Source organism: Falco punctatus, assembly GCF_963210335.1.
Source record: "Falco punctatus genome assembly, chromosome: 1".
Lineage (NCBI taxonomy): Eukaryota > Metazoa > Chordata > Aves > Falconiformes > Falconidae > Falco > Falco punctatus.
Window position 1 is genome coordinate 93,619,857 of NC_137580.1, and position 139,664 is coordinate 93,759,520.

A 139,664-nucleotide genomic window follows, 5' to 3' on the forward strand; every position below is an offset into this window, starting at 1 on the left:
CAGAGCCCAGGAACCGCAGGCAACGGCTGCTGGAATAGATGTGCACCCTCCCGTGAGATCCCACCCGGCCCAGTGCAGGAGCCCTGCTGTGGGGGAATCAGCCCCTCCGTGCACCCACAGCGGGCTCCCAAAGCTCTCTGCCATTTGGGCAGCTCCACAAGCTGTTCTGGAGGGTGTGCAAACAGCCGCAGTCGTAGCAGTGCACTCACTTCCCAGCCAGGACAGTGCTCTGACTGCTGAGGAACAGGCAAGTAAATGCTATTGCTGAACACACAATTCCCACCGCCTGTCACAGCCACGCTGCATCCTGTAAGGTCACCAGACCTTTGCTTAGTGGCTTTGAGGTTCTCTGTGCTCAGAAACCTTCATCCCTCTCTCTTATTCAGGGCAATGGTGCTCTTTATGTCCGTCCATCAGCTCTGGAAGTCTCTATCAGCATGAGAAGGTGCCTGTTCTTTCCTTTTCCTGAAGGCTGTGTGCACACACAGGGCCAGGCAGGGCTCTGGTCAAAGGGCAGGAGGCAGGTCTCAACCCCTTCCCAATGCAGCTTGTTTTCTGGGATGCAAGCCAAGCCTGGAGATGCCACACTCTGGCCAGCTGCTGCGTTTTGCTGCTGGAACACTGGGAGCTCCCCTGCCTGCAGAGGCTGTGGGAGGGGTGTCAGGCTGTTTGGCGACCACAGGGTAAGGGAGGTCACACAGCCACCTGAGGAGTATTTCTGAAGATGAAGCATCAGGGGGAAGGCAGGAGGGGGAGCCCGAAGGCACAGCGCTTCCTCCAGCTGATGCAAAACCAAAGTGCACCCCAGCACGCTGCAAAGCCAGCCTCTCCAGGAGATGACAGGCAGTGTGACAGCAGGATTTCCAAATACCTGCTGGGCCAGGAGGAAGATGAACCTCTTAATTTCCTTTTCTATTCCTTTATCTCTTCAAGTCCTGACCTAGAGGACCAACCAACCACCCTTTAACCCCCAAGTACCAGCATCTGGGTGTCTGTGGGGGGGTGCCGGGGGATCTAATTGATCAAGAACGGTGAAGGGCAAGACTGCTTAGAAATCAGTACAGCTGTGCTGTCTTGCATAGTATGTCTCTTCTACACCAGATATGCATTCACCTGCATGCATATTTGTAAAGCACTGGTGACTGTATCAGTCAAGGCTGACTGTCAAAGCTGGCATCCCACCTAGGACAGGCTGATGGCTGTGATAAATTAAGGGTGATTCACACTTTGCTATCAAAACCTTTTCTCAGTGAAAAAAACCCTAAGATTTTGGAAGAAAAATAACTGTAGGTAGGAAACATACACTTTTCCTGAAATGCTGTCACCGCAAAGGGAAAAAAAGTCAAGAAAACCACAAGCTGAGCAGAGAAACATAATTTCTTAAAGTTTTTCTGGTGACTTCTTTTGTCTCAACAATCAGAGAACCAGGGAATTCCTACCGTGTACAAAAGTCTTAATTTCAAAGATTTGTCTCATTCTCTCCGCTGATCACAGAGGAAGCAGCAGACACTTGCCCCACCGCCACTCTCCCATGGGGAGCTGCCAAGGGCAGCAATGGGTCTTTTAAAGAGTGGACATCACTCCCAATTTTCAAAGTTAGGAATGACCCCCTCTATGCTTCATCGTAGCAACCAGGGACATGATGTGAGCATGAGTGATTGGCAGTTTTGTTTGAGATCATCCCAGCAAGGTTCATCCTCATTGCTTCTCTCTTTGTTGAGCAGGATGAGTCCAGTCTCCAAAGAGTCTGGCTTGGGAACAGCCTGGTGTCCGCAGTTGCTGAGCCACAGTCCCATGCACTGGCCGGCTGCAAAGCTCTTTCTTGTCTCTTTTGCAGCAAGAACATCCTGTAGGCTCTCCCCTGGCTGAAGGTAGGACTAATGGCAAGAGAGGGCAAAAATCAGGACCATAAAAAAAAAATTCATAGGGCTGTGTCATTTCCCTGGGCTCTCCAGATTGTATTGTACCGGAAGCAGCACCTGAGGCAATACTTCTCCTGTTCACATCAACCCCAGGTTCCAGTCCCAAGCACGCGGACACGACCCAGGAGTTTGATTTCTGCACAGACATTAGATGCAAACTGATTTTAGGGTCTGGAGGCGCTGTGGAACAAAGTTGCTGTCCTTCTGTGACTTTGCCAAGGAACCTTCCAGAAGAGATGAGAAGGGGGTTGCCCAACCCTGCCTTAAGTGTGTGCACCTCTCCCCTCCCTGCACAACCCACAGGGACTCCAAGCACCACACCAGTTACCGGTGATGCTACCCTAGGACCAGGCAGCAGCTATAAATGAACCGTTTGCTGCAGTGAGGGCTGAGCACGGAGCTAAGCACCCGAGTGCACTCATTCAGCCCACACCACTGCCTGCACAGCCCCAGCTACCCCTTTCCAGGTGAGCAAGACAGAAGCTGGCCCTGGGCTGGGCTGCAGGCACCCGCTAAGCAGCGCTGGCACACCTCAAACCGGTGCTCTCAATCACATCACCCCCATCTGACAGGCACTCTCAGCACATCCCCCGTCCCTCTAAATGCCCCACTAGACTCCTCGCTTATCTGAGCTCCCAGTGTGTAGTTCCTGGCAGCCTCACAAAGGAGACAAGCCCTGGAGGGAGCAGAATGAATATTCATGGTCACTGTGTCTGGAAGGTGAGTGGAGGCTCTCAGGCATCCACAGCTGAGCAAGACATCCATCATAAAATTCACATTCAGGGTCTTACTCCTCTTGCAGCATTAAATATTTAACAACAGAAACTTTCAAGCATCTTCACAATGTAATTACAGTGCCAGGAGGATCATCTTCAATTGCTGAGCGCCAGCTCACCGCCAGGATCAGCGCTGCCAGCAGGAGTGCTTGGGTGGCCCCGAGTCTCAGCTGGGATCCCTAAGTACCTGCAAGGACAGGCTTGCTAAAGGTAAAAACCAAAAAAGCTGTGAAAGTTGTAATATGGAGAGAGACTACAGGAACAGCGCAGATGTCCAGGAAGATTAAAATGGGAAAAAAAAAAAATCTCTGTTGCAGTAATATAACAAAAAGCATGGTGATAGGAAGGTAGGGAATCTGGAAAGAGGATGTGTAGGGTTTCTAGAGGGCAGCGATTGTGGGAGGGGAAGCAGGCTGGTGAGCGGGGAAGGAGCTGGACCCAGAGAAGGGCAGGCAGTGCCATGGTCCCACACAGCCAGCTGGGCACACACCTGCACTTGGGAGCAAGATGAGGAGAGAGGCAGCTTCTCATGGCCCTGGCATGGACACTGGCCTTAGATACCATCAAAAGCTGAACACACACAGTGTGTTGCTAATTCCCTTTTATATCCCACAAGGGAAATGGAGATTCAGTAGTATATCCACAGTCCAAGCATCAAGAGAAAGGGTTGACCATCATCCAAGAGAGACAGATTCTCAGGAAACATTAGTTACACACTCCAGCAATGACATAAGAGCATTTACACCCTTGTATGCTGACAAAAAGAGGATCAAATTCAATATGTTACTGTGTGACTGAAGAAAAACACAGGATTGTTTCGTATAAATTAATGTTTCAAGGCTGAATTTGCAGGGTGATGTTCTCCAGAGATATCAGTCCTCGGCAGAGAAACAGCAAAGCTGATACAGGATTGAATTAATAAAGAATTAAAGTCTAGGAATAGTATCAAGTCCAGTCAGTGTGGTTTTATGGAAAGCAGACCTTGCCCAATAAATCTGTTCTCATTTGCAGAGAAGAACACACATGTAGCTGATAGGATAAAGTGCCCAGGCACAATCAGGCTTTACAGATTTGGATTAAAACCAGTTCTAGCCAATGCTGCTAAAGCCTATGTGTAAATATGCTGAGTGCTGGATGGAAATGGCAGATCTCCCAACAAGTAGGGAATTCTCGTCAAACGAGAGTGTGATGAAGGGATTTTTGCAAAGGCCAGCTCTGAACCCTGGCACCACAGGGAAGTGAGAGATGTGGTAGAGATGGAGATAGAGACGGAGATGAGGGACAGGGGGAGCAGTTTGCCTATGAGGTAAAATTTGCAAGGTGCCAAGTAGTGCTGAGGATGGAGCAGTAGGAGAAGAGGTCCAACCACTTGGTCAGCTGGGTCTATGTGAACAACGTGTACCTTGATGAAGCCAGGTGATAAGACCTGACATGAGGACAAAGAGCACCAGTTGCAGCAAGTCCCCAGTGCTGCAGGCTCCCAGCCCAGGTACAGCAAACCCTCCCCTGCTCCTAGACCTGCAGAAAACCCTGGGCAGGCAGGAGCTTTGCCTTCCCCAAGTCTATCTGGATTTCCCCAAGTTTGCTACCTCATCGTCTTTGTGTTTCTCTTACGTGGCTCAGCAGGTGAGGTGAAGCTGATAATTGTATAAACACATGGCCTGGTTTTGCCTCATCATTAACCATCCTACTCAAATCAATGAAATAAAGGCTGCTGAGAGAGAAAATCCTTCTCCCTTGCCTAGACTCGCCTCCTGGCAGCATCTGCCTTGCTTCGCTCTGCTCTCACCCTTTGACAGCCTGGGTTGCATATTATTACTTAATTATCATCTCCTTACACCAGCCCTGGAACATTTAATATGGCCTGTGCTCTGCCTCGCATATACTGTAAAAGCAGTTAACAAATGTATCTGCATGTCTTACTAATCATACTAAAATCATGATCACTATTCTGTTAAGAACCCTGCTAATGAATAGGCATGAACTGTAGTTCCTAGGGGTCCAATGTGTCTTCCTTACCTACCCCTCCTGGAGCTCAGACCACAGCTAAGCTGCCTCAGGAGGGCAAGGAAGCAGCCTCTAGGGCACTCAGCAGAATTCACCCTCTTGACAGACCATCCACTCCTAAGGTAACCTGTGCCATCCTTTGGGGAGCACCAAGGAGAGACACACAGAACATTTGGATGTCCATCTTCCACTGAGTCCATAGAACAAGCACCCAGCAGTATTCCAGGGCACCAAAGTCCAACCAACAAATTGTAAAAATAATGGTAGTGAAGAAGAAGAAGAAGAGGAAGAGGAAGAGGAAGAGGAAGAGGAAGAAGAAGAAGAAGGAGAAGAAGAAGAGGAAGAGGAAGAAGAAGAAGAGGAAGAAGATGAAGGAGAAGAAGGAGAAGAAGGAGAAGAAGGAGAAGGAGAAGGAGAAGGAGAAGCAGAAGAAGGAGAAGAAGAAGAAGAAGAAGAAGAAGAAGAAGAAGAAGAAGAGGGAGAACTTCTACCTGCACAAGGGAAGCTCACTGGCAAAGGAGACTTCTGCTACAGGTAAGGACATAATGACCAGCCAGACACTGCAGGGCACTGCCATGGCTCTGATCACTGCCTACAGCTAGAGGACAGTCCACCATATCTTGGACGCTCCTTGCTGCCTCCAGACCCTTGAATTAGGCAGCACATTTGAAAGGTCTGCACCAGTCCCTGGCTGTTTGCTGCCACAGAGGTATCAAGCCAGTGATGGACTTTGGTCTCATCATGGCAGAAGATGTAAGCCAAACCTTAGCTCAGGGATTGGCGTAATTAACATCCGTTACCTTCCTTCAGCAGCAGCAGCTCCTGCCTCACAGTGCAGCTGGATGTTGAAGTGCACTGCATGCGCGGGGTCGCTCCGTCAGCTAACCTGACCTTGGCAGTGCTCTGCTCTGGCAGTGAGGTTGTCACTCCCTGGGTGAGCAGGCTGCCTCCATCTGTGCGTGGAGGCTGCTAAGATCAGCAGCTCTCCTGCAGTCAGGGTGGACATTGCAGGTACGCACCTACACGGTGTACAGCTGGCAGTGGCAAGGATGTGGAAACACCAGTCATGTAGATATAAGCAACAAGAAAATTACAACAGGTGAGGAAAACGCAACAGATCAATTCCTTCTGGAGGAGGTGGTCCAAACCTGGCCCTGCAGACCTGCTTGACGTGGAAGTGGCAGGTGTCCTGCTGGGCAGCTGTCCCACGCAAATCCCCACAAGTGTTTTGCTGCCACGTTCCTCCCCGGATAGATCTGGGGTGAAACAGGCAGGGTGTGAATGGAAACCCAGCATCCAAGTCAGATCCACCTTCCTCTAGCCTTCCACACAGCTGCTGGGTGAGCTGGTCCTTACAGGAGGTGTGGGGAGGAATAAGACAAGGTCCTCCTGTAACAGAGCAAGGCTTAGAGCAGCTGTTTATCTTTATTCCTGCTCCACTCTGGTTTGCTCCTTCAAAGTCCTCATTTTCCATTTTTTATGCTTTCTCCTGCTCCACTGTTGCTCTCCTCTTCCTTGCCTAAGGAAGTTTGCACTACAGGAGTAGTTTTTCATCCATGTGCTTGCCAGTGCAGGATCATGTCAAGTTTATCCTCTCCACGATACTTTATGACTGCACCATACTGAAGTGGATAGGATATGTGAATAAAGCTCTAGAAATATTTTTACTGAGAAAGTGATCCACATAAAAATATATCAAACTATTGATAGTCCTCCCACAAGAAAAGCAAGGCTGCTATTGAAAAATGTGTGTAATGCAATTTCTAATACCCAAGCAAAGGAAAGCAGAAATTGAATTTTTGCATAAATATATATAAAACTTGTATACATTTACGTGATTGATATTAAACAATAGCAATGTATTTGACAGAAAGATGCCATGATAAAATACCACTGATGTGACAGCTCTCAGCAGAATTGTATGTTGCAGTTTAATTCTAAACCCTTATCTGTCTTTGCAGATAACACTTGCCACACTTCCTCGGGGTTTCTGAAGGTTGGCAGAGAGCATCCTGGTCATGGGATCTGTTTTCTCAGCCCTGGCATGCAACATGAAGCACAAGAAACGTGAGCCTGGGCATGTCCACAAAAAGCACCATGGTGTCTGTGACGGAACGCTGTGGGATCTGAGCTCCCCTGCCACATGTCCCCACTCAACACAGCGCTTCAGCCTGTGCTTGACGCCACAGAGGTGCTCAGGTCTCATTGATACCAAACATCAGGGCTGGCAGTGAGCTCTGGGGATGGGATGTTCCCGTGGGTTCCTCATGGAAGGGTTGCCCTGCTGACATGACTGCTCGTGATTGCTGCTGCTCCTCCGTTTTTTGCACAACCACAAGGAAAGCAGGGTTCTTTTCTAATTCAATTTTCACCTCACAGCTTATCACTCAATGTCAACTTCCATATTAATGTACCTAGTTTTCTGCACTTGGTGCTGGAGGTGCTAATTCTACAGGTGAGTTCGCCCATATGCTGTGAAATTGCAGTAAAATAAATGGTCCCGGGAACCAAATGACAAACAGCAAAGCCTGTGGGTGTAACACCAGGTCCACTGGGCAGTGACTGGAGTGCAGATTCCAGGTATTCAGATGAGCCGTGGAGCTAAGTCTTCACCTAGCTCTGCTAAAACCCTTTTCTCATCCACGCAGAACTGGGTAGGGGATGCTCTGGGCTGGCTTTTCCAGGCTCTTCACTCTCCATGTATTGAGGCACGTGGTGAGGAATGGGGAGCACCAGGCTGTGGCTATGGGGAAAGGGAGCCTGATAACAAGGATTTTTTGACAGTCTCCTCCAGCTTGACAGCATAGCCACTGGTTGCAGCACATCTGTATGGCTTGTATCCCACCCTGGGACCTGTTTCAAGACTGGTCAGGGGTGGGACGTGGGGAAAAGAGGGTAGAGGTATGGCTCTCATCACCGGGGACCTGGGGAGAGGATGGCTTGCTCACACAGGGAGTGCCTGGCCTGGCCAAGGAGCAGGTGTGCCTTCGCCGCATCATTGCAGGCATCTCAAATTTGCGCCATACAAAATTTAATCTCCGCAGTGCAGCCACATGCTGCACAGACCACCCCTCTGCCTAGCAGCTGGTTACTAAAACGTTACTTCAGCATCCCACACTCAGAGCATGCTGGAGGGGTACATCCCCCTCCCAGACAGCAGCTTCCTTCAAAGGCAGCTCTTTGGCTCACCCTGTGCTGACCACCAGGGCAAGGAGGGGAAGGCTCTCCGCTGCTTCGAGTAAGCTCCTGCTCAAGCCTAAGGGAGGAGATGCAGGCAGGCTCTGCACCCTGCTCTTGAGCACAGCATTTAGGGTTAGCAGTCACTCTTTTGGCTATTCTCTATTCACGGGAGCTCCTCCTGCAGAAGGAGCCCCAGCCCTGCCCTGGGGAGGACTGTGGGGTCCCACAGGGGTGACAGCGTGACACAGTCCGGCCCCACAGAGGTTCATTGCTCCAGACTTCAGCTGAGGACAGGTTGAAAACCATTGGTAAAGGGGAGATTTCAGCTGCACGTAAAGACAGAGTGAGGATCAACGCTAAACCAACATACCAGTGGTCCTGGAGGGACCTCAGAGACTATGGACAGCCTGCTAAACCTGGAGTAGTTTGGACACCTGATTTTTTGACGGCAGCGTATCTGAAGTTATTTTATGTATCCTATGTTTCCTGCACAACCTCAATTCTGGATTTTCCTAAACCTAAGTGCTTCACTTTACAGTTCCCAGGACCCTCTGCCGTGCATACTGCGGGAACATGGGCACATATTGGTCTACAGCCACACAATTCTGCTGCTTCTGAGCATCACCTGGGATTCGGCTGGGTCCAGCTATAACAAGAACAACGTGAGCAGCCCCGACCAAAACCCCGAGTTACTCTTCATCCATCAGTGTGATGGGATCTTGGTGTTAGGGATTTGCCAGGCAAACCTTTCAACCATTCTGCTGAAGAAACAGCCTCTGGAAGGGCTGCTATCATATCTGGTTAAGCAGAGCTGTCTAGCAGCTCCTTTATCCTTGTGGCCCCATTGTTAAGCTGCTAACCCATGAAAAGAACTGCAATGAGGATGAAAAAGAAGCGTGAACAGGGAAAAGTGTGCTGCAGAGCATGCTCAGTGCCCCATGCTTAAAGGTTCATAATTCTGTTATTTATGACGTGACTTCCTTCAAACTTGGCTTTTGGTTTTGCTTTGAAGGCTAAGTGCATGGTGGACTGAGAGTCCCAAAACAGAGAAGCTTTTGTCACAGCAGAAGGCTGCAATCTTCTGCGAAAAACAGAAACTGCCCATTTGTTCACTGTTACAAAGCCAAAAACCTGCTGGACACATTTTTTTTTTTTCCAGAACTTTTCAATATTTTCTGTTAGGGTAAAACTGAGGGCAAGAAATTTCAGCCCAACGGGACATCTAGAGATATAAGGATACAGAGAGAGGTAGGCAGGAACTGGAAGTAGAAGCCACCACAAAATTACTCCCGCAGCATCAGTTATGGGGTCACGTCCATCCCTCCCTAATTACTGTTGGTCTTGGCTGAGTGGTTGGCACATAGCAGCGGGAGCACAGCTCCACCGAGAAGCACTGCGGTAGTGGGGAGGAGGAACCACATCCCTCCAAGCTCCCAAAGGTCCCGGTGACCTTGTCCCCTCTGCCTGCCTGGAAAGTGTTTGAAAACAGTTCATCTCTGTCGCCCATAAGCTGGCAAGAAGGACGGTTCCCTGCCAGCCGGTTCCCTATTAGCATTCTGCCAAATGCCTTCAGGACAATTCAATTTACATGCCTATTATTTTCACGATATAGAAGATTCACGGGGAAGTGTCTAAGATTCAGATGTGTCTGGGTAGCAATGGGAGCTCTGGCATCCACACCCTGACTTCTCTGAAGACCTCAAAAGCTACAGGCATTCAAAATAGCAAGCTGGGGAGGAAAGCGGGCACGACCAGCTCACCCAGTGCAGCCTTCTCAGCTGGTTCACTGGTCTTCCTGCATTCTGGCGAGGGGTTTGCTGTCTGAAACGTTTTAACATGATTTTGATGTGCAATTTACATCCTGTGGGCTGGTGCAGACTGTTCTCGCTGCTCCCTTCTGTGCGCTTCATGCTGCCCGTATAGGGGTGGACAAGTCCAGCCACACATTTCTGCTCCCCGCGCACATCAGTTTCACCTCATGTGAGGGGACAGTTATGTAGAAAGACATGAGATTTATGGGACTTGAGAGCTTTTTTCTCAAATACCCCGCACCCTTTACCAACACCCTTCAATCTCACAGCCCTATGACTTCTAGCAAACCTGGAGCATCCTGTGTTACTTGCAGGTGAGAGTGTTACCATTGAGGCCGTGGCACCTCATTTCTTGCCATAGCAGAGTGGTGGCCATGTCCCAGCTGCTAGAAGTTAAGGAGAAAATTCTTATCCCAGGATGGCCAGGCAAGCCTGCAAGAGGAGAAAGAAGGTGCCAGCTGCTGCCACGGGAAGCATCACTACCTAAACATGAAGGGGACAAGCAGGTTGCACCCAGCATGTGAGGTCTCCCCCGGCACAAACACCCCAGGACACACCAGCAGGCTTTTCAGTGGTCTTCCTTACCCACGACATCAAGGAACCACATCAGGTCCCTCCTGTGGTTCCTGCTAGCAAATACATGTAAAAAAAAAAATTTATTTTTATTTTTTTCTCTTTTGCAGCTGGCGATGTGCAGGTGCAAGTGGTTAAAGAGGTGACTGGCAGGTTACCCAAGGGTAACAGGGCGGATCGTGAGCCATTCCTTCCAGCAGTTCCTTGGGAGCAGGAGGCAGGGCTGTGGAGGCACATCAAGCTCTCCATGATGTGACATGCAGCTGGCTTGCTCCTCCTCCTGCTGCTCTTCCCTGCCTTGCATGAAGCTGGCGTTGTCCTGCTCTGCAAGAAGTGAAATAAAGGAGGGAACAGGGTGTTTCATTCATCTGTAATGCTTGCAAGGGGAATTAGAGCATTGGCTCAAAGGTGGAAAGCTCTCAATACAGAGAGGAGCTGAGCTCTTGGCACTGCAGAGATTTTGGATCCAGTCATGTCTGGAGAAAGCTAGTAATAATAATGACAATAATCAAGGGAAGGAGGGTGCCACCTGGTAAAATGTGGTGGGTCAGGCTGAAGAACAGCCAGCTGGTCTTCCCTGGCCCTGCAGAGACTACGTGATCGATGGTATTTGGCGTGTCTTTCATCTGCAGTCACCTCGTGCTAATTCCACCCAGACTGAACAGACCTCCCCTCCGCCAGCCCAGAAGATACATCTGGTGAAAGAAGTGGCTCACTAGGGCCTGCTAAAGAAAATACATTCTGCTTTGAAGCCTGGAGAGCCCAAAAGGAGCCTGCCTTTGGCAGATGAGCTCAGGGAAGAATTAAAGCAGAGCACCACACTTTCAGCAGAAAGAAGAAGTTGTCCTCCTTCCTTTCTTTTTTTTTTTTTTTTCCCCTTCACTCTTAAAAAATCACTTCATTTTCACTTCAGTGAAACTGGAGAGGCAGGAAATAATACAAAGGCTCTTTACAAAGTCTGACTTCTTTCTTCTGTGGCATCTGTGCTGAAGTATCTGTGATGGTAACACCCTCTGCTCTGTCTTCACAGGACTCAGCTTCATCAAATATTCCCTCTCTTGAGGCCGAGCCGTGCGATGGTGGGATTCCCTCTCCCAGCTCCATTGCATTTCCAGTCACACTCAGATCTGCTTACAGAGCTCAGGGAGAGAAAAAGGAAAAGCAATTCTGCTTTTCTTCTCCCAGCAAGAAAAGGAAGGGGCTATGGCTGTGGGTTTGCTCCCCCCTCAGCCTCCCCACCCCCCCGAGGAGGCTGTAATTGAGCAGACCACGGCCATGGGGCCACCCAGACTGGAGGGGACCCTGGTGACAGCACTGCCTCCCCCCAGGTACGCTCATCAAGTCACCATTTTCCAGGCATATTTTAAACCCCTTTGGATTTTTCTAATCTAAATAATTAATCAGCGCACAGTCCTTCTCTCTTAATTTGCCAGGAGCGGTGCGCACACACGGTGCGAGCTGGCTTTGCTCCCTGTGCAGCACCTTTCTGCTGGCAGTGGTACCTGCAGCCCCGCTAGCCCTGCCGCAGGCAGAGCATCCCCCGGCATAGCCCCAGCTCCCCTCCTTCCCCGCAAGGGCACCTGCCTGCTGGTCCCAGGGCACGGGCAGCTTGCCATGCCTTGCTTTGCACGTCCATCCCGGGCAGTGGGGACTGGCAGAGGTGAGGGTCCCTTTCCACCATCCCCCAGGACTCCCCACTCTACACTTGCTCAGTGGCTCTGCGCCAGCGTGCACAGTGACATCCACTTCTACAGCAGGTGATGATGATGTGCTGATTGCATCAGGCTGGTCAGCTCAGAGATGAACCACCCTACTGTCCCCTCTGCCAGCAGCTCTGCAGGCAGCCACAAACGCTGATGGCATTGCAATTCCCTAGCACAATTCATACCACTGCCCTTATTCCCATCCACAGTGAGAGCGTGAGGACAGCCTGCCATACAGACACGCGCACAGAGCCATTCTGCTCCTTTTCTGTGGCCCCTTCCCCTTCAAAGAGCTCATCAGGCCCCACCAGCATGCCTTGGACACCTCTTACCAGTGCTGAGCCCAAATAAAATCATGGGAATAACTCATGCAAGAGAGGTGGAACTGGCTGTCCAAAAGTGACCTTCTTTCTATGGGAGGGGATGTAGCAGAAGAGTGGTGAGGGCACCATGCCCTGAGCAAAGGGGGTGCAATGGGACCTGGGAGCACCCCGACACCCTTGCTCAGAGAGCACAGTGTGGACAACCAGACCCTGGGTACCCCCCCAAAGGTCCTGGAGGCAGCAAGAAGCCACAACAGCAAACTGCAAGAGGACGAGATGACCCCATGACAACATCTTCTGGGAACTTCGGCAGAGCAGGCAGTACCATTAAGTCCTCTAGCTGCTGTGCCCATGTGCATGCATACAGAGGTACAATGCTGTGAGCAATGGGCCCTGTTCATGGGTGCAGGATCTCCCTGACCACTGCTCCAGGAGCTGTGGAGTCCCATCCCCCTCGATGTCTTGGTGATTGGGAGGGAAAGGTTGTGGCAAATGTTGTAGAGCACAAGAGGTTGAATGTGGGTTCCAGGCAAACCCTGTACAGCTCCTGCCCCAGGGTGATGCCCTCAACCAGGCATGGCAGAGCTGGAAGCAAGCACCAGGGATGGCTCAGCCCCAGAGGAGCTCAATGTACATGGCGCAATGCTGGTGATGCTGAGCAGACTGCTGCTGTGGCTCTCATCATGACTCCCTCACCACTCCAGCCCATCACCACTCTGGGAACTCTTCCCTCACCACTTCCATGCTCACCCCAAAATTTCTGGGAAATTGCATTCACGTGATTTGCTTCCACAAATATCATTTTCCTAATAAAAGTGCTACTGTTTTTACCTCTCCCTGGTGCTGACATACTCTGCTCGCCTTCACATCTTAATTCCCAAGTTCCTCCAATATTTCCACTGTAAAAATTGACTCAGAAGAGCACATTTCACCTCCTCCCACAGGATTGCACAAGGGCAGCTTCCCTCTCCGGGTGGTGGAGAAGGATATCCCATGAGCCACTGGCCAGGCTTCCCTGCCCTCCACCAGACCTGTTCTGGCAATGCTTACATTCCCCAGGCAGGACCTGGACAAGCCTGGAACATCCTTCCCCCGGGCACCCTGCATGTGTGCCCCAGAGACCACCTGCTTGGGCCAGGGAGAGCTCGTGATGGACCACAGAGATGAAGTGGTGGACCCACGAGCTGTTTGCAGAAAAGAGAATCCTCACCCAGGTGACCACAGAAGGGACCCAGCTGGGCATCAGTGTGTCCAGCCCTGTCCCTGTAGCTCCTCCTGCACCTCAGCAGCTGCAGGTGCTGCATTATCCCCATGGAAGCATCAGCAGGAGGCACACAGAGCAGAGCCAACATCCAGGCTCGCTGGCCCAACACCTAGTCCTGTATGAAGGGCCAGGCTGGCCCTGGCAGAGCCAGGCACAACGTGGTGAGGGAGGGTTTCAGGGTCAAACCCAGCTGGAAAAAAAAACGGTGGGAATAGGAGCTTTAGAAACTGCTCGGCTGCTTCCTCATTCACCAGTTCTGCCTTATTTTGAACTGGGTAAAGAGTCATAAATAATTGAAGGAAGCAAATAAAGCAAAAAGCAAAACCAAATTAATAATTGGGGGGGGGGGGGCAATTATCTTTTTAGCTGATGCAAAAAATATTTGCGTTTCTACTCACAGCTTTCCTTCAGGCTCAGTGGGTCTCCTCTGAGCCAGGACCAGCCTGCTTTAAGGAAGACCCCAGGCTGCTTTAAGGAAGGAGCAAGAAGAGTTTCTTCAGAAGATTTCATCCCACAAAAACAGGAGGACTGGAGCCCGTGACCCAACAGGACTGGACCCAGCAACCCTCCAGACCTCCAGCTCAGCACCCAGCATCACCGCCCTGATGGATTCCCGGGGTGCCCAGCACGCATGGGTGCTGCAGCACCGTGCGACAAGCACAGTCGCACACAGCGGGGCCTCGCTCTGCCTGGCAGGAACAAACAATTACGAAGCAATCAGCCACACAATCACAGAGACTTGCACAACCAGCCCCTGGTCTGCTCATTTGCAGTAATTAAAAGCCGCCAAGCCTTCGCCTCCTCTCCCAGGGCGCAGGGTGAGTGCATGCAGGTGCAGGGGGCTGTGCAGAGTCTCGCACCACCGGCACAGAGTCGCTGGGGGTGTCCCCATCCCACAGCCTTCACGAGGTCCTGCTCCAAGCAGCACGGCTCTGCCATCAAGTTGGCACGGCAAGAGCACAGGCACGCACCAGCTCGGGTGGGAAAAATGGGAGCAAAAGGTGCAGTGCAGGAGAAGGTGTCTCAGGTGTCCTCCAAGGGTGGGACCCTGGACACCAGGGAGCAAATGCAAGAACCAGCCAGCCACAGCTACACGCCTAAAAGAAACAGGTTCTCAGCATACATCCGCTCCTGGCTCATCTGTATCACAAGCCGTGTCCTCCTGCAATTACCCAATGCAACAACATCACAAGTTATTTACATATTTATGGAGTATTTACCCCAAACCTCATAATACTAAAAAAAAACTCTGATCGTACAGCTAGTAATTTAAATGAAAAATTGTTATTCATCCTTTTGCATTGTAATGTCACATGCCACAAAATATTACGGGTGCATGAGGCAGCCAGTGCTCTGCTAATAATTAGAATACATTACCACTTTGATGAGGCATTTACACAAAACTGCAGAACTGTCTCAGAACTGCCGTGATGCTCCCAGCACCCCAATTAGAATATGTCAGAGGCTTTTATTTATGCTATAGATCGTGCAGCATAAATCGCACGTTTTGCCTAATTCCAGATACTTTACACACCACAGAATATACGTGCCCTCACCTCCTGGTCCCCTTCGAATGCCTGTTTTGAGCTCAGTGCAGCCAGTGCCTTTATGAGCAGGCGTTAATGAGGTGTTAACAAGTATTGCTGCTTGGAGGGCCCTTAGAAACAAGAGCCATGGCAGTACCTGTGATGGACCTTTCCCCATCCGAGGTGCAGAGGGTCTGGGTGTAACTGTGCACCCTGGGTAGAAGCTCTGCAGATGGTCCCTGGGGATGGGTGGGGAGGGCGCAGGGTTTGTGAAGAGCAGTGATCACAGGGGGGAGACAGGTTCATACACTGCTCTCACCCCTGGTGCCTCCATCCTTTCTGCACAGCCCTACTGCCCCCTCCACCTCCTTTCCCAGCTTCCCAGCCGCTACAGCCTTTGGTGCCAGTAGTAGTCACCTCCCTCCTGTCTTCTTACCTCCTACAGCTCAGTCCATCCTGCTGGTCCCTTCATGTAGACCTTCCATCAGCCATCCCACTTTCTCCTATCCCCCAATCAGCCTTCTAGCCCCTGCAGCCCCATCCCAGCTGTATGTCCCCCAACACTTGATCACTCCTCATCAGGCTCTGTGGTCCCCCTAGCAGAGAATCACAGCTGCTCCACTCCACAGTCGGACCTCATCCCTCCTGGGATGGCTGGACACCAGCAAGTCAATTGGGATACCCCTTCATCCGGCTCCCAGGTGCTGCAGTGGCCTCTGGGCTTCTCTCAAGTGCCTGAGTGGAAAGTGGGAATTCAGGATGTAGGGTCCAGTCCTGCCTGAGTCCCTCAGTGATGGGGGTGATACTGCAGGGCTTCCCACTGAGAGCTGGTGGGGTTAGGACACCCCACAACACACCAGCTCTCTGCTGACTGAGCAGGTACTGCTACACCCACCACAAGCAAAATCTTACAGCTCTCATTTCCAGGCAAACTGGCCTGGCACATCTGTTAAGCTGGGGCTTTTGGTAGAAGAGGGAATATGTCTCCTGTTTACCTGGCTGCTTATCCCAGGACTGGGGAATAGCTCTCTGTCTCTGCACAGGCTGCTCGCTGAACCCAGCTTTTGGGTCAGCCCAAAGTTACCCACCTGCACCAAAGGGTGTCCCACCCAGCATCTCAGAGCCCCCATCCCAAATCATTCCAGCAAGGCACCTGGCTACCCAGCAATGGCACAGGCAATGGCAGGGAAGTGAGGCACTTGGTGGAGAAACAGATTTAAGTGTTGTCACGCCTTGAAGGAGCAATTACCAGTGACAGGCGCTGCAGCAACGAGCTGTGAAGTTATGACAAATGCCCCAGCAACACCCTTCTAACAAGCAACCCTAAGGTGAGAAGGCAGCAGGGAAACACCAGCTGAATAGGGAAAACGTGCCTGTGTCTCTGGAAAATATACTTCAAAACATTGGGTTCATTATGATGTTGGCTTTTCTTAATGCTGTTGTAAGTCAAGAGCATCAGCCCTCGGGAGCTGTACACCTCTGCTAACCCGTCGGCAGCACACGCCTTGCCCGGCTCGCTCCTGCATGCCATGCTTGCACCCACACCAACACCAGGGTGCCCAGGTGTAAGGGAGCTGACAGCGCACGGGGGAAGGGACCAGCTGGGTGATGCAGGGAATAAAAACCAGGAATGAATAAATGGCCAGGGCTGGACGGAGCTCAGGGATATCCGAGGCTGAAAAGCAGAGAGGTCTAACAGCTGATTTCAGCTCAGCCAGTAGCTTCACTGCTGTAAATGAAGCCTGCAGATGTGTTGGCTGCTGGTGGTGGGAATGGTCTGCTGGGAACAGTGGGAGGGAGCGAGGGGGTCCTCACACTGTGCTGGCTATGCAGCGAAGGGCTGAGAACCCAAACCCGCTGTCCCACAGCAGGGGTGAGCAGCACATCCCCTGTGCAACTGCATCCGAAGGGAAGGGGGGCTGCTGGAGGGGATGGGGGTGCGAGACAAGGGCATAAGAAAGCACAGCCTTGGGGGACCCCAGCTGTAGGAGTGGGGTGCTCCACACCCACCACTGCCAGCACACAAAGTGATCCGTGTGTGCCTGGCACTTCACAGCTGTCCTTGGCTCAGCTCTCCAGCCTGGCAGGTCTTGGGGAACACACCAAGGACCCACCACCCCTCTGCTTCTGCGGCACAAGGGGCTCCGTGACGCAGCAGGTCCCCAAGGGCTGCCTGACCCTGTGGCCTCATGAGGGCACCAGGAGTGGGAGCCACAGTGGCTGTGACTCCAGCATCGGCACCGGTGGGCAGGGCAGGAGCTATGCAAAGGCTCAGACAGGCTGGACCCTCTGCCTGCTGGAACGATGGAGGGGTCAGGACTCAAATAAACCTTACAGGGGACATCTGAAGGGAAATACAAACTTAACACTGAGTCACGCAGTGTAACTTTGCCATTGCTAGGGCAGGAACAAGTCTCTTCAAGGGGTGGGGGCTGTGCAAGCGGGTCCGGCACAGCACAGCCAGCGCACCTCCAGGCTCTGCAGCATCCCATTTCCCTCGTGCATCCACACAGCGTTTGCAGTCCTGCTTTCCTTCCCCCCACCTCACAGAAGCTGTATATCCTACTGTCTTTGTGCCGTGGTTTGAAAGCAAACTATGTAGCACTGTCATTAGGAGTTGTGCCTCATGCAGAATCTTTTACCGGGGGCTTTAACTGCACATTTTAAATGTACTGTATGGGACTAATGATACCACAAGAAATTTCAGGTCAGAAGGAAACAATTGCATGATTGCCCTCTTAAAAGCAAGAGGCCTCTCAGACACAGGAGTAGCAACTATACCAAGAGGAAAAAAAATTCCCAGACAGTTAAGGTTTAGAAGAGCCCATCTTTAGGAAGAGAGAAGTGCTTTATTTGGGATCAGAAAGAATGACCCCAGGGATCCTTAGCAGAAGCTGTAAACTACATCAGAAAATGAAATAACTTTTACCCAAGCTTGGAGGAAAAAAAAACCAACAAAAAACCAAAACCTTCCTTTCAAGAATATTCTTTACAGCTTAGAAACTAGTCTTAGTAAAATGAATCAATTTCATAAGCATTCTAACATCTTTATTCCTCAAATGTTAAGTAGAACATTTAGAACTGGAGAAGATATTGCAGAAGACCTTTCTTACGTGTAAATTCATGTTCCTGCTTAAAGGTCAAAACCTTTCTGGGTGTTTTTCCCTTGATAAGCTCCTTCAGAGGTGTTTATTTACAAATTACCTGTTTCCGTATGTAAGCCTCATATAATAACTCCCATTGCTTTTGTTCTCAGCACAGGAGATGGATGCGTACAAGTGTAGCAAGGCCATTTGCTGTTACAATAGGATCTCAAAGCAAGCACTGCTGGAATAGGGAACGCAGCAGAAGTGGGCCCAGCCCTGATCTACACGGTGCTGCGCATGCCTCGCCTGGCACACAGAAGTGTGGTGCCTGGCCTGTCTCATTTTGGTGGCCAAAAGCCCCTCAGCCATCGGGGGACCTTCCTCTACCGGTCACAGATGCTCTGATGGGGCAGAGTGCTACTGTCTCAGTATAAACACAGCAGGACAAGAGTCACCTCCAAAGATTTAAACAGAAAAAACAACGATGCCTTTAACAAGCAAAGATCATTCTATTTCAAAACTCTCCAAGAATTAATTTTCTCAAGAAGAGTAGCTACACTGAAGAATCATAGAACAGATTTTTCCCCAAGCAAAGCAAAATGTCAACCCTTTTAAATTCCTGATGAACTCCAGGGATACTTCAGGAAGTGAACTAAATCAGAGGAGGAGTGAACAGTGAAGATGCTCTGGGACTCTCCCACCACAGTACCAGAAGCGATCAGGATGACATTGCACACACACACGGTGCTCCATATCCATGAGCTGTGCAGGGCAAAGCATCCAGCCAGTGCAAGGGTGACAGAAACCACGTTTTCCTTTTAGCTTATGCAGTTACATCTTTTCAGGTAAGCAGTGACCGAATAGCTAAAGCAGAGAGCAGTGAACAAAGAGGAGTCATGACACACCAGGTTTTAATACGACGCACCACATTATTTCTTCAGCACCGGGAGCAATAGGAAGTTGTCAATGTTCTGGCAAGGAATCAGAGTTAATGTATTCTCATAATGAATTTAATGGGATAATGAAATGCTGTTGTAATTGAAGGTATTAACAGCTTCTCCTGTTAAATACCAACTTACTTAGACCATGTGTTCCTTGAGAAAAGACATGAGCTAATCTTGGTAAACAGAGAGAAATAGTGGGATTTAATTCAGATTTAGGACTCTCAGTATCCAGACATTGGGTGGCGTTCAAGACTACTCCTTTGAGTGACTTCTTTTAAGTAACTGATTTAAATGCTTTCTTTGGTTGCATTGGATTTAGCTGAGATTATTCAACTTTGCATATGCAGATAGTATTTAGATTAGGTGAGATATGCAAAGAGGATTCTCCAGCCCTTGAATTCAGCTATTGTGCCCATTGTAAGCTCCTTTAATTGTCTAAAAAATGAAAGGGAGAACTCACCAGCAACTCAGAGAAAGGCTGTGCTTTGTCCTCAGCTGGCAGGAGGAGAGGGACCCTCTGGGCACACGTGCTCTTGTCTCACACATCTCAATTATCTCAGCAGAGGCAACGGCTGCAGCCACTGTTTGCCATTCGTGTTCTGTCTCGTATTCTCTCCTTCCCTTAATAATTAAATAGTCATGCTTACTAACTGTGATTATCGTACCTGCCTTCAGCCGTGATGGATAATGGACCAACTTGCTGGTTTTGTATTAGCAGAGATGCTGAGGAACATTTAGTCTTTGGACGTTCAGGTTTCCCTTGGCTAAATTGCAGCCAGTTTTTAAAGGCTATTGTTAACTGCTCCAGCTAGTAAATCAGCTTCACCAGGCACCCAATTTAAATGCCCCTATGCAAATGCATGTAGAGGGGGAAGTAAGTGTTAGAGAGGTACGCATGCCTGGAAGGCTATGGTGATCTTAGGGGCATCGCCCAGATGTGGTGGGGTGGCTCCTGTGACTGGAGCGTTGGAATAGAAGGATACAGCCTCTTTAGGAAGGACAGGCGAGGAGGGGTTCTCACCCAGTATGGGTCAGGGTCAAAGGGAGGGCAGGGACAGATGACATGGTAGTGGGGGTTTGCTACAGGCTACCTGACCAGGAAGACCAAGCGGATGAGGACCTCAGTAGGCAGGTAGGAACAGCTTCACATTCATAAGCCTTGGTCCTCATGGGGGACTTCAACACCCCGATACCTGTTGGAGGAACAACACAGCAGGGCATAAGCAATCCAGGAAGTTTCTGGAGTGCATTGATGATAACCTTCCTCTCCAAGTGACAGAGGAGCAAGGAAAGATGCTACACTGGGCCTTGTTCTCACCAGCAAAGAAGGGCTGGGGGGGAATTGTTGTAGTCAGAGTCCAACTCAGCCTCACACGGGACACCAACTGTTGCAGCACAAGCAAGCTAGCAGGCTGCAACAAGGCTTTTACCACCTGTCAGATTCTACTGTCCATGCTGTTTCTCCTTCCTCCAGAGGCCAGACCACACTCCCCCTCCATCCTCTCTCCCACCCTCCTCAGGGCTATTTAACCACTTAGCAGGAACAAGCTACAGCTGCACATCATCAATGTCAATCAACCCACTGCCTTTGAGGCAAGGCCACAGCTGCATGTTATCAATGCTAATCAACCCACTGCCTTCTTTCCTCTACAGGGGATGTGAAGCTCAAGAGCAGCCTTGGCTGCAGTGACCATGAAATTTTGGAGTTCAACATCACTAGGGCAGTGAGCAGGGCACACAGCAAGCTCACTACCCTGCGCTTCAGGACAGGAGACTTTGGCCCCTTCAGGGATCTGTTTGGTGGAGTACCATTGAATAAAGCCCTAGAGGAAAGAGGGGTCCATTAAAGCTGGTTGATATTCAAGGATCACCTCCTCCAAGCTCAGGAGCAATGTGTCCCGACAAAGAGGAGGTCGGGCTAAAACCCCAGGAGGCTGCACAGATGAATGAACAAGGAGCTCCTGGACAAACTCAAACACAAAAAGGAAGCCTACAGAGGATGGAAGCAAGGACAGGTAGCCTGGGAGGAATACAAAGATATTGCCAAGGATCAGATTAGGAAAGCTAAAGCCCTGATAGAATTAAATCTAGCCAGGAACATCAAGGGCAGCAAGAAAAGCTTCTATAGGTACGTCAGTGATAAAAGGAAGACCAGGGAAAACGTGGGCCTCCTCTGGAAGGAAATGCGAGACCTGGATACTGAGGAGATGGAGAAGGCTGAGATACTCAACTACTTTTTTGTATTTGTCTTCATGGGCAAGTGCTCCAACCACACCACCCAAGTTGCAGAAGGCAAAGGCAGGGACTGGGAGAGCGCAGAACCACCCACTGTAGGAGAAAATGAAGTTCAAAGCCATCTAAGGAACGTGAAGGTGCCCAAGTCCATGGGACTCCCTGAGATGCATCCACAGGTCCTGAGGGAACTGATGGACAAAGCAGCTAAGCCACTGTCCATCATATTTGAGAAGTCATGGCAGTCCTTTGAAGTACCCATTGAGTGGGAAAAGGGAAATGTAACCCCCATTTTTAAAAAGGGAAATAAGGAAGACCCAGGGAAGTACAGGCTGGTCAGTCTCACCTCTGTGCTTGTTAAGTGGAGCATCATCAAGCGGCTGGAGCAGCCATACTTCCAGGTCTTCCACTTGCCTGCAATGAGTAAGACAAGGTGACATTGGATTTCCATGGGGACAGATAGGAGTATTTAACATTATTTTGTTGGGAGTGTGAGTAGGAGCAGTTGGGTTTGTGTCTACAATGTCAGTTCCTATAGGGGATGATGTGGAGGCATGAAGAAGGCTGAGCCAGGGCAAGAGTTTCAGGCATGTTGAGCAGCCAGTTGGAGACCTTTTCAGAGGATTAAATTTCTCTATTTCACTGTTGAAAGATGACTTATTTCCTGAGATTATTTCCAGTTCAGTTGTGATAGTGTAGCCCAGGCTAAGAGGAGGCACCTGGCAAGTGAAAATAAAAAAAAGCAGGTTTTGTAAAAGAATATAGAAGCAAATACCAAGCACTGGGACTCTGTGAGTCCAGGTCTTACAAGGACATGCTGGTTCCTTACGGGGAGTTGCCAGCAGAGACATCACAGCAGGCTCCCATGACAGCATCTTCTCCATACCCCAACAGCCAGAGCCTGGGAGAGAGAGGACGACTCCACCTGTGGAGCATGGATATTGCTCTGATGGGCTCCCTGGGTCTCTTCCAGCTTAACCAGTCTCCTGGCAACCAGGACCTGCTAAAGGATCTCAAGGATAAACGAGCTGCCTGCACCTCATTTACAGCTCTGTAATTATTTGTTTGGGTGGCAGGTGCATGGGCTATTCACCAGAGCCTGAGATTGGTCTATTACTCTCTTCAGTTTAACACCATGTTCTCCTAAATTATGGTATTTGTATAGGTCTTTACTTAAAATAAATAAATAAATTTAAAAAAAGAAGGAAAAAAAAAAAAGAGTTTGAAGACCGGAGAGGTGCAGAAAAAAACCACGAAGTTGATTTAAGGGCCAGGAAGAACACCTTCCATGCAGAGATTTAAAGGCTTCAAGCTGGTTAGCTTTTAAAAAAGAAGACTGAGAGGTGACTTCGTCATTGCATCTAAATACCTTCAGTGGGAGAAAATATCGTGCAATAAAGACTCTGTGACTCTGCTGCGAAAGGCAGAACAAGAGCTGGAAGCTGAAGCCAGCAACATTCGAATTATAAATTAGACGCTCCTTGAGAAGGAAAGCATTTAACCACCACTGAAAGTGGCCTGAAGAGATCTTTCTGAAAGATGTGCTTCAGTCAAATCCAAGTCACTAAACGCACTGCATGATGAGCACGGTGAGATGTAATGGCCTGTGATTTACAGGAAATCAAGTGCCGTGATCTAATGCATCTCTCCGGCTTTACGCCCTATGAGTCTATTAAATAAAACCATCACACCAGCCGCACGTCAGCAACAAATTCCTTCTTCTTGACACACACCTAAAAGCAGGGAAGGTGGCTGGAGCTCTGCTGGAAGCATACGCTGCTCCTGGGAGAGACAGACGGGAACATTGAAACGTCCAGAAGGAGACACGGGGAGAAAAATGTCTTTTCTATGTCGTTTCAGCTTACTGCAGTTTGAGGCTGCTGAAAGCATGGCTGAGATCAAAGATCCTCGGGCAGGTCTGGGGGGGTTTCACAGCACCTGGTGCCATGGACCCTGGCCCAGGGCAGGGCATGGAGGAGCTGCGGGTGGGCAGCGACACAGCAATGCCACAGCCCCGCTCAGGAACTGCCCTGCAGGCAGAGATGAGGTGGAAGGACACCAGTAAGGCATCCAGTGATGCTCTGGGGGCTAACCCCAGTTTAGCGGTGCTGTCTCAGGGTACAGCCAAGCTCGCAGGCTGATGTGCACCCCACAGCTCCCAGGTGCCAGGATCGCTGCGTTTTAAAAAACACAGCCTGCAGCAGTGGCACAGTGTCTCCTGCTAACTCAGGAGCAGGTCCAGAGCTTGGCAATCACTGACCCCCACCTCCCCTCTCTTTTCCTGCACCCCAGGCTGAAGATGAGGAGCTAACCAAGCCAGCCACTTCCCCAGGCAGGTGGCAGAGGACGTCCCTGTTAACCCATCCTCTGAAACTCACTGGTACGCTTAGTATTCACAGCACAGCCCAATTATTTATAACAGATATTTTTCATTTTGAGTTTCAAGGTATAACAAGGTGGTTATAAAACTGATTTAGGGATAGAAAAGTTTGATTATAAAGGGAAATTATTCGAAGGTTTCAATGGAAGGAATAAGTTGCTATGAAATAATGGTCCTGTTACAGGGAAGATATGCACTAAATAAAAAGCCATTTAACTGTTCCCTTGCCCCGCACACGGCCGTCCTGCCAGCCCTCGCGCTGCTGCAGGAGGCCTGAGGTTTCCCAGAGGAAAGCTCCATGGTCCTGCTGTCCCCGAGCCCATTGCAGGGCAGGGAGGGCAGGAAGAGCCTTGGCTCGGCTCCCAGCAAAGGCAAACCTGCACAGCAGGATCTGGAGTGAGGGTTAGCCTGAAGGAGAGAATAATTGTATGAACTTTATGATACAACGCTTCGCCTCGGAAATGGGTATAAAAGTGATGGAGTGGCTCCTGGAAGCAGGCAGCAGAGCAGATAGAGAGCTCAGCCTCCCTACAGACAGGATGGGAAGGAAGGAGCTGGATTGCAAAGCCAGGAAAACCCTGATTTTTCACCGTGGCAGGACCTGTTTTTCCTCACACCCCAGTGCACAGCACCAGGTGCTCCTCCTGAAGGGTAGAGGAGGCAAAAAAGCCATCCCCATCGCTCCTCACACCAAGCGTCCCTCTGCTCATACACAGCTTGGAGCACTGGGATGGGTGGCTTGGTGCTGGGGCTGGCATGGTCTGTGTGCATGCTGTCCCCAGTCCACAATGAGATCCCCTCTGTCCCACGCCTGCTTCCCAGCCTGCATCCCCCATGCCTCATTCCAGCCACACCAGTGCTGCAGGATACTTTTTGCAAGTGACAGATCAGGCTTGGTTTACTCCATAAATCAAATTTTAAAGATTTGTCATTAAGGAAGTTTCCTTTTAACAAAAAATACTGTTTGTTTGTGCTGTGCAAGAAATCAACATACCATTTTGCAGTGGTTTTCATTACCACCTTCCCAACATGGTCAAAGTCCTGAGTAGAGGAGACCTCTGCCCTGCTGCCGGGAGAAGCCCTGCACTGCACAGAGCTCTCACCCATAGCTCGTCCACTCTGCAGGGAAATGTGTAGGTTGTATCCCTGTCTCTTCCCAGCCTGTGGCCACTCAAACCCAGTGTGAATGCATCCAAAAGCCCAAAGAGGCTCGCCAGGGAGGATGGGAGTGCAGCATGACTCAGGATCACGCATCCCCAGGGACACGCAGCCTTTCCTTAGCTGCGGGCATCTACCAGGGAGAAAAGCAGCTTGGTTCAGCTCAGCTCCTGCAAACTCTGAATTCATTCAGCAGCTGCTCCTCCAGCCCCTTTCTCTGTGCAGAGCTTCAGATCTGTCCCTTGGACAGGGCATTATTTCAGCAGTCTGCTCTCTCCAGCCACCGTCACCACCCTCATACAGGCTGGGATGGGACCGAGCAGCAAAACGAGACAGGATGGGCGTCCACAGTGGTGCAGGAGGAGCAGGTGAGCAGGGCTGGGGGGGTTTAGGCCACCTATGGGCACCTGCTCCATCAAAACACCCTGGGAGTGGGCTCCAGAGCAGGAGTGGTTGCAGGGTGGGAAACACCACCAGCAGGAGCAGCTCTGCAGCTCTTTGGGATGCAGATAACCACAGCCAGTGACTCCCTGCTGGGAAAGGAGACAGAGGCTTCATCAAAGAATACAAGTCAGCAGTACTGTTATTAGACAGAGATGATAAAATTGCTAATAATGAGGCAGCGAAGACAGGAGCAGAAATATTTATGTGCTGTGTGGGAAGGAGCCTAAGGATGTGCTGGCGTACCACAAGAGCAGTGGAGTGTTTCCCCTCGCTGCTGCGGAGGGTTAAACACAGTCTCTCACTGAGAAGCACTCCTAAACTAATCACAGCAGACAAGGTACCCACCAGCGTCTCGTGAGCTAACAAGGAGATATCTGGCCTTTATTAATTTTGACTACATCAGAGACAACAGGGATCTGAAGGAGATGGCAAGAACACTGACGTTTTACTTTGCTGAGCCCCATGAAGGAAAGCAGGTCTGTAATCCAAAATCAGTTGCAGAAAATAATAGGAAATCCAACACAAGGTTTCATCTGATAAAGAATTAAATTCTAGAATTGACACCGATCAATGCAATTGCACACAGGTAACTTGTTCATGGCGGGCTGCGTGGAAGAAGACCTGAGCCATACCACCACTTTGCAGATAAAATAAATGAAAAGAACCAGAAACCAGGTCTCTTTGCTTTTAGGCAAACGGCGAGGGGAGCCTTGGCTCAGACACCCGCTGGCAAACAGCGTGGGTGCATGGCTGCAGCCAGAGCAGCTCCTCAACCAGCCCGTGCCGGATTCATCCAAGGGAGAGCACTGGCTGGGATCTAGACAAACAAACATTAAAGCTGGCTCTTCATACGGGACAAAAATTAAGGATATGATAAATTCATTTTCAAAAACAATCAGATCTCCAATTCCCACAATTAGACATGATTGAAGAGACGATGAGGACTCAGGTTAACGTGACAGATCAGCCATTTTGTGGAAATGAACACATTTATTTTAGCTGTGCTGTACAGGCAAAATTCACCTTAAATTACATAACACGGCAATTTGTCTTCATCACCCATTACCTGGGAGTTCACAAGTGAAAATCTGTCGTCGGGGATGCAGCCTACACTTGTCTAAAAGTTCAGGACACCCAACTGGTTTTGTGCTGCAGGCATAAATGTGCTCTGCAGGGACGTTCAGGAAAGTGGCACACATGCTGCTCTGTGCAAAGCACCCAGTGAGGGTAGGCAGGCTGCCCTGCTCGCCTCCTGCCCCCCATTACCCTGCTGTACCATCTCCCATGCCCACTTGATCCACATCCACATGGGCCCCTCCGGGCAGACATCCTTGCCATGGTGTAAGCATCAGCCTTGCAAACACCTACAGCTCTGACGGAGTCAGTCAGACCCCCGTCCCTGTGGGTGACAAGCTCAGATAAGGAGCCATCCTTGGCGCGTACCAGATGGTCGTGACATCCAGCACTTTTCCAAGTAGTCGTATTCAGAAAATTGGGAAGGTTTCCTTCCACAGCATGAGTCCCATCTGGCGGCATTTGGACTCCCCTTTTTTCCTCCCAGTGACCAAATTCTCCAATTATGGAGATCTTTTTGCTCAGCAAATTGTGACTGTTTTGTCGAGAGTTACAGCTGGGCCTTCCCATACATCATTTCTGACTCCCTTTCTCCCTGTGTTTCCTCCTCCTCAGACCTCAGTCGCAGCCTCGTCTTTCATCAGAGGCTCAATAAGCCCCCAAAATTGCCAGATTGCCTCTTCTCTCTGGATCAATCACAAGTAATCCTATGATTTTTGTCTTCTTTGTGTGCCCTCTGCTTAAAAGCACATTGCTCATGGGTTTTATTTTCTACATGGACTGCAGCACTCCCCAATTTTCTGTACTACAGCTGGGCGCACTTAGACTCTTCTGCTTGACTTGCCCGAAAAATGTGAAACTCTTCAGGAGCTTCAGAGTAAGCAATTGTCAAGAAAAGCTGCCTTCAAACTTTCCTTTTTTTTCCCTTGTAGCTGTTTTGTGAAGCAAAAATGAGCAGTGAAACAGTGCCTAAGCATCCTCCATTTGTTTTGAATTTGTTTATACAGCTTCAGCTCTTGTGTGGCTCTTAATTGCAGGTAATTTTGGGGTTTGCTCCTGATACAACAGGAGATGGAAGACGGTGAATGCAAGAGAATTGTAAGTTCAAAAAAGGTCTGAGCCTGAAGTCCAGCACAGTTTAAACACTAACTGGTGTTTGGATAAACCTTCTTATAAACTGAGGAGCAGAGAGGTGGTCAAAGAAATCCTCCTAATCAGAGATTTGTTCATAGTCTGTTAGGTGAGCATCCTTCAAGCTGATACCCTTTGGAGGGGAGATGGATAGACGGGCCTATTTCATCTTCATCCTGGGTTTCTGTGTTCTGTTTCAGCTGCTAACAGAGGTTTATAAGTCTCCTTCAGATACATGCACTCCCAGGCAGGGTCCTTCAGCTTTACATCTATTTTTACTGAACAAGTTGGAGCACGAACAGTACTGAAGCAAGTCCAAGGTGCTCCATGACTTCCACATCATGGACTATGGTTATTTTGTTTGAGTCAAAGGGATGGAGGATGGTACCCTCACTCTCTACGTGCTAGAATTGGCCCCAGGGCTGAGTTCGTTGTAGGGATCAGGAAGGAGGTTGGTGGTTTCTCCCTGCTGTGAGAGCTGCCTGACCATCCTGCTGCAGCAACTATTCACAGGCTGTATCCCTGTCCCAGGCAGCATCTCCCCTTGTGCATGCAATTTGCACACACAATCTTGCTCCCACATTTTATTTCAGATGTGAGATAATTAGTGAAGTCATCCTCAGAGTGTTCCACGGTCTAAACTTTCATTGCAAATACAAGTTTACAGCATTGATGCTTGCTGGAGGAACTTGCAAATGTGAAGCAAATGCAGCAACCTCTTTCCTGCACCTGAAGCAGCCTGAAGTAATTGCTTCAAAAGACTGTCTATTAATTGGAAGGGGTATTAATTTTGAAAGCAAATAACATTAATCATTTCCCAGCTGATTTATCGATCACAAACATTCAGAGAGCGTGCTTATCTCAGAACCTACAGTAATAAACACAGATTGCAAAAACCTGAAGTACTTCCTTGTTGCCTTGTGCTCCCAAAAGAAAATTCTCTAATGCATCCTGAAAAGTATAAAAAAAATATATCTTTTTTGTAGGTTGCTTTCCTGTTTCTTTTAATATATTGCAGTAAATATTTCCCAAGTCTCTGCCTTCCACAGCCCTTATTCCCAGAGTCTATTAATGATGTTTTCCTTGCTCTTTTGGAGACTTCTGAGAGTTTTCCTGCTTGCATAACTTTTAATTGCATTATCTTCATTTGCTCACATCATACAGGTGTTTTCACCATTCATTGCTAAGAGAGATTATTCTGATTGGATAAGCTGACATTTTACCTCAGCTTTTAAAACTCAGCTTCACTACGGCCCTACTAGAGAACTAATAAAATTTATTCCAAAGTTCACAATGCCCAACTTCCCATGGCCAGGGAATTAGGGACATCCTGATGTGTTTGAAACGAAATACAGACACCTATTGGAGCAGAATGCTTTCAGGTGCCTGCAATAAATACTCTTTTATCATGCTGGTTGCAAAACCATACCTGTTAGAAAAGCAAAATCAAAGAGTAAAAAGAAAGAAAGTGGCTCATTGCCTGCATCAGATTAACCAGTGACCTACTTGAGGAAAGTCAGGCCAAATGGGATGCACTGATTTGCTAAAATGCATTGATGGAACTTTTACAAAATCAGCCTGGTTCCCTCTGGTTTACATTACAAGATCTGAGCTTGGCTCCTTTCCTCTCCAGGCTGCATTTGTTTACTGAGTATTTGGGGGGTACCAGCCCTTCTGCTTTATCTTCAAATAGAAAAGCCCAATCTTTGATTTCTAACAACTGAGGCTCATTACTACATGCCTGGTGCCCAGTGACCAAGCACCGTCACAAAGCCTTGAGCCACTTAAGATGGGTTGTTTTGAAGTACCTTTTCCTACCATACCTCTGAAGTCCAAACACCGCTTTGCCTTGGCACCCTGCTTCTTCCAGCTCTCCCACCAGCCTGGACTGAGCCAAAACTGCATCACATTATTTGGGCTCCTAGGGACGCTCAGCCCTACCTAAATTCCTACCCTAGATTCCCAATGGTGAGATAACCCAGCACCCCCAGGTGCATGCTGCGCTGGGGCTTTGCCAGGAACCACAGCCCTTGGACTGGTCCACACTGGTTGTGTCCTCCCCAGCCTTGGACCAAAGAATCACTCTTCTCCAGCCATTCTTGACTATTACCCACCGATAACTGTTTTCCACCTCCTCCCATAGCAGCCCTACCACATTTACGCTCTCTGAGAGATATTTCAGTCCCCTGCTGAGTCCTTTCAGCTGATGTGTTTGTCACACACCAAGTCCTTCCCTGTTACGTGCCTTGTGCTTCCGAGGTGTTTCTCCCCTATTTCTCAAGGGAAAGAGAAGGAGGGTGTTTGGGACCATCTAGGTGCAATCTGTCTGGTTGCCCTCCTTAAGGACAAGCTCACAGGGTCATGCTGGGCAAAAAAAAATTGGGGGAGAGGATTGTCCTTCCAGAGGTATCTCAGTCTCTCAGCACTTCCAGCTTTGTTTGGGGCAGCCGCAGAAATCTACATTTTAGCTCGGGATCTCCTTGGCCTTCATGGACCAGCCTGAGTGTGGCTACATGTCCATGGCCACCATGTCCCTTTGTCTCAGGGTCTCCTGGTCCCCCTCCTCTGGCACACGCACAAGGACTGAGGGCTGCTGTAGCACCCAAATTCAGCAGCTGCTCAGCTGAGGTTTTGTGCGTCGGCCACATCCACGGGTCCATCTCCCAAACGCTGAGATTGGGGCTCCTTGGCTGCCTCTTAATAACCTGTCTGAGACGATTCCTGCTGCCTGGCAGGCATTTCCACGGCACCCAGCCCCCTGCCAGTGAAACTCTGGAATAATCACAGTACTGAGGCTGCTGCTCATCCTGCCTGCCCAGTGAAACCCAGACTGCACCCATTCCCATGCAGAGTCCAGCTGGCTGGTCCTTGCCTCTGGAAAAGGCTCCCTCTTTATGGCCTGCTGCTCTTTATCTCGCTGACTGCACAGCTCTCAAAGCCAAGGACATCTCACGCTTTGCTGGGAAGGTTTTGTGAGCTTTTCTATCACATGTTTTATCCGAGCTAAGACGTGGTATGTTTGCTGCAGTCCCTCTGCCTCCTGACTCTGTAATGGTGTCAGGGAAGGAGCCGAGACACGGGCTGATTCAGCCAGAGAGTGGAGGGCTACACTTGGATGCGAGAAGGAGAACGGTCCCCAGAAGAGGCAGGAGAGGTGCCACTGGCTGGCAGGATCAGGGCAAGAAGAAACAAGGGGATTCTCCAGGGAAAACACATTGTTTGTGAACAACGGGCCAAGGGAATAGAGACTTTTTTAGAAATACAATGTATGAATCACTGTCAGATCTGCTGCAGTGATTATCCAGCACAGTCATCGAGTCATACGTTGCCCTTTATTGTCTTCATACGGGTGGGGGGATCTGCTAGCAAATAATTGGATTTACACATATGTGTGCAGGTTCACAAGCATGTGTCGACATGAAGGGGCAGGGGCAACTCTGGAAGAGCAGAAATGCTTTGCCTGTGCTCTCTGTGCACTCTGTGATCCTGTCAGAACCGGTAATAAAGGAACTGGCTGCATCTGGCAGGCTTTGTTCCATGTGCAGCCGTCTGCTTCCTGCCTTGGGTTTCATTATGATAATGGGATATTGATATGATAATAATGCCTAGCTCCGTTATGGAGCCATATGTCTGCCTGGTGTTTTGCAGACACCAAAGGGGACAGTCCCTGTGCTGGGCAGTGCAGCATCGAAAAAAGACAAGAGACATAAGTCTGCGGTCCCTCTGGATGCAGCAGGGTAGCCAGCGCCTGAAAGCCACGCAGGGGCAGGCACAGAGTCCGTCCCTTTGAGAAAGGCACATGTAGCCCACAGGTGGGGCCAGAAGGACCTGGATGGAGCCATCCAAGGACACCCCGATTATGCCATGGTGTACAGGTGCTGCGCAGCAAGCACCTCCATTGCAGGAACAAGCGTGACAGGCACTGGGAAGCACAGAAAGAGCAAAGAGCCCTGGCCAAAATGACAAGGGAATGGGGCCATGTGCAGTCACGGAAGGGCTGCTTCCCACGTCGCCAGGCACTTTGGGAAGCAGCAAAACCACACAGTAACTTAAGCTGCTGTAAAGGTCTGTGGGATCACCCCAACAATTTATCACACAGCTTAGATGCATGAAGCAAAGCCAAGGTTCTCATCAGGGAAGGCTAAAAAGAGACAGTATCCACTGCAATCACCCATCAGAAAGAAAACACAGGCTCAGCTCCTTCCTGCTACTCTAATCCCTCAGGAGGCAGCAATAAATCCCAGGATTTGGCTTGTCATGTAAGTTTGCAGCAAAAAAAGTTTTGGGTTTGTTTTTTTTTTTCTTTAGTAAACAGAGATGCCAGAGGTTTTGGATAAACAGCCTTGCCAGGCTCGCAGATGAAGGATGCCCATTGTGTCCCATTTGGAGAGTAACCTGGACCATTAAAAACTCATACATGAGAAGGCAGGGGCTTGTTGGAGGCACTGCAGGTGCTGGGTGAGCTGCACATCTGTCCCCTGCAACTGGGCACTGCAGAGGTGGGACATATTCATGCTGCCCCCCGCCCTCATCTCTATCTGCTGGTGTAGCTGGGGTCCAGAGGGACACTAGGTTTGGGTCCCAGTGGCTCTGGCGAGGTCAGATGAAGTCTCCCAAGCTAGCTGACTCCATCAAAGCAAGCAGGCTGGCTGCAGTGTGCAGCGAGGAGCTCCTGGGCAGAGCCTGGCAGCTGGCCCGTGGGATGGTAGATCTGCCTGGGGACACCCTGCACCAGAGGCTAGGGAATCCACAAGGCAGATGCTTTTCCTGAGTCACCTGAAAATCCACATAGCAGCTGTTGCTGAAAAGCAGGAGGAATCAGACAGGGGCACACGGAGACAACTGACCCGCAAAATTTCCCCCCAGTAGAAGTGACTTTGTCCCCATGGTTTTTTTGCAATGTGTCAGGAAGGATTTTCTTGCCCTGTGTTTCAAGGTCATTCCAACATCACTGAGGAAAAACCAACACAAACTCACAAAATGCAGCACCCCTGAGCCAACACACTGCCTTGCTGCACGTGAGCTGCAAAAGGAGGTACAGGCACCGAGGGTGACCCAGCACCATGCACGCTGCAACCATGGAAGGGCTTGAGCAAAAGTCTTTAAAGCAGCAGAGAAAACAGATACTCTGTCCTGCCAACCCCAAAACATCAGCATCGTTGCAGACTTCACTGAAGGCGAGAGCACAGCCACCTCCGTAGGTCTGCTGTTAGTTACTTCTAAACTGAACCTGTCCCACCGGCCCCTCGTTTCAGCCCATGCTCTCTGCCTAGGGGTATATGTATTTTTTAAATCAACACAATCGTGTTTTAAACAGCCGAGGAGACAAAATTAGGAATAATTTATCTGCTGTCTTTCCATCTCTTTGAACAACAGTAATGTCAGATGCCCCCAGTATGAACCTGAAATCTAACACAGCGGTAGATCATATAAGGAAAACACTATTTAGTGTCTCAGCCAACATCTAAAGGAATTTCCCATAAATCATAAAATCTGGGAAAAAAATATGAAGCCACAAAAAAAAAAAAAAAAGAGCGAGGTGTCAAAACCAGACATGGCTGTGGCTAAAGGGTGTTTCATAAGGCAGAAACACCAGGAAAAGGAAGATCTTACTCCCCGTGCAGTCCTAATTCCAGCATCCTCCAACTCTGGAGTGCTGGAGTCCTCAGCTGAGGCAACCAGTGCTTTGTATGGAGTGCACCTCCACAGAGTAACAAATCTCCACGTGCTGAAGCAGGTGGGGTTAGCAATTGGCTTTGCACCGCTCTCCTCTGGAAGCCGAGTGGTCTGACTTACAAGACCCAAGAGAGGTACGTGATTTATGTCAAACCCATTTATAGCTCACATAAAGCTTTAAGATGGAATTGGGTTTAGTATTTTGTTTTTATTTCATTTTATCATGTCTGTGCACTGTAAATGTAAATGTGTGTCCTGAGCTCAGTGGGTGTAAATCAGGATAGCCCCTTGGAAGCTAGTGATGCCACACTGACTTACACCCATTAATGATTTAGCCAGTTCTCTCTTAATATATGTCCTGTTACTCATGTTTTTATTTGTGGTTATATTAACCGGGTTTGCAAGGTTGCAAACAAAGAAATGCTATCCGAGGGACAGCAAAATGCTGTTCTTGGCAAGATTATTTCCAGCCCTCAGAACCACCTTGCTGGATGTGAGCAAGCACTGCGTGGGAAGAAGGAAGATTGGAGTTGGCAGAGAGGAGGGAAATAAGAGGGGACATAACACCGGGGAAATAGAGGATGGGGGGATGGTTGGGCATGGATGGAGGGAGGTAGCAGAGCCCAAGGCAAGGGGATGAAGGAGAAGCTAGGCAGAGCTCAGGTCCACCATGCTTTGCCTCCTCTCCTCGGAGCTGTCGCATTGCACAGAGGGTCCAAAAGGCACTGGGCAATGGGGTCAGGCTGAAGGTGACACAGGCACCAACCGAGCAAGGAGTGAGGGGGGTGCAGGAAGGGATTTGAGTGCATCAGCCTGAAAAACAAATCAGAAACATCAATAGGTGCTTTAAAAATGTTGTTCTAGCCCTCAGAACAATCATGCCTTGTATTCCCTGGACCACAGGCACCCCATTTCCAGTCCTCTTCGCTGAGGTGGAGCATTCAGCCAGGAGAGGTCCCTGCCAGGCTCCAGGCTCTCTGGGGGCAGCAAGGGCAGCTTTTTCCTGAGGAAGCTCTTCCAAAAATCAGCCACTGAATTAAAAGCTCCTTTGTTTTGCTCAGTTCTCTGGTGCGGCGATACCAAGACTTGTGCAGCACCTGTGTCGCCCCGGGAAGGGGTTACCCACTGCGCTGCATAACCAGCCCCTGGATGCACAGAGGCATCCCAAGGGCCCTGAAGGGCTGTGACCATAGACGTGACCTGAGGTGTTACCTACCCAGCAGGGTCCCAGAGCAAAGAGGAAAGGGAGACCTGGAGGGGTAGGACAGTGGGGCAACACTAACAGCAGTGACAGCCCGTGTGTCTTGGGCAAGGTCCCTGGGGTGACTGCTGAGGCCCTGCAAAGAGACCCAGAGGCTGAAAAGTCTCCTAGTGAGATGCATTCACCTTCCAGAGGTGGGACAGGGTGCAGGTGCCTCAGACCCACATTTGCCTACAGGACAGTCTTTTTTGACCAAGCTCCCAAATGGATGCAGACATTTCTGCTGTGCTAAACCCTCCGGCCAGCTGGCTTCTGGGAGCCGTAGGACCATACAGCCCATCTCATCCTCTGGGAAAATCTTGCCAGTAAATATCTCCCCTTCCCTTGCTCAGGGCAAAGTGTGGACCTTGAATAGGCTGCCATCTCAGGGAGGGGGGTGGTGGTGGAAGAGTCAAAGGGAAGCAAAAGGTCTCAGATGAGCAGCAGACCCACCAGAATCCCCACAGATGGGTTTTTTCGGAGAAGCCTGCACTGCTGATAAATTCTGCAGCCAGCAGCAGAACACTACTGTAATATCAAAACTGGCAAGGTGAGCTGGTTGCGCAGCACCGCAGGCACCAGAACGGCGGTTTCTCTCCTTGACTTTGGCACTGCAGCATGTTAAGCTGCCTGGTTGAATAGGAGTTGCTATCTTTCAAGTCAGAGCTACAACAGAGGCCCTGATCCCTTGTGGACATTAAAATAATCAGGATAGGTCGGTTTTTTTGCAAGAGCAAAACTGCTGTTTCTGGTTACTGGCCATATTCTATGCCCATTATTAAATGCTGTCTGTCTAAATTCCCTCTGCCTTTTCAGCTGGATGTAGTGTTCTCCATCTCCCCTTCCAGATGAGCAGGTGCAGAACAGCTCTGTGTCTTGCCTGGGAACACTTAGACACCTGACGAATGGTAAGGTGATGTGCATTGCTGTTGTACAAAACCGTATATGCATTTGGCAAATGTGAAAATAAATATTGCTCGTAGGATGCTGTAAAATCAATGGCACAATTTCTACTACAAGGATCTCAGTAGGGAAAGCCTGTCTGAGATCACTTGTGCATTCGTTTCTGTAAGCGGCTACACAGCACGTGCACATTCCCACAATCCATCAATATCCCATTGCAGAAAAGGAGCGGGATCTGGCAAGAAACAAGAGCCAAGCTGGGTAAAGTAGAAATGGATCTGGAATCCACCATATGAGTTCAAACAAAACTCCTGTCTTGCACAGGAGAGCACCTGAAGCCATACAGCCCGTGGTGATGTACCTTCCGTCTCAGCCAGCTCTAGCCATAATCTTCCCTGGCTGGGGACCGTGGAGCCTTTTGCTGAGCTGGGCTTTGCAGAGAAGAACCATGCACACAAACCTTACCTCAACACTGTGCAAATAAAGCCCAAACACGGGTTGCACTCCTGCCTGTCACTTCCTATATGTATTTTCTAGGATTCTTCTCATTTGATAACCATCCCCAAACATTTTTTCCTTTTTCCACACAACATTTATATTCTAATTTCTAAATACTGTTCTTCCTAAATGACAAGAGTTCTTCTGAGATTTCGTTTCTTTGGGGGTAACCCTCTGGACACCAAAACTCTTCTGACATCGGCTAAAACTTCCATTCACATGTTTACATCTGTTTTTCCTTCTACTCAGTTTTGCTTATACTTTTTCTTGTCTGCAGAGACTTTCTGTTGCTTACTTAGCCCCGTGTGCTAATAAGTATTTCAGCCTGAGCCATCCCCTTCTGGCTCATGCTGAACAGAATGAGTTGATGGCCACCAGGGAACAGTGAGAATCTGAACTGGTGATGAAAACACAACGTCCTTATTCTCAAAAGCTCATCCGCAATAGAGTCGCATCAAGCAAGCTGAGGTCTGTCTCATCTCTCTGGACTCTGGCTGACCACACCAAGGGAAGGATTGCTGCAGCCCTTGCCTGGCTGGGCACCCCGCTCCTTTCCATCCACTCCATTGCCTCCTCTCCAGTCATTATTCCCCTGAGGGAACCAGCAGGAGCTCTGCTTTCACTGCCCCTGTTCACAGCCCTGGTGTCTGACATGCACCCTCCTTCATCAGCAACTCGCAGCCCTGCCAGGACCATGGGACACCATCTCCAGGCACTCGGGAAGTGATGGTTCACCCCTGGATACGCAGGAGCTCTTCAAAGCTACAATCCCTATGGAAACACAAGGTTTCTCTCCCTACCTCTTAAGGATGGCTGATGGGTTTCTGGTTTCCTTCCATGATCTGTGACAAGGCAAAATTAGCCATGTGGATGTGGCATGGGTCTCTGTATCCATCAGCATAGGAAAAGAAACGCAGGCAATAACTGCTCAGCCTATGGAAAGCACAAGCAGAGTGACTGCGTGTTGCTGCCATAGCACAGCGCAACAACAGAGCAGCAGAAATGCCAGTGCTGGAGACCTGAAAGGCAGGACTCAGCATCAAACCTCCCGTCAGGTTTCTCCCACTGGGAAGGTTTGCGGGTGTCCACAGGGAATCCTCACACACAAGCAATTTTTTCATATTACTAAAAAAAAAACACCAATCATGACAAAGCGTCAGAAGCAGTAATGTGTAAATTCCAGGTAGATATAAAACCTCCTGTAAAAGGTGGAGAATTACTGCCTGCATTGCTGCATTTTTCCTGGGATGACATAGTAAGTAACTGAAGATGGCATGCACATCCCTCACTTCATAACCAGGTGGTGTTCACTGCTGCCGAGCGTGGCACGCTGCCTGGGGCACCGGGCAAGTACTCGGGGCATGGTGTTGGCAAAACACCGTCTTCAGTTTGGGTCCCTCAGTAGAAGGAATGGAGAGTTCTTCCTTGCCTCAACGTTTCCTCGCCCCGCTTGCTTCTCCCTCCTAGACCAATATGTTAGCCCAAGGTTCAGACACTTTAAGTGTGTCCTTTACAGTAATCATGGATGAGATGCCCAGTGCCAACCAGTCACACCCTCTTGAAATACACTGGGCTATCCCAGTGACCTTTACAGAACTGGGGACTGTGACTGTGCCTAATTGCACCTGAGGGCCACGAGGCTTCCACATGTAGAAACAGCAAAAGCACACACTCTGGACAACACGGATTAGCACTCCTGACACAGCCTGGAGAGGAGAGGTGCCCAAGGACAGCACAGAGATCCACAAAAGCCCACACTTGCTGCCAGCACCCTGGCACCTCCACGGTCCCTTTGCTTTAGGTCCAAGTCCTCCTCCTGCACAGCCCTTGGGACAGCTCATGTATCCTTGATATTTTGGACTTCATTAGAGCAAGGCATCACCTGAAGATGAGGCAATGCACACACCACACTCTGCTGCCCACACCTGCCCTCAGGTCAGGCCAGCACAAATCCCATGCCAGAGGAGGGCTCCAAGACTCCTGCTCTGGAAATGCCGGCAATGCTCCTTTCCAGAGATGTCTACGGATGCAAAGCCTTGAGACCCTGAGCTTCCTGGGTCTCTCCTCCAGGCTCAATATCCTTGCATGGTGGAAGAATTCATCCTTCAAGGAGCAGCAGGGATCTTCTCCACCAGTGCAAGGGACTGGGCAGCAGCACTGGTATGAAGAGCCCTCTTGGTCTCAGCTGCTCAGCTTTTTGCAGGAGGCACCAGGCCAGCTCAGATTTCAGGGTGACATTTTTTTCTCATTAGCTGAGGTCTTGGCTGCACTTTAATTGTTAATGAGAGTTCAAAAGCTGGAGCTTGCTATACGTAAATGGAGGGAACGCATGCCAAATGCCTCATAGCCCCCAGCTTGTGTCCAGCCATCCCTGTAGGAAACCTGGGACACAGGAACACTTCAGACTCCTCTACTGCAGGGGAATAAAGGAGTTGGGACTGATGCTTAGAGGAAAAGCCATGCAGCCAGCAAGCACAGTGCCTGTCCCCAGGAGGCAGAGCAGGACAGAGGCTGCATGAGATCCCCTGGCCTGAGGGCACAAGGAATGTAAGCTCAACCTCCCTCCCAGGGAACAGAAAGTGGCATGGACCTGCTCCAGCTGTCCCTTGGCAGCTGTCCCAGCTGTGGTCAAAGCCTTGAGACATCAGGTGGAAGCTGAGGCTTTGTGACAATGACTGTTGACAGGGAAGGTGCAGAGCAACCTTCAAACCTGCTGGGTCTGAACTAGGAGACTTTCTCTTGGACCCACTTCTGATCTCATGTTAGGGAAGAACGGAAGATCTGAAACACCGATGCTGGGATCAGCACATCACCAGTCAAACCAGTCTGATCACCAGTACTCACCAGGGTCCTCTAAAGAGACCAGAGCAGCCATGTCCCAGAGTATGGAAAGGAGCAGTGTCAGAACAGCAGAGTATCTGTCCATGCCCAACCCACTTATGCTCTACCACCATTACCCTGGGTTTCTGCTGTGTACCTGCCCCCACCATAAATGGCTAGTAAAAGTGGCTAATATTTATAACTCCGAAATAGAGACCAGAATGCACTCTTGCTTTCCCACGGAGAAAGTCTGACAAACAGACAAGGGGACTTTGACCAGAGGTTTGGGTATATTTTAAGTCTGTATGCTCTCCATGAGCATGCAGAACCTGAGCCTCATACAAGTTGCAGGCAAAAAAGTGACAGCAAAGGAAGGGAGAACAAAGCAAAGACATCTTTCTGCAAAGCTATACATCCACGGAGTATTCTGAATACTCTTCATGGCTCTGGTCAGATCACCTCCAAAGCAGAAGTAGAAAAGGTAGAGAAAAAGACACCTGTGCAGACTACAAAATGGAGCAGACTCTGCTCGGAGCAGGTTAAACAGAGCAGGACCTGTCAGCTTGGAGAGGGTGGCTGAGGCAGATGTGATAGCAGCCTGTAAAACTGGGAGTGACAAGTAGGGAATGGTTTCTCAGTGTGTTTTACAACAAGTAGCAGGGTCTGTCACGGAATGACAAGGCAGCAGACTTCAGGAGAAAAAAAAACAGATTTAGGTACAACTCGTCATTAACTGGTGGGACACAGGGCCACAGGATGCTGGGGAAGCTGCAGAGACTTTAAAAAGAGATCAGACCAATACAGAGGGTAGGAATACTGATTGCTATTCAAACATGGTATACATACTATATGCAGAGAGGCATGGCTGTTCGTGAGCACGGCTGAGGCAGCTGGGACCTCTGCAGTGAGATCCCTTGCTGGGATGCTCCTCTTTCCTCACAGTTTTGAAGGAGCCTCAGCAACGCCCAAGGGTGCTGGATCATGGTGCCTGGTCATTCAAACTCCATTTCACCTGTGCTATGGCCCCGGTGACAGGTCGGTGCTCACAGTCCATACTGCCAGGCTCTCAGGAGGGCTGGCAAATTTGCCAGTATTCCCACCAGCCTGAAATTCTCTTCTGAAAAACAGTGACCAAGAGGCAGCACACCCTGCCCAAGCTGATAGAAGACCCACACACTCTATAAACCAGGAGCTCCGCACGCACTAATAGCTCTGCTGGGAGATTTACAGGCAGCTGAATCCCATTACAGCCTCCCACCCCAGCAATGCCTGTGGTCTGATTAGGAGAAGCTGGGTTACCTGTGGGACAATCCCCTCTCACAGACCACAACGTGCTGCTCCGTGTGGGTAGGGGTGGGCTGGGTAGCCCTGGCTGGGGGGTGATGGGTACGGTATGTGCATGGGTGCATCTACGTGCACGGCAGTAGTTCAACGTGTGATAGATGCAGCGCATGTGTACATGTAAAATCTCAGCCTCTGCGTGTGTGTCTGCATGAGCAGGCTCCGTGCAGGGCAGGTAGTAAGCTGAACGTTATAAATCCTACAAGGAGCTCACACAATTGATGTTTTTCATGAGACGTAATTTATAGACCTCTCCCTTGATGTTTTAGGAGAGTGTAAATATAGGAAAGCAGCCCATAACTTAAGGCAGGGATGTGCTAATTAAATGTGCAAAAGGAATGCTAATTAGGAGACAGTGAGCAGGAAGGGCACAGACATGGTGCAGTCCCAGGCAGCCTCCCTGAGTCCCTCCATCCTGCCCTGGAGATGCGGTCACTGCCTGGGGGGGTGGGGGGAGACCAAGGCCAGTTCCCAGCAGGGCTGCTCCGGTCCTGCTCAGGCGCAATGAGGAGGTGATGGGATGCAAGGCACAGCCGCAGAGCCTGCCAGAGATGGCCAGGCAGGTTGGCATGGAGGAAACTTCTCTCTGTGAATAATAACAGCCCAGGGAATACCATAGCCAGAGCCCAATGACTGTCTCATCAGGGAAGTTTAAAGCCAAACCCATCACTGGAAGTTCAGCATTTTCCTCAGTAGCTCCATTTCCAAAGCATTCCTTCTACATCCAAGTTCTGGAGAGCCCAAAGCTTTGGAAGTGCTCAGGTTTGCTGGAGTTGTGCTTATCCATAGCTATCCCAAGAAATAAGTCATTCTACCAAAGCCTCATACAGATCCCCCAGGCCTCATCCTGAGCAGCTCTAGGTGGAACTCAGCAGGCATCTCCGGGAGCTTTGAATAAGAGGACGTTTCTAGCTGAAATACTGACGAATTCTCACTGTAAAAAGAAAGCAGGACTCTTTTCCAGATGTTGCAAGACACCTGCCCCGAGTCACCCAGCTGGCTCATGATAAACACTGCAGATTTCAGGCCCCCCTGGTGCCATCCCACCTCCCAGACCCGTCCTCACTAGCCAAAGTCACAGCAGCACAGGATGTGACACCAGCCCCACTTCAGGGCAAAACCTGTGGCCCTCCTGCTCCTCCTGAAAGCAAGGGACACCTCCCCCCTGCAACTGCACCTTGCAAGGAGAGAAAGTCCGTTTGGGGAAGTGAAGCAGGGAACGCTGTGGTCCATCCTCCGCCTTCACGCTCCCTTCGCAGCCCCAAAAGGGCAGATGTGGAAAATGGGTCCCTCCCTTAGGGCCATGGGGACTGTGTCACTGTGAGTAAGTCACAAGCCCCCTGAGCCGCACCAGCTTCATCCCTACTGGCTGCTGCGGAATGCTGAAGAGCTGGTGCAGTTTGTCATGGTGGGAAGCAAAAGGGGGTGGACGGAGGGAGTCCCCAGGCACTGGGCTCACAGCTGGCCTCAAAACAGTGTCACCTGAGGCAGGGCATCGCTGAGCTCTGTCCCAGGGGAGCGGCTGTCCAAGGGGCAGGGCTGACAAAATGAGGATGGATGATACCAGCCACAACCCAAAACATCTTCCCAGCCTGGCCCCTCCTGCTCCGAGTTTTCTCGAGTCAGCTAGAATTTATTCCTTTATTCTGGACAAATGGCCCTGGGGGCTTTTCCTTTGTTACGTGCTGGGAGTTTGTCCCAGTGGAAGGCAATTAGCGCTGGTGGCTGCTCATCCCTACAGCAGTGCGAGGAGGAGTCAACATCCACTCCAGCAGAGAGAAGAGATGCGAGGCCAGAGCAGGCACCACGGCCGTCCCCGGGCTGGTCCTGGCTTATTAAAAGATGGAAGCACAGAGCTGCGTCAGCGCCCGGCCGCCTACTGATTGCACCAGGCTCCCCGTCCTCTGACTAATTACCAAATGAAGCTGGCGATGGCGAGGGGTCCACTTGCTGAGCTGTGAGAGCTGATTGCAGCCTGGCTCTGTTAACATAAAGGGAATAAATGACAGAGGGAGCAGCAATTTCCTGGGATTTCAGAAATGCTATTTTTCCTTCTATTACAATGTGCGAACAACGGTCAAGTGTCTCACTTCTCCATCCACAGGCCTCCCAAATGAAAGGGATTACAAGTGTATCATTAATATCACAGTGACCTGGCAGCAAGTCGACAGATTTAATTTGGTGACAAGATGAGTGGCACCAGTATTCTCCCATCTCCCCAGAAAATGAAAAATAAGTTCTGCCTGCTACTAGTAAATATTGCTGGTAAGTGAATAAAAATTCAAAAGGGAAAAAGCAATTTTCCTTCTGCTCATATTGTGCTTAGTTCTCAATACACTTCATGCAAGAGGCTCCCCTGGCTGATGGATTCCTCCTAGATTATATCATGCCTTTAAATTTATATGCCCCAGCTCTTTAAAAGACTGTTTGCCAAGGCCTTTGCATTCCGTGTTAGTCTGGTAACTGCTGACATTTGAAAGATGCCATCGAAGACAAATCCAGAATGTTTTTTTAAGTAAGAAAAGGAGACAGACCTAGCAAGTAGTGGGAGATTAAAGATTTAGTCAACAGCTGAAATCAAAGTTTTCATGAAGTGGTAATGTCAGAAAAAGTTTACAAGGCCTAATAGAGGGCTCGAGTGTCATGAAACCCCAAATTAAGTTTGGTTTCTTTCCTCCTAGAACTTGACGTGAATTTTTCAGGGCTCTGGCTTCTCTGAAACAGCAGAGCTGCAACCCAACATGAGCCTGGTGAGAGCTGGCAAAGGCAGCGGCTCTGCCGGCAGCAACGGTAGCAGTAGCGGTAGCGGTGGGGAGGAAGCCTGCTTTGAGCTCAGATCCACATTCCTCCAATGAACAAAGGAAAGTCCCATATGTGGCCACCGAATTTGTGTTAATTATCTGCTTAGAAAAGCTCTTATCTGCCATCAAAGACTGGAAAGGCAGAGCAAATTGTCAGTGTGCCTCATGCTTTGAGTTAAAGTCTTTGTAGCCCAAGGCATTGCTGCAGTCCTACAAACCATCCTTGGTGGTAGTCATCTCTGGTGTGGGGCTCCAGCGCTGACATCAGGTTATGCTTCACGCCAAGAGTTTTTATGTTAAAGGATGGAGACAACAAAGTGGGACTCTCCAGCACCTCCCACCACCTCCGCTGAGCCTGTAGGGCTCAGCAGGCAGAAAGCAGGGGCAGCATCCTCGCGCTGCCACCGAGGGACGGTGGACATCCCCTGGCACAGCTCACATGGCTTTGTGGACAGGGCAACGACACGAGACTCAACACATGGGAGAAATGCCGGGTAAATGCACATGCTGGTCTTGGTGGGCCAAGGGAATGGGCCGGCTGGCAATGAAAGGTAGGGGTGGTCGTCCATCCTCAGGTCTGCTGAGGGGAGCTGGGCTGAGCCTGCCCTCACGGATGGTGATGTGGACAGTGGAGGCACTGGGGTGGTGATGCATGGACAAGCAGCTGGGGAATGGATGTGGCCCTGAGTCTGCTGTGCCTGTTCCCGACAGTGGGTGATGTCCAGTCTAGACTGCCCCTCCGATACCCCCCTGCTGTGGGTCAGCCCCATCACCATCACCAAGGGAGAGCTCTGCCTCACCTCCTGCACAGACCATCTCCACATGTGCATCCCCGTTCCTTGGAAGCACCAGCATTTCACCCACCTCCTTAATCCACAGACCATGGTCTTCACCCACCCACCCCAACTACGGCCAAGAGAAACCCAAACACTGAGTCATTCCTCATGACCCTTCCTGGTCACCTCCCCCTCCAAGCCCATCCCATCCAACTCACTTGCCCCACAGCAAGAGAGAGTCAGTAGGGGGATGAAAGTCAATGATCAGCACCCGGTGGTGCGCTGTCACAAGGCTGCCATACAACTGTCCCCCTGTACCGGCATGTCGCAGAAAAGAGGAATTCAATTCTGTGTCTTCACCTTCTCTTCATTTAATAAAAATACATTAAATATAAATCAGGAGCTTTTCACACCTGTGATCTCCACACTGAAAATTGCTACCAGGAGGTACACTTCTAATCCTTAACTAAAAACCTCATTAGCAGCAGTGCTTAATTACTGTTGCTCCCCTGCCTTGGCTTGGACTGTCCAATGGAAAATGTGAAAGCTTTTTCTACTTAAGATGAATGAATCCGCTCCAAAAACTACAATTTAAGGAGTAATTCCAAGTTTGAGTAATGCCTGTATCTCCATAACAATTTGACCATTTTCAGTTAAACTTTGCAAGAAACTTCTAATTAGCTTCCAGAGCACGCTCATCAGTCTTCAGAGCAATGCAACCGGGTGAAAAGCTAAAACCAGGCCCTCCGTGGAAAGCTCTCTTATGGTGAAGGCATGTGACACTGGTGCTGCAATATATTCTACTGCCTGGCATCTATGGGGCAGGACAGTGGATGTCATGGTGAAAACTGGTGTGACACAATATCCTAAACATAAGGACACCAGACCCCGTCACTGGATCTGTCTGCCCAACCAAGAAGGTCTGATCCCTGCAAAGCCAGGTCCCACCTGAACCCCTGGCGTGAGTCCTACACTTCCCACGGCACATCCTCTTCTCTGGAGGGGAACATCTGCCCTTCATGCACGGTGGTACTTGCCTCTGATGTGCGCTATGCTCTCCCGTGGGGCTGCCTCTCATGAAGGCAGTCATAGCTTTCCTCCCACCCTCCTGCACCCATCCCCACCAGGTAACGGATTCACACTCGTTATCACCATCTTGGGTCTTTATTTAAAAGCAAAAGATCAAGAGAAAGGTTCATTGCCAGCATGGAGAGATTAGTGCTGCCACGCTCTAAGCAAAAGCATGAGGCAAGCAGTACGCTCCCGCATAACAGGTGCTGTGAATTGGGTTTAATTTCTGTATTAATTTATTCTCATTTATTTCAGAAGAGAAATAATTGTATTACTTGGCCAGAGGGTCACAGGACAGCAAACCCGTGTCTGCCATGGCCATGAGACAGCAGTGGCACTGACGAGCGGCGCCTGATCCTAACCGCTTTTAACAAAGCTATTACTTTTAAAACTCAGCCAGCCCATTCGTGTAATTCCTTATTATGCTCAAAGAGCTGACACTGTAAACACTTCCAGGCTTGGATGATGTCCACTGAGGGCTGCTGCCTACTCAACGCTTGTCTTCCTCAATTATTGGAAGGGAGAGGAAAAATTTGGTGTGAGCAGCTTGCCCTCCCCGCCTTCCCCAGACCCCTGGCATCAGAGCCTCCATGCCCTGGGACCTTCAAAGCCGTGATTTACTGCAAGCTGTGGAAGTTTATTCATCACCTGTCTTCCAGCCCCTTGAATCACTTGTTTCCAGGGGATCATTTTCCTCTGCTCAGTCTGTGATATTTAAACCAGTGACAGCATTCATTGCAGACATGGAGATTGAGCCAAAGGGGGCACTTGGACAGATGCAGCTCTTGGAGCACATGCAGCTCTTGGAGGCAGGAGGAATTGCTCTTGGGACACACACAATCGCTTCAGCCCCAGCATCAGTACCATGGCAGTCATGAGCAGTGCAAGGTGGTGCCTGAAGGCTAGATCAGCCATGTGGGAGAATAACTGTGAAAGAAAGGGATGGAGATGCTGGACTGCTTGTGCTTTAGCATCAGAGAGACCTGGCCCTGCATAAGAGATGGGCTTTTGTCACTTGGAATCCTGGGAGAGGGACAGAGGCAGAAAACACATGGGACAGCCAGGTCAGGGCTGCAGAACAGAAGTAACCCCGTGAGCCATGCACCCAAGAGAAGCCAGCTCCCACAGAACCCTACAGGATGGGTGCCCTTGACCAAACACATGCCAAGCCCAGAGGACCGCTCACTCCAGTGAAGGCAGAACCAGAGCACAAGGTGGAAACAAGCCCCAGCCACATCAGGGTTAGCAATGGGGGGTTTCCACAGAGGATTTCAGAAGTTCTGAGACTCCAGCCCTGGCTGCATGCTGGACCCCTGGCAGTCTGGAGGGAAGATGATGTGCCAGGCTCGTACAGAATTAGATGGCCTCCTGCTGGTACCCACAGCCCCTGAACCTCTTCTGCTGGCACCCACAGCCCCTGAACCTCTTCTGCTGGCCTCATGGCATGGACGGTGCTGGCCCTGCCACATCAAAGGCAGTGCTGTGCAGCCCAGCATGGCTGAGGCTGATCAAGTCGAACTCCTGACAAGTGATTCCTGGTGCTGCCTAGTCATTTCCCTGCCAGCGACACCAACCCTCCTCCCCCCAGTTCCTTTGGGCCAGTGAAACAGAGCTCCCCGTTGCCATTTCTTTCTTTCTGCAGCTGGGTAATTGCCAGCGACACTTTTAAAATCACTTTGGGGAGGTTTGATGAAACAAACTAGATGGAAATCAAATTTCAAGTAACTGGTAGGAAATTGAAAAGAAAAATGTTTATGGAACAATTTTCTTTGCTTCCTCGAATGGTGGAAATTGTTACTGTCACTCATAAATTATTAATTTCAATTTGCTGGGTTCCCTTTTCAGGGTTGCAGGCTCTCGATGAGCAGGGGCTCTCGCTGGAGGCATGCCCCAGAAGTTCTCCAGCTTGCTACAGATGGGTAGCAACTCTCCCCAGCACCAAGATGGGGTGTCTTTGCTTTTTGGAGGGGTCAGTCCTTCCACATCAGTCCTGAGGGGGATTTTACCTGGCCACTCTGATACAGTCGGTCCTGGGAAATACAAACAACATGTATTTACGGCAAAAATATATACAAGGTGGGAACAGGTTGGTGGTCTTCGGACCTGTAGTGATTGGAAATCCACCTCTAGAGTGGTTAAATTGGCTGGGAGGTACCCAGCAGGAGGATGGTAGGGGAAGTAATTACCAGAGTGAAAGTGGCTCATGAAGTCCCGTAATTACTGTATTTGTAGAATTACTAGAAATGGAGCTAGAAAGGACTCTGGAGAAGCAGGTGGAGCCAAGCTCCCCCACAGCACTGTGGCAGACTGAAGGACCCACAGCCAGAAGTGGCTTGCCTGGTGTTACAGAACAGCTCCAGCAGGGTGGGGAATTGCAAGCAGAATTGAGCAGGAAGGGGAAAACATTGGCAGAAAAATGGGAGTAAAACCAGGGACTTTTTCTTAGAGGGAAAGAGCCATAATTCCATAATCAAGTAAAAGGACATGTTTGGCCAGACGCCCATCCTCTTCAGTGATGGAGGCAGCTATTAGAAATAATAATAAAAAAAAAGCAATATATAACAAAATGGAGTGTAGAGGGGAAATAGATAACCATTGATTTTGAATTAGAAGTTATGAAGTACAGAAAATTGATATGAGAAGCCACACTCATCAGTTAAAAATGCATGACTTGGTGAATGAATGACAGTGAGAAGGCAATTGGAATGCTCTGTGAATAAAAAAAAAAAAAGTAGTACAGAAGTTTTCTTAACAGAGATGACTGAACTCTTGATAGGGCACAAATGCAATGAATGTTTCTGGGCTGTCTTTGTGTCTGTATCACAGGAGAATGCTGAACTCATCGGCATTTTGAAGGTCAAGGACGATGTTAGACGGCACCACATGGGGATATGTGACACAATGGGCAGGTCTGGAGAAGGTTGCTCGGGAACATCCCTGGTAAATCTTGGACCACTAGGGAAGCTGGAACAGACCATCACAAAGGAGATGGCAGGCTGGGTGAGTCTGCCTCTGAGCATCACACATGGGCAAAGCCAAGGGAAAGTAATACCGGCATCAGTTGAAAGGAAGCTGGAGAATTAATGCCAATCAATAAGGTTTTATGGAAAACGGGTCTTGTCAGCCTTCATTTCATTCACAGAGGAGATTACCTGTGTGGTTGATAAAAGTAACTGAATAGATGTGATAATGATTCTACGATATACTTCAGCTTGGGGAAGGCGCCTGACTTAGTGCTGCATGGCTGATTAAAAACGAGCACTCGACTGCGTCAGAGAGAAACACGTGAGACAAACCGAGCCTGGGGTAAGAGCCCAGGCAGCAGTCACTGACGGGAAGCTGTCATTAAATCCGTGTTTCTCATAATGTTTTGTAGCAGGAGGCTTACAGTACTCAGTATTTTCATCAACGATTTGAACATACATATTAAAAACTCATTCATAAAAAATTTGTGGCTGATGCAAAGAATGGTGAGATTGACAAAATCACGCCAGGCTCTCATCGGGGTTGGGGAGAGGCTGGGATCACTTTCCCTTTTCACAGCTGGACCCTTTCCCTTAAGTGTTGTGTTACAGCCCAGTGCTTGTCAAAGAGCCCTTCAGGTCTGCACAGGGGGCTTTGCAGGACACCCGTGGGTCACTGTGAGCATGCGGGACCCCCTGTGCAGTTCTTGTGTGGGCTGGGGGATAGGTGGGGAGGGCAGTGGTTTCACCTCTGAGCATGGTAGAGGCAAAACTGATGTGCAGACTGGAGGCCAGTCAGTGATTCAATGGATGAGGAAATGAGGGGTATGAAAGAGCTCAACACATTTATCTTGACAAATAAGAAATCTGCAGGCTGGCAATCACCCCACATAAGCACCTTCCTGTGGACAATACTTTGTGCTGGAAAGAGCTTTAACTAGCAGAGAAATGTCCTAGTGAGTGGGGAAGGGAAGCAGGTGCCTTCCATAGGTCTCCACATCTCCTGGACCCGGGATGCTGTCCTAGGGGTGCTTGAGCTGAAGGCAAGTGACATGTTTCTGTAGAAGGGCTGAGTGGGTGAGACGAGAGTGGCTGTGACATGCTGGAGACTGGAGACCAGGAAGCCTCAAGGATCCTTGCTTGAACTCATGTGCCACTGCCTCTTCCTTGCTCAGAGCACCTTACTTCCAAGGCTCCTTGCCTATTAGCAAAGCTTCACCACTCCCCCAGGATAAACTCCCCGGGGAAACCTTCATATCCCTTAAAGAAAGGATCTTTCACCACAGAGTAGAGGCCAAAGTCTTGTCATTCATATTTACATTTTTCTCCAAGAAAGCAAGAGATCTTGTGCAGTGACCTACACTCGGGCAAATCTACCAGCAAATCTACCATCTGGGCAGTCTCCTTGTTCGCTTGCTGAGGGCAAGTGGCAGCTGCAGCAGAGCAGAGGGCTTGTTGCCCTATCCTCGTGGACGGGCTGCCCCTGTACTTAGAGTGGGTCTGCAGGTGGGGACATGTCTCCAGAGCCTGCTGCACCCCAGCTGTCACCAGAAACCTCCATCCATAAAATGCGTTCATCAGAGTTCAGCAAAACTTAAGTGTTCCCATTGCTGGATGTGGCATCAGTGAGAAATCACCTCTGGAGCCAGACTGCAACCCAGGGTTAGATGGGATCAGGGATCCATCGGGTCAAAAGCAAGACCTGGAGGGAATGGTCTGGAGAGCTTGGGAGCAGCAGGACCTCTGGGACCACCACAGCTCTCTGCAAGCCACTCAGTGTTCTGAAGGCACATCACATGGGACAGAAGTTTGACTAACAGGGGGGCAGGAGAAACAGCCTGAGGGAGGTGATGGGGGGCAGGATATGTGCATCTGGGAACAGCTCTCCTCACAGCTGGGGTGATGCTGGAGAAGACCCATGTAGAGCAAAGCTTGAGCAAGGAGTAGGGTACACCTCAGGGGTCCCATAACAGGACACCAGCCTGCGTACCCCTGTGTTCTGCATGCCCTGCCCTTCCCTGGCCTTCTGAGCCCTCCTCTGCTCCCAGAGCCCTACTGGAATAACCCCAGAGTCCTTCTGGACTAGCTTGGGCCACCACCACAGCAAAGAGACACTGGTAGGTGTCCCTGTCACCAGGCAGGCCACAGGGACAGTCCATCAGGCAGTGCGGCATCCCAGCTTTTGCTTGTGCTCCTGGCAAGGAGGGCACAGGGAGCTTTCCACCTCTTGTGACTGGCACTTCCCATCTGCTGGGTCAGTCCCAGGCTGGGTCAAGACCAAAATTCATTTGGGCTGAGAACATGAGCTTGCGACTGAAAACAGCTCCAGATGGAGACGACAAACAGAATTTACCTGAAAACCTGGAAAACAATCTCTCCATTACGGACAGGGCACACCGGTGGTCTTTGTTCAGAGTGAATCAAATGCACTCACCAAATATTTGCAGAAAGCGCTGCTATCAGAGCACTTTCTATCTTTTTAGCTCCCAGCAGCCTTATCTCCCATAGCAAACAACGAGCATTCAGAAAAATAACCGCTGCAGCCTCCTTCAGACAGCAGCACCATGGTGCAACAAGTCTCCCTGCTCTTCAGGGTCCCAGCTTTCCCAGCAAAGGTGGGAGGGTGGTGCAGGAGGCTGGTCCCCACCTCCCCATGGAGCAGCATCTTCAGCAGCATCCATGCTGGAGGTCTGCCCAGGGCCATCTCTAGATTTTGCTCGACAGATCTTGCCACTCCTTCCAGCAGTATCACACCACCCAGGGATTTAAACCTAGTGCTGCTTGCAAGCAGCAACCTCTCCAGGTGTCCTACTCTGGCCATGGAGCTTGAGCTCCCCTAAGCCCTTTGGGGACGTTCCAGCCATGTAAACTGAGGCACACTGATGGGGTGGGTGAGGTGTGTGGCCTTTAGAGAACCATACTCAGAAAACAAGGTCCCGTGGCAAGAGCACCAGCCATGAAGGAAACTGCATGTGATGCCCCTCCATGGTCAGATAGCAAATGCATATAGTTGAAAATTTCAGTTTGTGCTGATGTTGTGGTTTAAACCAGGCTAAAGGAGTCACTGAAAGAAAGCAGCCGTGTTGAACTCCTCCTGGAGAACATCAGGCTGAGGCAGGAGCCTGGAGCAGCTCAGCTGTGAAGAGAGGCTGGACAGGCTGAGCCTGCTGCTTTGGAGAAGGAGCAGGCAAGAGGGGCACAACAATGTGATAAGTGATCTAGAAAAGAGCAATTGTCAGCATCTGTTCTATCTGCCCCCTAATCCAAGGACACCCAGTGAAACTCGAAAGCAGCAGCTCCTGTGGGGAGAGGCAATACCTTCTTGCAGGAGGCACCTGTGGGCCTCCCCAGTACCAGAAGACACTTTGGTCTTGGAATTTAGCGAGTCTGAAGGGGGTCTTGTAAATTTACACAGATAACAAGATCATTCACGTGCGGCTGAGCACAGCAGCGATTCTGGCAGAGACACTTTGCCTGGTGCCTTGGAGGAATCCAGTCTCTAGCACTCAGAAACCAGAATTATCCCACACATGCAACACCTGGTGCTGCACCTTCTACTGCAGCATCTGATGGTGCCCCCATCAGCACTGGAGCCTGGCAAGTCCATGCTCTGATGCATGCAGGGACCTGCAGTCACCACACTGACCATCTCTGTACAGCATCTGTAGCATGACCAGGGCAAAGGGCGTCCTGCGTGCCATGGAGCCCACCAAACCTGCCTCTGGGTCAAGGCTCACACTGGATTTTGGGTCAAAGGCTCCAGCCAGCCAGCGGGTTTGAGAGCAGAGACTTGGACGTGAATGACGGGACTTGCCATGTGGCACCAGAGATAAGCCCACTGGTAGACAGCTTCTGCATAATGGTCTGCTCACAGCCAAGCCCAGTAGCTCCTAGTAAGGCCCCTCCAGCCCTGCAGCAGGACCACATGCTCCAACCTTCCTCAGAGTGTCTGCATCACACATGAGCACTTTCTGCCCTCTGACTGATCCCCATCCCGGCAGCAGGATGGCTCCTGCCCTAGGAAGGTCCATTTAATGGAGCACTCCCTATCCTACTGCTTCTCACTACTCCCTCCATCGCTCAGAAAATGCCACTGAGATACAAAAGTGTTTCTAGACATCAGGGCTCTGCAGAAAGCTGCCAACAAGTGCCCCTTATTAATTAATCACCTGCCAGGCTGCCTTCCTAACATGCATGTGGAGAACAGGCACTGTCAAGCTGATCCCTCCCAGAAACACAGCCTGGCATTGCGGGTGATGTGGGTGACGACTCCCTGGATCCACTCACATCCCACCCACAGGCACTGAGTCTCTGAGGTTTGTTCCAGGCTGGCCAGGAGAAGCAGGAGGAGCACATAACTGTCAGCAGCAGCTCCCAAGCGCTGGATCCCGAGCACTGCAGTGATTGCTCGCAGACCGTGACAAACAAGTCAATAAACTCAAATTAAATTACAAAGCTGTAACAAACAGCTGGGTCAGTGCCTCCTCTCACAGGCACTGGGCAGGTTAATGGAGGTTCCCATCTCCGAGCCCTGCGGCAAGGAGACCTGCCACCAACTGGCATTACCTTTCAGGAAGCAAGCACCACAGGCTGGAGGACAGGGCACTGAAATTCCCTTCAGGCTTCTGAGGAACAGAGATGGCATTTGCAGGAGGAGGATGCTCAAAGCCTTGGTATGCAGAGCAGGCTGGAGCTAGAAAGCACCTAGAGCCATTATAAAGCCCCCTGCCAGGGCTGACCACAGACGGGGTGGTGGAAAGGGCTCGGGCACTCCAGAAAAAGGGATGGAGAGTGGTCACCCTCCTTCTTCATTCCCATCTCACCCACAGACAGCAGGGACCCTTGGGTAAAACACTTCTTTTATAAGAAAATGGCACTTTGTTGCTTCACCTGGACTATCTTTGGGTTAAGGATTTGTTATTCTGGTCACTCCTGGCCAAAAATGTTTGTTCTTGGTCCTGACTGATCTCATTTCTCCCTGCTAGCATTAAGTCCTCCAGCAGCAGTGTCCAGATGGCTGCTGGTGATGTCTAATTCCCCGAGTTGGTCTGTGCCCAAGGTTATATTTGCGCCTGCTGACATCCAGTTTGAGATGTTCCTGAGCCCATCAGGACTCCTGGGGAGCAGCTGACCTGTGTACGAGCAGCCCCAGCTCTAAGGCAGTTTCCCAGCCAGGTTGGACTGTGACAACCCAGAAGTCTCCAGCCCTGCTGGTGACCCCTTCGTGCCATGGTCTGGACCCATTGCTGTGTCCAATCCCATGGAACAAAATACTCATTTCATCACTCTGCCAGCCTGCAGTTATGGCTCCCAGGGTCAGGTTCATTGAACACTTCAGGACCCTTGGCCCCTCTACCTCCCATATGTGTTCCTCCCACTCCTTCCCTGCCTCCAGCTCAGCTCCACCATCCACCATGATCTTCAGCATCTCTGCCGAATGTCAGTCCTATTTTTGTCCTCCTGCACCGTCCCCCTTTCTCACTCCCTTCTGCTCCTTGTCTCTCATGTAGTTCTGGAGCGGTACTTAGACCATTCAATGTCAGTAACCATGCTGGCCAGGCAGGTCACAGGTACCCCAGTGGAGTTAATCCAGCACCACCAGAAGCTGTTGAGACCTTGCACACTCACACGCTGTACAACCTGCTCTCTCAGGTGGCAGCTCAGACTCTCTTGGACTGCTGGTAGGTTTTATTTCCCAGTTTAGTAGCACCTAATGAACATGTCTAGTTCTGCTCCCAGGTGTAACCTCATTGCCTGCTGCACAGTGATTTACATGCTAATGCATGGGCACATACATATGTACCTGACTGCCTACCACCTAGCTTTGACAGTCAGGCATTTTGCTTGCTTCTCCTTATTTCAAGAACAAGGACAGGAATCTGCTCCCAGGGCTGGGGCCAGGTCAGGCTACTTCATTTTGCTTCAAAATGCTTTGCATTTGAAGCTGCAAAGGCCAAGCCATGAATGCATCACACCTCTGCACCATGGGCCTCATGCACCCTCCTCAGCACCGTGTGAATAATTCATCACATGCACCAGTCCTCCTCTCTTTCTGTTCTCGAATTAGCCATGAGCAGATTGCGGCTTTCTCAAATGAATTTGTTACTTGGAGCCATTCCTGTGAACAATTCTTAGGCTGTAGCTCATTTGCAAGCAGTAAACAGCTACAAACATGAATGCCGCTTCACTGGTCCCACACTTGCTCCAGCTCCGAGGCTGCAGTGGAGGGATGTCTTGCTTTCCCACCCATAGGATGCCGTCCCAGGAGGCGCTGCTCCTGCCCCTTGGGCTCAGAGCAGTGCCGGGGAATAGCAGAGATGAGCATCCCCCACAGTAACACTCTGCTTTCAGTGGAAGGATCGCAGGCAGTGTAAAACCACTAATGAGACTCTGAACACCATACCAGCTTCACAAGCCTTCTCAGCCCGCTCCCAGACAGGCACAGTCAAGGAACGAGCATTTATGGGCAAGGAATGAGGTGCCAGTGCAACCTGCAGGGTGTAGAGCGGTGGGAGGAGATGCCCAGAGGTGCAGCTCAGCGGTGCCTTGTCTGGGAAGTGCCTAAACCCAGCAGATGTCATGAGAGACCTCGAGTAGAAGCGGGGCTTTGTTTTTTCCTATGTATCAAATAGCAGCAACCGCACCTTTTGCAGAAGTTTGGGGAACAGGAATATCCACTCGCTCATCTGTGTCACTCACGTCTTTTGACAAGCAGGCTTTGCTGAGCACACCTGAGTCCCATGCAATGGTGCCCGACTGCACGACTGCAGAGAGGAGGTGACGCTGCTCCAGAAAGCTGCAGAGAGGCTCCCAGGCTGTGTCCAGATCGCTGCTGAGCGTGCTGTGTGGCTACACACCCTCTGCTCCACCAGTCGGTGCTAAAATTAATCTTTTCTTAATACAACATGTTTTCTTTATGACTCACTAAAGGAGCAAAAAAACCCAACATCATAATAATGCACTAACCTGTATATTTATTTCCGATATCTGACCTATCAGGCAACTGCTGAATTACTTCCCTAATTAGTTTTCCCATTCGTGAAGGAAGGATATGACCTTCCCCTCCAGAGAGGAACATACAAATGAGAAACCATTTCTTGAAGGCAATACCATGAAAGCAGCAGTCATATCAAGGATAAACAGGGATACAAAGTTCTGCTATTATAGCAGAAATAAAAACATTTTCCTCAAGACTTAAGAGATTTTCTCCATTTCTAAAATGAGGGGGGGTGGGGAAGTGATATGAATATAGCCTGCTCTTCCTCCCAGTCCAGGCTGTGGAAATCAGCATGGTCAAGAGGGAGTATTTGACTACAACTTCTTTCATTAATGTGGTTATTAACTCCAAAGAAATCCCCACATCTAACGGCCCACTCATCCCTTCCTGCTTGCAGAAGCTGTTCAGGCTTGGCTGAGTGGCATGGCCTTGCCAACACTAGCAGTTGTCCTCAACACAACAGCCACCCTCCTGCTGCTTCTGGCCATGCCACTTACATCAGTGGTTGCTGTGGCTGACCTCCAGGGACAACCAGAAAAAGCTCTTCAGGACAAGGAGTGACCCACACTGCTTTTCCCTTCCTCAGCATTGAATGTCTTGCCTTCCAGGCCTGCTTGAGCATCCACATCTCATGTCACCTGGTCTTCCACTCTGCAGGCAGGCTGAAGCATCTCTTGTGCATGAGTGAGACCTGGGTGAGATCATTCCCTGGGTGGCTGCACCAGCAGAGGTACCGCATGTTACAAGGAAGCACTTCTTCTACCGCTTCCCTTCAACCATCCTCCTACGAGACATTATTTTGCGCAGGGTAGCAAAGCACTGTAGTGGGAATGGCTGTGCACCTGGGCTTAGATTCACCTTTCCAAGGGCCTGCAAAGATGCAGAGACACTTTGGTGGGAGGATGTGCTCCAGAGAAAGCCCCACACTCAGAGAAGTTAAATAAATTCATGTCTGCTCTCATCTCCTGCCCAAACACATGCTCAGGCATGCCTACGTGTCTGGTGTGTATCATGTCATGTTATGTGTCTTCCATGTCAGGAGCAAAAGCACTGAGAGATCTGTCTCTGGGGCATCCTGCAGGTCCGCAGGAGATGAGGACCGTCTTCTATTTGGTAGCCATCATAGCAATGGTGCCAGGGCCCATCCCAGCTTCCCCAGGCTCCCTTAGTCCCCTGGCTCAGTACCACCCACCTCAGGACCTTTCCTCACTCCCTTGCCCATTGTGCCCTGGCACTGGGACATGTCCTTGCTGAAGGACCAGGATCCCATACGTGAGACCAACACCCCAAAAGCTGCCATGTCCCCGTTCCTCCTCCTGTCCAGCAATGTGCACGCGCGCCCTCAGGGTCTGCCAGAAGTAGGGGGCTCGATGGATTCTCTGCACAGCTCTGCAAGAACCAATACACTAGGTGTGGGCTGAGTGCGGAGGGCACAGACTGGGCATCTGCAACCAAACTGGGAGCAGCGGGGGAGCAGATGGGCATCTGCAGCGTGATGGAGGATGGCTGGGCAGGCAACACAGAGTGGAGATGCAGAGGAGCTGGCCCAGCTCTGATCTGCACAGCTCTCTGTGCTCTCTGCTTTCACAAGCTTTGACATCACTCCTGGAGAGCTTTTTATTAAGGTGTAAATAAAACCATCCCTGCAGCCTAGAGACACTGCTGTTTTGATACCACCTTTGAACCTTTCCTAGTGGCATGGCCTGGTAGCCCCCATTTCTGTTGGGAAGATATCGCACAGACTGGAACATGTTCCAAGCGCTGTAATTGCCCAATAAAACCATGTTTCTTCACCATCCAGTTGAATTAGTGTCTGCAATATGTTTGAAAGCTTTATAGCCCAGTTAATTGTAAGGCAGTAACAGGAAGGGGCATTATGGCTTTAGAGAACACAAGTTGCATCTGTATTTAATGATATTAAACCATAAGAAGCCTCCGTTCGAATGAAGCGATGAGTGCTGTAGTGCCTATAAAAGCTACGATCTCCATGTTCAGAAGAGACGCTGAGCCAGGGTGCAGCAGGAGCAGGGACACTGGTGCCTGGGACAAGGACGTCACGCAGCTCCTGTGACCATTCCCGGTGTGTGCAGCCGAGAGCACGCATCCCTGTGCCCCAGCGACCAGCCAGGCAATGCTGCACCACCTGCCCGTTCCAGCAGCCTGTTTCACACACAGCCCCCCAGCCAAAGGTGCCCCACATCACTTTGGAGGGCAGCACCACCACCACCCTCATCCTGGCCATTAGACAGCTCCCACTGCCCTGCCCATCCAGGGAACTAGGACCTGGAACCTGCCCATCCAGAGGTATCCTCTCATGGGCTGGTGTGGATGGAGAAGCTGCTCTGGGAGTGGGAACCAAGGCAGGAGTATTCATGAGTGAGATGTGTGTTCTTTGCTTTCCTTAGGAGGACACAGATTTGGAGCTGGGGAGGGTCCAGGGCAGCGGGGCACTGAGAGCAGCCCACGGTGTGTCTCATGGGCTCAGCAAGGTTCAATGCCTGCAGATGGTGTTTCTTGGAAACTTCTCTTTTCTCCAGTCATGTTTCAGCCAAAACCAGGAGGATCTGCAGTAACCCCTGGATAGGCTGAGGATCCCAGCTGGGGATGAAGAAACATCTTCTGGAACCAGCATCAGAAGACATGAGGGTATTGAGGGGCAGGGGCTGCACAGCATGTCCCCATACCTCAAATGCTGTTTGGAGAAACATCTGGACTTGTTCTTGTGCTGGCAGGAGGGGATTTCAGCTGCGTCATGGATCCTCTTGTCATGGACCCCGGTCCCAGGGAGTTCAGCTCACCAGGCAGGACCATGGACCCAACACAGCTCCTGATGACAAGGACAGGGGCAGGTGCGGCAGAAGGACCTACAAAGCAAGGCAAGTTGGTTGTTGATGGCAGGCAAGCTGTGGCAACTTCATTGGGTCTTCACACCCTATCTTACCCTTTGGTACGTCCCTGGGGGTATGCACCTATCAGTCCAGCCACTGTGCACCTCAGTGCTTGTCCACACAGCAGCATCACCAGGGCAGGAGGGCCTGGAAGGGCTCAGGACCAGTGGTGGCCATGGACAGAAGGCTACAGCCCCATGGCAAAGCACAGAAGAGAAATCCAAGGACACAGTGAAGGTCCTGGCCAGAGGCACTTCTTTCCAAGCAAGAGGAGAGCAATCCTGCTCCTTTAGATGCTCAACCATCCCTGGAGCAAACATGAGGCCACAGACACCAGCAGGTTGCTGTGGTGGGACAACAGCTCCCAGAGACCCATACCTGCTGACAGGGGCTGTTTGTGACAAGCCTGGCATGCCTGGCACGAACCATGAGCTTTCCTCCAGCGGGGCTTCAACAAGCAGAGGACCAAGAGCCAAGGTCAGGCCAAGAGCACTGCCTACATGGAAACTCATGAAAGCCCCAGCATCTGCAAAACAAAAGCATTGGCCCCTTTCTTTGGGGGCAAAGGGTGAGTATTCAGCACCTGCATAAATGAGTGACATGCCAGCGACAAGCCTGGAACTCCGTCAGCTTTTGTGTTTGCAGGTATGCCGGCTCTGGAGATTAATTCAACATGCAGGCAGGGAAGCGAGGTGCCAATGAGTTCATTTAGAATTAGATACGCAATCAATGGAAAATTAATACAATTAAGTTTCAAATTGTCATTTAATAAAACACCTTTTTGCAAGAGGAATATTAAGTGGACATAAATGCTGAGACGCTGTTCAAACGTGCTGCTCTCAGCCAGGGAGGCGTTTGTGCCTGGGAAGTGTGCATAGACCCCCCCCCTCCACCACCGTAATGTGTTAGACAGAGTCTAATTATATATTTATAGTTTACAGAAGTTTCAGCTAATTGCATGATGCCTCTCAGAAGCCTGCTGCAAGTCCTTGCTTGCTGTTAATGGGGCATTGGTTATTACTGAATTACCCGTAGCTGTGTTTCAGAGAACATTTAGCGGATCTGCCGAGGAGCACAAGCCTCAAATCTCCTCGCCTGACATGTTAACTGCGTGCAGGGACATTTCCACTTACAGCGCAGCCAGAAAATGGAATGGAAAAGACCCCGATTGCTGATGTATGTCATGGATTTTGAGAGAAAACTGCTCTGATTTTCCAAAGCAATGTGCCCAGAGCTTGGCCATGACAGGACGGTGATGGGACACCACAAAGTGCTACGTGACCCATTCCCAGAGGGTTTCCTTGGGCCACAGGAATTATTTTGGGTGAGTAGGCACCATGAGGGATGTGCAGGAGGAGACTGGAGGTGCACAGGGGCATGTGGCTTCAAGGGGATGAGGACAGGGGTGCAGGCAAGGGAAGGGGATGTGGAGGAGTGGCCATGGCCCCAGCAGTCCCCACGCACCCCAGACCCACAGGGTTTAGCTCAGAATATCTCTCAGTCTCTCCTACTGCTGACCTCAAAGCACTGATGCAGCAGGGCAGAGACCCAAGGCTCCCTGACAGCTCTCCGGTAGAAGATTGACAGCTACACCGAATCTGACAGATCTGTAATTGAGCTGTTCATGCTCTTTTTTTTTTATTTTTTTATTTTATTTCTGATCTGACTCATCCTAGCGTCTGATTCCACAGCTGGCTCTTCCCTGTGTGCTGCCCTGCTCATCCACACACCTGTCTCTTACCAGCACAGGTCTCCCAAAGCAAGGACTTCTGCACTGCAGGCAGGTCACCTTGCGAATTTGCAGGACATCTCCCAGGGTAAGGCAGGTTTTTCCAGCCACTCCACCCTTCCTGCAGCTCTTTTCTGATGGTCTTCCACTTTGTCAACACCTGTGCCGAGGTGGGGACGCCATGCTTTGCTGGAGGATACAGTCACCAGCTTGTTAGAGCTGAGTACGGCTGCGCATGGCAATGGACTTTGCATGAAGCTGGACAGTTGCATAGTGAGGAAGTGAAATTAATGAACTTTTTTTTTTTTTGAGTGATGTCAAATAATTGCTTGCTTGCAAAAATGCGGTATTGAATATTGCTTGCACAGCCTGCATGTGGCCCTGAGCTGGCAAGAAGGCACCTCAAAGGGTATGTGAGTGGCAGAATAAGCCCACACGGGTCCTGGCAGAGGGGGATCGGCACTGTAACGCATTCAGCATTTCTAAGTGATTCAAAGCCCTGCTTGGACCTCTTCTGTGCATCGCACCCCTCGGCCCCAGTGCATGCCATGCCACCCAGCCGGGACCTGGGCCCTCAGCACCTTCCAGAAGGGCAATAAAAATAGAAACTGAGACTCAAGGAAACATCGCCGTCGCTGTGGGTTTATTGTACAAATCCCAGAAAGAGTTGCAGATAAACATGTTATTAGGTTAAATAAAAATAAAATGCATTCTAGAAAGTGGTTTGGAATTTATCGCATAATTAGGCTATTAATTTAATGGTCTTTATTATTTGGGTTGGAAATTCACATGGGTCCTCATCACATCCCTTTTATTGAACAACAAGCTCATCATACACAGTCATTATGCATTTTCATAAACATTTGATGAACAATAACTGTGAGAAACGTAAAATACTGGGTTTGTCCTTCAACTGTAATGACCATATGGAGATGCGTTTTGCATTGGAGTCAGCAGTTGCGGTACATCCTCGTTAATAACAGCTCTTGCTATTTTTACTGTTTACAGCACAAATGCAGCCCTTTATGGGGGGGAAGAAGGATTTAATCTGCAGGGTCTTTGCAATGATTTGTAAGAGAGATGCCATGCCCACATTCCTCTGTGATTCAGTACGAGCTATAATTACTCAGTATTCTGGACAGCTCTGCTACAAGATGTCAATTTATGTGTAATCGGGGTGAACGCAGCAGCTGAGGACGTCTCAGGCCTCTCCCCCTGCACGCACACATGCACGGTTTCCTTAGGTTTGCAAAGAAAATATTTTACAAGGTGATGGAGTGAGGTCTGAGCCTGGAAGCAAGGGTGCTGGAGGGCTGGTGAGCGAGCAAGCAGGTGGCCTTGTTGGTGGCCCAGGCATCCTTGACACAAGTTGCTGGGTTGCATGGACGTCTCGTTCTGCTTGTGCTCACCAGGATGGGGTCTGAGCCTCCCCTCACTCCAGCTGCCCTGTGTTTATTCTTGTTCCTTGGCTGCCATGCAAAGGATCCTGCTCCTGCGCTGGTGAGGACGGAAGGCTTGGTTATGGTGGATGGTCAGCACAGCAAGGCTGATGCACCTGCAGGGTGCTCTGGGGTGGCTGTCAGCCGTAGGGGTGATGGCTGGCTCTGGTCCCTGCTGGCAGCAGGCTCAGCTCAGGGTTGCACCAGGCTGAGCAGACTCACACATAGCTGCCAAACCCAGTGCCCAGGGGCCGCCAGCCGGGGGTCCCTCCTGGCTTCTCCGTTCCCCTGCTGTGGTTCAGCTGCTGCAGCCCCAGGAGGTCCCAGCTGTGCGCAAAGACCAGGCCAGGGACACTGCTGGGCTGCCTGTAGCATCCTCCCCTTGGGCTAGATTTTACCACAAGCCTGAAGTGCAGAGCTGGGAGACTTCACCAGCCAGTTCCTATGGCAGCAGTGCTTGGACCTACTACCTGCAGAAGCACTTGTAGAGAGAAAAGAGACCCCTCAAACTACAGCCATCCCTCCAAGGGGCTTTTCTCCATGGCCCAGAGCATCCCATGGCCTGATACAGAGCAGCTTCATCTAGAAGACAAGCGGTTCTGCACAGGGGACAAGTTTGGACCAAATTTCTCCATTCCCTTCCGAGTCTGAGGAGGGATGCGGTTTGCACTAGAGCTGTTCCGTGAAGCTAAGGAGTCAGGAGGGCAACAGAAATCACGGCAAAATGTGCCACAGCCTGTCCCCTCCCCCAAAAAATTCCCAGCTGTCCTGCCCAAAGGAGGCCTGGGAGCAGAGAATCATCCAGCAGGAGCACCAGGCTGCAGCAGGAGCAGGTAGGAGAGCCTGCAGAATCCAGAGATGGGTGTCCCAGGGCTTGGATGCATCTGGATCACTGTGCAAAGCATTAATAAAGTTTCTCCCAGGGCAGGACACAGGTTCAGACACAATACTTCCCCTTCAGTGCCAAGTCCCAGGCTGGTGTCGGTCCCACATGGATTTATGGCTCCCTGCACTCGTAAATGTCAGCACCGCTGGTGATGGATGCAGGAGCTGGGATGCGCTCCCCCCCCAACTTCGGAGATTTCTTTATTTTTTTCTGATCTTTTACAACAGCCATAAACCAGCTGCTGATTAGTGACGGGTCTTAAAACTTTAGGCAAAAGCTGTTGAAATCAGCTTTAAGTGCTAAGCTTCTCCGAAAGCTGAGCAGCTTAGCGTTTCCCTTTTGAGGTCACATCTGTGACGTGTGACCCTCTGAGCTGCCACCATTGCAATGGCAGGTCTGGGCAGACCTTGCAGCTCCCCGGGTCAGGGAGTTGTCCTCCCTGGGGGCACAAGCAGCAGATGTCCTCAAACAGGGTCATGCCTGTGGCCCCAAGTCCCGCGTTGCCCTGACCATGCCAGATGAAGAGCAGAGCCTGCTCTCCTCTGAACCTGGGGAGAGCTGTGAGGGGCAGGACAAGGTGTGGTGATGGGCATCGCCACCTCTCCCAGCAGGGCAGAGTACCCTCCAAGGCATAGCCCTGGCTGGCTGATCCCCATGGGGGCTGGCTGTTCCTCCCCAGCCCAGATCTGGTGGTCTCAGATCATGGGCAGCACCAACCAGGACATAGTGAGGAAGGTGGGGCTGGGAGGAGCTTCCCATCAGGACACTCCTCACTGCCCCGAGGACATGGCAGGACTAGTGGTGGCATTTCTCCCACCATGTTTCCTCATGATTTCATTGAGCATCATTGACTGCAGAGGCCACAACTTCAACTTCTGTTGGTGCAGAACATGGCTTCACATTTTGGGTTAGGAAATTGTCTTCTGGTGCCTGACTCCTCACCATCCCTGGATTCCTTTTGTCTTCCAACCCCTGAGTGGTGTCCTTGTCCTCCATCGTAGCCTCTGTTCACCAGTGTTTACCTTTTGCTGCCTGCTAGCATGAGGCTGCACCCACAGCCTTGGCAACCACAGCACCTTCAGACTTGTCACGGTTTGTGCACCTCTGCTTCCTTGGCTCAAAGGGTTTTGCAGAATATATAGTCCCTTTTCCCGCACTATGTTGTTAAAGGTAGCAGATTGTGGTGGCTCGACCTTGGCTGGAGGCCAGGTGCCCACCAAAACCGCTTATCGTTCCCCTTCTCAGCTGGGCAGGAGAGAGAAAATAGAATGAAAGTCTCACGGGTCAAGATGAGGATGGGGAGATCACTCAACAACTGCCATCTCAGGCAGAACAGTCTCGACTCAGGAGAATTAGTTAAATTTTATTACTGGTCAAAATCAGAGTAGGATAATGAGAAATAAAACCAAATCTTAAAACACTTTCCCCCCACCCCTACCTTCTTCCCAGGCTCAACTTCACTTCTTATTTTCTCTGCCTCCCCCCGCCCCACCCCACCCGCTGCAGGGGATGGGGAATGGGGGTTGTGGTCGGTCCATCACACATTGTCTCTGCTGCTCCTTCCTCCTCACACTCCTCCCCTGCTCCAGCGTGGGGTCCTCCCTGGGCTGCGAGTGGGGATCTGCTCCACCATGGACCTCCATGGGCCAAGGGACACAGCCTGCCTCACTATGGTCTTCATCATGGGCTGCTGGGGAATCTCCAGCACCTGGAGCACCTCCTGCCCTGCTCCTGCCCTGACCTGGGGGGCTGCAGGGCTGTTGCTCTCACAGAGCCTCACTCCTCTCTCTGCTTCCATCTGTTGCGCTGGTTTTTTCCCCTTCTTAAATGTGTTACCCCAGAGGTGATACCACCGTCACTGACGGGCTCAGCCTCAGCCAGTGGTGGGTCCATCCTGGAGCCAGCTGGCATAGGATTTATAAGACATGGGGGAAACTTCTAGCAGCTTCTCACAGAAGCCACCCCTGTAGCCCCCCCCAACTCCAAAACCTTGCCAGGCAAACCCAACACACAGATGGATGGATGATGGAAGGCTGAAGGGATGGATGAAGGGATGGATGGACAGACTGGCTGGCTAGAGAGCAAGGGTGGCATCTTGGGCACATTTCCTCTAGGTGATAACCAGTCTTCAACGCACCTCTCTTGCATTCCCATTACTCCCCCCTTCCCATTAGAGCTGAGCAGACCACAGGGAAGGTGCCCGTGCTCAGAGCTGGCAGGTCCCCACCACTCTTGCCGGTGGAGAGGAGGCTCTGCTTCCCCACAGGATTGCAGCGTGGACCATCTGTCCTGCACCGGGGCTGGGCACACTCCCTCCCTGTCTGCTGCTTCTCTCAGGAACAGAAGTTAGTGAAGATTTATCATAGCACTAAACCTCAAATTGAGCACATTTGAAAGAAGAACAATTTATTCATCAAAAATATAGCTTCATTTTATCTGCAATTATTCTCAAGTTAAGGCCTCATTCAGCAAGCATTTGGCTGAATAAACAGCAACTTTTTTATGTCTAAACCATCTCATTTTGACATTCCATCACAAAAACAAATGCAGGAGGACATAGCCTACCCAGACAACATTTGCAAAGTTCCCTGGCCATTTTTTTCTTTTCCAAAGTGCAGGAACTGGGGAGATGGCGGGGGGCAGCTCTTCCAGTCTTGCTTCTGACCAACATGGAAGGACTGGTCAGGCATCGTGTGGGGCACAGCAAACACAAACAGCATGGTTCATCAGGTTTCACATTAAAAGAAAGGGAGCATCCAAAAAAAAAAAAAAAAAAGACAATTGGATGCACAAACACGAACTTAAGGAACTTGTGGGGATGCTCTGCCACCAGCAAGAGTCCCGTGGGAGGACATCCTAAGGAAAAAAAGAAATACAGGACTGTGGGAAGTTACTAAAAGAGTATATTAGGTGCACAGCAGCTAAACATCCTGATGCAGAGGAACCACAGGACAACAGTAAAAGACCAATATTGCTGCATCAGGAGCACTTTAGTGTCCTGAAAATCAAAAAGGAATCCTATAAAAATAGGAATGAGGGTATAAGGATGAGTGTAAAGGGAAAGCTCAAGCACATGGGGGTAGAGCGAGAAAGGCTAAGGAGCCAAGTGAATTACAGCCAGCAAGGTGCATAAAAAGCAACAAAAGAAGTTACGGAAAGACACTGGAAGTGTAATGGAGAGCAAGGAGAGCTGGCACTTGTGTCTTGGGATGGGGAGGAGAAGCAAAGGGATTATATGGAGAAGTAAACAGTGCCTTCGTTACCATGCTTTTCCCACTGCAAGGCTGTAACCAGTATCTAGAGGAATTATCATTAGCAAGGGGATAGGAGCTGAGGTCAGTGTCAGGAAGAAAGCAGTTACAGGATGCTGAGATAAGCTCAATGTATATGAGTAGTCAGAGGTCAAGAAAAACTACCCTAAAAATGTAAGCAATCTGTGCACAATTAGCAGTAGTTTATGACAGATTTTGAAGGCTCAAGAGTTCCCAGAGAAGTGCAGAAGTCTATCTGTTAAAAAAAAAAAAAAAAAAAAAAAGAGAGAGAGAGATTAAGAAGTTGGGGAGTTACAGATCAGGCAGCCTAGCTCCAGTTCTTCAGAAAAATTTGGTACAAATTATTGAACGATCCATTGTAAACACCTAGAGGACAATAATGTGATAAAAATAAAGACTAAAAACCAGCCAACACATTTTTATTGGGAACGAATCATGTCAGGGCAATGTAATTTCCCTCTTTGCCAGGGTAATTGGTCTAGTGGAAGAAGAGGCAGCAGTGGATGTGATACATCTTAGGCAAAGCCTCTGGTGCTGTCCCGCATGGCATTCCCATAAACAAGGCAGGGAAATACAACTTGAGCAAAAACTGAGAAATTGGTGCTCAAAGTGAAGCCAGCCACGCTTCTCTGGCAGGCTGCAGGGGGGGGAGCTGCCAGAACCCTGTCCCAGGGCAGGATGGATGCCTTCTGTCACCTGCACCACAGCCGATGGGCTGGTCAGAAGGCAAGGGTGGCCCCTGGGTAGGTCCCCAAAGCCACCGGGGATCCCCAGTCCCCCAGCAGACACTGCGGTGCCAAGTTTCCCTGGGGAAGGAGGGCAGGGGCTGGTGGGCAGCAGCAGTGTGATGGAGACACATCATCCTGGGAGGGGGCTGATGGAGTTGCCTGCAAGCACGGCGCTGAGACACCCACCGGTGCTGGGGCTGGGGGCTGCGGAGACTGAGCATTGGATTTTCGGAGAGATGCAGCAAGCGGGAACATGCAGGACCGCTGTGACCGGCCCTAGTGTCCCCTGCTTAGCGCTGCAAGTCTCCTGTCTCTCCCAGCACCAAACCCCACTGGGAGGACTGGCACCCTTCCCCAGCCCCTTCAAAACATCCACAAACTAAAGCAGTTCCTCTTCACTGGGTATTTCAGGTGACGGGAAGTGCATGGCTTTGAGTAAAGCCCTGTTAAATATAAATATACACACATACTCAGATGAAAAGAATCTATTATTATTTTTTAATTATGGTTCATGCACTAAATTAAAAATGCAATTCTTCCTCCAGCCCTGCTCTTGAGACTCCTGGCTTTTAAGCGATGATCAGCAACAGCTTCAGCTCCGTCTGCCAGCTCAGCCCCGGGGCACACAGGAGGAGCGGTGGTCTCAGTGCTGCAAGCCCCAGGTAGCCAGCCAGCTGCAATGGGAGGTGATGCTGTATGACAGAGCTCCCAGTATGAACCAGCCCAGCACAAAAAACCGCCCCAGAGAGCAGAGGATCGAGCTCCAGCCCCACCTCCTTATCAGGGCAGATGGTTTCCAGAAGGGTCCCCCAAAGGCTCCTCTCTGGGCAGCCCCAACCACCACCAAGTGTTTGAATCCACTCTGTGACCTTTGCTTCCCTGTTTCCTCCACCACTGCCAAGATCTGAGAAAATACCCCATTCTCAGCACAAAATATTGCAGAAAACCAGAATGACATGCTCTTGGAGTTCAGCTTGGTGCATGCAGCCCCTCTGCCTCAAGAGGCTTGACAGTTTGGACTGGGAGGAAGGTGTGATGCTGCAATGTTTCTTTGGAGGGGAGGAGAAAAAAAAAAAAAAAAAAGCTTTTATTTTTAGAAGTTTTAGCAGCCAAATCATTGTCAAGCCGTCTGTGCTCTGCTGAGCAACACACAGTGTTGGGCACAGCCAAGAAGAGTTTTCTCACAGAGCAAAATGTCATGATAAAACTAGGTTTAATCAGAATCCCAGCACCCTTCACAGAAAAAAATGCCAAATTTTGGACAATTTGTGTATTGCTTATCATCTTTTTTGTTACCGTGACCCAGTAACGGGTGGAGCAACACAATACTGGGCCTGAACTGTTGTTTTCTTTGGGAGCATGCCATATTCCCCATTGATGTCCTCTGCTGATGCTGAACAGCCAAAAGGAGGTCTGGGAGATTAGTTCTTCTCCCCCATATCCCACCATCACCCAGCTTGGCCCTTCACTGCTGTCCAGCCTCTGCAACTGGAGATGCTTCCAAAAGAAAATAAGGAAGGGTGTGGATTGCCTTCTCGCTTCTCTTTCTTTTCTGGTTTTGGATGTTTGCCCCATCTTTCCAGGGTTCCACAATCCCATTACAGGCTCACAGAACTGCCGAGGTTGGAGGAACCTCTGGAGATGGTCTATTGCAACCCCCTGCTCAGGCAGTGTCTCCTAGAGCAGGCTGCTCAGGGCCATGTCCCATTGGGATTTGAATACCTCCAAGGATGGGGAGTACTGCTTCTCCCATGACAAGCTCCAACGCCTTAATCATCTTCACAGCTCTTTGTTGGACTCATTCCAGCATGCCAACAGCTGTCTTGGACTGGGGAACCCACAACTGGATGCAACACTCCAGATGCCATCTCACTTGTCTTTTAAAATAAAACTAGCTCTCCCATAATTGCTTGCATCAGACAGCCAGGCTGTGGGACCTGCATCTGTCCTGGCAAGAAGCTCATAACCATGACTGTCCCTACCTTGTCCCAGCCGCCAACATGAGGCCAGGCTGGCAGATCGGCATTCTGCAGCAGGACCAAGGGGACACAAGCCTGGGAAAGGGCAGCACCCTCAGCCTGGGCCAGCCCAAGGGTGGTCCTGTGGGCACCAGGGGGGAGCTGGCAAGAAGTCTGGGCTGTGCAGTGCCAGCCAGCAGCTGCGTGTGGGCATATGGTGCCTGCAGAGGTATTGCTGAGCCTGTCCTTGACACTGACTCCCAGGCACATCCCGGGGAGAATTTATTGCTTCAGATCCCTCATAAATGCCAAGTCAGTGTGTGATGGATGGGCTGGGAGCTCCTCCCAGGATGTCTCCGCAGCAGCTCCAGCAACTGTCCCTGAGAGCAGCGATAAAATGCCATTGCCACTCAGAGCGGGCAAAGCGCGCAGAGGATGGCTTTGCAAGGAGCATTTTCAAGGGAGCCCTGCCTCAGCCAGGCACCTCCAGGGCCAGAGCAGCGTGTCCCCAGGGACAGGGCAGATAGGGGATTGCCTTATGCACACGCACCCCTGCCTCCTCCAGCCCCCCGACACACATGCTCCCCGGTAAACACCCCTCACCCTATGCAAATACCTCTTACACACACACGTGCTCTTGTGCACAGCCCTGCACATGCTCACACCTGCATGCCACACACACGCACACCTTCATCCCGTGCATGTAAAGACACTGGTGGAGCTGGCTGACAACATGCTTGGGAGAAGGGCTTGTTCAGAGAGCCCAAACAGGGATTTGGGTGTCCCCAACCTGCCTGCCCTCTCCCAGCACCCTGCAGGAGCCCTGCATGCTGCCAGGGGGGGAAGAGTAGGTGCAGCGACCCAAGGGCAGCCTGGCATCTCGGTGCCACCCGGTACACCTACATCAGGGCTCCTCCAGGAGCTTGCCAAGTCCGTGCCATCTCGCAATTGTGAGCTGCAGCGAAAGGAGAATTTTGCCTATGGGAGAGCCAAATGCACCTTGCCCCCCACGCACCCCGCTGCCAGCAGACCCCAGGCTGCGGTGCTCAGGCTGGGGGGCCGTGCACTGGGGAGCTTTGGCCATGGCAGGGCTGGAGCACAGATCACGAGTTCTCAAAGAGAACCGAAGACCCACAGTGCTGGGGGGGAGTGGGGGAAGACCAGAGCAGGGGCTGCAGGAGTGTGAGGGTCTGCAGCAGGATGAATTCAGGGGTGAAACCAGTTCAAGAGTGGCCAAGACCCCGGGCTGGGGGATGAGGACAGCTAACGGACAGACCCCTCTGAGGCTGCCCCGCGGCGGCATAACAGCAGGGCCTGGCTGAGGGGTCCCCACCAGCCTTGGTGCTGGCAGAGGCTTCAGCAGAAGCCCCGGCACATCTCCAGCACGTCGCCCCTGCCCAGGACCTGCCGGCTGTGCCCCGCGGGTGTCACCCGGCAAGGAAACCGGCAGTACTGGTGCGTACTGGTGGGCACCGGGGGCTGTACGGGGCCGTGCCCGGCTGCGGTGCGAGGGATGCTGAGGGGAGCCGATCTGCTGCATCCCCGCCACCCCGCTGGTACCAGCACCGGCACCACAGGTACCGGCACGCACCGGCATCACCGCACCGGCCGGCGGAGCCGCAGCGCCACCCAGCGGCCGCGAGGCGCTACCGCCGTCCCCTCTCACCCTTCCCCCCCCAATCAGCACCCAGCGCCCCCCGCCCAGCACCAGCGCCCCCTCCTGCCCGCTCCCCGCCCCCCTCCCCCCCGACTAGCGCCAGGAGCCACTGCTGTGTGCCCCCCCGAACATGCCAAAGCTGTGCTGCTCCTCGCCATCCTCCCCGGGTCTTGGAGGGGCAGGGACATCTGCTGAAGGTCACCTCCGCATTGTGGCAGCTTAACCATCTCTGCTCCCCGAGGCAGATGCATGCACCTCCTGGGGGGTGAGCAGCCTCCTCTTGGCTACTCGTGGGTCCTGGTGCAGCTCTGGGCACCCCCCGGGACCCGGCCAGTGGAGGGGGGAACAAGGGACCTTCACAGGCAGAGTGTTGGAGCTGTATTTCTGTACCTGGGTAAGCGACACAAATCTGTTCTCTCCAAAACCCAGGGGAAAGGAGGTGCCACAGTGCTCCTGGGAAGATGCTGAGAGCAATCGCACACAAAGTGTAGTGATGGCTTCTCTGAACTTATCTCCGAGCAGGTTCATCTCTCATCTTCAGCCTGCTTTTTCCTCACCCTTAACCAGCTGCCTTGCACTTTAAAAAAAAAAAAAAAAAAAAAAAAACACAGAACAAAAAACCCACATAAAGACACCTTTTTAATAATGTAAAAAAGGTTTAAACACTTGGAATTACCCTAATCCAACTTCCTCTTATTGCTGTTTCTCTGTGGGTGAATTTGGTCCTCCTTTGGCCTCAGCATCTGGGGGCTTCTTAGAGGAGTGACTCGGTCATGATAGAGCGCTACAGGGTCCCTCCTGCTGCAGAGCAGCTCAGGAGTCAGCACAGCCCAGGAAGGTCCTTCTGCAGAGCCTCTCAAGCCTCACAGGGATGGGCTGACTTGTCCTCCTGGCAAGACCTGAGTGCCAGAATTCACAGAAAGAAGATGGAGTCACACCAGTTCTCCAGCATGTTCCTTGTTAAAAGCATGTGCATCCAAAAGCCAGCTTGTCATGCACAGATGTGTTGAGTAACAGTTTGGGTTTGGTTGCCCATAACCAGACCTTGCAATAAGATGCCAGCACCTCATTTCCACCAGGTGGCTGATCTGAGCTGTGTTAGGGCTGTTCTGGTGCAGCAATGGTTGGACAGCATCTGCTGTGCACAAGCAGCCAGAGGAGTAAAGCCCTCTGGCCACCTCTGGGCTGGCAAGGGAGTGGGATGAGGTGATGGGACAGCCATCCCCACAAGATGTGAGGCCGCTTCAGTGTCTGCTTCTGGAATATCCACAGCTCCAGAAACAAGAAATATTGGGAAACCCCAGCGAAAGTTATCTGTCATGGTGGTAACATCACCTCTTACACTGGCAGAACATGACCCAGCTGGAGCAGAGCGGCTCTCAAAAGCACAGAAGTAAAAAATTCAGCAAAAGGAACAACCTTTGTTGGGTCCGTCTGCCAAGTCCTGCCTGGATTTTGTCCAACTTTACCCTTTAGGCCTGAAATTTTCCATCCTGGAGTCTTTTTCTTTCCAAGTTTCAGTGCGAACAGTCACAGCCAGAGGAACAAGAAGTGCTGAAGCTGGGGCAGCCAAACACCCAGAGGTCTGCTGGGGCGGGGGGGGGGGAAGGGCAGCCCTTCATCAGAGCAGCAGATGAGCTTTCAGAGAGCAAGCTCACTTTTTCCAGCTCTATCAGCAGCTCTAATGAGAGAAAATGACTTTGTTTGGCCTGCATTAAGAGAAAAATAAATCAGTCACTCCAGTGGAAAGCTGTCACATCTCCAGCTTGTGAAACAGGGGCGTGGAGTGTTGCCTTCTCCTGTCCCCAGGAAAATCTGCAGAAATTTGGCTGGGGACATTGAAGAATGACTTGAATTCTCAGACAGTCAGGGTGTGAGTGCTGGTGACAGCTGTCAGCACTGCTGTCCCAGCACTGGGGTCCACTTACCATCCCTGGTGGAAGCATCCTCCAGAGCATTGGGGTGGGCTCCATCCTAGGCTAATCCTCATCCTGCGGTCCTGGGGTGGCTGTCATGGCTGTGTGACAGCAGGAACGGGGCTCAAGGATGGCAGAGCCATGGGGGTCTCTGGCATCTCCAGATCAGCCTTTCCCTTGGAGGAGCATTAGATCAAGCCATGGCTTGGATCCCTCTGAGGAGGGATGCTCCCTTTGATACTTCCTCGAGCAAAGAATTAAGAAATTACATATAAAAGCCTGACCAGAAGGAGCTTGGAATATGCAAAATGAAGCCACCAAAGTGACAGAATTCAGCACTGAAAAAAAAAAAAAAAAAAAAATATCAGTGTTTCTAGGCAGTAAAATTCATCTTGAAGTGACACCAGCCATGCAGCCTGTTTTTTGCAGGTCATGTTCATCATGCAGGATGGGAAGAGGAGGGGGACACGAGGATGGGGAGGAAGGATGCCATCATCTGCACACCCTACTCCATCCGGTGCTGACACCTGAAGGTGGGCAGCAAGTGCTGCAGTAAGAGAAAGGGGCAGTGAAACATCACCCCGGAGCAACACCTCCCGGGGTCTGCTGAGCAAATTGCAAATCCCTCACCTGGGGAAAGGCGAATACAACAGAGAAGCCTGTGGGCATGCAAAGACCTGGTCTGGAGAGGTGGGGGGGCACAGGGGTGGTGGCTTACACAGAAGACGTAAAGGGTGAAAAAAATGTGAGTAGGTCAACAAGACTGCAGTCTGTAGTGAGCGAGGAGACATGGGTTTAGAGATGCAAAAGTGGACGAACCCTCTTTGAGCATCCCCTGGCTCTGCCGTGTTCAGCCCAGCTCAGGGGCAGGAGCTGGCTGGTATCATAGGGCAGCAACTGCAGGGGAGATGGAGAAGGACAGGAGATGCAGCGGGTATGGATCCTGGACAAAAGCAGATGGAGAGCTGTGTCCAGCTGGTCTGTCAGATGACGGATGGTTTGCACGCTGCTGCTGGCTGCTCTGGCCAGAGAGGCAGGCACAGCCGGCACTAGCAACCAGCAGCCTCAGTCACTAGTCTCTTTTTCTCCTTCATTTGTCCCAGAAGACCCCTGTCCTCCCCTTCTCCAGCTGTGCCTGGCTGTCAGAGAGGTCAGGGTGCTGGTGGGAGAATGGGGGACCACAGGGTCCTCCAGCAACTCCCTCTCTGGGACCTGGCAAGCCACTTGCTCCCAGCAGGAGTGGCTGAGCCCAGAGAGGTGAAATGACCCCAGAAAAGTCAATCTCTTTTCAATTCTATTTTTTTCTCTCCTTTTTTTGTATTTTCAGTCATCTTGCACTTGGAGGGGAGCATCAGGCCTTTTCCTGGGTGTCGTCCCTTTTTGGGGGCAGCTCTGTGTTTCCCTGGAAGAGGAAAATAAGAGAAAAGCACGACGTTTCCTATGAAGTATTTGCCTGTGAAAAGGAGGAAGGTGGGAAAACACCACAAAAACACAGAAAACAGAACAGCTTTTCCCCTTTCCATATGGATATCTCAGGAGCACAAGGGGAAAAGGAACATCTTTGCTTCCACTTTGTTCCACTGGAACAGAAGTCCAAGAGCCACTCTCAGTTAAATACACTGAAAGTAAAGAAACAAAAACATGAGACATTTGGAAAAAAAGACAAGTATCAACTGGCTGCTGCAAGCTGGGAATCGACCTGTCTCCTGAACCTGACCCAAACCTGCCTCCAGAGAGGAGCAGTCTCTGGGCGGTGGACATCAAGGCTGTGCAACCAAAGGGGCTTTGCTGGGGTTGTAGCAGCCCTCAGATCGATGAGGTTGCACTGTGAGACATCTCTGCTTCCCAAGGCACAGTAATTAAGAGCATATTTTTAGAAAAATGAGCCACCACATGAATCTAAGGAACAGCCAGGTTCTCAAGGCTAAGGGTGGTTTGAGTTAATCTGCTACAGCCTTGAGAGTTCTGCTTATCCCAAGTCCAATGATGGCTGGTTGCCCCCAGACTGCTGCAGGGAGCCCTGCCCTGAGCCCCCAGCACACTGGGCTCCCACACATGCACCTGAGGGGTCTCCAGCTCAGCTCAGGAAGCCCAGCTCCATGGGCCTGGCCAGGGGATGCTCCTTGCAAAAAGGAGTAGAGGGGCTCCTTAGTAGCATCACCTGGGAGGAACCTGAGAGGTTTGGGAAGACACTTGCTGGTAAGCTATCCTTGGTGGCAACTGGCCCCCAGGGACTGCCAGCCCCAGGCACATATCTCCCTGGGCTCATGTCTCAGCAGCAGCTCTTGATGGGGGCAGGAGAGGCACAGCCAGCCCCCACCAAATGCTCCAGCTGTCCCTGCCCAGGCTGGGCCCGTCTGCCTCCCGCCCATCTCTGAGGGACCCACGTCCCTGCTCCACCAGGGAAGCAGAGCCAAGCAGCCCCTTCCCTCCACCCAGCCCTGCCTCTGCCCCAAAGCACTCCTCTCCATTGCCTTCCTGTCCCTGCTGCTTTGCTGGGAATGCTCCCTCAGCACAAGGTGTTTAAATCATTCATGAAGGGCTAAAACAGAGCTGGCTCCCTTCCAAGCACTCTGGCATCTAGGCTCTGCAAACAACCCACCCGCCAAGGGAGTCAGCTTGGAAAAAAGGATTTTTATGTCTATTCCCCAGACCCCACTTCTACAGAAACTTTCCAGCAAGATCCTTTCTCAGCTTTAAGCACAGCAAAATTGTTTCAGGCATTCACTGACCTTCCTTTTCCCCCAGGCACGGTTGTGGACATCTCACATGACCCACTTCTGCCCACAGATGGAAAAGCAGAGGGACCCACTGCAAAAAAAAAATAAATTACCTGATGCAGGAAGTCTGATGTGCCTTTCCTTGCCTCAGATATTTCCTAGACGTCCTTTCAGAGGCAACCTCTTTTTTTATATATATATATATATAGCTTTGACCTTTATGAGTATAGGAATTCACCCAGGTATTTTCTCGTAGCTGCTGAGCCACACCAGACCTGCAGGAACTCAGAGGGAGAATCAAGAGGACATTTATTCCCTATGCTGCAAGCAATTCACCGAAAATCATTGGGATGCTAGTGGAAAATGCCAGGGATCAGCGCCCAGCCCAGCTTCCCAAATCCCAGCTGTAACTGAAGGAGCAAAGTCCGAGACAGCCAGGAGATCAGCTGCAAAAAGAGCCCCCCAGCATCTCTTTCTGCCAGCAGAGTCTGTGGCAGCTCTCACCGGGGCTCCCAACCCACAGAAACACCCCCGGTGCTTGAGCTCCTGCCCTGTGACTCCCTAGGTAACTACCAGCAAGTCCCCAAAACTCCTTACTCCGGTCCTGTAGATGCCAGAGACGAAGTGCTGCAGCCTCACGCTGCCTGTGCAGCACCGGGATGGGTTCATGGGAGGACAGACCACCTTCTCCACCCCACTGCCACACACCACAGCAAAGCAGAGGGGTGCTCCCAATGGTCTGTACTGCAGCACAAGCCAAAGCCACCCCTGGGAGGGTGACAGAGAGGGTGACAGGGCTGCTTGGAGGAGTTAGAGAGAACCAACTCAATTTGGATACACCCTGTCCTAGGGCTGGGAGCTCCTGTGCATCCCTTGAGGGTTTTATTCCCATCAGTGTGGATATTAGTGGGTCTGGGGTCTACCTGAAGAGTGGCACAGCAGGAGATGAAGCTTCTTGAACAGAAAAATAACCCTCAGCCAGGTGATGAGCCACATGCAGTTGCAATCTGGGAAACGCTGTCCCCACCTCCACCTTCTCCTGGGTTTTGCTGGTGGGTCCATGGCAGACGGCTGCCCCTGCCCCGTGCTGGGGAAGGACCACAGCTCCTGGCCACCCCATCATGTCCTGCTCCAAGGGGCACATTTAGCAGAGCTAAACCCTGTTCCCTACACCCCTGCCTGCTGGGTGGCAGAGTGCAGATGTCCCTCCTGGCATGCTGCCCTGGGGTGGAAGCGGTTCAGTAGCACTGGTGCCGGGCATGAGTCAGGCATATGGGCAGCGTGAGAAATACTCGATGGAGAAGGATCTGAATCAGCATTCTCCAGGGAAACCGTAGAGGACGGATGCTGGAAGCGCAGGGTGCCTGGCACAGCAAGGGCTGTTGGAGCAGGCAGCGCTTGAGGGCTGGCAGAGCTACGGGACAGTGTGGATTGAGCCCTCATCCCAAGGATGGGGCAGGATTGCCCCAAGCCCAGCATCGGGCTGGAGGAAGATGATGGTGAGGAAGGCTGATGCCCACACCCCAGTGATACGGCACAGCCCAGCAGCCCCCGGGTCACGCACCCATGCCTACTTCTACCAAAAGCAGGAGTGATTTCCACCTCACAGCTCTCCCTCCCAGGCGCCATCAGTGCCTGCTGCTGCTTGTTGCCATCCATTATTTTCACAGTGTCAAAAATGCCTCTCGGCCGAGCGCTGCCCCATGAAATATGCATGCTGTGGCCTCCCCCTTTCCAATCCTCCACCTCCTCCTGCACTAAATCCCCTTCTCCTCTATTTGTCTCACATACAAATTCATTTCTTTCCATCTTATGGCTTCTCAAGCTATCAATAACAGTCTCTCCCCAGCTCAGCACCGTCACCACTGTGGTAGAGCGTGCCTACTGAAGGACTCAGGTGCACATTATCAGGCCTGAGGCACACTCCTCATGTAGGATACAGCAGCATGGTTGCATTTGCTATGTGGGTACCCATGCCTTCCCATGCCAGCTACAGCCACCATGTCAGTAGGAGTAGACCCTAGGCATACACAATCCTCCTCTGCGCCAGCAGCATCACAGCACTATCAAAACTAGCTGGCTGCAACAGAGCTTTTACGATCACAAACCAGGTTAGCTTCAGTAAGTAGTTTCAGCGCCTTGCCCTGACACAGCCACCAACCCCCCACAAAGCTTCAAAAGCTTATCTGCTGTCTTTGCTGTTTCTTCATCCTCTTCAGGCCAGTCCACCCTGCTTCTTGTCTCTCCTACATCCAGGACACACTCTCTTTTCTCTCTCTGCTTCTTCCAAGTCTCACTTCACCCAGTCCCCCTCTTCTCTACCCCTTAGAGCTATTTAACTACTTAGCAGGAACCAGACACAGCTGCACATTATCCACATCAGCCAACCCACTGCCCCTTGAAGCCAGCCCACAGCTGTATATTAGCAATGTTAATTAACCCAGCTTCATTCCTCTACACAGCAGCATCTGCCTGGACCTGGTGGAGTATGGGGACAGTGGCCTGAAGGGCATAACGTTACAGCCAAAGGGTGTTGGGACCTGGGGATTAGTGCTCTGCAGGGCCACGGTGCAGTGACCCAGGGGAGCTTGGCGTGGTACCTACAGCAACCTTGAGCATCCCTTGTTGGTCTCCCAGCCATCAGCAGGGCTGCCAGCTCAGGAATCCCCTCTGCTTCAGAAGCAGCCATCTGGAGACAAAAAACATCAGATTTCACTTCCACAAGAATGTGGGGGGGTTTATATTTCATCTTTACATTTGGATCTGAGACTAAAGATTCTCCGGAAACTCAGACCCGGTCATGCACCACAAACTCCCCCTCCCAGCCTGGAGCTCCACCGACACCACAGGGCTGCCAGCACTGCTGGCACAACAGGCAACACTTGGAAGCTCTCCCTGCTGAGACGAGGCAGGGTCTCATTCCCCGGTCATTTCCCAGGGCTGGCTAATGCCATTAGAGCCCTTCAAGGGCATTTTCTGGGCGGCATCTGGCTGAGAAACAAGGGCCCTGCCACGGCAGGGGGATCTGGCTATGGCTGTTGGTTAACAGGGAGTCATGGCTTGGCCTGGCACCACTGAGGCTAAAAAAGGAGTAAAAGTTGTGGCTGATTAAAAGTTTTTAATTGCAGTGGTAGCATCTGCTCCGTAGGTTTTAATGCAGCTCGGCATGATGTTGGCTTTTTTTATCCAGCAGGAGTTTGAACTGCAGCCTGAGACTTCACATGTGCAACCTCATTGCAGGAAGGAACTTCAGGCAAATTACTTCACTCTAACTAGCATGAAAGGGTTAATGCAGCTCAGGAAATGTTTTTAAGGCAATGAATGCTTTTTCATAGCTGACTTTTTACCCAGCTCTGCTAGGGGCAATGCCACCGCCTGGCTCTCACCCTGGAAGGATGGGATGTCCCAAGAGGAGATATTGCAAATGAGCTCAAGGAACCTCCACGCTTTCACTGCTAATTACAGCAATGCCAGTGCTGGAGGAAAAAAAAACTCCTGTAACTAAGTTTTCCTGTACCACTGGCCCTGTGGTAGCTGTACCTCATCCAGATCAGGCCACGCTTCTACAGTGGTTACAGTTTGCTGGACTGGAGGTTGCTTCGGAGAAAAAAAATTTTGCATCGCAGCTGTCGGAGGCTTCTCAAAGCTTCGGGTTCTTCCTCTCCACCCCACTCCCCACTCAGGACGTGGTTTCCCACCTCAGCAAAGCTCACAAGCCTGCTGCCGTGCCCTACCGGTGCTGCCTGCGCTGAGCATCCCCAGGCACGAGATGTCACTGAGGAGCTGGGTTTGGGCAGGGCTGCACCCGCCCGGTGCCACCCGCCGGTAGCCACGGCAAAACCGGGGCTGGGGAAGTGGCCACGGGGGGGAGGCACGGTCACGGGGAGAGTTCACGGTCGCGGGTAGGGGGTGCGGCTGTGGTGCTGCTGCGAAACGATGTTGCAAAGAGGAAGAGAGCTCCCTGCTCCCCCGGCCGGGAGTCGGGTGCCTGTCTGGCCGCGGGGTGCCCGTGAGGAGCTGGGTGGTCTCCGGAGCTCAGCACCGGCTGTGCCGGGGGGAACAGCCCAGGCAAACCCCCGCCCCGAGCGGCACAGACCCTCAGCCCGCCCCGGGGCAGGTAAAGCCCAGCCGAGGGGGCTGGTCTGCTGGCACAAGCACCCTCCCCCCCCCCCCCCCCCCCCAAGCACCCCAGCACCCTTGAACCCTGAGCAGACGAAGGAGGGTTCAGCCGAAACCCCCAAATGGTTCGTGCACAGACCAGGGGGAGCAAGCACAGGAGCAAGCACAGGGACGTGCGACATCGCCCCCGTGCCAGGTCACCCGGCTGTGACAGGCCCCCCCAGGGGCCTCCCAGCTCGGTGGGCTGGACGTGCTGCAGCCCGCCCCGGGGGCTGCTACGAGGGGAGGGGGACCCCCTTGCTGGGGCTGCTCCAAGTGGTCAGAAGCCCCTTGGCCCTGCCGGGGCTGGGCCCAGTGCCCCCCCGAGGGTCCCCCCGATGGGGCGCCCCTGGGATACCTATACCTCTCGCTGGGCACCCCCCAGGGGCACGGGGCTCCCTTCGCCGCCCCCTCGGCCCTCCCCAGCGCTGCTCCAAGGGCGAGGGGCTCCCCCAGGCCACCTCTCCCCGCCCCCCCCCTCCCGGGGTTCCTCGGAAGGGACGCGCCCCCGGGGCAGGCTAACAGCAACGGCGAAGGCACAGGGCCGGGGGCTGCGGGAGGGGGGCGGGGCGGGCGGGGCGGGCCCGGTGCCAGAGCGGCGGCAGGGCCGGGACGCGGGGCGGGGGAAGCCCGGCGGGGCGGTGCCGTGCCGGGCGGGCGGTACTTAAGGCGGCAGCGGCGGGGGGGCGGCCCCGCCGTGCCGATGACTCCGCCGAGAGCTGCTCGGGCGCTCTGCGCCGCCGTCCGCCTGGGTGTCCCCCGCCGGCCCCGCTCCGCGCCCGCCGCCGCACCCCGCGGAGCCGCCCCGGCGCCGGCTGCGGGTAGGGGGGCCCGGCCGGTGTCGCCCACCCCCCCTCCGCGGGGTGCGGAGCGGGGGCCGCCGCCCGCCGTGGATTTCGGGGACCCCCGGGAGGCGTTCCGCAGCAAGAGCAGCGCCGAGCTGCTGCGGGGGTTGCTGGTGCTGGGGCTGTGCACTGTGGGGCCGCTGGTGGAGCACAATCGCGAGGTGCGGGGGGGGGGGGCTGCCGGTCCCGGATGGTGGGGTCTCCTGCCGGGCGGGGGGTGCTGCCGGTTCCGGGCGGGGGCCTGGCCTGGGCGGGGCGGGGGCTACCAGTCCCGGGCAGAGGCAGTTCCCCCGCCGGGCCGGGGGGGGGCTGCCGGTTCCGGGTGGGATGCCCGGGCTGGGGGGCTACTGGTTCTGGACTGGGAAGGGGCCGCCGGTCTCAGGCGGGGGGGTCCTGTGCTGGCCTTGGGGGGCTGCTGGTTCTTGTGCCCGATCGGGGGAGGGCGCCGCTCCCCCGCCGCTGCGGGGGCTTCCCGCTCCGGGGGCTGTTGGTCCCGGGCAGGGGGGATTCCTATGCTGGGCCTGGGGATGCTGCCGGTTCTGTACCGGGGAGGAGCTATCCGCTCCGTGGGGCCGCCGGAGCAGGGCGGGTGCCGGCCAGCGGGGTCGCTGAGCTGCCGTTCTCCCGCAGCTGCTGCAGCTGTGCCAGCGGGTGCTGGGGCAGGCGCTGTTCGAGCGGCTGATGAAGATGACCTTCTACGGGCAGTTCGTGGCCGGGGAGGACCAGGAGGCCATCAAGCCGCTCATCCGGCGGAACCAGGCCTTCGGCGTGGGCGCCGTGCTGGACTACAGCGTGGAGGAGGACCTGAGCGCCGAGGAGGCCGAGCGCAAGGACCTGGCGTGAGTGCGGGGCCCGGGCGGCGGCGGCGGGAGCGGGCCGCTCCGCTATTGGCTGCGCCCGCCCATCCCCCCGCTCCCATTGGCTGTGCAGCGCTGCGTCACAGCCCCGCCCCCGAAGCGCGCCGGGGTGCGCCACCCCCTGCCCGCACTGGGGTGCAGACCCCCCTCTGTGCCCCCCCGCGGGGGTGTAGCCCCCTCATCCCTCTGCACAAATCGGGGTGCAGCCCCCCCTCAGTTCCACCCACTGGGAGGTAGCTCCTCTCTCCATCCCTCCCTGTGCACAAACTGGGGTGCTGCCCCCCACCTTAATTCCCCCCACTGGGATGCAGCTCCTCCCTCCATCCCTCCCTCTGCACAAACCGGGGTGCAGCCCCCTCTGTTCTTCCCACACTGGAGTCCTGTCCCACTCAAACTCCTGTACACCGGGGTGCTGCACAGCCCCCACCCTCCTGCATGCCCTGAGGTGCTCCCCACCTCCTTTGAGCACTTGCCCATTTCCTGTTTCATCTGGGGTGCTGCACACACTGTCACCCTTTCCCTTGCCTCTGTTGGGGTGCTGCCCCCCTCCACTGCCATGCATACACTGGGATCAGTCCCCCCCATCCCCCTTTTTCCTACCCCCGGTAGGGTCGTGTTGCCCTGCACACACTGGGGTGCTGCCCTGCTCTAATCTCCCTTCTCCCCCACACTGGGACACCACTCCCCACGTTCCTGCTCCCTCCATCCCCCACCGTGCACCCACTGGGGTACAGTCCCCCACCATTTCTGCCCCCCCCAAGCTGGGGTGGTGCCCCCCTGCCCCCCCATCCTGGGCAGCTTTCCCTGCCTCCTGCGCTCTGCCAAGAGCAGGTACCAGCCCAAGTCATGGGTTACTTTCCACTATTTGGGCTCCAATTTTGGGCAGCTCAGCTCATCTGATCGATGGGCTGCTGGTGGCACCCCACAGTCACTGGGGTGGGTGGTGTGTCCCCCCCACTCAGGACGAGGGTGGCCCTGCCAGAGGACACAGGCTGGGGATGCAGCACACAGCCAGGGAAGGCTGCAGCAGCCCTGTGTCCCTGTTTGCAGCCAGGGCCACCATCCAGCTGCCACATGCTTGTCACATGGTGTTAGAAATGCAGTGGAAACTGCTTCTTGGGGTCATTTGCAAGTGGGGTTTCGGGTCAGTGTGGTGATGCAGGTGCTGCTGCTGGGCTCCTCCCAGCTGCTGCTAGGAACCTTATCTCTGTGTCCCACCCAGGTGCTGCTTATCAGGGACCCCCACTTGCTGTAGTGGGGTGGCAGTGCCCCTTGCTGCTGCTGCCAGAAATTCCTGTCAGCACCAAGGTCTCGCCTGTCTGTAGCAAGCGCAGGCAGCTTGCAAGGGCAGCGCTGGCATGGGAGCTGGGTGGGGGGGAGGCAGGACTGTGCCCATCCCAGCCCCTTGCGGATTGAATTGCAAACTCTTTTTTTTATATATAAAAGTTTCAAAATACCTGACTGCAGCCCCCTGGCTGTGGGATGGCTCTCTGGGAGGCACAAAGCAGCGGTGTTTGCAGGAGCGGCTGGTTTCTTCCCTGGGCATGCAGCCACGGTCTGGACACATTGCTCAGCATCCCAGTGGGGGCTGAGGTGGTGGTGCTGGTGCTGGCACTGCTGCCCTACTTGGTCTGGCTGTGCCTGTGCTGAGTGCTTGCCTGTGTTGGACCACTAAGGGCTTTGGCAGGCAGGTTCTGCCCACGCCTGTGTCCTGCTTGCTCATGGGGGGCTGGATGTCAGGATTTGTGAGCTCTCAGCTGTGCTTATCCCCCACCAGTGCAGATTTGGGGGTTGCATGTGTGGGACTCCTTGCTGGATGAACTCTGCCTGTGCTGTGCGAGTCATTCCCACCCAAGAGAGCTCAGCAAAGCCACACACTGGACCCTGTTCCCCATTGCTCCCGATACCACCCTGCCTGAGCCCCAGTGGCGTTTTCCCAAACAAAGGGGGATGCCATATCGCCCAGGGATATCACAGAATGGGGACAAAGCCCAGGGGAGGTGTGGGTGGCATCAGAAGGACTGTGTTGGCCCATGCCAAGCATCGCTCCGGATCCTCCTTGGCTCTGTTCAGGGTAAAACCCCAAATCACCAGTGCTTCTGCTGGGGGTGGTGCTCACGTGGTTGAGAGGGGTGAGTGGTGCTGGGCTCTGGAGTTGCATCACGTCCTCCTTTCAGTGCTTTGGGGGTTTTACCCCACTGCCAGCTGGGGAGCAGAGGCACAAACCCAGCACCGTTGTTTGGCCTCCTGGTGCCATCTGCTGTCTCCCCAAGCTGAGCTGTGCTGGCCCTACCAGTGCAGCCTTCTCTTCTGGAGCAAGTTGGAGACAACAGCAGGAAAATGCCCTTTCCTCCCCGGCAATGGGCCATGGCCACTCCTTGTCACAGGCTTTCTGGTTGGGAATACCAATGCAGTGTGGGCAGGCACCGGCTTATCCTGCCTGCTGCAGGCTGATACTTGCCCTGCCCTGCCTGGGCTGGCATCCAGAGCTCTGCCAGCTTGTGCCAGGAGTCCTTGGTAATGTGCTGAAGGCTCTGCCAGGTCATGGTGGTGTGGCTGGAGGAAGGTATCCTGCAGGCAGCAGGACCTAGGTGCTGCTCTGCTCCTGGGGCAGCATGTGGGCTGGGGGCTTTGGGATGGGTGCGGCCCTGGTGGGGTGTGGAGATGCAGTGCTGCGGCTGGGCAGGCCCTTCTGTTCCCTCTGGGGTGAAACAAGGAGCCCCCCCATAGCGGAGGTGATTATGGTCCCCTTGCATCCTTGGGGCCATTGCTGGCTCATGGGCATACCAAGATGCTGGCATCATGAGCCAGAAGGTGGGTTGGGTTTGTGCTAGCATGGGCAAAGATAATTCTGCCCCAAGCACTGCCAGAAACCCTGGTCGGCTCTGACACACAGCTGGTGGACTTTGCTTCCTCTAGAGATTTCTTTTTTGGACACCTGATATCTACCCTAGTGTGGGATTACAATCCAGCCTGGCCAATCAGCCTCCCAGAGCTACTGCCTCCCCTTCTGCTCCCAGTGCTGCTGCCTCCCCTACTGCTGCACCTGCTGTGCTGCAGCTCCTCAGGGTCACAGCATGGTCTCTGTGGAGCTTGAAGCTGTGCAAGGAGGTCCTGTGGTGGTCCTGGGCTGGTGCATGCTGGCAACTCATGGTGCACGCTTGAAGGACTTTCCTTCTGCCAAAAGTTTTGTTTTATTCCTACCTGCCAGGTTTTAAGCATCACCCATAGCTCCAGTCTGGGCTTCACGTGACTGAGTTTTACCTTGGGTCTGGTAATTGGGGGACAACTCCTCCCCAGTGTTCCCTCATCCCCTTTGACAGAGCCATTTGCTGACAAGCAAAGCAATATGCTGTGCTTTGGCACCCTCCTGGTAACCTCCAGGGCAAAATGGATTATTGCCTACTTATTTCTGACAGGTGGACCTTTGTGCTTCTCCTGAGACGTTTTATTTGAGCCTGATCAAAAACTTCCTGAAAGCCAGTCTGCTGTGTCAGCTGCATTACCCTTCCCAGCAATCCAGCGAGCTGCTTCAAGTGTTTGTAACCTGCTTTGCAGCACTTGGAAGGCCTGCTTAGTGCATGCTTTGGGCGAGTCTGAGCTCCCAGGTCCTGAGCATCCCTTGCAGGTGGCTCCTTCCTGGTTACAGCCTGCCAAAAGTGTTTGGACAGTGCCTGGAGATGTGTCCTGCTCTGGGAGACTTGCTTTTCGTTTGCAGAAGGGATGGCCAGGTAGAAGCTGGGTTAAGTGGCACTTGGTTGGTGTAGGAATGGCTTTGCTGGCCAAGACTAATATTACAAAGAAAGCAGATGATAAGCAGGAAGAGCTGTTTCTTCAGCTGGAAGGAGCTTCCTTTATTTTGCTTGATGCAGAACAATAAAATGAGCACCATGGCACTGCTTTGAATGCCCCCCTGGGGGGGGGAGTGAAGGGCTCGGTACAGTCATGCAGCAGGAATGCTGCTGGAAAGGGTGTGTTTGCCTTCAGGAACACAAAACCCTCAAATTCAAGGGTGCTGTTTGCTAACCGAGTTGCGTGTGTTCACCCCGGGTAGGTCAGAGCAGGCTTTGCCCGCAGCATCTCAGGTGTTGGACACAAGCTGTGCGTTGGGGTTCAGAGCTGTCCTGCTGCGGCTGAGACCTGCCCACAGGACCCATCTCTCAGCATGTCCTTAGAATTACAGCAGTGTCCTGCTGAAGCCTTCCCCAACGCCACACCGCCTGCTCCAAGGGGACCTTCCATCCACTGAGGGCTTTGCTGTCGCATCCCGGCCCTGGGTGTATGACGTCCGCTCCCTTCTTTCTTCCATCCTCTGTATTCAGGAGCAGAAAGCTTCTTGACCTGCCTTTGTGGTAGCAAAATCAGGGAGCAGAGCCTGCTAGACGTGGTGCCTGCTACTCCCAGTGAGCTCTGACTGCTCCTGCCCCAGTTCAAGCCAGGCTTTGCTGCATTTTGAGCGATGTGGGGCTGTTCCTGGCCAAGAGGAGCAGGAGGGAAAGGCTTTTCTCTGCTTGTTTATGCTTCCAGCAGCCCCTAATCCCTGTCACAGGGTCTGCATGTGAGGGAACATGTTCTGGGACCATGCCACGTGCCTCTGTTCCCTTGCATGAGTCCTCTGGTTCCAGATGGGTGGCTTTGCTGCTTGCCTCACAGCGTGCTTCCCCGCCGTTGGGCATGGCCACTTTTGGGACAGTGACTCCAAAGAGGAGATCTCCTGGAGGAGGTGGCTCTGCTGTCACTCAGGGCTCCTCTCCAGGGGCTGGGAGAGTTCTAGGGTGAGACCCCAGGTCTGTGGGCTGGATATAGGGTGTCAGCAAGAAGGCTTGGCTGCTCAAGCTCAAGGATCTTGTGACTTGGCCAGCATCCCCCAGGCTGTCAGAGCCCTGTTATCTCTGTGGCAAAGATCTTGGGCTTGAAATTACATCCGGGATCAGCTGGAGTTGAAGCTGAGACTTTGTTTATAAGCTGTTGGCTCATGCCAAGGCACAGAGGAGCACGGGGTGGCTGAGCTGCAGGAGGGCGCCCTGATGGCTTGATGCACCCTTGGAGCCTAGAGGAGCCTGTTGCTTCATGGTCTGGCTGCTGGTGGTGAGGCGTTGGGCTGCAGCTTGGTGCCACCACAGTGCAGACTACAGGCTAGTGTGGTTGGAGACACAGCATCCAACCCCACCAGGGCTGACCTTGTTCTTGCCCTTGGGCTGGGCTGTTTGAGAGCAGCTCTGGACCCTGGGACAGAGCATCCTCCCTGTGCAGCCTCAGGGCCTCCAGGTAACACTTGCCTGGAGATTGAAACCCCGTTGCTTTCCATTTCCACGGATGGGTTTGGGGCATCTGACCTGCCAGCAGAGCTCATGCCAAACAGCGTTTGAGCCCGTGGCGATGGGATGGTGAGGGAAAAGCAAGGTCCAGCGCCAGGCTGGTGGCAGGGGAGCCTTGGAGCTGCCCTGGCCACCAGCGGGGGGTGGCAGGGGAGTTGCTGACCTGGCCCTTATCTGCCTTGTTTCTCTTCTTAGCTCCTGCACCTCTGCAGCCGAGAAGGAAATGGGAGGTGAGTGACCCAGCCTCTTCTGCTGCCAGGCGATGGCCTGAAGGGTCCAGGCACTGTGAGCCTAGCGTGGGGGAAGGACCCAGCTCCCACAGCCTCAAAACATGAATTAGATGAGGAATATCTTTGTTCTTGGGCAACCCTGCTCCTTGGCAAAGGCTCAGCCTCTGCTGGGGCAACAGAGCAGGCAGGGCATGTTGCAGCCCTCAGGGGCTCTTTTGAGGTCCAAGCTGGAGCCCCCCTCCCCTGCACCCACGGCAGAAGCTCCTGGGAAGTCTTGTGGGCCATGCAGCCCTGCCGAGCTCCTACCTCCATCCTCTTCCACCCCAGGAGCAGGACAAAGGGAGAAACAATACCAAGTCCAACGGGGATTTGGGGATCGCCGCGGTGGGGTCATCAGCGCTCGCACGTACTTCTATGCTGATGAGGCCAAGTGTGACCAGCACATGGAGACTTTCCTCCGCTGCATCGATGCCTCAAGTAAGTGCTCCGTGTGTCCTGAGCAGCCCCACAGTGCTTGGGGACTACAGGAACCCTGCAACCCAGCACTGTATCTCGGGTACCTTCCTTCTGCCTGAGCACCCTGCCTGTCGGGCTAGCTCTGTCTCTGTGGCTCCATCCAGGTGGCAGCTCAGAGGACGGCTTCTCGGCCATCAAGCTGACGGCGCTGGGCCGGCCTCAGTTCCTGGTGAGTGCTGAGGCTGTGACCAGGGTGAGGTGGGTCAGAGCCAGGGCAACAGGTAATGCTTGTGTGGGAGCAGGTGCTTTGGGGTGCCAGGTTTGCTGCAGTAGCCTCTTTACTGATGGCAGAAAGCAGTAGACACCAACGGGTTGTCCCCAAGAACCGCCCTGGAGACCCTGCCTCAACTTCTGGGGATGCATGGATAGCTCAGAAGTGTAAAGGTCTCAGCATGAGGGTGTGGGGGTCTGTACTGCTAGGCTTGGCCCCTGCTTGGCCAAAGTGCCCTGCTATAGGGTCGGGATCTGCCTCAGGCTGGGTATGATCTTGCAAAGCCCTGCCATGATAGGCTCCAAGCCAGCTGGGCTCCAACCCAGTTGTCTCACCTTGAGCTCTGTACCCACAGCTGCAATTCTCGGAGGTGCTAGTGAAGTGGCGGAGATTCTTCCACCAAATGGCTGCGGAGCAGGGCCAGGCTGGGCGGGCAGCGCTGGAGATGAAGCTGGAGGCGGAGAAGCTGCAGGTGAGGCAGTGGTGTCTGAGGGAGGAGGCTGTGCTGCCAGGGATGTGCTGCTGGAGGTGGCCGATGGCTGTAGAAGTCCCAGAGCAGCCCTGACCTGTGACAGTAGCCCCTTGGCACTGATGCTCCTTTTGGTGGTAGGAAGCCCTGGCCAACCTCGGCATCGCGACCAAGGCGGAGAGCCAGCACTGGTTCACGGGCGAGAACCTGGGCATGAGCGGGTAAGCTGCCTGTGACCTGGGGGTACTGCGGGATGTGGATGCTGGGGGGACCTCATCCCGCTTCCCAGGATGGTGGGGCAGCAGTGAGGGGAGGTCTTCAAAGGCCAGCGCTGGCTTAGCACAGCGACCAAGCATAGAGGTCTGGGTGGAGGTGACAAGATGGGTCAGGGTGACACACGCCACGCACCCTGTTTGCTGGTGGGGGTCAGGAGCTGGTAGAGACCCCCTCCCTGCCCCTGCAAGACACCAGTATGGACCTGGCTCTCTGCTCCCAGCACTGTGGACCTGCTGGACTGGAACAGCCTGATCGACAGCCGCACCAAGCTCTCCAAGCTGCTGCTTATCCCCAACATGCAGGTGGGTACCCATCTACGCTACCGCCGGAGCAGCCCCACAGGGAGGGTACTGGGGGTTTTGGGGAGCTGGGTGTGTGTCTGCTGCCCCCCAGCCCTGCCTGGTAGCTTGCTGGTGGCTGTGGTGCCGGTTGGCATCTGTGCTGCCAGGGCCTGGCCATGCTGTGATCCAGTGTGTGCAGCCAGCAAGCTGGCAGGGTGGGCACCCTGTGCTGGCCGGTGGGTGCTGGGGAGCTGGTGTGGGCAGTGGCCCTGGGGATGGGCTTTTCCCAGAGGGTGTTCGTCTCTCCTGTGGGCAGGGTGCCACAAGCTGTTGTCATTTCAGACAGGGCAGCTTGAGCCTCTGCTCTCACGCTTCACTGAGGAGGAGGATCTGCAGATGAAGCGGATGCTGCAGCGGATGGATGTCCTGGCCAAGGTAAAGAAGCACTGGGGCTGGGGGAGCTGCGCATGAGCACTGCTGCAGAGGGGGAAACATGTAGCAGGTGGCCCGTGAACCCAACCTGCGTGTCACTCACCCCCCAGAGAGCCGTGGAGAAGGGTGTGAGGCTGATGGTGGATGCAGAGCAGAGCTACTTCCAGCCAGCCATCAGCCGCCTCACCCTGGAGATGCAGCGCCGCTTCAACAGGGATCGAGCGATTATCTTCAACACCTACCAGTGCTACCTGAAGGTGAGGTCCGGCAGGAGGCTGGGCAGGAAAGACCTGCTGGAGCAGCTGGATGGAGACCTTGGGTCCTGAAGCCATGGCGATGCTATGGTGCAGCTCCAAGGCTGGCTGCCTGAAGGTCAGTGCAGAGGTGACACTGGTGCGATGACCTTGCGCCATCTCTTCCTTCTGGTCGCAGGAGGCTTATGACAATGTGACAGTGGATGTGGAGCTGTCACGCAGGGAGGGCTGGCACTTCGGCACCAAGCTGGTCCGTGGTGCCTACATGGAACAGGAGCGGGAGAGGGCAGCCCAGATTGGCTATGAGGATCCCATCAACCCCACCTATGAGAAGACTAATGAGATGTACCACAGGTAGGGGACAGCCCTAGCCATGGTCCTTCCTCCCGCCCCACCAGGCACATGCTCGAGTGGCCTCGCCACACAACCTCAAACTGTCTTACAGGTGCCTGGATTATATCTTGGAGGAGATCAAGCACAGCCGGAAAGCCAATGTGATGGTGGCATCTCACAACGAGGACACGGTGAAGTTCACCCTGCGCAGGTGGGTGCCAGGGAGGCAGCATGGCGTGGCAGGGACTGGGGGCTTGAGGGATGTGGGGGCCCAGTAGAGCCCCGTGGTGAGATGTGCTGTGACTTGTCAGGTCTCCTGTGTGCTCCCCTGTGGGATCCTAGCTTCCATCTGGTGCTCAGGGCTTGGAGCTGGGGCACAGCACGGTAGCCCAGAGCAGCTAGAGCTAGCCTCGTTCCCCCACCCAGAGGCTGTTTTAAAAACAAATCCCTGCAGTCCGTGCATTCCAGCATCCATCTGGGACATGGTCAGTGCCGTGCTCTCATACTTGGAGATGATCCCTGCTCCTCTGGCGGGACATGCTGCCCCTGCATGCTCTGCTGTCTCTGCTCTTCCCTAATGCCAAGACTTGGCTTGCAGGATGATGGAGCTTGGGATCCATCCCTCAGAGAAGAAGGTGTATTTTGGGCAGCTGCTGGGCATGTGTGACCAGATTACCTTTCCCCTGGGTGAGTGCTGGGAGCCGGGGGGACTTGGCAAACATGCTTCTGCCCCACCTTGACCCCTGGGGTCTCGCTGAGTAGATGCTGTGGGGTCTGAAGGGTGGATGGAGCCAGGCTATGGAGCAGGGCTGGCTGAGGACAGTGCCTTGTTGCCTCTTCCCCAGCTGCGTGGAGTGCTGTGACCCCTGCACGAGTTTTGGGGATGATGTAGATGTAGAATCACATCTGTCTCCTTGGAGGCCCCATGAGACCATAATGGCTGGGCAGGGAGATTCCTGCTTTGGACTACAAGCTGAGATGGGGGTACTCCTAGGAGGGGCAGAGGCTGATCCTGGCAGCCAGGAAGCCCCTCCTGTATGTCCCTGGTCTGGGAGTGCTGCTTTGATCTGCTGGAGGTGCACATCCAGCCCTGGCCTCTCTGCTGCTGGGGTGGCAACAGCCTCTTGCATGACCTTGTCACTTCATCTGCTGATGGCCCAGGCAGCGGAGCAGAGCTCTCAGGGGGCCTGGCAGAGGGACTTGCAGGGGTCCAAGGCAGCACGGGCTCAGGTCAGGGACTGACTCCCCCTGCTCATACCAGTGTCCAGTGCGGTGAGCCGAGGCCAGGAGAGCAACAGGAGGCAGACCGGGCAGTTGTCCAGCGTGGATGCTGCTCTGTCCTGGAGTTCCCCTTGCAAGCGGGGCTTGGCTGCCGGTCTGCAACCTCCTCCGGTCACGCTGGAAAAATGTGTTAACTTGATGTTTCTGGTTGAATGCTTCTTGAATTGGCCCAGCCCTGGCTGCTGACATTCCCAGGGCTCCTGGTGACCTCGGCCCGCTCCCCCTGGCGCCTTCCCAAGCTCCGGGTGCTGAGATGGGGAGGGATGTGCTGCCGCTCCCCCAACCTGGGCAGGCTCACGGGGCTGCTCCTGGGACTCCTCTCCCTGGTGCTCAAGCGCAGCCTCCAGCTGCTGCAGCCCTCCTGCCCACCACCCCTGCTCCACCAGCACAGCCCCAGGGGCATGGGAGAGCTGGGGGCTGTAAGGGAGGCTTTTTCCCTTATTTCTTTTTATTTTGCTCTTTTTTTTTTTTTCCCTCTCTTTTTTTGGTTTTTGGGGGGTTTTGGTGAGGTTTTTTTTTTCTTTCTTGTTACTTCCTTGACCAGCCTTTCTCCCTCCAGGTCAAGCTGGTTTCCCTGTCTACAAATATGTGCCCTACGGACCGGTGAATGAGGTGCTGCCCTACCTGTCCCGGCGAGCCCAGGAGAACAGGGGGTTTATGCAGCGGGCGAACCGGGAGCGGGACCTTCTCTGGAGGGAGGTCAAGAGGCGGCTTCTCGCAGGCAGCCTCTTCAGCCCCAGCCACTAACCTCACCCTGGCACCCAGCCCAGGGGCTCCTGTGCCTTCATCTATAACCACTACTGCCCTTCCCCATCCTAATTCTGCTGCAGTCCCCCCCCAGCCCCCCTTGTCCTGGGAGGGGATGTGTCCTTATCGCTGTTTGAACCACATACACCTTCTGGAGGTCACTGCTGTAGGGTTGCCCCAGCTGGCACTGCCCCAGGGGATGTCCCTCTGCTGTCCCAGGGGCTCCTGAGCTGTGGTTGCCCTGGGCTGTCTCAGGGGAGATGTTGGGGCTCCTCTGCCAGACCTCCTGCCTCCGTGAGCACTGTCCCGGGGTTTTCCCCTTGCAGGATTGCACAAGGGGCTTTGGCCACCCGCTCCGTGCCACAGGCTCAGGTCTGGGGCAGGCTGGGTGGCTCGGGAGCAAGCTGGCCTCTGTCAGAAGCCCCTCCGGCCTCTGCCACAGCTGGGGTTTAGTCTCTTTCAGCTCTGTGGAGACTGATGCCAAAGCAGAGCCCACCGTGGGTTGCTGGGCAGGGGCAGGATGAGTCCCTGCTGCCTGTCCCAGGGCAGATGCTACCTGGCTGCTCAGCAGCTTTGCACAGACCAGAGCTGGGTCTCCCCACATCCCACCGGGCTAAGCAGAGCCGAAGCCCCGTGGGGTTGCCCATCCTCAGGCATGCCTCCAGCAGGGCAGGAGGGGTGAGGGGAGCTGGCTGGTCCCATCCCCGCACTGTTCCTGCCCTGCCCACAGTCCCAGCTCCAAGGATGGGCCAGGTCTGTGCTGCAGGCGGGGGCAGTGATGGCGTGGGAGCACCAGGAGCCAGACCACAGCTTGGCTCTACTATACACTGGATTTGCAGAGGATGATGATTAAATCATAACTGTTTTTGCTCCTGTCTCTCTCTTGGACTTAGAATGGGCAGCCATCTGTCCCCAGGCCGTGCTTCACTGCCCTGGTCTCAACGGGAGGTTAGTGCCTGCCCTCGGCCCCCTCCAGCTGCGTGTTTGGGCTGGAGCTGAGGCTGAGGCTTGGGGAAAGGAGCTGGAGACAGGCTGTGCCGAGGCCAAGCTTCTCCAGGCCTGGGAATGGAGCTGTGTGGAGCTGTCTGTGATGGGCTTTGGGGAAGCAGGGAGACCTGGAGTATCCTACTAGGTGCAGAGGGAGGACGGCAGCCTCTGCTCCCCCAGAGATCTGCTTTTGGGGGACGTGCACCTTGCAGGCTGTGCCTGAAATTAGGGGCAGTTTGTCCTGGGCTTGTTTCGGGCTGTGCGGGACCGCAAGCACCTCTGGGAATCCTTGCCTGGCACCTGAGAAACCATCTCCTTTTTCCCCAGGTCAGTCCCTCTGCTTCTGGTGAGCCACCCCTAAGCCAAAGGGGTGAAGTTTAGGCTTTCTAGAGATGTTCACCTATTGCCCCTTCTCTAGCTGAGATTCCCATGCCTTCATAACACCCAGAGGAGCAGGGAGCATGGCTGGAGCACGGGGCCAGGGTTGCTGGTATTTAAAAGCAGTGCTGGTTCAGGCAGCAGCTGGGGTCCAGCTGTTTCAGGAAGGAGAGGAGATGTACTCCCAGGACTGGGCTGCCTCCAGCCCGTGCAGGATGCTGCAGCAGTGGCATGGAGCACGCTGCTGCCCCATGGCTGAACTCGGCTGGTGTGGCTGGACCCAGGGCTGGGTGCACAAGCAGCTGTCACCTGCTGCAGGCTTCTGCAAAGATCCCTGGGTACCTGTGTAGCTATTGCAGGAGCAAACGCTGCAGCTTCATGCACCAGTATGCAGCCTTTCTTGGCCAGCCTGCTTTTTTTGGAGTTAATCCCCTCCCCAGCCCTCTTTCCAGGACGGAAACATCAGCTCCACTGCATGTGTGCAGGGGGAGTGCTGCTTGCTGCTGTCTGCAGGGGCTGTGTGTGGGTGCAAGGTAGCGCGCCCTGCCTACCCAAGGTACTGGATGCCCTTGCAACCCCCCAGATCCCCATGTTCCCAGCAAATTTTACCTGTGCTCAGCCAGAAAACATCAACCACTCCTCTTATTTCTGGGTGCATTGATCCAACCAAACCCTCCCTCTATCTCAGGCTTTCCCCACGCTGCCCAGTTTTGGCTGTTGCTGCTGGAAGCTGCTTTCTTCTAGCCTCGAAGGAAGAGGAGGCATGAACCAGTAGTGGGTATGCTGGTAACTCGTGCTGCAGCACGCTTGCTTGCAAGGATGCTGGCTACAGCAGCAGGGGGAGTTGCATGGGGAAAGAGCCCGTATCCTTGCAGCAACCATCTCGGCAGCCTTGTGCTCAAATGCCATGAGCAGCCCAAGTGCACACGTGAGCGTGGGCTCCTTCCAAGGAGCAGAGCCTGGCTGCGTCCCCACAGGATGGTGACGAGGACCTCATATCGTATGACTCCCCCTGCCTGCCCTGCCGTGCAGTCCTGCCTGCTGAAACAGCTGCAGGAGTTTTTGAACCATTGACAAAATTGCATATTTTTCCTTAGTTTTGCATTCGAAAATACTATAGTGCTGGGGTTTCTTTTTTCTCTGCTATTTTCCAAAACACGGTTCAACAGGAGGCAAGCACCTGGTGGGGTGTTTCCAGCCTGAGTTCTGAAAAAGGAACTGCAAATGGTGGCGTAATGGAAAGCATCAAGCGGTGCTCTCAGAGCCCTGGCATGGCCTGCTCTGCAAAAAGGCACCAGCAATAGCCTTGCTGGGAGCAGAAGGAGAGGTGGGATGGGTGGCTGATACCCGCAGGCTACGCAATCCCCCAGCCCTGGCAGCACCAGCCAGTCCAGACCATGACATCCCCAGCCCCGAGCACCATAAATCCCCCCTGCACACCCTCAGCAGCTTCTCCACCCTCTGGCTACCAGCCTGCAGCATCTTCTGCTGGACCAGCTTATCCCTCTAGCTACGGCCCGAGCCCTGCCCTGGCATGGGTTAGACCTAGTAAAAGCAGAGCAGCAGAGGACACGCTGCCTGCCTGCAGGAAGAGAAGCGAAAGCTGTTTACAGAAGCCAAGAAAACAGCCAAAAGCAAATGCATCCTTGCACAAAGCAACAGCGTGGGGAAGGTGCGGTGGTGTGAGCCTGCTCTGCCTTACCATCGGGATTCCCTAAATCCTCTCTAGCAGGATGCTGCCCAACTCATGCCTACTGCAACGGAGCCTTTGCATCCACAGGAAACCCCTGGAGGTGTGTGGCCCTCAGAGCCAGCTCCGGGGGAGATGCACACTGTCCACACACCCTTCCACACCTCCTTGGAGGCAGCCAGCACTCAGCAGGAGACTGATGCAGGTGTTTAGCTGCATTTTGTGCTACCACGTGGGAAATGGTCAGGGTGCCCTCCATCCATGCTTTCATCACAGAGCTATCACATGTCTCTAGAGCTCAGACAAGCTTGAGCCACCTCTTGCAGTGACCATTAAGCTGAAAGGCCAGCTGGCACAAAACCCTGGTCCATTCAGTACTGCTGAGGAGGTTTATTGACTGGACTGCTCCACTGGGCTAGAGGTGTGGGACCAGTGTGGGTGCCCCAATTCCCAGCTGTGTCCTTAGGGTGGTTTAACCAGTGGCTGCTCTGAAGCCCTGCTATCCCTGTTCAGGGTCATGCTTCCTTGGCTGTGCTACTGCAGGCATCGCTTGGCTCCCATGGGTCACTGAGCAGTTCCCAACAGGCTGGTCCAGGGGCTGTTGGACACCAAGGGCTGCCAGACACATGGAGATGCCAGACCACCAGGACAGCTGGACCACCAGGATAGCTGGACCCCAGGACTGTCACACACCTGGGGCTGCCAGACCCGCAGGACAGCCAGACCCTGGGGCTGTCAGGCAGCTGGAGCTGCTGGATCCCTGGGTCATCCAGATGCTGGGGCTGTCGGTTACCCTGGGGCTCTTGGGCACCTGAGGCTGCCAGTCCCCTAAGGCAGCCCGACCCCAGGGCCCTTGGGCACCCAGGGCTGTAGGACCCCTGAAGCTGCAGGTCAGCTGGATCCCAGGGCTGTCGTGCATCTGGGGCTGCCAGATCCTGGGGACAACCAGAACCTGGGGCTGCCGGACTCCTGGGGACTCCTGAGCGCCTGGAGCTGCCAGGCCACGAGGCCAGCCGGACCCTGGGGCTGTTGGGCACCAGAGGCTGCTGGACCGCGGGGACAGCCAGACCCTGCGGCTCTTGGACCCCCAGAGCTGTTGCCTCCCCGAGGCCGCTGCATCCCCGGGGCTGCCGGACCCCCAGGGACTCCCGGGGCCCTGGGGCTGCCAAACCCCCGTGACAGCCAAACCCCGCTGCTGCTGGCCCCCGAGGCCACCGGCCCCCCGGGCTGAGCTGGAAGCCCGGACCTCGCAGCCTTGCCCCCCCCCGCCCCCCCTTGGGCCACCCTCCGGCGGCTCCGCGGGGCTGCCGACGCGGTGGGACCGTCGGGGCCGTCGGGGCGGCGCTGCCCCGCGGCTGGGGCGGCGGCGGCCGGCGGCCCCCGGAGCCTGGCCCGCCGTCAGGGGAACCAATGCGGAATTTCCTGGCTGGCGGCGGGGCCCCTCCCGCCGCTGCCGAGAGGGGCGCGGGGGAGGCGGCGGCGGCGGCGGAGCGCTCGCACTGCGGCTTCCGCCCGCCGAGCAGCGGCCAGGGCAGGGCGGGCACCGGGCACGGCGGAGCTGGGGCGGGCGGCGGCGGGGAGAGCGCCCGGCCCCGTATGGGATGGGCCGGGTCAAGCCGGGCCCCGCCGCTCCGACGGTCATGGCGGCCCGTGGGTTGCGACCGCTCCGCCGCGCCCGAGCCGGAGCCGCGGTGCTGCCGCCGCTGCTGCTGCTGCTGCTGAGCCGCGGAGCCGCGCAGGAGCTGAGCCCCCGCGGCAGGAACGTCTGCAGGGCCGGCGGGTAGGAGCGGCGGGGCGGGCAGGTGTGGTGGGACGGGACGGGACGGGACCCCCCGACCCGCGGTTGGGGGCCCGGGGAGCGGGACACACACACGGACGGACGGACGGACGGAGTCGCCGCTCCCCTCCCCCGGGCCAGCCGCCGCGCTGGGCGCCTTCCAAGACAAAGTCCGTCTTGTGCGGGGCTGAGGCGGGGGAAGCCGGGCATCGGGGAGGGGGCTCGGAGCTCAGCCCGAGCGGGGCCGGGAGCGGGGGGCCGCTGCCGAACGCCCCGGGGCTGGTCCTGCGCTCCGCGGGGGCCGGGCGTGTTGCGCGGAGCCGGTTCTGGATGCCCCCGGGGCCGGTCCTGAGCCCGCCCCGCGGCCGGTTCTGCTGTGGGGAGTCGGTCCGGGGTGCCTCAGGGGAGCCGGTTGTACTGCGGGGGGGCGGTTCTGCACCCCCCGGGGCCGGTCCCGCTGCCGAGCTGGGACTGGCAGGATGCAGGATGCTCTGGGTATCCTGGTGGAGCTGCCGTGGGCTGCATGGGATGGTGGAAGTTGGCAGCTCCGGGAGCCTCGGGTTTGGCTTCAGAAAGTGAGTGCTGGCACTGCCTGGCTGTCCGCGGGGGTCACATCCTGCCTGCCTGGCCGGGGGCAGGGCCCTGGGAGCTGGTGCTGCCTTGTCCCTGCTCCCAGTTGCTCGCTGTGTACCACAGGTCACTTTGCAGAGCATCACCTCGGGCCAAGCTTCTCCGCAGCGCTCAGGCTGGGTGCTGGCCAGGCGCTGGGCCAGACTGGCCCCAGCAAAGGCGGGAGGGCGCCCACAGCCGCTCCCTCCCGGCCAGGAGAGCAGGATCCCCTGCCCTGGATGGGGGGCCCCGGCCATAAATGCACCTTTACATCTCGTCCGTGAGGTCAGACGAGTCCACAAGGAAAACATGTGCTGCGAGCTAGAGGGGCCGCATAATGGATCCATTCAGCAGGGCTGCAGGGCGCTGGTGCCCCCTCCTCAAATTACAGTCTGAGTTTCCTAAGGAGGCATTTCACGAGCCAAAGCGGCCGCAGCTCCCGGCCCCGTGCTGTTCCTCCGCAGGGGAGGATGTGGGGAGCAGTCCCTCCTTGGCCGCCCCTGATCTGCCCAGCTGGTTCCCAGCAAAACTGTCACCATGTCCCAGGGTGGCAGAGGGGGTGTGAGCAGTGTTCCCCCCTGTTGCCAGCATCCTGCCCCACATACTGGGAATGGGGTGCCTGGGTACTCCCCCTTGCATGGCCCCCCCCCCATCCCCGCTGGATGGAGGTGGGAGAGATGCTGCACCCGGTGCCGTAGGGCTCATACTTGCTCCCTGTGCCACCTGTGGGTGCTGTGGGGCACGCAAGAGGCACTCGCGGGTGAGCAGGACAGGGTGCACAGATGGGCAGGTGGTGGTGTCCATCCTTCTGTGGCAAACGGGGCCTGGAGGCAACCTGGGAGCCAGATGAAGTGGGGAGGGGACGGTCCCTAGGAAGCTGAGATGACGTTTGCATCATTTTCCACGCCCTCACCCTTCTGCAAACCCTTCTTCCTTCCCTGACCACATGCCTGGCACCCACCCTTATCTTTACTGTGCTGCTCCCCTCAGCATGGAGGGCACCCCATGTGTCACCATCCAAACCCACCTTGGTGGCCCCAAGGACATGGGGCAGGTGCTGCAGGTCCTGCCCTGGGGCTGGGGGCAGTGGGGCTGGAGTTGACCTAGGGAGGAGGACCCAGTGTCCCCCTACCCGAGCTTGGTAAATCTGCTGGTTGGACTCGGATGTGTGGCTCTGCCAAGCACGTCCAGGCATCCCTCGAAGATGCTGGCTGCGGGTTTCAGAGGGTTCAAGAGGAGGTTTCTGCTTCAGCCCCTCCTGTGACCTCCTGAGACCTGGCTAGCGAGCAGCAATTCAAGGCACTATTCAGGACAGAAGAAAAGAGCATATTTGGGGGCTATTTGGTGTTAAAGTTTTGTGTACTAAATGCAACTTGGTCCTAAATTTGAAGCCCTCGTACTCAGTTACAATTTTGTGTGACCCTCTCCAAAGCTGCCGTTTGGGATGCAGGCTGATGCGAGCCCTGCACGCATGGGCATTGCTTTGTCCCTTGTCCTGCTCTCACTAACACTCTCTTTTGGTAATCTTTGGTTTTTAACTTAATTTTTCTTTCTCTGTCTGAAGGGTTTGCATTTACGTACACGATCCTACTCCTGCCTGCACCAGGGGATCTCTGGCTTTGCCTGCATCCCGAGGCTGGGTTCAGGCTGTGGAGTTGCAGCTGGTACTGGCTGGGAGGGGGATGCTGCTGCTGGGACCCGGTGGTCCCAGGAGCACTGTGTGCCACATGGGGGGAGCTGGGTGGCACCGAATGATGGGTGACACAGAGAAGGAAGGAGCTGAGCGCCAGGGTGATGCTCAGGAGGAGCGGCGGGGTGGGGAGCACTGGGGTTGGCAGCATGGCTGGGGAAGGTGACAGCAATGCTCTGGGCTTCGGGAACGTGCTGTGCGCCCACAGGGCTCCTCTGCAGCTCTGTCCGGCAGGCTGAGAGTGGGGAGGTCTCACGTGGGACCATGGGCAGCAGCTTCCACCCAAGCCCCAAGGTCTCTCTCCTGCTTTTGGGGGTGTAAGCCTGCTCCTCATTGTCTGGGGGGGCTGCGTTGGTCTGGATGAGGAGCCATGCCTCCTGCCTCAGGAGCCCTCTCCATAGCCATAGGTAAAGGGGACACGCTTCAGGGAGCAATGCAGGATATTAAACCACAAGAAAAATAGGCTGCCTCCATAGAAACCCGTGGAGCATTTGCAGAGGTCCCACTGATGCTCAGCATAAGCAGGACATGGCCACGTGCTGGGGGCAACACTGGAGTTGCGTGCTTGTCCCTGCAGGTCACAGCTCCATCTCTGCCCACATCCCCGTTCCTTTTCCTCCACATCAGCAAAGATCCCAAGCGCCGGCCACATCTCGGAGACAGTTTTTTTCTTCTTTTCCCCAGTGTTTGTAGTGCTTTGAAGAAAGAAAAAGAAATAGAAAATGTATTTGCACTGTGCATGTCTGCGGTGGTGTGTCCGTGTGGGTCAGGAGCAAGCTCTTAAACAGATCTCCCAGTTATCCCAGTTCCAGTGGTCACAGGGCTTGCGGAACATGCCCTCTTTGGAGTTGCTAAGACCGTGAGACACCGCGGGTGCTGGTCATCTCTGCAGCCAGCACTGACCCTACCTGGGGCTGGCTGTGCTTGGGGACCAGTCCATGTGCCATACTGGGAGCACCAGTTATCCAGTGCTTCATCCCAGCTGCCTCTCCTTGCAATGGGAGTAAGTTTATTTGCTGTCAGAGCCACTGATAAATGAGGCAGGGGCTGAGCAGAGGGGTGTGGGATGCCATCGCTGGGCATGGTGAAGGAGAGATTAGCTATCAGTGAAAAGATAAGCGTGAATCCTGCATCTGGCAAGGCAGTGGGTGGGCTGGGGTCCAGGCTGGTGGTGGTCACGGTGCTGCTTGCCGCCTCCAGCCGACAGCAGGGGAAGGGTTTTTCCCTCTTGCCACCGTGTTTCAGTGGCTCCCAGCTCCCTGCCATCAGCTTGGGACTTTCATCACAGGTGGTGCTTTTTGGTGCATCGCCCGCGATGCCTGTTTCAGTGGCCAGGCTGAGCTGTTTGAGGGAGGAGGTTTCCCAAGCAGAGGGGTTTTCCCTTGCAAACCTGTGATGGTTTCATCTAAAAACCACCAAACACTGAATTTCTAAAGGATGGAACGGTAAAAGCAACCCCAGGTGGGACAGCGGGTACTTTGGCTGCACTGTGGGAGGGTTGGGGCACCGCGGACCCTTCCCCGACCATGCCTGAGCATCCCAGCACGGCTGGCAAGGCTTTTTGGGGAGGGCAGCCTGAAGCCTCTTGCAGAGAGGAACTTTATCTGCAGCCCACCCGCTCCTCGGGGAGGTGGTTTGGAGGTTGACCCCCACTTTGTCGTTAACACTGTGTTTCCCCTTGGACATTCGGCTGGAGCAAAGCCCCCCACTCAAGCCCCACAGTTCCCGCGCAGGGGGTACACGCCAGCTGCCATCGCAGCATCTTGCGACCGCTTTGACGGGCTGAATAGATGGAGCTATTTTGGGCTCCGGCTGCAAGGCATTTTTTCCAGGCCTTGAATCATTTTTGTGGTTCTTTTCTGCCTCCTTTCCAATTTTTTACTGTCCGCCACGAAAAGGGGGACGCAATGCTCCTGGCTCGGCTGTGCGGGTGCTGCCCGCCGAGGGGCCGGTGGTGGGAGCTGCGTCCAGTACCCGGGTTTAGCTGGGGGGCTGCTGGCAGCTCCCTCCCCAGCCCCAGGACAAGGCCGTCTGGCAGCCAGACACGGTCCTGTGACTGCGCTGGGGTTTCAGCGAATACTTCCTCACTGTCTCCTCCTCCTCTTCTGCATTTGTTACATATAAAGAGGAAAAGGGGAAAGAAAAAAAAGCAAAAGCAAAATGCATTCCAGGCTGCGCTGCCGGACCAGCCCGGGTGAAGTTTCCCTTGACTGCAGCGTCCACTCGGACCATTTATAACCCTCCAGCATCGCTCCTGTCACCAGCAGGGACCAGGCAGTGTGGGTCACCCCAGGGATGAGCAGGTCATGCCCAGGATAAGCAGGGCTGTCCCAGGGTCCAGGGGGTTCCTGTGGTGTCATGGCGCGGGGAGTGTGTTCCCCACACCTAGGCTGCAGCATTGTGAGCCCCCAGCCATTTGTTCGTGGGGGTCATTGAACAAGTGTGGGTGAGGTGTCCCTGCTTAATCCCCGTGTGTCCCATCCCAGCAGGGAGCTGAGCATCTCTGGTTGAGCCTCTGAGGGGATCTGGGACCCTTCCTGGTGTTGGTCGGTGTCAAGCTTGTGCCAAAACTGTTTGGCTGGTGGCTCTGTGCATGGTGCTCCCTGGAGGTGGTGGCTCTCCAGGACACCCAAGGGCTCTGGGACTCATCCCAGCCACCTGCAGTTGATATCACCCAGCTCATAGAAGGGTGACATCCCCCAGGAGCTGGCTGTGCTCCAGCCATTCCGGCAGGGTGGTTCCAGCCTGCCTTTGGGGTGCAGTCCCCAGGCCACCGAGCAGTGAACCTGGGTTTCGGGACACGTTCAGTCTTTCTGCAGCAGCCAGCCAGTGCCAAGTGGAAATGTGGGTCCCTTGAGCTGTGCCACCCAGTGCTGGCAGGGCAGGGCTGAGCCAAGGGGGGGGACTTGCTGCCCCTGCACCCATGGGGTGGTTGCACTGCAGGGGTCCTTCCTGGTCTGCTCCTGGCTGCTGCTGGCACCTGGCACAGAGCGTGCAGGCAGTGGCTGCAGCGCAGGCAGAGGAGGACAGCAGGCAGCGTGGAGGCAGCAGGGGATATACAGGCAGAGGAGGGCAGGGGGTGCAGGCAGGCGGAGGAGAGCAGTGTGGAAGTTTGCAGTGTGGGCACTGCCAGCCCGCACTCACCGCAGCACCCTCCTGAGCAGGGAGGTGCAGCACCAAGGGGAGACACGCCGGGTGTCTGGCCGCAGGCACCGTGCCACCCCATCCCGGGAGCAGGCGGCTTATCTGGGGCAGAGCAGTTGGTTTTCCCCTGGGACGTTGAGAGCTTTCCCTTTTTTCCTAGCTTTTGGCGTGTCTTTGGGATTTTTATTTTACACTAATGGTTGCAAACTTGAGTTTTGTTGTTTCATCACTGCCAGTTAACGGGAGGCGCTGGTCCTGCCCTCACTCTGCGCGTCACCCTGGCGGGCTGGCTGGTGAGGCATCTCAAGCTGGTGCCCGTGGGAGCCCCTGGGCAGATCTGTGCTCCCTGCATGGTGGAGGAAGAGCCAACAGCTCTCCTTGCCCCACGGGGGTGCAGCAGCCCCCGGTCAGGGTTCAATTGACCAGGAGTGGGACCTCTCACCATCATGGCATTGGTGCTCCCAGTGGGTTTTTGGGAAGAACCGGGAATTTCTGAGGGTCATAACCATTTGTGGTGCTTTTTTTCCCCTGTAGCTCCTCAGTGCTCGTGTGCTGCCCAGGATGGAGGCAACAAGGAAGCGAGTGTTTAATAGGTAAGCACCAGCATTTTGCTTCATTGGGCAACTCATCCGCTCATCCTTTGCTGAGCAATTCTGGCCTCACCATCACTGTCAGGGGCCGCCATGATGTGCCCTGTGGTGGAGACCCCCTGTCCTGGGACCTCTGCCTGCAGCCGGATTCCCTGGGCTTGCTGGAGGCCACTCCCTGCAGTGCTCAGAGCCCTATGGGATGGGTGCTCAGCCCTAGTGTTGGGGTGCTAGTCACAGAGCCCAGCCATGGGGTACCCCCTGACCCCACAGTGATGCTCTGGGAAGCCCCAGCCCCCAGCGGGCTCCTCTTCAGGGAGCATCACCCCTGCTCCCAGGCTGGGGAGTTTCCATGCCAGCCAGCTTTGGGTCTAAGGATGTGGGGCGTGGGGGTGGGGTGTACTCTGGAACCCAAAGGACAGCAAGGTGTCCCACAGGGTGAAGCATGGGGACAGGGAAGGGGAAGATGCAGGGATGGGACCCAGAGATTTCCCATGGGTGATGCAGCAGCATGGGGAGCCAAGCCAGAGCTGCTGGTGGAGGAGAAGCTACCAGGACCAGACCTGTGTCCATTGTGGCCCCACTGGGGAGAGGCCGCTGGGGCAGGTAGGCTGTCAGGCAGGGGTCACCGAGCTTGTAGGGAAGGCAGCCCCAGCTGGAGCCACGCCAGGCATTACAGCTCTTACTGGGGGCCACGGTGAGTCTGGCATGGATGCTCAGCATGAAGCCCTGGGAGCTCTCATCCCCTGCACTGCCCCTGTGATGCAGGTGGCTGTTTTGGGGTTCCTGTGCTACTCCCCACAGTCTCAGCTGGCCACAGGGCTCACCTTGCCCCAGGAGAGCTGGAGGAGCTCTGCACACCAGCCTGGGGCATCAGCAGTTTGCAGCTGGCGGTGAAGACCACGTAACCAACTAACCCACCGTGCATGAGCCCTCATAACTGCTCGCTGCATGCGTTGGGTGCCTGCGCGCCGGGAACAGGACACGATCCCTTCGTTGTGCTGGTGGGAAGGGAGAAGGACAGGGTCTGCCAGGACAGCGGGGGAGGACGGTCCCACCAGCGAGCTGTTCCCGTCTCCTCGCCCCCCTCAACTGCTCTAACCATTAGACTCACTGCTCCTAACCTGTGTAATCTGTCTATTTTAGGGGTTTCTATAGTATCCATCACCGTAGGTCTAAGAACTCCCAGGTAAGGTGGATGGGATGGATGGTCTGCTCTGCCTCTCCCGGCGGCTAAGGAGGCTTGTCCAGGGCCGTGCGGGACCTGCCTGCTCCTGCCTGCACTGCGATGCTGCCTGTCCCATGTCCTGCGCCTGCCCTGCTCTGGGCTTTGGCCCCAGCGCAAGGTTCCCTCAGCAGGAGAGGGGCTGGTGGCCTTTGGGGGCTGGCAGCCCACACGGGAGAGGTGGCGGGGGGGTGGTGGCAGTGACACTGCTGTGATCTGTAAGGAGTGCAGTAAGGGGGACAGGGGGACTGTGCTCATGGTTGCTTGCAGCCCCACCACCCCGCATCCCCCTTCTCCTGACTCCTGCCCGGAGCTGCCTCTGCCAGTGATACGGAGCTGAGCGAGGGATGCTGCTGCCCGGTGCAGCCTGTGGCAGGGATGGGGCTGGGCTGGGTGGCAGGAGGCTGGTGGCCAGGATGGAGCTGAGCTGGGTGGCAGGAAGCTGGTGGCGTTTTTCTGGTGAGGGTGCCAGCTGCTTGCCAGGGTGGTCACAGTGCCACAGCGCAGCAGCACCTGGAGTGCCACTGTGCACCCCTTCCCCTGCTCTGCAGGGCTGGGGGTGTTGGGGGAGCAGGGATGAGCCTGGTGGCACTCACACTCATGCCTGCTATCTGTCCGTCTGTCCAGCTGTCTGCGAGGGCAACTTCACCTGCAAGGAGAATGAGGTGTGCGTCAGGCCCGGCGAGTGCCGCTGCCGCCATGGCTACTTCGGTGCCAACTGCGACACCAGTGAGTACCAGCAGGCACCCAGGTGTCCTTGGTGGGGCTTGCTGGGGTGGCCCCGCGGTCCTGGCTCATCCCGGGGTGACTTCCCAGAGCAGAGCATCAGGGATGGGGCTGCAGATGCTCTTGCTCTGCCCTTGCCTGTCCCCTTGGGTTTGTCCCCAGGGCATTATCCCTTTTGGAGAGGCCTCCTCTGAGAGCCAGTGCATTGGGTGGAGGACTGGGGGGGACAGCGACTCCAGTTGAGAGGTCTCGTTGGGACTGGGGGTCTCCACTGCTGCCTGGTTGTGGGGTTGTTCCCCAGGCAGTGCTGGGGCTGACAGCTCCACCTGCAGAGTGTCCCCGGCAGTTCTGGGGTCCTGACTGCAAGGAGATGTGCAGCTGCCACCCCAACGGGCAATGCGAGGATGTGACAGGCCAATGCACCTGCAACCCCAACCGCTGGGGCCCCAAATGCGAGAACATCTGCCTCTGCAAGCACGGCAAGTGCGACCAGAAGACAGGCAAATGCACCTGTGAGCCAAACTGGTGGGGACCCCAGTGCTCCAGCTCCTGCTACTGCAGCCACAACTCGCAGTGCGACCAGCAGACGGGCAACTGCCTGTGCCAGCCCGGCTGGTGGGGCCGCGGCTGCAACAACCAGTGCTCCTGCAACAACTCGCCCTGCGAGCAGTTCACGGGGCGCTGCCAGTGCCGGGAGCGGACGTTTGGGCCCCGCTGTGACCGTTACTGCCAGTGCTACAAGGGCAAGTGCAACCAGGTGGATGGGACCTGCACATGCGAGCCGGGCTACCGGGGGAAGTACTGCCGCGAGCCGTGCCCGGCTGGCTTCTACGGCCAAGGCTGCAGGAGGCGGTGAGTGGCCGGACCCTGTTGGGCCTGATCCAGCACAGGGGGGCTTGGTGGGAGGTGGTGGCAGGAGGTTTTGGGGGTGCTGCACCGGGTGACAGGCTCCCCTTGGCCGTTGCAGGTGCGGGCAGTGCAAGAGCCTGCAGCCGTGCACCGTAGCGGATGGGCGCTGCCTGACCTGCGAGGCAGGCTGGAACGGCACCAAGTGCGACCAGCCCTGCTCTCCTGGCTTCTATGGAGAGGGCTGCGAGAAGCTCTGTCCCCCCTGCAAAGATGGCCATACCTGCAACCACATCAACGGCAAGTGCTCCCATTGCAACCCGGGCTGGATCGGAGACCGGTGAGTGTGGCTGGCTACAGAGCCGGGCACTGGCGGAGCGATGCCCAGCTCCCTGCTGCTCTTCCCAGGGAACAGGGGTGGCAGTGGGTTTCTGCAGCCAGGAGGGGGGGGCAGGGATGGGCTGAGCCTGCTGGCACAGCTGTGGGACCAGAGGGAGCCTGCGAGACCCCTGCCCCATGCCCTCAGGTGATGTTGGGTGCTTGTGCTGGGGCTCATCTCTCAAGCTGGGATGCTTTCCCGCAGGCTCTTGTGCCCAGGGTTGGTTCCGGGGCTTTGCAGCACCCAAATGGGGCTGACAACACCCAGCCCCATCTCCCTGCCTGCAGGCAGGAGGACCAGGGGGATGCTGGAGGTCCCCAGGAGCCGTGGGTGCTCCAGCTGCCTGCCCTCCTCCCTCCCCAGGTGTGAAACCAAGTGCCGGAACGGGACGTACGGGGAGAACTGCGCCTTCGTCTGCAGCGACTGCGTCAATGGCCAGTGCCACTTTGAGACCGGCCGGTGCCTCTGCCACCCCGGCTCCCACGGCACCTAGTAAGTGAGCCCCGGCAGGCACACTTCGGGGTGCACCCCGGGGTGCAGGTAACGCACGTGCACCTCCTGCCCCCTTGGGTCCTATGTGGTTCCCAGCCAAGGGGGTTCCTGCGGTGGGAGCACTCGTGGGCAATAATTTGGATTATTTTTGGACCAGAGGGGAAGGGACATGCTCACGGGAATGTCAGCAGCAAGGTAATGCTGCGAGAGAGGGGGTTTGCTTTAGGAAATGCCTATTTGGCAAAAACAAATGCTGTTGACGAAATGGTGGTTTGGGTTTTTGGTTGGGTTTTTTTTGTTGTTTTTTTTTTTTTTTTAAGTCCAGGGTAGAATTTCTAGCTGAAAAGAGAGAGAAAACCACAGCCCAGAATAACAAATAGCCTCATGGGATGGGCATGGCACCCATGGGGTGCTCCGGCTGCAAGCTGTGGCTCCAGTCAGGGTCTTCCTCACCTCTGGGAAGCCTTTCCCCTTGCCCAGGGAAGGGGCACAAGGGACATCAACCTCCTGTTCACATCCCCTGATGTTTTTTTTCCAACGTGGGACTGAAATGCTGTTAGAAAAGGCGAGGGAAGTGTTTCCCACCCGGCTGGGACATGCAAACAGCTCCCTGAGGTCCTGGCAGGTGTTGCTCAGATTTTCCCAGCAGTTAACTGCGAGGGTGATGGCAGCAGCAGGGATTTGAAGCTGGCACTCTGCCTGTGCCAGTGTTTCGCTCAGGGTAGACAAACAGAGAGTGTTTGGATTTCAGGTGGGTTTTTTTTGGGGGGGGGCTTCACCAACCACTCGTGTTGCTGTAAGAGCATCAGCTAAGGATGCCTGGCCTGGGCATCGTTGGTGCTTTCAGTAGCAGAGGTGAGTGGATCCCGGGGGTGTACAGTGGTGTTTTCAGCACAGTGCCGGAGGGCAGCATGTGAATTAAACTGTTCTGACACCCCAGCACAGCACCGGGGGGCTGGGGACCAGGGATGCTCAGGGTGCAGCCCCAGCAGCACCCCAGAGCTGTAACCGCGGGCTGAGCTGTGTCATACAGGTGCACGCCAGGAGGGCTCGGGGACTTCCTCAGTGCTCAGGCAGATCCCTGCGACTATGTGCAAACTAGTAGTTTTGTCAGCAGTGTGTAATTTTGCTCAAAAGGGGATATTTCTGGAAGGAAGGCAGAAGCAATGTCCTCACCATGCAGGGTTGTCCTCTCAGCGCTACATCGGGAGGATGCTAAAGGAAATGTTAAAATATTTGTGGCATGTGCAAAGCGGTTTCTCTCCTCCATGTCATTCCTAGAGGTGTAGGGACCCTCCTGGAAAAAAAAAAATTGCCTCCTTCCACTCTCCCAAAATCTCAGCAAGGGCAAAAATGTGGGTCTGAGTTGCGGGGTGAAGGGTTTTGGGTTGCCGGGGAAGTATCCCTGCTGTTATCCTGCCACATTTGCTGCCTCGGCACAGCTGCTTGGAGCGGCGGCGGGGGCTCAGCGCCCGTCCCAGCGGGCACATGGCACCTGGCCGGCACGAGGCTTGGCCAGAGCGGTGCTTTGCAAGTCGGCAGAGTGTGAAATGGGCCGAGCCGCCTCCAGGCACAGCGCCGAGGGCTGGGGGGGCAGCTGTGTCCCCAGGGGAGCGGGTTTGGGCTGGGGCCCGCTGGCTCCTTATGGCTGCAGCCGCTCCAGCTGGGATGTTCCTGCCGGTGAGCAGCTGGTGGAGGGTTCGGTACCCAGCAGTGCCGCCAACATCCCCCAAATCCATCTGGGTGCTGCACTGTGGTGCCTGTCCCTCAGCTGGGGTGGCAGGTGGGGTCAGTCCCACCGACACAGAGACCCGGTTGCTTTAGCATGTGCTCGCACATGTTTTCCATGCTCAAGCCCTTGATGCTCACGTGTTGGTGCCCATTCATCCATGTCCCCATGGCCTCAGTGATGTCACCAGGGAGGTCATTTTACTGGTGGTGGAGATTTGATGCAAGGCTTAGCCGAACCAGAAGGGCTCACCCTGACAGAGTGGATGCCTTGGGACCCCTCAGTTGTTTTTTCTTCTTGGGGCCAAAATTAAATAAAGAAATAAAATTAATCTGGGCACCTTCTGAGCTCGTGGCCACCTTGACTCTGCCTGGCTTGGCATGGTGGGGCCTGGGGGTGCCCAGAGCTGAGCTGGAGACCCTGTGTGTGACTCTAGGGAGATGCAACTACTGGGTTAATGACCTGTTGTAATTACTGTACCTAATTGCAAAGCCCCAGCAGGCAGCAGTGAGAACATCTGAGCTCCAGCTGTGCCAAATCCCCTGAGCAATGGGCAAAGCTGCTGGGTGGGTGACGGGCTCCTGCTCCCTGTGGGTTACAGGGTCCCCCATGGTGCAAGGGGGCTGTATTGGAGCAGGCTGGGGACGTGCAGGGTTTGGGAGGAGGAAGCAGCCAAGCGGCTCCCTGGTCGCTGTGCCTGGGGAGAGAGACACCGCTCTCATCCAGCCCCTTTCCCCCAGCTGTAACCTCACTTGCCCACCCGGCCACTACGGAGCCAACTGTGCTGAAGCCTGCAGCTGCCACGACGATGCCTGCGACCCACTGACGGGTGCCTGCCACATGGGTGAGTGCCGGCAGGCACGGGTCGGGGTGCTGGGCTGTGCCGCAGGGCTGACCCCGGCGCTGAGCCGGCTGATTTTGTCTTGCAGAGGCCAACCAGCGGATGGGGGTGATCGGGGCAGGAGCCCTCCTAGCGCTGCTTCTCATCCTTCTGCTTTCCCTGCTCTGCTGCTGCTGCGTCTGCCGCAAGAAAGATGAAGCCCACGGGTGAGTGCTGGGGGTGGGAGGGGAGCTCTGCCACAAAGCCTGAGCAGGGTGGGCGAGCTGTGGGGCTGGGGACAGCTGGGGATGTTGGTGACCAGCATGGCGCTGGGACCACTGCGGGGACGCAGGGACCGCACTGGTACAGTAGGGCTGTGGGGAAACTGAGGCAGAGCAGTGCTGCCCACCCTGCACTGTCTGCCCTGTGGGTCCCTGGGTTCTGAGCAGGTCCCACCACACCCTCGGGGTGGTACCCAGCCAGGGGCTGATGGAGGGGCTCAGGTGAGCCCTGCCTGGGGACACCCTCTCCCTGACTGTTTCCCCTTCATGGGCCATCACTTCATGGACACCTACCAGGTCCCCTCCAGTTTCTGGGGGTCTGGAGCTGATCTGCAAAGAGAACCCTAAAATAGAGCGAGGGCATTAAGACGTGACCGAGACCCCTAGAACAAACCCCCGGACTGTGGGGTGAGACCTGGTGGGGCGATGGGCTATGGCACTCCCAGCAGTCCCACACATTTCAGGTAGGGAGGGTGAGTTCTTGTAGCCAGGTCAGGATGCTGGCAGCATTTTGGCAGCACCATGTGGCATCTCATCGTGGGGACAGGGATGGGGACAGTCCCATTGCAGGAGGGGAAGGCTTGTGCTGCTCAGCAAGGGATGAGCGGGCTGTGGAAGCTCCTCCAGCTGCGGAGAAAGCCGCCCCTCGTGCCGCCAGCCACTGCAGAGGAATTTTCCAGAAGCCTCCCCTTGCAGCCCTGCCAGCTCAATCCCAGCCTGGCCCATCTGGCTTGGAGAGCCTGGGGGCTGCGTGTAATTATCCCGCAGATAAAAGCACAAACGCAGCCCTGCGTGGTGAAGTATCGCACAGGGAGAGGGGAAATGGTTCAAAACAGTTTCCCCTCTCCTGGGGTCCCCAGATTTCCACAATGTCCCCACCCAGCTGAGTTACCTGCATCCCAGCAGTGGTCCCTTGCTGGAGCATCCCGAGGGACTGCGGTGACAGTGAGCATGTCACAAGTTGCCTCGCATCAACAGGCGAAGCTGCTCACTCCTGTGGCCACAGATAATTGCCTGAAAACTCGGGCCCAGGAGGCTTCAAAACCAGAGAGCAAATAAAGAGAAGCCATGTGTTTGCTTTTGGGTTGGGATGATTTTTATTTTTCTTTTAAAGATTCAGGGTCTTGGCTGAGCGTTGCGAGTGTTTTGGGGCCAGGCTGCCAATGGCCACAGCGAGATCTGGCCTTGCCCCCATCCCCTGGCACTGCTCTGCATCCTGGTGTGGTGTGAGCTGGTGCCCAGTGCTGGCAGCGGCCCCAGCACCCCACTACTTTCATCTGCCCCATTCTCTTCCCTGAAACCCCTTTGCATTTGTAGCATCCCCGAGCTCCTGACTCTCTCTATCAGCCCGTGAAGGCTGTCCCCACCACGGGGTGGGTGCCGGTGCCTCCCTGATGGGGCCATCACCTTCTCTTGCAGCTCCAGCCAGGACCCGGCAGCAGCCAAGAAGCCACCAAGACGTTTGTGTGGGCGTTTCAGTCGGATCAGCATGAAGCTGCCGCGCATCCCTCTGCGCCGCCAGAAGTTGCCCAAGGTCGTAGGTAAGGTGCTGGGGTTTGAGGAGGGGGCAGAGAGCCAAACCCTGGAAGCTTTATTCCCAGCAGGGCTGCACACATGGCTCACAGCATCCTTTCCAGCCCCCAACCCAGGGCAGTGAGCACAGCAGTGTGATGGGGACACGAGGGTCCCTGAGACCCTTGCAGTGCTTGGTGCGAGCTGCCTGGCTTGCAGGGGCTCAGCCCTTTCTAAATCTGCAGCTTCTGGATCTCAGAGTGCATCATTTTGCTTTGTGGGGGTGGGTACCTGGTGCCTGGAGCTCTGCTGAGCTGGCTTGTGAGGTTTTTAGGTTCCCCAGGTAGAGGAACGGTCTGTCACAGCAGCAAAATGCCTCGTTTTCCCTTTTGATCCCGACCTAACTGTGCCCCAGCTTTGCATGGAGCCAGAGCATCCAAGCTGGGCCTGGAGCCCACCCCACTGCTGTGCGCAGCAATGCCGAGGATGGAGGGGCAGAGAATTTGGGTGAGCTCCCCACACTGCCTGGGCACAGATCAGGTTTGTAGGGGGATGCTCGCACCTGACAAAGCCCCTGACCTGGAGTTGTTAGGGTTGTTGGGGACCCCCTGCATCCCTTATGTGCCCTGAAACATTCCTCCTGGCCTGAGGAGCAGGGATGTGCTGCCTCGGAGAGGACCCTGTTGAATAAATCAGGGGGTAAAAGCAGCACTTCCCACCCGGTGCTGGCATGGGGCTCAGCCCCATGCCCTTTTCCCGAGCCCAGCACCTCCCCAGGTGTGCAACGCTTATGGGGTGCCTCCAGCAGCCGCATCCCTGCACACAGTGGCTTAGCATGAAGCCAGTTCCCCCATTCCAGGTGGGACGTGGAGGTGACCTCCGTGCCGGCACGCCGTGCCTGAGCTCTAGCATCAAAACGGGGTGGAGGACTCCTCACCGCATGGGGCACAGCAAAGCCCTGCCCCGGAGCATGGTGCACCGGGGCTGGAGCAACATTCCTGCTGCAAGGATAACAGAGGATAACAGAGGCCGTGTTTGTGGAAGGGGCCGGGCAGGGCTTGGGGAGGACAGAAGGTGCCTGTGTGCGGCGAGGGCAGGGGGGCTCAGGGGGGCTGCCTGCGCCTTCCCCACGCCGAGCTGGAGGCAGCTGGCGCCCATCCAGCTGCTCTGTGTAAACAGGGCGGCAGCGGCCCGGGAAAGGCTGAGGGTGCAGCACTGGCGCTGGAGGGATGCTCAGGGTGGTCTCCGGTCCCAGCAGGGCTGGGGCTATTCCCAGAGCCTGTTGGTGGGGCTGGTGGGGCTTATTTCACTGGAGGGAAATGTTTTGGTCAGGGCTTGCCTTGTGTGCATCGTGTTATCCTGCACAGCGGAGCCTGTGTGAGTTTCAGCAGCTCCCCGTCCCTCTGGTGCATGGTCCGGCAATGCCTCCAGCCCCCCCAGATTTGGGGACCCCCCCCAGGTGAGGGAGACCTGCTGGGGTGCCTGCAGTAGCTGCATCCCTGTGATGCCCAGGGACCGCAGTGCCGTGTCAGCATGAGGCTTCACCGGGAAGCCACAGTAGCTGGTACACGGTGTCAGGGGCCACCTGTTCCCTGCGTTGGCCCTGTCCCAGCAGGAGGGTCCAGGGGATGCTGGAATGCCTCATCCCAAGTGCCACATTAGTGCTGGAGGTGCTTAGGACCCTGTGGGGATGTTGCAGTGAAAAGATGCCGGCTGAAGCTGAGGACACCCAGTAGATGGTCACTCTGGATCTGCTTACATCCTTGCAAAGCCACTGCCGTGGCCGTGTGTTTGCTGGTGCTGGGTGGGTTTTCCCCTCTGGGCTCAAATGTGGTCATGGTCAGTACTGGGGAGCACAAGCCCACACATGGTAGAACCTTCCCAGGTGGGACAGCAGGTCTTGAAGCCCCACCAAAGCTCATCGGGCACCCCAGGTGCCCCCTTTGAAAGCTGCTCCCCAGCCTTGGCACCAGCTTCAGATCCACAGCATCTCCCTAGGGATTGCACCTAAGCTGGCAGCCCACACGGCCCGATCCTGGGCGGTGGTGCCAGGCTCTGGGCATCCCTGTGTGTGTGAATTTCACAGGGTTTGCTTCTCAGGATGTCAGTGTGGGTTTCAGCTGCATGTTGTCCCATGGATGCTGGGGCTAACCCAAGCTCTGCACCATGCAGTGCCCACTCCTGCCACCCCACCACCATGTCTCCTCTCCAAGCAGCAAAGCTCAACCAGCCCCAAAGGTGATGCTGACCGTGAGGAGCTTGGGATGAGCAGGAGGGGGTGGCCAGGAGGGCTCTGGGGCCACCCTCTCATGGCCGTTCTGCAGCTGCTCGATGCTATGTCCTGATCTTGAGACCTGTCAGCCACCGTGCAAGCAGCGCTGAGGTTGGCACCCTGATGCTGTGGCCCTGGGAGATTTCAAGGAGCGGTGGCAGGAGGGGACCTGTGGGAACTACCCACCGTTCTCCAAGCCCCATCAGCCCACAATACATAAGCCAGGGGAGATAAATCCCAGGAGACAACGCAGGATCCCCCAAGCTCAGCTCTGGGTGCACTGCACATCCTCTTTTTATCCTTTGGCCACATCCTGGGTCTCATTCGAGTCCTGGAGATGCCTCACGGCCATGAGTCCCAGCCACTCATCACGCGTCCTCTCAGGAAGCATCTCCCTTCATCCGCTTCCAGCCGGCTGCTTTTAATTTTCCCTTTTTGGTTTTTATTACAAGGAAAGCCATGTTGAAACTGCTGCTTCCCCCTCTCCAGGCTGTTTGCTCTTTAAATATCGCTGCTTTTTTTTTTTTTTTTTCTTTCTCCAAGAAGCCAAACTATGCAGGGACAGGCATGGATTGCTGCCGTCATTTTAATGACCCTGTGTCTCTGAAGCCAAATTCCTTAATAAAGAATAATGTTCTGGTGCGCATCCCAATAACACTTTGAGTTATTTTATTGTAAAACAGGGACGTGGTGCAAGAATCAAACAGTCTGAGCAGGAAATTGCAGTGTGGCTTAGATGCTTGGGATGTGCAGGCAGAGGTTACAAATACCTGGAAATATGGATGTACAGCTGCTGCACAGAAGGAGCCTGCCCGTGTGTTGGGTTTTTGCAGGGTTAGAGCAAAGTGGGGCTGTACCTGGGCTTGGAGGCAGCTTGCCACCATCCCAGGGAACAAAAGCCAGCAGGCAGGGGATGGGGACAAGCATCTGCTGCTGCCTGACTCTCTGGGAGGGGAGGGTCAGTCCCCTCCACGCAGCTGGGTCACCATCCTGCAGGTCCCCCGAGGATGCTGCTGAAGCTGCAGGCACCTGAGGAAGCCCTGTGGGATGGGGTGAGACATGAACTTACCCAGCAAAAAGCCTTTCAAATGATCAATCAGAAAAAGCAGTCCCTCCTGGCCAAGACAGCTGTCACTGCTTGGGGGTGTAGGTTTTTTTTTTGGTTTGGTTGGTTTTTTAACCATTGAACCTGAAAATATTTTTAACACCAAGTTCTTCCTCTCTGGTGGGTTTTCTCTTCTGCTCAGCTTCTCTGTGGGTGGCCCTTGCGGCAGAGGGGGCAGTGCCAGGGCATGGAGGGATGCTTCTCCTTGGCTTCGGGACGGGAAAAGCTGGCAAAGGGATTGAAGAGTGGCAGAACTGGGAAAAAACAGCGATGTGCGTCCCCCACCGGCACAGATATCCTTTTACCATCTTTCTACCTCTTTTTGCAGAAGAAGAAAAAAAAAAGGAAAATGCGAACAGTGATGCTGAAATGGCAATTAGTGCAATTAAAGCCAGCAGCAAAATTCTTTCCCCAGGAAGGGGACAATCACAGCGCTGGGACTTTCTTTATGGGGTGGCTGTGCTGAATTGCGCAGCTCATGGGTGACTGCCAGGACATTCACTAGGTCCTTGTGGGACCCAGGGGTTTGGGCGGCTTGTCCCTCCACCCTGTGCATCCTCGATTTGGGCAGCTGGAGACCTGCCATGGAGAGGGGGATAGCCAGGAGGTGTGAGGCTTGCATGGGCTCTACTGGCAACAGCCATTCCTCCCCAAGCACGGGGGATGCTGGTCACCACCCCTGCTGCTTGATGGCTTCTGTGGACGCATGGCTGGGGGACCTGGTGACGATGCCCAGTGAGAGCTGTCCCCATGCCTGGGATGCTGTCCTTGTCCCCAGCAGCCACCAGCAAGCTGGGCAGTGGGGAGCTGTGCAGCATCTCAGCCTCTTGGCTGGCATGGGACCTGGAGGGTCCAGCAGGATAGACACTGACAGCAGTTCTTGCCCTCACAGTGGCCCACCACGACCTGGAGAACACTCTGAACTGCAGCTTCATCGAGCCACCCTCTGTGGTGGAGCAGCCTTCCCCATCCTGGTCATCCCGTGGCTCCTTCTCCTCCTTTGACACCACAGACGAGGGGCCGGTGTACTGCGTCCCCCACGAAGGTGAGCAGGGGGACAGGGTGCTTCCCCAGGGGACTTTGGGGCCATCACCAGGGGCCACTAGAGACATCACCCTTGCATGGTGGGGACTGTGCCACTCTGGCTCCTTGTGTCCTGGGAAGGGATGCAGGATGCAGTTCCAGACCTTCCTTCCCTGGTGTTTGCTGCTCCAGAGTTTCAAGAGCCCTCTTATGCTGGGGTCCCTGACTGGGAGGAGGGAATGGGGGCACCTGAGGACACACTGGGGTCGGGGGACACACCGGGTGGCATGTTATCCCACCATGCTGTGGGAGCATCTCGGTCCTTCCCCTCCCCAGGCACATCCCTGCCTGACACCTCTGTGCTCTCTTCCCACAGAGAGCGTGGGCGACAGCAGGGACAGGGGGACACCTGCCAGCCCCGGGGACAAGGTGGTGGCCCTGGCTGGTGGGGAGGAAGCAGGCGAATACACATTCCTGAAGGAGACGGGCTCTGTCAGAGCCTTCCCAGCCGACAGCAGCGAAACGCCCCTGCTCAAGTCCTCGGACAGCGAGCGCTCCTCCTGTGGCTCGGGCTCAGCCGCTGCTGCGCTCTACGCTCGGGTCGCCCGTCTCTCCAAGCAGTCCAAGGAGGAGGAGGATGCCACCACAGAGCCCCGCAGCCCCGGGAAGCCACCATCCCCAGAAAGGACCAAGCCCCGTCCCCCAGACCCGGCCACGAAGCCCAAAGTCTCCTGGATCCACGGCAGGTACAACTCCAGCCAGTCCAACTCCCTGCCGGCACCCAGCCGGTCCCCGGAGCGAGCGGCTGCCCGGTCTGGCAGCCCCGAGCAAGGCCAGGGCTTGGCCAAGAGGAAGAGGAGCCCGAGCGAGACATCAGCTGGTGTGCAGGGCAGAGGGGAGGAGAAAGGCAGCATGCGGTGCAAAGAGAAAGCGCAGAAGCAACCAAAGGAACCTGGCGTCCCTGAGGGCAAAGCCAGCCTCACCGGGGAGCCCCAGTCACCCTCCAAGCCCAAGCAGAGGAGCAAAACCAGCTCAGAGCAGACGGAGAGCATCAACGGGGCGGTGCAGAATGCCTTCCGAAAGATGGGGACCTTCCAGCCAGAGCGGCGGGCCGGGGACAGCAGGGATGCTCCTCGCAGCCCCGGTGCCAGCAAACCCCGCTCCGAGCCCCTCCATCCCCACCTGGCCTCCGAGCTGGCCGCCCAGCTGAAGGAAAAGACTCAGAGCCTCAACAAGGGGGATGGAGGCAGCCGGGTGAACGGGGTGGGCACCCAGCGGGAGAAGCCCACCCCTCCACAGAAAGCCAAGCGCTCGGCGGCCGCCGGCGGCCAGAAGACCAGCAAGCCCTTGCTGCCCACTTCTCCCCACCTGCAAAAACTGATCCCTGGGGTGGCCGAGCCGGCGGCCGGGGAGCCCAAGTGGATGGAGAAGCCAAGCACCGGCAGCAGCCAGGACCAGGCTCTCCCCAGCGAGCAAGCAGCCAAGAAAACTCCCATTAAAAAGCCTCCCCGAAAGAAAAGTCGAGAAGCCAGCCTGGAGCCGCCCCGAGCAGCCGCTGTGCCTGCTCAGGCGGTGCAGTGACCGGGAGCCGGGCACCGGCCCCACACCGGCCAGCCGTGTGCTGGGAGGATGGACGTTTCCCGGCACGGCCAGCGGACGTGGAAGCCTGGACTGGGCAGGGGGCACTGGAAGAGCCTTGAGCGTCCATTTACCCCCCTCTCCATCTCTCTCATCCTCATTTTCCCTTTAGTCCCCCCTGCCCCAGGACCCGATCCCCCTCCCCATCTGTGCCCTGCTGCCTGCTCCCTGCCCGGGTCTGGCAGCTCACCCTCCCCACGCAGGGCAGGACCGCAGGGAGCCGGCCGGGGGGGTCCGTGCGTGGCATATCCCCCCCCCCCTCTTTTTTTGTAGCAGTATTATCAATCGCATAAGCAGCGCTTGTTGTACTAGACGTACCCATGGTATATTCTGCAGTAACGGAGCCACTCACTTTCCACGCCCCACTCTGGTCTGTCGGGCTCACAGTGCACGGGAGAGGGAGGGTGCTGCTGCTTGGCGCCCTGGGCATCACCTGGGATGTGTCCCACGTCCATGGCTGGCAGCAAACCCCCTGCCTTGGTGCCCTGGGCTCCAGGCACAGCTCTCTTATTGCCGGTCCCGTCACAGCCGCACCATGCCCGGCGTGGGGTCGAGCTGGTTTCGACCAATGCCACCCTCCCCTCCACCCCTGGGCTTGCTTCTGGCCAGGAGGAAAGCACTATTTACGGCCAGAGCTGGATGCCCTTAGGGGTCCCGTGTCCTGTCCGATGGAGTTGGAGGGATTAGTTTGGTACGACAGAGCCTGGCACCTCTGCAGAGTGCTTTCCTAATAAAAATGTATTTCTTCCATAGCCAGGTGCCATCACTCCGTGTGCCAGGCTCCCAGGCGACGTGCCAGGCATAGCCTGGTCTTGCTCAGGTGCTCCACCTGGTCCCGAGTGGGATGCAGCGGGGAGATGGATGACCTTGTGGCAGGTACAGGCAGGTGGTGACAAGCAGGTAGGCAGGGTGGGGAGGCAGGTCCCCATCGTGGCTGCTGCTACATGCTCGGCTGGCAGCAAAGACCAGCCCTGGGGACAAGATGAGAAGCCTCTCATCGCCTGGTATCCAGCATCCTCCCCCAGCCCAGGAAGAGTCCTGGGGGGTGGACTGGTTTTGTGGTCAGACCCTTTCCAGCATAGCCAGGATTGGACCCTGGGGCTTAAGAGCTGTGGCTTCTGGGCAAAGAGTCCACCCGTGGCAGGTTTCTTGGGGTGCTGGGACACAAATGTGGGAAGACACGGGGGCTGGCAGTGGGGTGCAGGGCTCTGATCCCAGCTTTCTAACCCCCCTGCCAAGGGGCTGCCATCCCTGGCAGCATTTGGGCTCTCCATGCAGCCCCTGACATGGTGCAGGCAGGTGGCCGGGCTGGGACAAGCCCAGGGGCCAGCTGAGATGGGCTTTCTCCTGCACGGCTTCTGCCCTAGGTTCCTGAACAGCCTGCCTGCGATTTGCCTGCACCCTGCCTGCATGCTTCCATCGCTTTGCCTGTCCGCTGCCTGCATGCTGCCTAGTCTCCGTGTGCATTTTGCAAGCGCTCTCTGCCTGCTACCTGCGCTCTGCCTGTTCTCTGCCTGCGCTCTGCTCGCACTCTGCGCGCTGCCTGCGCTTGGTTACCTGCCTGTCTGCGGTTCTGCAGCCTCCCCTGTGGGACTGAGGGCAGCAAAGCCCTGCCTGTCCTGCTGCTCCTGGCGTTTGCCCAGGGCCTGCTGCCTGCTGCTGGGTCCTTTGGGGCAGTGGAGCCCCTGCCAGGCTCCTTCAGCCTCAGCCAGAGCCTCTGCCAGCCCATGGGGCCCTGGAGGAGCTGGAGCCGCTGGTTGCAGGGGACCCTCCCTGCCGTGAGAAGTGGCCAGTGCCCACTGCTGAGCCATCCTGAGCTCCGCCCACGGTGGGGGACGATGGCCCAGAAGACCACCAGACCGAAAGGCCAACTGCAAGGCAGCCTCAGAGGTGATGGAGGCAGCTGCTGGGTACCAGGATGGGATGAGATCACCTGCAACCAGGAGTGCAGCCAGCCCAGCATGGCACTGGGGAGGGGATGGGGCTCGGGCACACTCCCTGGCATCCCTCAGCATCATGGAGCTGGAGCCAGCACAGTACTTGACACTGGCTGGAGAAGCACCATCTCAGAGCAAAAAGCTGAAGAAAAAAGGAATGGGACATCACATGACTTGTCGGCATTGCTTGCCAGACTCCTGGCCACCTTGCAGAGTTCCTTCACTCTCCATTCCCTTTCCTTCAGGTTTTACTTGGGAAGATGGGCAATGGCTAAAACTACTCCCGGGACATCACACCATGCAGAAATAGGAGGTGGTGAATCTGCTCAATTTTGTCACCAGAGACAAAACAGACAAGATCAACAGAAAAATGGGCACACCGAGCCTGTGAGACCTGGGATGGCATCAGAGGCCCTCTCCCTCCACCACGGAGGCCACTGGAGAAACAGAAGAAGCTTCCAGGAGGCTCTATGGCTAATAAATACCTGTAGGTTAAGAGAAGAGAAGGATCCACCGAGAAGGATTCAACTCATCTTAGTTCTTGGCTGTTCTCAGACCCCCTTCACCTCCTCATGGTCAGGCTAACCCAGCTTAACCCCCTCCACCTCTTGTGGTGCAATGCGTGCCAGCTCCATCACCGTGTTGGTAGCCCTTCTCTGGGCCTCTCCAGTTTATTCACATCCCTCTTGAACTGGGAGGCCCGCATCTGAACCCTACTGGGTGGAGAGGCAGCAGCTTCCTTCAGGTGGCTGCTCGTTCTCTTCCTAGCATCCTCACCTGTGGGCTTTGCCATTTACTCTGGAGAAGAACAGTGACAAGCTGATGTTCAACCTGAGGTCCACTGTAGCGTCCAAGTTTTTTTCAGCAAGGTCCTTCCAGCTTGGATGGGTCAGATGCTTCTTCAACAAACATCCTGTGATGCCACAGACCATGAAGGGCATCACCCTCATGGTGGATGAGGCCCTGTCACACCTCAGCATCGCAAAGGGCTGGTTTCTCCACATAATGTGACTGTGAACCTGTTTTCCAAGCATCCTGCCAGGGCCTGCAGGCTTTCCTCCTGCCGCTGTACTTTGGTTCTCTCTGACTGACAGCATCCTGCGACAGGCACCATCAGGGGACTTTGTTTAGGGGTCCACAAAGCAGCAGAGGCTGAAAACCATAAAACAATTTCCCCTGCAGCTGTGTGTGCCACCAGAAAGACCATACATAGCATAAATACACTTGCCTTTCTGAGCCACTTTCCACTGCTCTCTTGGTTGTGCAGGAAGCTTTGACCTCAAGGAAAAACCAGCCGAACCCAATCACAGGAGGAAATCATCATGTGGAGCAAAACCAGGTCTTCTGTGTCCCCGAGATGGAGCAGAAGCCACCTTCCCTGACAGACAGGTCAGGCTTTGGGTGACAACGTCATGGCTTGACTAAGGATATGGAGGAGCAGTGGATGAGGCTGGCAGGAGATGCTGTGGTGGAGCAGGACCTGCCCAGCAGCCACCAGCCCTCCTCTCCACCAGCACCTCGTCCAGGGGAAGCAGAGGAGCGCAGTGGCACTTGTGGTCCATCCTCTTCTCCACCAACACTGTAACACTGATCTTCTTCCCATTTCATCCCAATTTCCCAAACTGAAGAACGAGCCGTTGGGTTGGACAACGGCACATTTGTTTTGGCTGGGCCGGCGAGCAGCGATAAAAGCGAGCCTGTTGCCAACAATTCATTTCCTATTTCAGGCCCTACCAAAAATAAACTCGGAAGGGAAACTCCAATGAGAACAAAACATGCATGAGGCAACAGGCTCCCGAAATTACATAGGAAATTTCTCTCTCAATGCTCGCTAGGGAGGGGGGATGGCAGCACCAGGGGTGTTTCATGCTGGAGGGGGGATTGCAAGGGGCTTGGGGAGCTCCATCAGCTCCACCAGCACAAGCCAGGATTATAGGGATATAAATATATATTCAGCTGACATTTCATGTAGTGGCTTCGTGTGGGCACGTTACACGTGGGGAAATGGCTCTTTCCTTCTTTGCTCCGCAAAGTGGATTCAATGGTCTTTGGTTGCCTTCCCCAGGACCCTTGGCTCCAGGAATGGCCAGGCTGGGGGCACTGGAATGTCATCTGGCTGAGTGGGTGACATCCAGCATTCAGCTGGCACGGGGCTCCCTGCAGCTGTGCTGAGTAATCACCCCACAAACTGGGACCCCCAAAGAGAAGCAGCCACTGCCACACCACCAAAACCATCTCACATTCCTCACCGCAGCCACCAGCAGCAACATCAGCATCCCTGGAGGACTCTGGTGGCATCTGAGTCACAATAAATAGCAGCCTTTTTGCAAGCCACCATCTCCTGCTTGCACGTGCACCCTCTGCCCACCAGCTCTGCTCCAGCGTGCAAGCCCCCCGGCAGGGAGGAGAAAGCTGTGCCAGCGGTCCCCATGAGCAGGGGTGGTGGCGCTGGGACCCTGTGCCACTAGCCCTGGGGTGGCACGAACACCTTGAACCGACACCTACAGCTTTCCCTGGGGGTGACGGAGCCTTTCTGTGGCTGTTCGCAGCCTTTTCCCCCACGGAGGGCTGCGGGGGGGCAGCTTTGTCACTGCAGCCTTTCCCTGTGCCCGAGATGCCACACAAGACACAGGACATCAATATAAACATATGCTCCAGGAGTATGTGCATTTTAATATATATACACACATATGGAAATACATATATAGATTTATATGTATAAAATATACATACACATATATATGTATATATAAAAATATATATATACGCACACACTCCTATACACTCTGGGGGTAAATTTTTTAAATGTATATATACTCATTTTCTTATACATGCACACACACTCTCCTATATACTCCTGGAGTACATAATATATATTTATAAATGTATAAGTATATATATATATATATAAAAGAATATATAAGTACATGAAGTATAGCTATATACACACACATATATTTTTATGTATTTATTTTTATATATGCATATATATGTGTATATCCACACGCACATCTATACTTACATATTTATTGAAGCTCCAGGAGCTGAAGGTGAGGATGGACAGGCTGGGCTGAGGTTGCCCCCAGCCTGCAGCATCCGCGTGCCAGCCCCATCACCGCTGGCCCCATGGCAGTGCCACCCGGGCACCCCCCGACACGGTGCCCGCAGAGTGGGTCTTTGTGACCCTGAATCCAACAGGCACGAGGCTGGGCATCTCCTGGAGGATGTGGGGTTCAGGGAGCCACAGGTGCGGGGGTGTCTCAGCATGGACCTGTTGGGGGAGCAAGGCAGCGGGGTGTCCAGCGAGGGGTTTACCTCCCTGCACCGTTCAGAGCCCAGCAGCAGCCCCAGGCTCTGCAACTGGGACCTGGCACCTCTCTAAAGCCATTTTGTCCCCACTGACAGGCACCCAGGGCTGGGCAAAAGGCCACGGTCACGCTTCTCTGCCCTGTCCTCTGCGCGGACCAAGCTGAAGGGTGGGCTTCAAACTGGGGACATGCCCCCAGCTCATCGGGGTCTCCAGGAGACCCTCCGCAGCACCTCAATCCTCCAGCCTAAAGGCTGGGGTGCATGTGAATGTGCCATTTGGGGAGGAGATGGTGCTGTGCCCTGAGGAGCCCCAGGGCACCGTGGGGGGCTGCAGCTGGAGCCCCCCACTTGGCAGGCATCGGGCATGCGTGCAACACCTCCCTGGGCAGCCCGCCGAGCAAACCCACTTTGGCTCCATTTTAAGACTCTCCCTCACCCAGTGGAGTACCGGGAGCATTTGCATGTGATCCAGGGCACCAATTAATCCCTGGTCATAACGAACTGCACAGACCAAAGGGACGAAGCTCGGCAGCTGCAGCGCTTTGGGGCTGCAAATGGATTTCTAGCACACCGAGCCATCTCTGAGCAGATCCAAGAGCCTGAGCTTTTATTCCAACCTCTGGAAGCTCTGTCTGGCATCATTTGGGAAAAATCCCTATTTTTGCATGGAAAGCCTGTGTGCGCTCACATCCAAGTGCTCTAAGCAGGAGAGGAAGAATAATTAGGCAGAAGATAGGCAGAGGCATCCGCACCGCCGCTACCTGATTTATCCCCGCGCCTGTGCTGGCCCGGCCACACGCTGTAACACGCCTGGCCTTGTTTAGTCTGTGTGGGAGCACAAATCACGGCGCAATGTCATCGCTCTGCCAGGGTCTGGATTTCATTAGGAGCCACATGATCGGCCTTGGCTGCTGCTGGGGGCTGGCCGTGCTCCCCCCGCAGCGCTGCACAGGATGCAGGGGCGACGGGTTGGGGCGCAGGGCTGAATAGGCGCCTTGTCTGCAGGTGAGGAGCAGCAGCCGCCTTGGTGGGACAGGGGTTTGGTCCCCCTGGGGTGTTTGAAGACCCTGACAATAGTTTTAGGGGAAGGGAGCGTGGCCTGAAGCTGTCCCCTGCTAGCATGGTGACTGGGGGGGTACGGCAAGAGGGAGCCCCTGCAGCAGCCCTTAGCCCAGAAGATGGGACCCACAAGTTTGGGTCGCTGCCCTTCCCCAAAAGTCAGGCTGCTGAAATAGAGGGGCACAGCTGGCAAGTGGGCAGCCCCAGGCCCAGGGATGGAAGGGGCTGGCTGCAGTCTGCCACAGCCCATCGCATTCTTTGCAGCCCACTGCACCTCTTGCATCCCTTATATCCCATGGCACCCTTTGCACCCCTTGCAGCCCACTGCACCCCTTAGATCTCACTGCACCCTTTGCAGCCCTGGCAGCCCACTGCACCCCTTAGATCTCACTGCACCCTTTGCACCCCTGGCAGCCCACTGCACCCCTTAGATCTCACTGCACCCTTTGCACCCCTTGCAGCCCACGGCACCCCTTAGATCTCACTGCACCCTTTGCACCCCTGGCAGCCCGCTGCAACCCTTGCATCCCTTGCAGCCTGCTGTATCCCTTGTGTCCCTTACACCCTCTGCACTGCTTCACCCCTTGGAGCCTGTGGCCCCCACACATAACTCACAGCCAAGCCCATACACTTCTCCTCTCTTGCCCTGTCTCCCTCCCAGGTATAAAGCGTCATGCAGTGGCCCCAGAGCATCCGTGCCAGCCAGCTGGGAGACCCTCCAGCAGCGTGCAGGGGATGCAGCTCCCATCTCTCGCCCAGAGCAAACCCAGGCTCACCAGGCAGGGCCACGCAGGCAGGACCAGGGTGTCCACAGGGTGGTCTAGACCTGTCACCCCACATCACACAGACCTGACAACCCCTCTACTCTGCAGGGAGTGGAGACATGAGGAGCTCCTGGGCTGCAGGGCCACAACTAACATGAGTTCACCCTGGCTGACCATCTGCATCTCCTCCTGGGGAAGGATGTGCAGTCAGCATGTGTGTGCAGCATTTCCTCTAAGTCCCCATGGATGCTCAGCCCAGACAACTGAAGCCCGGCAATGTTTTCTGACACATTTCTGATGATGTATGCTCCTCCTAGCAGGGCAAACCCAGCTTTTCCAGCTCGGTAGCCCTTGCTCCACTGGCCGTGTCAGCAGCCGGTCAGGAAGGGAGCATGGAGGTTTCACCCGGCACCACCAAGAGCCAGCGACCACCTCGATCCAGATCTTATTTTAGCTGCAGCTCAGGGGTGAAATTCCCGTTCAGAGATTCAGCTCCAGAGGCCAGAGCAGGGGAAACACTTTTACTCCGCAGTGTTTAAATTAGAATAAATCCAGTGAGCCCAAGGCTCTGAGGCTCCGGTGGTCCCAGCCATGCGTTTCCCTCGCCCAGGGGATAAGCGTGCATGACACTTAGGTCAGGCACAAGGTTAAAGTGGCTCAAAAAAGGAAGAGAGGAGGCTGGGGGCAAGCAGCAAAGCCACCATGGTGGGTGACCACGCACCCAGTGCAGGATGGAGTTGGGAGGCTGGTGTTGGGAGCCCCTTCCCCATGGGTGCAGGGAGCTGGTGCAGCTCTTGGAGGGTCCAAGGAGGAGCTGGAGGAGACTCTGGGAAACCATCCAAACCAAGCTGGGTGAGGAGAGTAGGATCGAGCCCTGAGGAGAGGAGCCACCTTGAGACCTGGCCCTGCAGGGGGTTTGCTGCTCTGGAAGCGACCTGGCTCTATCCCCAGCTTGGGTACCAGCCAGGGACTAACCGAGTGCACCGGGGCTTGGGCTGAGCCACTGCCAAACCACCGGCTCTGGCACAGCCAACCCAAGCCATAGCCATGCCACAGAGAGCAGAGCTGCTGGTGGGATGCTCGCCTGCTCCCAGTCCACGCCCCAGACGATGCTGCCTTTTCCCCGGCCCCACAGTAAAAGCAATAAAGCCACGTTTGGTGCAAAAGCCGCAGTGCATCAGCCTCTTTCAGTGACAGCTGGCTGCCTGGTGAAACCACGCTCTCCAAAGGCTGAGTGGCTGTCAGGGGAGCTCCCAGCTCCAGAGCAGTGACTCAGAGCCATGGTGACGTGGCGGCTCTCCCGTAGGGATACCAGGGTTGGGCAGATGTCTCCTGTGGCTGGGTTTGCACTCGGGTTTCTCTGGAGAATTAGTCTTAATTGCCATGTGCTCCAGTTGAGAAAACAAGCTGTCCTGCTCCATGCACGTGGGTGCTTAGCTCCCGCTGCCGTCTCTGTTTGAGTCAGGGTGCAGCAAGACCATAAAAATGCTGTTTTCCAGCATTTCTGAACATGTAGAAGTGCCGTTTGGGGGAAGGTAATATCCAGGCATCCCTTCCCTTAAATGGGCAGTGGACACCTCTGCAAGTCTCTCCATCCTGGAAGATATACTCCCTGCAGGTGAGTGCAAGAAGCTTGAACCCCACGAAGACCCTTCACTCAGGGCTGAGATGAGTGGCTCCAATGGGAAACAGAGTCCTTTGGCCCTCTAGATGTTCCTGCACATCCCAAGCCAGGGCATGGGCTCCATCCTATGACATGTGCTTGTCCCCCTGCTTCTACTACCCACCTCTGCATCTGCACCAGCAGCATGAGGAAAGCCCCACGGTTGGTTTGGGGGCTTGAGAAGAAGCAGCAGGCCAGGATTACGACTCCCTCTGTGCTGAGGCAAGGAGCATCCCACTCTCCTGGTGCTCCTCATGGCCATGAGCACCCAGATGCAGCCTCATCCTGCCCAGTGGGACACATTGCTTTGTGCACATGAGCCAGCAGCAGCTGCAGCAGCGATGTGGCTGGAGCATGTGCAGGTCCCATTGGGCTCTTCCCCAGCCCCACTTGCCCAGGTAAGCTCCATGGTGGGGACGGCAGGGCGAGGAAGGACAGAAGGAGCTTTCTCGCTCTGTTTGTCCCTCCATAGTTCAGTCCAAGCCAGGTTAAGGCTCTTCCTGGAGATCACGAGCCAACTGCAGGGTTGTTTCTGACCCTCACCTGGTCACCCTACTCCAACCTGAGCCCACAACCCAGGAGCCTCATGCACATTCCACATCATGATGTGCTCCCTTGCCTGGACCACCTGGGGCATATGGAGCACGGGACACCCCTGGGTCACCTGTGCTGTCCAGCCTCAGTCCCCATGCATGCCACCCACCCACCTCCTCCATGCTCCTAGACCCCACCTGGAGCTGCAGATTGTCCCCAGTGGGTGACCCAGCTGCAGTTCAGCTCACTGAGCTTCTTCTGCCATCTCAAAGCCCTTTGTCCCTCTGTCCCCATGGCACTCATGCTAGTCCCAGCAAAGCACCCTGGTCCCCCAGCTCCAGCTGCATCCACCACAGTGAGTTTGCCCTGCATCACTGCCAGCATCCTGGTCCAGCAATAAAGGCAGTGTGAGCACCACATGAAACAGGGCCAGCTACCTCGTGGTGTGCACACGGGCTTGGAGATCTGCACCAGGTCCCCCAAAAGCCCAGCCCTTGCAGACCCCAGCCCGCCAGCCTGCAGAAGGCAGCGCCTGGAGCCTGCCAGGCTAATGAGAAGCGCATGGGACCCACATCTGGTAGCAATTGAGCGGGGAGCAGCGCTGGGAAGGGAGGAAGCGCAGATTTCCTGCAGCACAAAGGAAGGGAGAGGAATGTCCGTGGTAGAGCGGAGGTCCCAGCGTCTGCCCTCCCTCTGCCGGCTTTGCCGCAATGCCTTCGGTAGGGGTGCAAAGGCACCGGATTGTGCCTTGCTCCTTCGCTGGCACTGCTGGAGCTTGTCCCTGGGAACATGCTCCCCTCTTCCCTGGGCTGAGTCCCTTGTCTGCCTGGCTGCCCCCCTTTCTGCTCACAGCTGTGCGCAGGCACCCCACGGCTGCTGTGCACAGCTCATGGCCGTGCTGGCCCTCCAAGCCTCACGCATGGTCTCTTCCCTCCAGTCTGGTGCTGCTCAGTGTCAAGGTCAAGACCCTGCTGCTCAAGGTCTGGGGTCGAGACAACCTTCCCCATGCCCAGGCACCGCTGGGCTTCAGCTCCCCCTCGAAACAGCCTTGGGAAGAGAGCAGAAGCCCCAGCGAGGCAGTGAAGGCAGCAAGACCAAGGCAGGGTCTGCTCGATGCCACGACGATGGGGCTGTGACACTTGGAGGGGACGAGGCAGGTTGCATTTAGGTTGTCACCAGCGCAGGCAGTCGCGTCGGAGGCAGGCAGCTTGCCTGGTCCTGTGCTGGTACCAGCTGAAGTCTTGGCCACCAGACCCAAGTATCCACACCTGCCGAAGGGATTTTGGTTTTCCTGCTGGGAAAATACCCTGGGACAGCAAAACCCTGGCTTCAGGTGACACCCAGAGCAGGATATTCAGCAAAAGGTGCTGTCAAATCTTCATCACGGAGGATGGCAAGCATCGGGGATGCTTTTATCCTGGTCTTTTGTATTGCCCCAGTCGGAGCTGAGCAGCACAGCTAATAGCTTTTAATTAAAAGACCCTTTTTTCCCCTTCCCCAGCAGCTGAGCAGGCTGCAGCCACCTGGGCTCTGAGCCACGGCTCTGCCTCCAGCCGCTCCGGCACGGCAGAAACCTCTTGGTGGTTCCCAAGGCTGGGGCTGGGGTGATTTGTCTGTTCAAAATACAGGGACATCGCAGCCAAGCTGGGGGAGGAGCAGGCAGGACAGACAGACACGGCAGGGTTAACTCTACAAGGCAGTGGTCTAAGCAGCTCAGAGGTGCAGGGACCTGCAATCAGCCCACCCAAAGCCTCTCCAGCACTTGGGATCTGGAGATGCTTAGGTGGAAATCCGAGGTGACCAACCTGGGGAGGGGGGGAAAGGGATGGTTTATATCCAAGAATACTTTAGGGATATCCCATTTGCCTGGGGGTGCCCCATGTTCTTCTCCAACACGGCCATTTCTACTCCCCTCCAGCAGGCAGAACAGCTTTTGTCGGCTTTGAAGTCATATTAAAACAAATACTTTCAAGGCATTTTTAATACATTTCAGGGGATCTTTCATTTTGCTAATTCAAGCCAGGAACCTTTTCTATGCGTGTGACTGAAATGAATTTGCGACTCGAGTTGATCTCATTACCTGCACTTGAGTGCTCACCAGCAGCAAAGCCATTGCCATCCCGAGCGGATAAGCCATTGCCATGCCGGAGACACGTCTGAAGTCAAAATGCACTTAAACCCCGGGTATGTTAAGGAATCAGGAGGGACCCTGGCAGCCCAGGGGTCTCGCCCTTCTCAGGGCTCCCCAGAGAACCCCTGGATGTTGCCTGGCTTGGCTCCAGCAGGGTGTCCGTGGGGAATGGTCCCCAGCTCGTGGGCTGGAATGAGACCGTGAAGCCAAGGGCCTGGAGAGTGAAACCCCTCCGATGGCGGTGACACCGGGGGTCACTGCGTTTCTGGCCGCAGCAGTCACCCTGTAGGGTCACTCAAACCCCATTGGACACGCTTTGGATAAAGTCAGTTAAAACATTTTCAGATGGGGTGGGGACGTGCTCCCGGCGCACCCAGTGCGATGGGCTGGAGGGAAACCAGGAGACCTCCCGCCGGTGCCTGGTGCCCAGTGCATGGTGTCCAGCGAGCAGTGCCCAGTGCGCGGTGCCCAGCGCCCGGTGCGCAGTGCCCCGTGTGCGGTGCCCGGTGCCTGGTGAGCGGTGCCCAGTGCGTGGTGCCCAGTGCCTGGTGTGCAGTGCCCAGTGAGCGGTGCCCGGTGAGCAGTGCGCGGTGCCCAGTGCCTGGTGCCCGGTGCGCAGTGCCCCGTGTGTGGTGCCTGGTGAGCGGTGCCCGGTGCGTGGTGCCCAGTGCCCGGTGCACAGTGCCTGGTGAGCAGTGCCCGGTGTGCAGTGCCCGGTGAGCAGTGCGCGGTGCCCAGTGCCTGGTGCCCGGTGCCCGGTGCGCAGTGCATGGTGCCCAGTGAGCAGTGCGCAGTGCCCAGTGCCGGGTGCGCGGTGCCCGGTGAGCAGTCCCGGTGCCCGGTGCCCAGTGCCCGGTGCGCGGTGCCCAGTGAGCAGTGCGCAGTGCCCGGTGAGCAGTGCCCGGTGCGCGGTGCCCGGTGCGCGGTGCCCGCTGCACGGTGCGCAGTGCCCAGTGCCCGGTGCGCGGTGCCCGGTGAGCAGTGCCCGGTGCCCGGTGCGCGGTGCCCGCTGCACGGTGCGCAGTGCCCGGTGCGCAGTGCCCAGTGCCCGGTGCGCGGTGCCCGGTGCGCGGTGCCCGGTCGGCCCCGCCAGCCGCAGGGCGCCACCGCGACCCGGCACAAGGGCCCGGGGGAAGGCGGCGCTCGGGCTCGGGCGCGCTCCCGGCGCCGAGGGGCGGGGCCGCGCACATGCGCAGGACGGGGTGTGGCGGGGGCGCGCACATGCGCAGGGCGCGGCGGGCGGCGGCGGGGACGCGCACGGCGGGGCCATGGAGCGGTTCGGCGGCGGCGGCGGCGGGCCCGGGGGGTACGAGGCGGCGGCGGCGGAGCAGTTGTCCCGGCAGCAGGAGCGGCACTACCGGCTGCTGTCGGAGCTGCAGGCGCTGGTGAAGGCGCTGCCCAGGTGAGCGCAGGGCGGCGGGGGGGCGGCACCGAGCCGGTACCGAGCCGGTGCCGGTGCTGACCCGGTGCCCGCAGCCCCTGCCAGCAGCGGCTGTCCTACACGACGCTGAGCGACCTGGCGCTGGCGCTGCTGGACGGGACCGTGTTCGAGATCGTGCAGGGCCTGCTGGAGATCCAGCACCTCACCGAGAAGAACCTCTACAGCCAGCGGCTGCAGCTGCACAGCGAGCACCGCGGTGCGGGCCGGCGGCGGGGGGCGGGGGGAGGCGGGGAGCACCGCGGGGGGGCAGGGGGTGAGGAGGCTGCAGGGAGTGGGGGAGGGGGGCATGGGGGGGGGACAGGCCCAGGGCATGGCGGGGACGTGGGGGACAGGCCCAGGGCATGGGGGGGACGTGGGGGGGGACAGGCCCAGGGCATGGGGGGGACGGGGCGGGGACAGGCCCAAGACCTGGGGGGACATGGGGGGCACATTGAGGGGGGCAGGCCCAGGGCATGGGCTTGGGCATGGAGAGGGGCAGGCCCAGGGTTTGGGGGAGACATGGAGGGGGGCAGGCCCAGGATATGGGGGGGGCAGGCCCAGGGGGTGGCATGCCCAGGGCATGGGGGGAATGGGGGGGGCAGGCCCAGGGCTTGGGGGGCTGGGGGGTGGGGCATGACGGGGCATACCCGAAACTGTGGGGATGGACCCTGAGGGGCACAGCCCAGGGACGCTGGGGGGATGCTCAGCACACTGAGGGATTGTGATGGGGACACTGGGAGTAGCCTTGGGATGCTGGGGGGGAGCAGGTGGTGGTGGCACTGGGGTGGGGGGCAGCGAGGGCACTGCGGAGGCGAGGCAAGCCTGGGGCATCTGGGGGGCAGGGAGTGACACTGGGGGGCAGGTTGTGGGGGGCACAAAGGGGGGTGGGACACTGGGCTGGGCCCACATAGTGAGGAGGGAGGGGACATGGTGGCAGTGTGCCTTGACCCGCCGCCCATCCCTGTCTCCCTGTCGCAGGACTGAAGCAGGAGCTCTTCCACCGGCACAAAGAAGCCCAGCAGTGCTGCAGGCCCCACAACCTGCCGCTCCTGCGTGCAGCCCAGCAGCGGGAGATGGAGGTGAGGGGGGGGCAGGCCGGGTACAGCCCTCCCCTGGTGCAGGGGCTATGTCCCTTCCCCAGGGGGCTCACAGCCCCTTTGCTGTAGGACCACTCCTGCATCGCAGCAACATCAAGGCATCTCCAGAGGGTTTAACTCGTTGCCACCCTGCAACCTTGGGAGCTGCCAGCCATCCAGTCTGGTCTTGCTAGCACCACCCTAGGCTCCCCACCCTGACCTGGGGGTCCCCTTCTTTTGCTATGCCCTCTATCCCCCCAAGCATTGGGGCCCAGGCTCTTGCCATCTGGGATAGCTGCAGTCCACGTGTGATCCAAGAATTCTGGAAGTTCAGGAGCACACTCCGAAAGACCGATGCTCTCTACAACGCTTTAACAATTCTTTGCTCTTTGACGGGTTGAAGCCCGCATACGGGTAGAGAGCAAGGTATGTGAAGTCTGCCATTACGTCACAGCAAGTAGAAAGCAAAGAATACTAAAAAAATGAATGTATTTTACTTAGTGGCACTGATAAGGAGGAACTACCTTGAGGTACAGTAAGCACAGAAATAGTTTCTGTGAGCGTCCTGAGGCATTTGGGAAAGGCACTTCAGCACAGGCAGTAGGTTCAGTCCCAAAGGACTTACCTTACGTTGGCGATAAGATAGAAGCAGTTTTATAAGGTAAAAGAAACTACAAGTAGCTAGTTATCTTAATTGATGGAGTTTAAATGTAGGGGTGAAGTTATTTTACTCCACGTAGGACAAATATAACTGTTTAAATACAGCCTCTTTCCTGACCTTTGCCCATGACAAGAACTCACTGCTGGATCTCTTGACTTGGTGTTGCCAGATCCCTCATTTCCTATCAAGGTGACTAAAGCCAGGCTGGACCTCTTCTAGCTGTCCCTGTTACTTCTGTCTCTAAATACTGTAGACTTACAGCAAGTAATAATCTATATGCCTGTTTTAAAGCATTTTCAATATAGTCTTCATTCATTAAGTAGACCATTCATTATGCATTGTTTCTCCATGTCTTACATGATGTGCAATATCTTCCTTCTGCCTTCACTCTGCTTTCCTCTTCTGTTTTCCTCTGCCAGGTACTAGAGTTACTTCTTCCCCTTTTTTATCCTCTGATATTTCTGCTGTAGAGCATTTTGGGAGAAATAGATCGATCATCTCGGTGACAATTGGTATGTGTCTAATCGGAGCTGCCCTCTGTGTTTAAAGGTTTCGAAGACCAGCTCCCACAAGATAGCTTGAGATTGACCTTCCAGGAGAGGTAACACAAGATGTAGTTTCTAGATGTCTGGCTTCTTAGTGGAACCTATAGCATTTAGAAAGGCTTTGTCTATCATGCCGGGTCGCCAGCCACCAGAGCTGAAGCAAAAGCTTGTGTTTAAGCCTTAGTTTTTTCCAAGATTTTGGCACTTTTCGGTAGCCCAGTATCAGGTGCCAACCCTAAACAGAGTGTAGGCACTTAAATCTATTTTTCTTCAAACCCATGGTAAGTCACTCCTCCAGCACAGTAAGTGGAGGAGATGATGGTGTGGTGCCTCCTTCCCCCAGGGTGGCTGGAAGGAAGGAAAGTCTTTAGGGAATGAGGGATTTGCATCCTTTTATATCTTCCACAGAGAGCCTCTAGACTGAAGAAAGTGTAAGGACAGAGCTTTCTTAGGTTCATTAGCATCCCATACTGAAGGAGGCAATTAGCCCGTCTACCTCACCTTTTATTGAGGCTTAAGTTGTCTTGAATCTATTCACATATATTCTAATAAGATCCTGTCCCAGGTGTTTTCTGTGGAGTAGCTGATGTATGGTAATCTGCTGGTAGATCAAAGTCCTGCATCCTCCTTAACAGCAAGTTCTGCAAAGCTTTCTCAAACCTATGGACATAATTAGAAATGTAAGATGCTAATTGACTGCCGTACATCCAAGAAAGGTTATATGAGGCAGCTCCTGCTCCATTTAAGTAATAACTGCTCTTCATTTAGGTGGGGCCTTTTGCAGACAGCCGCTGCTATGTCCATGCTGTAGACAAACCTCCGTGCTTTTCCCAGACTGTTCAGGGCTGAGACCTCTGTCATTCGAATTTGGGATTTTCCCCAGGACTTGTAGCAGTGCACGGGCTTTCCGCTCCCCTGTCGGATGGCTTTGCCCAGCCACGGCTGTAGGAAATCCCACGCATTGTTGATTTCTCCCTTTCTGCGCAGCGAGGATAGCTTACCCTTGTGAATATTTCCAGCTAAACACATGCCTGTCTACTGTGTTGCAAAGGGTAAAATGTCGAAACTAGTGCCATTTATTTCCTGCAAGAGAATGAGCCTTCCTTTGCATTTAGATGGGATTTGATGCTTCCTGACTTTCGCTGTGGCTAGCAAAAGAAGTCTGTCGCTCAGTGCAGCCTGGTAAGGTTGTATTGCCTAGCCTCCACACACACGTGGCTTTTTATTTGAGCTGGGCTCTGTCCTTGTTCTTTGCAATCCTTCTGCTCTCCCCTCTCCAGCAGAGTTTCTGGTAGGTTGAGATTTCCTCCAGAACTGTCGAGCAGTGCCCCTTTCTGCAGCTAGCTGAGCATGTAAGTGCTCCTAGAGCGTGCCCACTGCTCCTGATGTCCAACGTGCCTTTGACGTAGCACACAGTCGCTGTGCTCCACTTCTTCAGAGGCAATGTAGACATTTCTCTGCTGAGGTTTAGGCACACGTCGGCAAGGCAGGAGGAGCTGGGGGCTGTGTTCTGCTGGTTGGAGCTATTTTGCAAAGTCCTTACAATATTCTCAGTCTGCCAAAACCAGAGCCCCAGTGTGCTGTAGTCCCAAGCAGGACTTCAGCTTGCTGTTGTCAATACAAAATAAACCGTCTTTCCAGTTGCAAAGTTACTTTTTTGAGGAGTTCAGCTCCTTTAGTGAATAAATGGGCTCTGGTTGTAGTTTTACAGCTCCAGGTCTGTGTGTTAGTGTCCAGGGAACAGGGAGGCATTCGAGCTGGCACCTTGATGAGCTTTGGTGGCCTATGTTACTCCTCCAATTCTTTCTTCAGCCTCGCCAGTCCTGTGAGGGGTATACAATTTTTAGACTGCTGGCTTCTTTTGAGCCCCTGCTGCTGGAGTGCTCAGCTGTAGCCTGCTGCTCAGACGTTGGCTCATGAAGAAAAGTCATTCAGATACCGATCTGTTGCTTGTGGTCTTTCAGGGCCCCAAACATACATAAAGCAGGCTGGTCCCGATGCCCTGCATTTTCTGGAGTGATAGCTTTGCTGTAAGTCATGGCAAGTGGAGGAGGGAAGATCTGGGGCTGTGCTTGCTGCCCTCTGCTGTCCTTGGGACTCTTGAGAGCAGGCGTGCTTCAAGATTCAGTTGCTCTTTGGTTTCAGTAAAAGACCCGAGATGAGAAAAAGATAGGAGGGAAGCAGATATGCCACCTTTTCCCCCTTGTCTACTGTTATCTTTTTTTCAGGCCGTGGAGCAACGAATTCGAGAGGAACAGCGAATGATGGATGAGAAGATAGTCTTGGAGCTGGACCAAAAAGTGATAGACCAACAGAGCACTCTGGAGAAGGCTGGGGTGTCTGGCTTCTACATCACCACCAACCCACAGGTTGGTGTTGAGGCAGGAGTGTAAGATCTGACAGTACTCTTGTATTAGTATTTTCATTTTTTAGAATAACCTTGCTCTTAATGAATCCTGAATGGCTGGGTCAGAAAGAATGATCTGTCCTTTGCCTCATCAGCTGGTGGGCAATGTGCCCTGGGCCGACCCAGTACCAGGTTCATAATGAAGGAGCAGAAACCCATTAGACGGGGCAGCATCCCCAGCTTTCTGCAATGTTTTTCCCAGTGTGGAGGGAAGAAACGCTGTGCCAACAGCCTGCAGTCCTGTGACTCTTGAATGGGCCTGAATAATACTAAAATAAATGGCTGCGTAGGTTTATCACTTTTGTACCTAGCTTAGCTGTACAAATTGCCTTGAAGAAGTCTTTATTAGGCGTCTTGTTAATTCTTGCACGTGACTTGCTGGAGGTGATGATCACAGACTGTGATTAGAAAATTGTTCTTGGTTTCCCCAGTGCATCTGCTCTTAAAACTTGTGAGCAATCGCCTGGGTTTTTCTCTGTTGTCTCAACACCACCGCAGGAATGAAAAAATAAAACTTTGAAGGTCTCATTGTAAGGCCACAAAAGTTTGCAGGGAATGCAGAAACAGGCTGTTCTTAACTCTGTTTTTTCAGCTGATTGAATTTCACTTTGATAAAGACCTACTAGTGAGAAAAGATGGCTTAAACTTAGTTAAACAGGCATTTTCTAAAACCCACATGATTCCTGGTTGTGTAGCCTTGAACAAGCCTCTTATTTTTCCTGTGCTGCTATTCCTCATCTGTATAATGAAAGCAGCTCTTTCTCTCCCCTCCTGCCCCTGCCTCATGTGTTATTTTTGTAAGTAATAACTCTTAACAGGGTTCCTATTTGGTGGGTTTTGTTTATGTTTGCCTTTACAATAGCTGGCAAAGCAGACACAGACCTTGGCTTGTACATGTGAATGCCACCATCATGTAAGAAATCACTGCTGGAATCTGTTCTCCATGCATTTCCCATCAGCTGATGTGTTTCCTCCCAGTCTGTTGTATAAAATGCCCACTTAGGCAGTTGATACATTTTTACAAAAATAGATTTTTATTTCCATCACGTAATGTCTGCAAGCCTGAGTCACGGAACGGGGTTCACTGAATTAGCTACTCCACCACATAGTCTCTGCTAAATGGCTTGTGAGCTAAATGTAACTAAAGAGCAAGCAGATGGTAAGGAAACCATAAGCTGATGTTGGTGACTACAGGAGACTGTGGTCTTCACTTAATTACAGTCATGAAAAAGGAGTTTTTGATGAGGAATGAAATACCTAGAGGGGGTTTGACGCTCCAGCACAGCAGTGTGTGGCACATGGCTTAGGCTCTACCCAGAGAGTACCCAAAGCAATCCCTCCTGCTTCCTGCCCTTCTGTGCTGGAGAAGGATCAGGGCAGTGAAGGTGCTGCTGAAGGATGAGGGGAGGGAGCTGTGCTGACCTGGAGAGCCTTGTCTGGGGTGTGTGGTTGTGTGTGTGCAAGGGCATACTGCTGCCCCTCTCCTGGAGGCCGCTCCAGAGGCGGAAACCTGCAGAACTGGCCAGCCCTCTCTGCATTTATTGCTAAATCATGGTCGAGAAGCAAGAGCCGTTCTGAATCCTTAATGAACTATAAAGCCCTGGGATTCCTAAGACAGCTGCAGTTTGCAGCAGATCTCTTAAGATATTATTACTGGGTATTTTATAGAAATGCTTAAACAGGATGAAGGCTTTGCTTTGTATTTGTGTGTTTTTTCTTTTGTTCCCCAAAGATTAGTAGCTCTTGAGTGGGTGGTACAAACCAGTCCTTTCTGCTTCCTGCAGCAGGGAATGGGATCGTCTTGTTCTTGCAGAAATGTCTGTCTTCTTTTGCAGGAGCTGACTTTACAGATGAATTTACTGGAGCTGATTCGGAAGTTACAACAGAAGGAATCTGAGTCGGAGAAGGCTTTTTCCTGAATGAGCAAATCTGCTGTTTACTTCCCAGAGTTTTCTTCAGACTTCTCTCTAAAGAATAGACTGTTAATGCATTTGCTTTATGTTGTGTCAGGAAGAGGTTCCTGGCTGTAGAAGAAATAGCTGAGGCCCTTAGATAACCTTAGAGCCTAGGGCAGGCAGACCCCCAGAGCAGGGGGGTGGTTGGGGGGCATCATACTGCCTCTCTCCAGTCCTTAGAGCAAGATGAGTGCTGCGCAGCTTGCTGGGACGAGAGAGGTGACGGAGGAGGGTGTTAATCTGCCACATACAGCCTGCGGTGTCAGTGAGGCCGTTTACTAAGCCGGGGGAGGCTGGGCCAGGCACGGAGGCAGCAAACCCAGCCCAGCCGTACGTGGGTGACCCCTGTGTTTAGGTGTATCAGGCTGAATGGGTGAGCAATGTGAGCTCCAAATTGCAGTCTTCTCTTCTGATTTGAGGAGGAGGAGCAAGTGTTGCTGGTAGGGAATGGGAGAGGGGAGTAGCTGCCCTATCAGACAGGGAAGCAAAGTGGGCTCACCATCGGTATTGCTTCACCATAGCAGATGGTTGGCAGCTGGGGGAAAAAAAAGTCCAAGGTTTATCTACAAGATACTTCTTTGTGTGTTGAGGCAGAAAGAGCCTCAAACAGGCAGACCCTTCCCAGAGAGCCCTCTAGGCAGGTATCGACATCGGCTTTATTAAATAAGGATTTCAGGCTTTTGGCCAGCATTGCTGAGCTGTGATACTCGCAGCATTCCCACCCGGCTCGGATAGCAGAGAAGGCTTGAGAGCTTTTGCTTTGTTACTTTAAACCAGTTTCCAAATGGAGAGAAATAAAAGTATTTGCCCTGCCTTCTGGGGCTGCAAGTGTCGATGATTGTGATTACATTTGTCCCATACCTGCTTGATGAGCGTAAAGCCAGAAGGGAACCTGCAGCGTTTCTGAGACCTTTCAGGGCTGAGCTGATAACCCCGAGAGCCTGACGCATCCCTGGGATTTGGTGTGCTTGCTGAAGAATTGGTAAAAGAACGCTTCAAGTATGTGAGAAGCTGCCACCCAGAAGGACACACACACACACACCTTGGACACAGCCCCTCCTAGATGGCTGGAGCAGCAGTAGAGCTGATGGTGTGGCTGGAGAAGCTCAGGGACAGCTAACAGCAGGTCAGGGCTGCTGCTGGTGGGTTCAGCTCTGCTTTGCTGCCTGATGCTGTGAAGGGTGCAGCCCACCTTGGTCCAAAGCTCCCCACAAGCCAGGAGAGTGGTCCCTGCCACCTCTGCTGCCATCTCTTCCCAGGGGACAGCTGGTGCTGGGGACCACAGCGGGCTGCTCTGACACTGCCATGACAATGGCAATTCTCAGGCTTCCTGTTCCCACCATCTGGTTGCAGACAGCTCTGCCAGGCATCTGATCCAAGATGAAATTTTCCATGCCTGTGGTCGGGTTGGGTTTCAGAAAGGCTTTTCCATGTGAGATGGAGAGCGGCAGGGTGGTCAGACGTGGTTAATTGGTGGAAAGGGTTATCCTTGGGGAGTAAAGCGCCTGGGATAGCTCGTGATCAGGGAGCATTCGGTCAGGATGATTTCAGTGGAGGAAAACTTGCTCAGCCCCGCCACAAAGCATTCCTGGGCAATACAGTGCTGAGGGTTCACAGATACTTTCCCAAGCAAAGTGCCTTTGTGTCACTAGAGGGTGATGCCTTCCTACAGCGCTGGCCGTGCCTGTGCTGCTGCACTTGTCCTATTGCCGGTGATGGCCGGAATGGGGTTGCACCTGGGGAGAGTCACCCGAAGGAGCTGGCAGTGCTGGGAAGGATTACCGGATTCCGGCTGTCTCAGCTCCTTGGTTCAGCCATCTGCGCGGCCCCCGAGCTCTTGAGGGGTGCCCTGGTGCAACATGTGGTTGGGCACCCCTTTGGTGGCAGCTCAGGTGGCTTCAGCCACCCATGGAGCTGGGCCTTGTGTTCCTGCCCAGGTCCCCTTTTTTGCCAGAAGCAACATGGAGAGGGGATGCACAGGATGGTCGAGTTCCCCATTCCAGTGCAAGGTGACCGATGGGAGAGCTATGGCTCTGCCAGCCCCGTGCTCACCCATCACCTGGGCGGAGGAAGGTGAACGATGAGTGGTAGAAAGGGACAAGTCCTGTTTCCCGCTTCCTTTTTCTATACTTGGGGCTGATGAGGAGGATAGCAGGGTCACCTCCACCCAAGGAAGTTGATTTAGCGTGGATAAGGGTGAATTGATGTAGGTGGGAGCCCTTCGTGTCGCATGGTGGGCTCTGAGTTGATCATTACCACTCGGGAGTGACGTTTGGGCTGATGACTGATGGGTCCATGGAAACACCAGCTTTAGTGCTCAGTAGCCATCAGAAAATCAAATGAAATGTTAGGAAGGAAGCAGGGAAGAAAATGAAAACCATTTTGCTACTGGGAAGTTGCTGATGCACCAGCACCCAAACACAGGTCCCTTCATCCTGGGAAGGGTACAGTAGAGCTGGAACAGGCTCTGCTAAGCTCTGGGGACATCGGGGGACCCCTCCCAGCCAAGCTGCTCTCCTCTATCTGAAAACAAGGTGCCCAAGAGGGAACAGGGTAGAAATAAAGCTACAGGTGACATGGGGAGGGATTTTGCTCCCTTCAAGTGTGACAGCTGGGGTGTTATGTGGAGCCTGTAAAAGGCAAGTTCAGGTGGGACAGGTGACTGCTTGGAAAGCTCCTCGCTGGGGGGGGGCTGGAAAAAAGGTTTCTTGGTTCAAGCGGAGGTGAGGCACTTCTGGAAAAGAAATGCCTTTTGCTATAGAGATGGAGAGCGGCGATTCCCTGAGCTGCAGACGCTTGGAGCCAGGTGGAAGCACCACATCCACACTTTTGCTCGCTTTTTGTGCTCTCACCAGCTTTCCTCGCTCCTGGGCGGCAGGACGATGAGCTGGATGGGCCTGGCGAGGAGCCTCCTGCTGCTGCTGCCCCTCCGCCGCTTTCCCCCGTACCTCCGCTGCTACGTGGCGGATCTGGGCACGGAGGTCCCCGTCCCCAGGCGGCAGCTCCGGCGCACAGCGGGTAGGGGCCGATTCCCCTTGGAACAGCCCAGGAGGAGCGGAGCAGGGTCCCAGCCCTTGGCTCCAGCCAGAGCCGTATCCCGGATTTGGGATGACCCCTCCGCTGTCCCCTTGACGGTGGCTCCGGCTGCGCACCCCGTGGGGGTGACGTGTCCCCCCCGGGTCTCGGTGCGCTGCCAAAACCGCGCCAGCCCCTCCGCGGGGGCCGGGGCTGCCCCCCCTGTTCCCCAGCCCCCGCCCCGGGGGGCGCTCGGAGCCGCCCGGCCCCCGCCCGCCGCGCCCCGGGGGGGGTCCCCGCAGCCGGTGCCCGCCCTTCCGCCGGGCCGGGGAGGCGGAGCCGGGGCGGGCGGCGGCGGCGCGGAGCAGGTGGGGGCCGGGGCCGCTGGCGGAGCCCCCGGCCGCGCCCGCGCAGGTGAGCGGGGCCTCCCGGGAGCGGTACCGGTACCGGGGCGTGGGGCAGGCGCTGCGGCTCGGGGGAGCGGGGCCGGGGCTGGGCGCGGAGCGGGGGCGCGGTGGGGCTGAGCAGGGGCGAAACTTTCCCCTCCCCACCCGGGGGTGAATGCAGAGGCTGAACCGGCCCCGGTTCAGCTGTGTGTCCCCATCCCCCCGCCCCGCGACCACCCCCTGCCAGCCCGGGCGGGATGCTCCCTGCCCCAGCGGGCGTCGAGCTCCGCGTCCTGCCCGGCTGCGGCTGTTCGGGCATATTGGGGTCGGGCACCCTGATACTGCCAGCCCCTCCCTTCTTGAGGACCCCAATGCTGGGGGAGGGGTTCAGCCAGCACAGTTGGAGACAACAGGCCTGTTGTCCCCACGGGCCAGCGTCATGCTGTCGGCTCGCGGTGGCCTTTCCGCAGGACCTTTTGGCCTCCCAGGCAGATGGACCCACAGGGAGCAGGGCTGCACCGAGTGGCACCGGCCCCCCGAGCGGGACCGGTGGTTTGGGGATGCAGGGAGACACCTATCTTGGCATGGGAAGGAGGGCAGCTGGAAGGGGAGAGCATCACCATAACCACAGACCACCCCACGGAGCAGCTGTGAAGTGGCACCTGAAGGTCCCCAGAGCTGCGTTGTCCCGCTTTCCCATTGTCCTGCTTTCCCGTTGTCCTGCTTTCCGGGCAGCAGCTGCCAGCTGGGGCCGATCCTGACACTGGATGTGTTTCCTGGTCTGGCCGGGGACTCCCACGTCCTCACGGAGCTGCTCTGGGCTTCCTGATGCACGCCTCTGCACCACGCCTGGGCTTTCCCTGGGGATGCAGTGGGATGTTGGGAGCTGGGAGATGCTCTGTACCCCCTCAGTGGGCTCCAGGCACGCCAGGGCGATGGTCCGGTAGATGTTAAATAAGGTGGAGGGGAAGCAGCACAGAAACCTTCATCAGGGCTGGAGATAAATTTGGGCTTTAATGCAGCTTTGCTTTAAAAAGAAAAGCCTGCGAGGTGCTGCCCTGCGGGTGCTGTGGTTTCCCTCCCAGCTGGCGTGAAGCACGGGTCCCTGCGCAGAGTGGCTGGCTGTCCTGTGCCACCACCCTGGAGGAGGACACGCTCTGCGGCTGTGGTGGCTGTGGAGCTGAGGAGCAAGGGAACACCCTGAATGTGCCCCGGTAGCTTTTCCACCCAGTCCCCACCACCCAATAGCTCTCTGCAGGGGGGGATGCTCACACCTTCCTGCTCCTCTGTCAGGTCTCCAGGCAGGGTCTCGCTGCTGCGGACCCCTCGCCCTGCCGGAGGGCAGGGCCCCCTGCCTCCACCATGGCCAGATGGCTGCCTCGCTCCACCGACCTGACTCGCTTCTGCCAGAAACTCAACCGAGTGAAGACCTTGGAGGACGACATGATGGAGACGTCCTTCAACAGATGCCTTTCCACCATTGACTTGACGCTGCTGGGCATTGGGGGCATGGTGGGCTCCGGGCTGTATGTCCTCACAGGTACTGTGGCCAAGGAGATCGCTGGCCCTGCCGTCATCATCTCCTTCATCATTGCTGGCTTTGCCTCGCTCCTGGCTGCTCTCTGCTATGCTGAGTTTGGAGCCCGGGTACCCAAGACAGGCTCTGCCTACATGTTCACCTACGTGTCTGTGGGTGAGATCTGGGCCTTCCTCATCGGCTGGAACGTGCTGCTGGAGTACATGATTGGGGGAGCCGCGGTGGCCAGGGCCTGGAGCGGTTACCTGGACTCCATCTTCAACCACAAGATCAAGAACTTCACGGAGACCCACGTGGGCACCTGGCAGGTGCCATTCCTGGCCCACTACCCTGA

The 139,664-nt window shown here is 54.7% G+C and overlaps 5 protein-coding genes across 5 annotated transcripts in view; all 5 read left to right on the top strand.

The window, feature by feature from the left end:
• Positions 1-2,612: 2,612 nt before the first annotated feature.
• On the top strand, positions 2,613-62,102 carry LOC308062990 (uncharacterized protein; the record flags this gene model as incomplete). Its single annotated transcript, XM_080385348.1, has 2 exons — positions 2,613-2,642; positions 4,908-62,102. The coding sequence occupies 2 exons, from the start codon at positions 2,613-2,615 to the stop codon at positions 5,241-5,243; spliced, it is 366 nt and encodes a 121-aa protein (XP_080241474.1). The 3' UTR covers positions 5,244-62,102.
• Positions 62,103-78,657: 16,555 nt separating this feature from the next.
• Positions 78,658-90,891, top strand: PRODH (proline dehydrogenase 1). The gene is made up of 14 exons (XM_080374166.1): positions 78,658-78,977; positions 79,447-79,655; positions 85,187-85,221; positions 85,549-85,698; positions 85,842-85,906; positions 86,304-86,420; positions 86,559-86,638; positions 86,914-86,995; positions 87,317-87,409; positions 87,517-87,663; positions 87,839-88,014; positions 88,106-88,204; positions 88,592-88,680; positions 89,834-90,891. Exons 1-14 carry the CDS (start codon positions 78,675-78,677, stop codon positions 90,019-90,021), a joined length of 1,833 nt encoding a protein of 610 aa, XP_080230292.1. The 5' UTR covers positions 78,658-78,674; the 3' UTR covers positions 90,022-90,891.
• A 3,569-nt stretch (positions 90,892-94,460) lies between these two features.
• SCARF2 (scavenger receptor class F member 2) lies at positions 94,461-115,683 on the top strand. The gene is given in 12 exon segments (XM_080374165.1): positions 94,461-94,651; positions 94,654-94,856; positions 100,831-100,889; positions 102,736-102,837; positions 103,167-103,686; positions 103,802-104,020; positions 104,423-104,551; positions 107,021-107,124; positions 107,210-107,327; positions 108,801-108,922; positions 113,163-113,315; positions 113,670-115,683. Coding segments are annotated over 12 exon segments (3,099 nt in total). The 5' UTR covers positions 94,461-94,486; the 3' UTR covers positions 114,875-115,683.
• An 11,866-nt stretch (positions 115,684-127,549) lies between these two features.
• DGCR6L (DiGeorge syndrome critical region gene 6 like) lies at positions 127,550-135,225 on the top strand. Its single transcript, XM_080401132.1, has 5 exons — positions 127,550-127,730; positions 127,805-127,965; positions 128,727-128,827; positions 132,259-132,399; positions 134,273-135,225. Exons 1-5 carry the CDS (start codon positions 127,597-127,599, stop codon positions 134,354-134,356), a joined length of 621 nt encoding a protein of 206 aa, XP_080257258.1. The 5' UTR covers positions 127,550-127,596; the 3' UTR covers positions 134,357-135,225.
• Positions 135,226-135,316: 91 nt separating this feature from the next.
• The window catches only part of SLC7A4 (solute carrier family 7 member 4), an 8,679-nt gene continuing 4,331 nt past the window's right edge, over positions 135,317-139,664 (top strand). The window contains exons 1-2 of the mRNA XM_080401032.1: positions 135,317-137,821; positions 139,087-139,664. The exon at positions 139,087-139,664 is cut by the window's right edge and continues 473 nt beyond it. Of these exons, the coding sequence (XP_080257158.1) occupies positions 139,156-139,664 (509 nt within the window). The 5' untranslated portion in view covers positions 135,317-137,821; positions 139,087-139,155. The remainder of the gene's footprint in view (positions 137,822-139,086) is intronic.

Excerpts from the sequence above, each read along its gene's own strand:
- PRODH (XM_080374166.1), top strand. The coding sequence starts at position 78,675 with ATGACTCCGCCGAGAGCTGCTCGGGCGCTCTGCGCCGCCGTCCGCCTG. Across the intron at positions 85,907-86,303 it reads TGGGCCGGCCTCAGTTCCTG|CTGCAATTCTCGGAGGTGCT; the intron begins GTGAGTGCTGAG and ends CTGTACCCACAG. Across the intron at positions 86,639-86,913 it reads GAGAACCTGGGCATGAGCGG|CACTGTGGACCTGCTGGACT; the intron begins GTAAGCTGCCTG and ends CTCTGCTCCCAG.
- DGCR6L (XM_080401132.1), top strand. The coding sequence starts at position 127,597 with ATGGAGCGGTTCGGCGGCGGCGGCGGCGGGCCCGGGGGGTACGAGGCG. Across the intron at positions 127,966-128,726 it reads GCTGCACAGCGAGCACCGCG|GACTGAAGCAGGAGCTCTTC; the intron begins GTGCGGGCCGGC and ends TCCCTGTCGCAG. Across the intron at positions 128,828-132,258 it reads CCCAGCAGCGGGAGATGGAG|GCCGTGGAGCAACGAATTCG; the intron begins GTGAGGGGGGGG and ends TCTTTTTTTCAG.